General features: G+C 36.3%; 1 protein-coding gene across 2 annotated transcripts; it reads left to right on the forward strand.

Moving 5' to 3' along the window:
• Window positions 1-3,793: 3,793 nt before the first annotated feature.
• svp (COUP transcription factor 2) lies at window positions 3,794-102,673 on the forward strand. 2 transcript variants are annotated; one of them, XM_067777313.1, is made up of 5 exons: window positions 3,800-5,316; window positions 57,605-57,754; window positions 77,242-77,793; window positions 99,892-100,049; window positions 101,373-102,673. In XM_067777313.1, the coding sequence occupies exons 1-5, from the start codon at window positions 4,581-4,583 to the stop codon at window positions 101,487-101,489; spliced, it is 1,713 nt and encodes a 570-aa protein (XP_067633414.1). In that variant the 5' UTR covers window positions 3,800-4,580; the 3' UTR covers window positions 101,490-102,673. The 2 variants fall into 2 exon arrangements, with proteins under 2 accessions (XP_067633422.1, XP_067633414.1); XM_067777321.1 differs by lacking the exons at window positions 99,892-100,049; window positions 101,373-102,673 and adding an exon at window positions 77,932-79,288 and having other exon boundaries at window positions 3,794-5,316; window positions 77,242-77,859.
• The last annotated feature ends 41,506 nt before the right edge of the window (window positions 102,674-144,179 follow it).

The raw sequence follows: 144,179 nt of genomic DNA on the forward strand, positions 1-144,179 counted from the left end.
TGAAAGCCTTTGGATCGATTTTTAACCCTTTTTCCGTGATCCAATCGAGCTGAATGTTTGCAGGCATACTCGTGGAAATGTCTGTATCACGTCAAATTAAAAAAAAAAAATTCGCAGATTTTCATGAATATTTTTATTTTTTTATTTTATTTGTTCACTTTTTTCGGTATAACTTGAAGGGACTTCAAATTTTAAAACTACTAAATCGTTCCGAAAAAAAAATTTTTTTTCGACCCAAAAGAAATCAACATTACACTGAATTTAAGTGGAGGCCGCGAACATGCTACAAAGTAGAAAGTATAGAAAATCTACCATTGGTGCAGCCATCTCAAATCATTTTGCTACCACTACACATTAAGCTCGGTCTCGTATCAAATTTTGTTAAAAAACTGTATCGTGAGGGCGAGGCGATTGCAAGTTTGCGCAAAATTTTTCCGAAATTGAGCGGCGCAAAGATTCATGCAGGTATTGTTTTAAGAAGGCATTCAGGTTCATAGGACAGAACTAAAGCTCGTTTTTGTAACGCAGTGTAATTCATACTTAGCTGCGTATAACTATGCAATTATTTTTCCCCTTTCAAAGGCGAAAGGGAGATGGTGCACATCAGTTCTTTTATGGTGGTCCTCCCCAGGATTTGGCGTATCGTCAAATCTGATCTGAAATAAATTTATCATATCTGAAGTGTCACTTCGTAGACTTGGGGCTTCCTTCGCGCTTGGAATCGGGACGCTTTCTGCACATGGTTGTAAAAGAAAAGTGTGAGTTTAATGAACGTCATGGCTAAACATTGCAAAAAATTAAACGTGCTTACTCCAACAAAATGGTGCAAAGCTGCTACATAACTCCATATATTTTCAATACATTTTAAAATTTCAACGTTTGCATTCAATGGAGTTTTTCCATTTTGTTGTAAAATTTTGTTGGATGGAGTTACCAAGGCCTAATCGTGTTATACGATACGTGATTGAAATCAATTTATTAAACCACAATAGCTCTGAAATGGTAAAAGGGCTTAAAGATATATATGAACAAGTGTCCACTCGTATTCTTTATATACATAATTTATTATCTTTTCGAAGAATAATTTGACGGACTAATGTTTATCGTTTGAGGGAAAGTGTTTTTCGATAACAGTGATCTTCAAACACGATTTGGGCCCAGATTATACCGTGTCGTCGACAATATGACTTTTTATAGAAAACAAATTGTTCAGTGAGAAAAAAAAAATAGTTATAAACAACTTTTTGGGTTAAAGGTATTTGAATTACCTCGAAAGTTTTTAGTTTTACGCCGATAGCGAGACCAAATAATGATCAAGTGCGCTTTTCTTCTAACCAAACCTACCGAGCAGTAATTCAAGTGAAACGACAATTTTTTAACAAAGATATAGAGATATAGATAGAGGAGTTTCATATCGAAACGCAATAAGTGCACACTTAATTTTTTTCGGATTTTGATATTCCAATTTACCATATCTTCCAAACTATTTATAAAAATTATAGGAATTGGTTATTTACTTAAAATTCCGATTAAAAATTTGGGTTTGTGCTGATACCTTATATTTTTTGATTACGTTTTCTCAGTTTTCCGGAAAATGTTCGATTGTAATTATTGCGTTTTTACTTGGAGCTCCTCGATTGTATGTTGTTGTTGTTTTCAAAATAATTTTGGATAAATCAAAAAGTTGTAAGTGACCCTTAGTTCCATCCATTGTTAATTCATAGAAGTGGCGTACGTTTGAAAAAAAGTTCACAATAGTAAACAGCCTAGATCACCTGTTAAATAGCTGTTCGATTACTTAAACCGTTTTCTCAATAGTGTTTTTCAAACATTTTTGTAGACGACTGGTATATTGCATTATTTACATATTTTAAAATGTTTGCTTAACTGGCTGCTCAGATTTTAACTAGACACATTTAAAATAAAAATTGGTTTGAAACACGAATGGGCAATTCTTGGCACTTCAATTTATTAACCGCTGGCAAAAAACAAACCTTTCTTCCATTCCCTGGTCATTCGCGACAGCCATTCTTCTTGTCAGCTAGTATTTGACAGGTAGGTAGGTATGTGAATGGAGGAATGGAAAGATTTTTCACTTGCAGAAATGCACAATGCTTCCGTATTTGAAATTTTAAAAGGCTTTCATTATCATTATTAACTATCTCGGTTTTTCAGCAATCAAATTTCCAATTGGATTTTTTAAGTTCATATTGGATTCTTGATTGAGTTCTTAATGATTTCAAGCCACTCGAATATAATTACAATGTCATTCCGATTAGACGTTGAATTTTATTTAATTGAGTAGTATACTCATAGCTATGTAAATGTGTTTGTATGTATGGAATATACGAAAACACGAATGCCTCTTAATTTTTATTGTTGTTTAATCCAAATTGTTGCTTTTCTGCTCTAAATCTGAGCAAACCATTTTAAATTGATTTCAACTTTGATATAAATGAATATGATTATATGTATGTATGGCATATATGTAAGCATTTGCGTGTTCTTATAAGTGGATACCTATATGAATGTTGTGTGTATGTAAATATGTATGTATATATACATATTCATCTGCGTACCAGCGTTTACATAAATTAACCAACCAAAAACGCGATACCAGCGAATTGTTGCTTAAAAAATCATTACCAGAAATGAGCACAATGAAAAGGTAAAAACACCAACAAAAGCAACTTCATAAAATTTAACAGCAAAAGAAATAAAAAAATAAAATAAAATACTTAGAAAGCCATTAAAATTTTTTGGGGAGGGATTTAGTAAAGCGAAGTGAAGTTATTCGATTTAAATGGCTTTTCTGCTCTTTCTACAGCGAGCGCCACTTTGTGCTTATCTTTTTTATTTGGTACGCTTTTGTTTCTTTTGTTGTGATTAAAGTATTGTAGAGTGCTGTTACAAAAGTAAAAAAATTCGAATAACGACCAAAAGAACTACATAAGTATCAACAACAAAGTCAATAGCAACAATGTAAGCAAGACATTCAAATGACTGTAACAACAATAATAACAACAACACATAGCGTATTGGCGTGCGTTTAAAAAGCCAACTAACAGATACGAAGTATCTGCCAGATACATTAAATAAACTAATAAGAAAAACGAGTTCAATGTATGCCATACTCTTTGCACCGATCTAAAGTTAAACGAATACATACACACATACACGCATATCCAACACAAACTAATACACACTCCCGGCGCCACGCTCAACAGCAAAGCATGCGACAAATGAGCAAATTAAAAAAAAAGGTGAGCACTTTTTTGTGTTTGGAATGGTGTGAGTGGAGTGGAAAACTACCAATTCTCCCAACTGGCGCTGAACTCCCAACAAACACGCAAACATATTATGTGACGTTATGCGTTAGTGCGTATGTTTGCATCTCGCGGCTCTCAACCAAATATGCTGAAGGTCTTGCCCCGCCATAGAGCACAGACATAGGCCACCAGTACAAAAACACAAACACAACTACCACCGCCACTAAAACTCATTTACGGCCATCTCAGGTTAAGCGCATAAGAGCGAGTGAGGCAGCGCGCCATTTTCACTCAAATGCGCCCAACGTTTGGGGCTGAGCGTGCGAATAGTACAGACAGAAGAATGAACGATTTATATTTCAGGGTGGCTGACTACGTTGAACTGCACATCTGAGACTGCCCGATGAAGTTTTATACACGTTGCAGTTGTTTGTGCTATGCACTCTTAATGTTATGTTGTGTGCAGTATTTAGTGAAGCAGTGTGTGTGTGCAGTACGAGTGCTTGTAGTGGCAATCTGTGGGATTTGAGTGGTGGAATGAGAGATTTGTGTGATGTGTCGTTAGGTCGAAACGGTCGAGTCGGGTCGGGTCGTGTACCTTTTGCCACGAATGTTTTGCCAGTCAGGCTCTAAAAGGCCTTACGAAAACAGCTGTAATTTTCTTACTCGCATGACGCGAAGTTTTTACCAAATCTTTAAAATAAAGTTATTTTTTTGTTTGTACTTGCGTGGTAGATATGCCAGTCAGCAGAATTATTCAAATTTTGCAAAGTGTGTGAATTATTGAAATTTAAGCATTCCGTGGTAACGCTCGAACACAAATTTAAAAAATAAAAATTTCAAATTATAGAAAAAAGGAAAATATTTTGGAAAACAACTGCAAAGAAAAAAATTATTAAATGTAGCAAAATATGCGCTAAAGTGTTGATAAAAAAAAAATTATTTTAACATATTTTCCAGCTTTGCAACGCGAACGCCAAAGCAACGCGTGTGCAAGAAAAATTATGAAAAAATTAAAAATTCTTCTTTTTAGTGTTTGGCAAGTAAATGAATTTTACTTAAAATGAGTACTGGTTAAAACAGATACATATAAAAAATAATAATAAGGAAAAAAATAAAGTTTAACTTTGAGACACCAAAAAAAGGAAGTTTTTAGCGACGCAAAATATAATCCGAGGCGGCAGCGCAACGCAAAAAAGCGTCGCCTTTTATAGCCCGCCCTATACAAACGAATAGTCCCGTTACAAGTTTAACGGGATACCCATCAAAGTGCATACTTCATATCCCTCCTACGCCCCGCAAGCCGCTAAAATGATCACCCATAATTCATTGAGCGTGTACGGTGGTGGCGTAATGTGCGCCTCCCCGTCCACGGCGCCCGGTTTTTTTAATCCACGGCCACAATCCGGCGCCGAATTATCCGCCTTCGATCTTGGTCTGCCGCGTTCTATGGCATTAGGCGTACCACCGCCCTCTGCATGGCACGATCCAAATCTTGGTGGTCATCTGCATGCTTCCGCCGGTCCTGGTTCATTATCCGGCACAGCGGGTGGTAGTTCAGTGGGTACCGGCGGTGGCACAACTCCCTCCAGCGTTGCTAGTCAACAATCGGGTGGCATAAAGCAAGATCTATCCAGTATGGGAGGCGGTGGTCAAACGAATTCACTGAACCAAAGCGGCCACCACACAATCAAAGAGGATCTCTCCAGCTTAACAGCAGCTTCAGCGGCGGCAAGTGCAGCTGCACATCATGCAGCGGCAGCACACCATGCTGCAGCGGCGGCGCAACAAAATCATGGACAAGAATTGGGTGTTATGATCAAAGGACAACAGACAACGTCAAGTTGTTTGGGAGGTGGTAGTGCGACGGGTGGTGGCGGCGGCGGCGGTGGCGGAAGCACCACGCCCAGTTCCCAGGCTAATAGCCTTCATTCGCAAAGCAGTAACAGCGACTCAAAGCAAAATATGGACTGCAAGCAAAATATCGAATGTGTGGTGTGCGGAGACAAAAGTTCCGGCAAACATTACGGGCAATTCACCTGTGAAGGTAAGTTAGCATATGATAATCATGTTGGTTAATCGATTATATGAATGCGAGTGAGGAAAGTAAGGGTGGTTTTGTCATGCCGTTCTTGAATATAAGTCTGAAATATTAAAAAAACAGTTTATAGCGTGTAAAAGAATTGCTGGTTGTAAGATCGGGGCGATCTGTATTTAGTTAGACAAAGATATGCAAATACGTGAACGTGCAGCTAAAACTTTTAAATATATTTTAGGTTTCCCTAGATTCGCTTTCTTGAATTTTTTATATTTAGTTCATTCCAAACCCTCATAACTCAATACAACACTGGTTGGAAATATTTCTCTCATCACTCCGTTATGAAAACATGGGGCCTAATGCATAATCAGCGAGCGTTTATTTTTCCTACGTAAATAAACCTATACCCACCTTGTATCAAGTCCATCATCTTGGGGAAATTATGTTACTTCCAGAGATCCAATTGAGAACATTAGTAGTTTCAAAATTTTCGGTTGAGTTTTTTACCCGCGAAAGATGTACACAAAAAACAGAAATTGTTCGTGTTGCAACACATATTTTTATTACAATTTTCTTATTAAAGTACCAGTACAAGTATCAGTACCTCAGTACTTCGAAAAATGAGTACAAGTATAAGTATCGACGTACTTGTACTTGAATTTTTGAAGTACAAGTAAAGTATTTGTAAGTACTTTCGAAGTACTTTGATAAGTATTGAACGGTTTTGAAGCGAATCAACCAGCACCCTTACGATCACCTAACTTTGACAAAATGGTTGAAGAAGAGTTTTATAGGTATTTTAATGATACACCAACAGATTTCAATATGCTTCAGAGTTATCCTCTTATGAAGGACCTAGGACTCGAAATAAATACTCCCCTCAGCTTCCTCCGACCCAGTAGAGCGTTTATTTTTCTTAGCAGGCATTGTTTATAGTCCTAGAAGGCAATCAATGATGGACTTTTCGTTTTGAAAAGCTAGTAATAATGAAGGCAAACACAAAACTACTTTAATATTTTTAGCTGTTGTACAATTTATACTTATTTAATATGTTGTTTTACTTCTTGTTCCTTTCTAATATGAATTTTACTCATATTTTGATTTTCAATTTATGAATCAAATTGAAATATTTTATCAGAAAAAGTACGTTCGTGTACTTGCAAGTATTTCGTAAGTATATCTACTTATACTTTGTACTTAGATTTTAAATACTTGAGTACTTGTACTTATTTGGTACTAGTACAAGTATGTACTCAGTACTTTACAGGTCTGTCTGAGAGGTACAATTTTTTCGTAGTTTTGATGAACTTTTTATTTGTTTTGATTACCAAAACGACGATGTCGGAAAAGCATTCCAAATTTCTTGGCTGCGACGAAGTTGTATTTTATTTAGGTATCTGAATTAACTCAATGTCCCCTAGTCATCTGTCATTATCACTACCCAAATTGGATGGATGTATGTAAATATGTTCTTTTTTTAAATCACTTGTGACCTCTTACGCCAACAATCCATTTGCACACATGACCTCGTTCTACCCTAATGGCGCGCGTATCTCTACCCTTACAATATTTTACGAAGTCAAAGTAAAAAAATCAAAAAAAAAAAAAAAACTTAAAACAAAAAACACAGTTTTATCAAATATTTCGTAACCGCAAATCAAGAAATGCCAATCAATATGTCAAATGAATATATACAATGTAATAAAATCATGTTTCAATAGAACATAAGTTCAATAGATTTGCAAAAGCGCGCACTAGGGGCTATAAAAAAAAGCAACAATAGTTGGCCGTTCAAAGGTACAAGAATCAATTGCCAGGCGAGAAACTAGCGAATAACCTCTGCGCTTCTGAAAGTTTGAATGTCAAAAATCTAGTTGGCGATTTGGGCGTTTGGGTGTGCGTATATGCGTTATGTGTGGTTGTGTGTATATGTGAGTTTGTGTGTGTGGGTTTAAGGATAAATGCGGAGTCATTATTGTCGTGCACACACGATCCATAAAACTGATCTGCTCACTTTTTTCTGTAAACAGTGAAACCTTTTCTAACGGACACTTTCCTGGACATACTTGCTTACGTCATGTATTAAGTATAATTTTCTAAAGAAATTACCCTCCTTTAAGTCCACATTTGGGAAAATTTTAAACAACGTGATGTCACGTATAAATTATAAAATTAAAAATTTCTTGAAATAAATGTTCATACATTTAAAGCAATACGGGCAATCCCCGATTAATTCATATAAAAATAGTTTATGTTTTTATGAACATTTTACAAATTTGTCACCGCTTTGAGTATAGCGGTGGCAAAAAACGTTGATAAATGAGTTTGTGCGTTCGTAATATTTATTGCCCTGCCGCTATATTACGTTACGGCGAATTTCATCGTCTTCTTAGCAATTTTTGGTATATGAAGTAATACTCCAATTTGGATTATCTTTTGTAGTGAAAAAATTTTTTAGGATTCTTCGGAAAGTACTGTCCAGTAAACGTTCCATGAAGTGATCAGAAACAAGAAAATGGAGTTATGCGAGCTAGAGTAGGTAATTCCATCATAGGACAACGCAGTGGAAATTGAACCACATCTCAAATGAAGCTGGTCGTTATTTAAAAAAATTCTTTAAAGAGTCGTTTTCGATAACTTTGTTTAGATATAGGGATATCTAGGATAAGGTGATCTTTTATACAGTCGTCGTTAAAATTTTTAAAAAATTTAAAACTTTAGACTTGGACGAAAAAATATTGATCCGTTTCTTAAAACAAAGAAACAAAGAGCTTCCGGATGTATGGCTTCGATGTACCAATTTGCACTGACGGAGAGTGTTTGCCTAGTCGGAGTCTCACTGTATTTGTTTTTGTTTTTTTTTTGGTTCTATTGGATTGTTTAACGATGTATTTCAAAAGAGAGGTGAATAATCACAAAACGCACAAAAATGGTTAATCAACCAGCAAAGTGACTAAAACAACGCGGGCTGACGGCGGGTGGCTGTTGGTTTAGTACGTGGCATGCAGCATGTGAGATGCCACGCCAAGCGATGATGAACAAACAGTACGTAGCGAACAATCGAACCAACGGATAGACGGAAACTGGACGTTTCCCCAGTTTCATAGTTTGATGGGCCAATGTTCAGTTTGCAAATAGTGGAGGAATAGCTTACTCACTACGCTCATGTAACTATTCGGCTTTTGTTGTTGCTGCTGCTGTTGTCGGGAAGCGTGCCTGCCGCGTTGGGTGATTTTTGACAGTTCAGGTGAATTATGAGAGTTTGATGAGTTGGCGAAAGCAATCGAAGGTGAAACGAAAAAAAAAAAAATTACAAAACTGCACCAAAAAAGAAAAAATAAACACGAATAATAGTAAAGTGAATGATTGAGTAAATGTTGAATCGCCATGCAAATGCAGACTGGCTTGTTTGGTTAATCACGAGTGTAGAGTGCAGAAGAATAGAAATAGTTTGGGCTGTGACATATCAAGTGGTGTTAAACTGGCGTGACCTTAACTTGAAAACGTTTTGATTTGCATTCAAATAGAGTCGGCAAGTTAGTGAAAAATTATTAGAATTCATTATGATGAATTGGTCAATTCAAGTGCATGGTAATGACTCATGTGTTGCTGCTCATCTCGAACACAATGTGAACTGAAACGGAGATCTACTACACCTACATAAATAGATGTCACATTGCCGTTATCTTGACTAATTCACACACTACCAACTGATTAACCGATAAGATAACAAAAGTCACAAGAAGTCATTTGCAGGGCGGCGCGCTTAGCTTTACAATCATTTTGCAGCTCTCAAAGCTGCTAAGCATATTTATATGGCAACTCTCTACCGCACCATTCACATACATATCTACATAGATAAGTTTGTATGTATGTAGGTATACGTAATTTTTCAAAACTTAATTATTGTGCAAACATGCAAATTATGCACTTTAATGTGCACCTTTGTCTTGAAAATTGAAAAAGTACGTTAAGTCACTGACGTAACGAAGTAGCGTACAAAGGTAGAGTACATAAGCACAGAAGCATTTATAACTATAAGAATGTTGATCTTTTTGTCAATAGAGATGCAGATATGAATAACGCTCGCTGCACGCCACATGTCACAGCACCGCTGCAGATACACCAAGAATCGCAATCGAATAAAAACAGCGGTAGTCAATTTTTTTTTTAATAATCACGACTACTGTCACCCAGTTTCGATAAATATATGTACATAAATATGTACATATTTATCTACATATGTACAGTGACTCGAGAATTTGTTCCGAAAATGTTTTGTGCTTCCCCAAACTAGCAAATATATTGATCAACATTTTTAGTTTCAACAATCCTTCTATGATCAGACTGTTTACAAACGCATCCATCTTGATATTATAAAATTTTTTTCCAATTGCTTTCTGCTTCATTTACTTAAACTGCCATTTAGTACATACATATGTAATTTGTCTATGTTTGCTTATATAAAAAAAATTACATTAGCGGCGGTTCGTTTAGAACAGGTATTTTGTTTATTATTTTAAGTAGGAGCAACAACAACTAACTATGATTTGCTTTTAAATGCGTTCAAGTAATTTTTGAAAGCGATTTTTAATATTTTGTTTTATTAAATGTTTGGGAAAAATTGAAACAATTTGACATTGTGGTTTTGGTGGTTTTTGTTTTCAAACTTATGTAACTAAATTAAGTTTTTTCTTTCCTATTCAACTTTTCTTGTTTATAAATTTCTATATTTATTATAATTTTTTAATTATTTATCTTTCTAACTTTTTACCCTGTCGTAAAATTTTGTTTATATTTTTCTAAAAGGTTTACCTTACCCATTTCAAAACAGAATATTTCCGAATTTCATAACATGAGAGAAAAATTAATTTGCCAAAGCTCGAAAACTCAAGAGCGGAAGATCCAAAAATATGAGCCAACAACAATATCTGATAATGTTTTAAAAATTCTGACCTTTTTTTATGGTAAAAGCCTGTACTGATTAGGTCATTTACATTTATTTACTAAATTTATCTTTTCGTTGAATTTTCTAAAATAATTATAATATTAAGATTGTTTTAACTTTTTTTTTTTTGATTTTCAGAGCAATATAATATTTTTTTATATTTCTGGTTGAGTAGCGTTTTTTAACAATAAAAAATAGAAAATAGAATTTTTATGAAAATATTTCAGAATACAAAACCAAAATGCGTTGTTTAACTTTTTTCAACTTTGAAACAGAAAAAAAACAACTATGCTTACAAATAATATGGAATGAACTCTAACAAAATTGAGAAAGTTTAAAGTTTAAACTTTAAACATTTTCATCAAGATAAAAAAATTTCAAAAAAAGCTTTCAGTATTTTCAAAAATTTTTAAATTTCCGATACCTTGGTGAAAGAACAAGCAAAATAAATTAGTGGACGACTTTATATCAGAACAATTTGTATAGTTACTGTAAGTGCAATTGAAACACAGCACAAAAGTGCATTTACTTTGATAAATTTGTGATTTGTAATTGCTGAAGCAAATCAAGAGAAGAAGAGATAGCGAGGCGAATGAAATAAATGGGAAGGATGTAAATAAGGAATGTAAATAAAAAAAATGTTAAAGTAAATAGCAATGAAAGAAGCAAATAAAATAATTAATCCCGAGGTGTTACCCCAGCTTTACGTTTAAGTAACCAATATGAGAGCTGTCAATTGCAAGAATATGAGCCATAATGCAACGCCTAGATATAATAAAGAAGATTTATAGAAAAACAAATAACAAAAAAGTCTGAAGCGCGACAAAGAATTTTGAAAGTTTCTGCCGCTACATAATATCACAGTTGCTCATATTATCTGTTGTTGTTGTTCTGGTATGAAGCACTTCAAGATATACTAGGAGAGTTGATAGTGATCAGCTTTTTGTCTTTGTATCTTTACATATTTATTTGGTTGTATCTCGAAGGGCAACTTACTATCGCGCACAACACGTACTCATAGATACTCAATTGTATGCAACTCTATTCAACTCAAAAGGAAGATAAAGAAGAAAAAGGCGAAATGATGCAAAAGTAGAATAATCAGCAAAAGATTTAGTAGTCGTCAGCGATGGGGCAGCGGTTCGAAGCACTCACAAAGCGACGCTTTCAGGAAACACAAATGTTGAGCAATCGTTGAGTGATAACTTTCTGAACGCACCGTTGAGTAGTTACGATCCACTCAACGGTTGGAATTTTACGACAAATTACTGTGCAGAAATATTCTGCGCTACATTTGATCAATGTGTTTATTTGTCCGTCTAGCAGTTCTTTGACATTTTTAAGTGTTCGTTATGAAATTTTTTCTTCTCAATACTATGGGTAGAAGGGTAAAAAATAACTTAGGAAGTCCTTTTCCTTAAAATTTAATGATAGTTATTTTACAGTTGGCTCAACTCGCCGTTCATAAAACAAAATTTGTATTAATTAATTGACGGCAACATATTTGCAACGTATCAACAAAAAAAAAAAAAAAACAATGTACTGAAAGAAATGGTGCTAGTAAAATCAACAAATCGGTTCTGTTGTTCTTGACTTAACGGAGATTCGGTGAAATTGATCGAATTATGGTAAATTCGACCGAGTTCTTTGTCAAGCGAACAAATTAGTTTAGTCATTTCAACAGAAGAGAAATTGTCGCTCTTAAGTTAACAAAATTTTGTAAAATTGACAGATTCCTAATCAATCTAACTGATTTTTCTGTTAACACAACTGATCTTACAGGTCATTTCAACGGCGATCAACAGTCAATACATGAGCAAATTTCAAAGAAAATTTTACGCTCACTGCGCTCTCTACTTTGTACTTATCACGATGGTGCCACTTGTTAAAAACCAAAATAAGAAAACCATCAAATCGAAAAAACACACAAAATGAGAAAACAACAAAAAACTAGTTTTTCAGTTATCAATACAAAACGAAAAAAACCCTTTTTTGAATTTACAGTGCAAAAAATTATGAGATACCGTGACACCCATTTATCGAGTACAATTTTGCAACTTCTCCTCCAAGCGAAATGCAAAATTGCGCCCTCTTGTTTCAAAAGTTTTGCATGAACGAACAGGATTTTTCCAAAGTAAGTAACATTTTATTCAAGTTTTTACGAATTTTCACTCACGTGAACGAATCTAATATGATAATAAAAACATCATCCTTTTTTAATGTTGATGTTTCCGACAACATAAAAGTTTGAGTTGTTTTGAAATCGTTTGAACTTAAAGTGAAAATTAAACTTGCCGAATCACATGTAGAGTTACTCCAGTGGTGAATTACCTTCCTGCGATTTGATTCTTTACTTTTCTATAGCTTACAAGTTCTCTTTTTAAAATGTTATGTCAAACATTTATACTACAAGTTTTGTTCGAAACAATCAAGGGTGGCAACTTTGTGCGAGAGAAGAAATTGAGAATGTGCTGAGCTGCAACTGAAAGAATTCAGAATCAGTTTTGTGATTACTATTTTCATTTCTTTAGTCATATGTTTGTATATGTAGCAAGCATGCGTATTTATGTATTGGCATATTTACGTATTTATATGGCGGCCGCCGTGGTGTGATGGTAGCGTGATCCGCCTACCACACGGAAGACCATGGGTTCACACCCCGGGCAAGGCAACATCAAAATTTTAAAAACAAACCTTTTCAATTAGAAGAAACATTTTCTAAGCGGGGTCGCCCCTCAGCAGTGTTCGGCAAGCACTGCAAGTAATTTCTGCCATGAAAAGCTCTCAGTGAAAACTCATCTGCCTTGCAGATGCCGTTCGGAGTCGGCATAAAACAAGTAGGTCCCTTCCCGCCAATTTGTACGAAAAATTCAAAAGGAGCACGACGCAAATTGGAAGAAAGTTCGGCCTAAAATCTATTCGGAGGTTATCGGGCCTTACATTTATTTATTTATATGGCAACATAGGTACTTTCATACAAAGCTGTCGCAACAACTTTTTTTATTCATTTGACTACTAAAACGGCCAATTATGAATCAACGATTTGTGCGCAGTTGATTCAACATTTTGTTGCGATGGATAAAAATTGACTGAAATTTCGGTTGAATTTGTCCGTATTTCAGTTGGTTTTACCAGCCTTTTTCTTTAAGTGTGTTCTCTGAAAGCACTCATTTAGATCTACAAATGATAAAAGGACTTTCAGAATTTAGTTGTTGTCTTTTCTGTTTTTATTTTGACTTTCTGACTCCGATTGTGGCAAAACATGCCTTTTTGCGTATTTGTTTATAAACGGTCTAACAGTTTTCCCATCAATAATTCGGTGTTGTAGTCGTTTCCCCTCTCTGGTTCTTTTTTTTTCAATCAGCATGCGCACACGCTTACTTATAACAAAGTGTGGCAACACCTTGACAAGTTTTCCATCAGAAAAACGGGATTACATCTTTTGAAGAAGTTTAATAAAAAATCATGTTGAAATTTCATTAAGCGACAACAAATTATTTCAAAGATCTCAGAAAACATCAGTTACTATATATACGAGAAGAATTTTTTATGATAATCATTCCATTGAAATTTGTGTTATTTTTTGTTTCGATGATCCCTTAAACGTCATTCAAACATTCTGAGTATTCTAGAAACGTCAGCACAATCTTCTCAGTTGGTTATGTTAGTATTTCGGAAAATCTTGAAAGGTCAAAATTTTGAGTTGAATCAGTTTATAATAAAGCGTGCGATATGTGGTTTAGTTTAATCCCAAAACTCTATAAAACATGCTGTCGTCCCTATATTTAAAGATTTTGTTGAGACTGTTTTTCAAAAATTTTTGCAGACGACTGGTTTATTGCATTATTTACATATTTTTTGAAATTTTTGCTTAACTGGCTGCTCAGATTTTATATGTTAACTAGATTTTAGAAATGAATAGAAATATGTAGTCTGATTTTCAGTATACACATTTAAAAGAAAAGCTGATTTGAGACACAAATGGGCAATTCATGGCAGTTCAATTTAATAACCGCGAGCAAAAAACAGACCTATCTTCCATTCTCTGGCCAGCCGTACCCCCTGTCGCAATTATTTTACAGGTAGGTATGGCAATGGAGGAATAGAAAGATTTTTCACTTGTATGAATTCACACATGGCGCAATTATATGGTTGGCATATCTCATCAGCTGATTTTATTTATTTCATTGCATGGTCGATGGGAATGTCAAAAGAATATGGCAAACTCAAAATGAAACACATTGGCAACATTTTCTTACACATAAAAACCTGCTAAGTTTTATGTTTCCATTCCATGCCATTCGCAGTTTTTGACAATTTGAGCAGACATATTTTGTTATTGTATAGATGAGCCAACCATATAATTGAACCATGGAATTCACAATGGATGTGTCAAAACTTTACACATCATTAAACGTACACACATTAATGAGTTTTAGTTCACAATAATTTTTTTATTAAGATCATCTTCCTTTTTTAATTTTTTTTTTATTCTACAAACGCAGCCAAAAATTGTTGTGTTATTTCTTTTTGTTTGTAACATCAGGCATCCTTTAAGGGACTGGAGCTTGTTTCGCAGACAAAACTATATACGAAAACGACTTCAGAATTCAAAAGGGCATCACAAGAAGCTTTTCAAAACCAAAAAATCCAGGCATACAATCGAATAAATAAAAAAAAAACATATTCGGCTGTATTTTGAGGGATCGAAAAAACCCTCCTAACATAAGCTTAAAATTTAGGGCGGTCTTATGTTGGTTTTTTCTCAGTTTTGACTTAGTATCTACCTCTATCAGAAAATTTCATACAAAAAATCACCGGTCGGGCGATAATAATAAGAAAAATTAATTTCTAACCTCAAAACCTTTTTTTTATATTTCAACCAGAGGCTTTCGAAAGTAGGATATAATTACATATGGAAGAACCCATACTTAATGCAACATTTCATATTTTCTCTCATATTTGGTAACTTTATGCGAGCCACTTTTTTGCTCAAAGAACTTCTCCGTTTCATATTTTCTTTCAATCTTCGCCTCAAGAGGTATTCCCTCACCTATGCGAACAACTTAAAAATCCCTGATTATAAATACTTTGTATGCTTCGTAGTTTATTGTTAACTGGTATTATTGTTGTTGATTACTTATCTGTTGCTCGATGCTTGCGTCTGGCCTAGTCATGACTAGACGTACATATGCATGTATGTACATATGTATGTACTGCGTTTTCCTCTTTTTCAAATATCCATAGAGCACACGATTCTTTCTTAGCTTTGTCCGTTACTCTTGATATTACTGTTCTTGTTGTTGTTGTTTTTACTGCTGTTGTAGCTTTGCTGTCCATATATCTGCTGCTTGCACACCTCAAATGCTGCCAGCCCAAGAGTCATCCCCCATCGCAAGCTGATAGAGTTTAACTGCTGCCTTCTTACCGCATTTCCCTGCCACATAACTGGCAACTGGCTTTTGGCATACATACATATGTATATTTGTAGATAGATACCTACTTATTTCACATGTCTGTATGTATGTAAGATGTTGCATGTCGACATACTCATACAAGAAGATTAATTGTGGCAAACGCGATTTCTTTTAAAAGTACTCACAGATAACTGTGGCACACACAAGCAAATGGAAATAGCTTAGCTGATGGATATGATCGTTGGAAAGTGCGCGGAGCAGCTAAGTTGGGTAGCAGCGCTGGACACGCTGTTTGTAAGTTGCGAAAGGACATGTACGAATAGATGGATTGGACGTGCTGTTGTTCACCTATGAAGATAAACTTTTAGGTATTTTGCGTCTTCTTTGATTCTTTTTTGCACTCATATGCGTAAAATTTTTTTTTATTATTATGCGGAAAGAATAAAGGAAGAAGCTCAATGTGCATTAACCATAAGCCACAAGATAACGTTTATTTAGGAGGAAAATGCGCCGGAGTGGGATAAAAAAATTCATTTTTCTAATGCAGGTATTGAAATTTGCGCTAATCAGGCCAATTTTATTTATTTCATAGAAAATCTTAGTAAAATTTTTGTTTGTCGAAATAACAAAATCTGAAAAAATCCTAATTTTCTTTTTTTCCAATTTCTACCTACACTAAACTCCATAAATTCCGTTTACAACAGCAAATGTAAGGTAAAATCACATTTCTTAGAGTGCTACATAACACTTTTCGGTAAGCGTGCCTGCGTGTAAATGTAAGTAAACTCTGGCGTGCAGTTAGACAAATTTCTCTTTGATAAAATTCTATGATAATAATTATGATGAGCCCATATAAGAACACAGTTAAGCAAATATGAATGTATGTATGTTTGTACAAGCATACACAGCCAAAAATCGTAGAAATGATAATTAGATGTAATAAACATGACTGTAGATTAACCGTTTAAACGGTTATGGCCGCCAGTCGCTTCTTTGTATCAACAGGCGCCAATTATTGGTCACACAAAAGGAATTTGAAACATTTTCCATCTGATCGTTCTACCAGGGTGGGGGTCGCCCTCTGCTTCCATAGTCGGGTTCCAATAAAAATACTTTCTTAGCTGCAGCATCATACTTCATTCGCAAAGCATAGCCCTGCCGGCGTAGCCGCTGCCATTTTATTCGCTGAACTATGTATGTTGATGTCATAACTTTTCTCTCGATCACTCACAGAGCCCCTTCATCTGATGTTCTCATGGTCCATGCTTCTGCACCATATAGCAGGACGGGTACGATTAGTGATTTGTAGAGTATGATTTTCGTTTGCCGAGAGAAGACTTTACTTTTCAATTGCCTACCTAGTCCAAAGTAGCATTTATTGACAAGACTGGTTGTTGTTGTTTGTGTTAATGCTGGCACCCATTTAAACGAAGTCTTTTACTATTTCGAACAGTGGTGTGGTAACCACTGTATACTGCTTGCTCGACGACGACAACAGGTACTTCGTTTTGTCTTAATTCACCATGAAACTCATCGTTTTCGCTTCTTATTACAATTTGGACTAAGCAGACCAATGATGTCAATGTCACCAGCATACGTCAGTAATTGCAAGCTTTTATAGAATATTGTTCCAGATCGATTAATTTCTGCAGCTAATATAACTTTCTCCAGCATCAAATTAAAGAAATCGCACGATAGGGGGTTACCCTGTCTGAAGCCTCGTTTAGTTTCGAACGGCTCGGGGAGGTCACTCAAAGTTCTGACTGAGCTGATGGTGTTAATCAACATCATTTTGCACAGCCGTACAAGTAGACAGAGCGGCATGCAAGCAGCTCCTTTTCGTACTAACAGGACTTTATATGCGATATTAAGAAGACTGATTCCGCGATAGTTTGCAGGATCCCCTTTCTTGAGGACTGGGTAGAGAACACTTTGACCGTCGGACATGCACTCGTTCGACCATATTTTGCGAAGAAGCTGATGCATGCGCTTTACCAACCTCTTGCCGCCGTATTTGAAAAGCTCCGCAGGCAATCGATCGTCGCCCGTGGCCTTGTTGTTTTTTAATCTAGTTATTGGTTTACGAATCAGATTTAATTAAGAAGAGAATAAAAAAATACATCAAAACAAATAATTGAAATTTATTCATAAACTAGCAGACCCGGCAGACGTTGTTCTGCTCTAAATTTGGTCTATCTGCATACATTTTAATAAGCTTTTTCCGTCTAACTCTGCCCTCCCCCCCCCCCCCCCCCCTCTGCACTTTTTCCTAATCTTTGCATTCACTCCTCCCTCCATATTTTTCGCTTCATCTATCTCCATCTTCGTCTCATTCTATTTCTTTCTCAGTCCCTTCTTCGTCTCTCTTTTCTCTTCTCTCAAGTTTTTCTCATTCTTCTTCATCTCTTATTGCCAGTCCCAGAGGGTGGTATGTATTTTGTTCCAGTCCCATTCCGTGTCTCAGTCCCAGACCCACTCCGAGTCTCAGTCTCAGTCTCGGTTCCAGTCCTAGTCTTAATCCCAGTCCGTCTCTGGTCTACTTCCCGGAAAAAAGAATCGTAAATACTAATATAGGCAAATTTATATACCAAATATCAGGCAAATCGAATAGGACGTATATAAATAGGTATGTGGGTTTTATTAATCGTGTCCTTATTTCGGCTTTGCATGCATATTTATCAGTTTTGACAGGTTGATGCGACTAAATCGCATATCACAATGAAAATTACTTTAAAGCTTTCAGCAACAGCTTTCATTTTATATCCATTTTCTATGAACACATTCTAGGGGTACCCGGGCCCACGTTTTGGCCTATATCTCGAGACCCTGAGCGTCGATCGCAACCACCGCGTGAGGTATAAGCAACTTATGTGAAACTGTGAACAAAATCGACCGGATAGTTTTTGATTCTATAAGCCTCACACAAACGGACATTAATTTCTATATATATAGATTATGTTTTTCCAAGTGAGTTTTCCCATCCCAACATACACTGAAGTTAAAGGAAGATTGTTAGAGGACGACTGGAAAACGTAGCGTTCTCAAACAACATAGGACCCAGTTATCAAATTGACAAAAGTTATAGTCTTCAAATAGAAAGCCAATGTATTTTTCTATTGAGATTTTAATGTGGATTGAATTTACAATAGTTCCCTAATCGTACTCGACTCGATTACACTTGCTCGATCACTTGCCAGTCGAGGTTTCAAACCTGTTATATATAGGCAATTCTCAAACGTTAGAGACTGTGAGATCCGCAAAAAAATACGCAACCTGCTATGGAATCGTAACATACGATCACGGTGACTACGCATTGTGCCTAGTTCACATACATATTTCATTAATCCGATACACCATTTCGGAGCTATTGTGATTTTGAAAACTGCATTCGATCGCGGATCGTATGTTACGATTCAGCCCCAGTTTTGAAAAGATTTTTATAGTTTTTTTGAAAATGGTAAGTGAAATTATCTTTATTTCGGACATGTCACCATAAATTGGAAAGCCTAGAAATCAACGGAACTCCTATCTAGAAGTATTACTTTGAACACGACTACTTAAGAGTAAAGTCTTCTCTCAGCGAACAAAAATCTTGCTCTTTAAGTCTCTAATAATATTTATCCTGATAGAAAGCTCGGCATTATGGACAGTCTTCGGAGTATTTGAGAGAAGCTTTGCCAGAGGATTTATGAATCATGCTATGTTTGTGAGAGAGGTTTATTATAAGCTGTGTGAGCTGCACGATGCCGCCTAAAAGGTGTTCTTAACGACATCCACATTTGGCAGCATTCATCTTCCACGCTTCTATTATGGCTTTGATTTTTAATTGATAATTTTACCAATTACGAATCCAATGCCCACGACGTTTCATCGAGCGTTGAAGTCGCACTATAAAAACCAACAAACTACAATGTATTTAATGTGAAGTAACAGTACATGCGAACATAGCACCAACATGTATGGGCATGTTTGTAACAATTCACACGTCCACTCCTTCATTTTTCCTCCCTTTATGTGCTTAAATTTTTTGAACCAAATTTTGTTTTAGTATCAAATATTAACAAAACATAGAAGTCGTGCAACATAAATAATAGCGAAATTAATAAAAACAAAAATAACAAAATACATATTTTCATAAATGAATATTAGCGCCTTTGTAGGACGTACAACTTCAGTTGTACTCAATTTACAGTTGCTTTTTGGCAGACTTTTTTTCGTTGAACAAATTTTGTTGAAAATTCCACTTCGAAGTTCGAGCCCATTTGTTGAGCTTTTTGTAAAAGAGCAAATAAATCATTTTCATATGAACAAATAAATTTTGGTTACCAGCAAAAATCTTCCACTGAAGCGTAATATCTGATCATGTGCGAAATATACTTACATATATACGATTACATACATATATACATACATAACCAATCATTTAGCCATAACAAAGTAAACAAATAAGAAAATAAATGATTGAGACGAAAGCAAGGAGCTGAATTATAAGTAAATATTGTAAAAAAAGCAAACAAAAATTATAAAACGCCCACTTTACTGTCTCATATTTGGTGGTAAAGTAGCGTATGTATGTACGTACATGTGTATGTGCATACTATCGCATTCAGGGAGGTACTGTGAAAATTTATGACAACGCAGATCCATTTCCATGCAATTTGGTACGAAAATCGAGCTAAGGTGAGGTTCGATGAAAAGTGCAAAGTTTTTTCAATTAGCACACGAAAAATAATACTTTTTAATTGCAGCTTAATTGTAAGCAAATAATATGGAGGAATAGACGTTCAGGGGCGCTTACGGTAATCAGGACTTTTTAATATTGACGTAAATTGTTATTTATTTATTACGACTCCTAGAGCCTAGATCAACACCTAAAAGCATTATTGCATTAATTAACAATATATACTATGTACGAAATTGAACTTAAATTAGTATTTGAATTTGAAACATGAATTTGAATTTCAAACATGTATTTGAATTTGAAACATGTAACAAAAATTCATTCGAATCCTAATATTTATTTTATATTCATTGATTTCGCGTGAGCATATAATCTTTTCTTAAACAAGTTGTTATCACAATTCTTAATATTTGCAGGTAATTCGTTGAAGCATTTTAACCCTTTGTAAAAAATACTATTTGTTTCAGACTCTGTTTTGTAATTGGGTAATTTCAAATTATTTCTCTGCCTAGTATTTCTGTCATGAAGCTCGTAGTTAAATTTAATACTTGTTTTTAGATAATCAGGCAAATTTCCGGTTTTTATGTTGTATATAAACTTCATACTGTGGAAAAATATTTGCTGTTTTAGGCTCATCCAATTCAAACTTTGTAGCATATCTTTAATGGGGGTATAAAAACGTTTACCTAATATAAAGCGCATATCTTTATTCTGCATTTTTTGTAGATTATCGATTTGCGAATCCTTCAAGATAAAGAAAATAGTAGAACAATATATGAAGTATGGTTCAATTGTAGACCTATATACTTTTGCTTTATATTAACTACTCAAGTTTTTACAGGTTCTTTGAATGAAATATATTTTTTTTTAGCTATTTTACCTGTTATATAATCAACATGGCCATCAAATTTTAGTTTGCAATCTATTTGAATGCCGAGATATTTAATCCTCTGCACCTTTTCAATTTTAGTATTATTTATTTTGATAGTTTCAAAATGAGCAATATTCTTCCTAGTTATTACCATGTATTTAGTTTTTTCAATATTGATTTTTAGTCTGTTATCACACATCCAAATATAGAGAGCATCTAAATCACTTTGCAGTTTTTCTCTTATTTCATGTTCATTCCTACCATTTATGGAAATTAGTGCATCATCCGCAAATAATTTTATGGTACTGAATTTCAATATAGACTTAATATCATTAATATAAATGTTAAATAAAATTGGAGCTAGCACAGAGCCTTGGGGTAAACCAATCTTAACGTCAACTTCGTCCGATAATGCTGAACCAATTATTGTTCTTTGCTTGTTCGTTCACAATTTGCGTGGCAAATTCTAAACCCTGCAAGGATACAAAAACTTTTGTTTTGTTTCCAAAATATGGCCACGGACGTCTAATTACTGTATGTACTGACTTTTAATGTGCTTAAAGTTCCTCCTCAGGATTTTTAATACGGATTTTCGGCCCCAGAGTAATATCGTAGGCTACAATTTCCCTTAAAGTATCCAGCGATAGCACGTAGATCCTATATGATGAACTTTATAAGTTCGGCTTACGCTACTTTTGTTGGAAGTCTTATCAATTTGGCCTGTCTTAGGCAGTGAGTCCAGTGTGGCTTTAACAGTTATTTTTCCAAATTACTAATGGCGCCCCTTTCGTATGCTTTGCTGAGCACTGGATCATAAGCGGATGGTGGAGCATCCATTGGTTCCCCATACCGAGGAACCAATCCTAACAAAAATCTTGTTTTCTGATCTTAGCCCATTGCTGGTTTAAATGCAGTAATTTACTTGCTAAGAACCAGCAGCAAGTATCTTTACGGTAATATGTCCAACAACAACTCGGAACATGATCGTCATCAAAGTAAGGTGACCTTATGAGGGGCTTCACCTCATTGGAATGTGTTTTTATATGTCGGACCCCAAACCGTTATGCACAACGCCATAGAATGATAAACTATTTTAATTTCCTTGCGATTTCCCTTTTTAACTGGATAAATATGTATATGTTCTTTCGATTCGAATCAGTGACAGTATGCGTTTACACACATACATTCATATGCAAATGTAAGGACTCGCATTTTTTGCATGCATCAAGCGACCCTCGAAACTTAAAACAAATGAACTTTGATTTCTTTGTAATTTATGTAATCGCAACTTATGGTTTGCATAAGTATAACAAATTTTGACAAATGATTATAGCAAAACATTGCGGTTTCATTTACTTTAAGCAGGGATTTTTTTATATTATTTTTCAAGAAAATATGCGAACTTGCGACAGTAAACGTAATAGTTTATGATATGAGCATTTGGTTGTACATTCATTTTTTATAAGAAACTACAAAAACAAAAAATTTATGCAACATTATAGTAGGTAAATATGACCAGACCACAAAAAACAAGCCAAAGATATAGGCAGACATGCGAACATTTGGTGGAGTGCATTAAAAAGAATCAGAAAACATCCGTAAGTGAAGTGGGAGGGGCAGCATTGTCATGGGCAAAATGTTAACGACCAAATAATAAGTCACTGAAGAAGCGCAAAAAAATATATTTAAGTATATCGCCTGCAGAAAGTAAAACTGAAGAATAATAATAAAAAATAAAAAAACAACTTTGAATATAAAAGAAATTTTTTGAAAATGTTTGCAAGAAGGGCGCAGGAAAACAAAAGTTGGCTGAGGCAAAGGTGGATTGTAGCAAGATTTGCTTGAATCTGTTTTAACATGTTTGAAGATTCTAAATATGTTTGCTCAGTACTGCTCACTGACTGGCTTTGACTAAAAAAATCCATAAAATGTCACTGGATTGTGTGTGCTTAATCTGTCATGAAATAATTTTTGATTTCGGTAGACTTAAATTCACGTTCAGCTCAGCTAGATAATGAATGCACGGTCTTATATCTAAAAGTTTTCATTAAAGTTCTATCACGTTTCTTTTCTAAGTCTTCGTTTCTGGGATAGTAGGCTCTTCTACCATTTAGTGAATTATCATGCTTTGAAGCAAAGGTCCCTTGAGGACTAGGCTAACGGAGCCAAACGATAACATCATCATTACAAATTAGAACAATTTTCTTTCCGGAATGAAAACAAATAATTCAAATAAAATTGGTTTCATACTGATTTCCAAAGCATGCTGTGATAATTTTGCATGTTATTCTAAAGAAATCATTTTGGTTGGTATTTGGAGCCAGCTGAAGACAAGATAATCAATGTCGATCAATTGTCTTGTCGTTCGTTTAATCGGGTGGCATGCCGACCAATCTAAATTGCTTCTAATGAAATCTACCAACGCAATAAAATTTTGAATTTCAAAACATGCTGTGATTATTTTTTGTTTTGTTCTACCGAAATCGATTTGGTTCGTGTTGGGAGCTCGGCGGAGGTAAATGGTTGTTGTTGGAAGCCATACGGAGCCAAGAGAGCCATTTTATGGGCTCCAGTGCTTAAGAAGCAGCTTTTAAGGGAGGGTGTTTCCACACACACATTGAATCCTAGAGCTAGAAAAAATCGTCAAAGTTCACCGGCAATCGTATCCGAATATTAGATTCTTAAAATGAGTACAGTACCGACTATTTTTACCAGTGTAAGAAAGCACTAATATTGTTTGCAAATTCTTTTCTGTTTAAGCAAATTGTTACTAAACGTGTTAAATTTTTCATTGTAACAAGTTACTTGACATATTCGTAACCGGTTAGAATAATCTTGCTACCAGGCTATAATAATGACCTCAGTATATAAATATAGGCTTTTTAAACCTAAAATCAATGACTCTTTTTATACTTTTCATGAAAATGAAATGGTATATTAATTTCGTCACGAAACCGAAAATTGTAAGTCCTTAAAGGAAAATAGATAGACCCACCATTAAGTATACCGAAATAATCAGGTTGAAGAGCTGAGTTGATTTAGCCATGTCCGTCTGTCCGTCTGTCTGTTTGTATGCAAACTAGTCCCTCAATTTTTGAGATATCTTGATAAAATTTGGTGAGCGGGTGTATTTGGGTGTCCGATTAGACATTTGTCGGAACCGACCGGATCGGACCACTATAGCATATATCCTCCATACAACCGATTTTTCAGAAAAAGAGGATTTTTGTAATATCTTACCCAATTTAACAGATTGAAGCTTCAAACTTCACCATATACTTTCGCATATTGCACATATTGTTGCCTGAAAAAATTGATGAGATCGGTCGTATATATAGTATATATCCCCCACAACCGATTGTTCAGATAAGGAACTTTTCGTAATTACTGCCCCATTTTAAGAGCTAGAGGCTTCAAATTTCAACGAATGCTTAGGTATATAGCATATATTGTTGTCTGAAAAAATCATAAAGATCGGTGGTATATATAGTATATATATGGTGGTATATATAGTATATATATATAGTATATATATATATATATATTTTCGCAAGTTTTAGCCCCATTATAACAGCTAGAAGCTTCAAACTTCACCGAATATTTACGTATACAGCATATATTGTTGTCTGAAAAAATCATAGAGATCGGTTGTATATATAGTACATATCTCATACAACCGATTGTTCAGAAAAGAAACTTTTCGCAATTTCTACACCATTTTAACAGCTATAAGCTTCAAATTTCACCGATTGTTTACGTATATAGCATACATTGTTGTCTGAAAAAATCATAGAGATCGGTTGTATATATAGTATATATCTCATACAACCGATTGTTCAGATAAGAAACTTTTCGCAATTTCTACCCCATTTTAACAGCTATAAGCTTCAAATTTCACCGATTGCTTACGTATATAGCATATATTGTTGTCTGAAAAAATCATAGAGATCGGTTGTATATATAGTATATATCTCATAAAACCGATTGTTCAGATAAGAAACTTTTCGCAATTTCTACCCCATTTTAACAGCTAGAAGCTTCAAATTTCACCAAATGCTTAAGTATATAGCATATATTGTTGTCTGAAAAATCATAGAGATCGGTTGTATATATAGTATATATCTCATACAACCGATTGTTCAGATAAGAAACTTTGCGCAATTTCTGCCCCGTTTTAACAGCTAGAAGCTTCAAATTTCACAAAATGCTTACGTATATAGCATATATTGTTGTCTGAAAAAATCATAGAGATCGGTGGTATATATATTATATACCCCATATAAACTCAATTTTTGCCCCCTTTTTACGGCTAGAAGCTTCAAAGTTCATCAAATTTCATCAAATAGTTACGTTTACGTCATATATTGTTGAAATACATGATTTGCAGTCATAGTTTTTACACCCAGACCACAAAAAACCAGAAACTTTGCATCCTCACACAAAGTACCTACCTGTTTTTTATTTTATATTTATCTTAAAAATCGTTAAGGTATGCAGATCTGTTCACTATATATTTCTTATCTTATACATCCGATTATTCGGAGATTACGAACGGGATAAGATTATTGTTCAGCCCCATTCATGAAAGGTATGAAGTCTTCGGCACAGCCGAAGACAGTCCCGTTCTTACTTGTTTAAATTGCTTCTGTAGGATGCACCGGTAACCGAACATTTTAATTCAAGCAGTGAGTGTTTTCAAGCGTGCAATTTAACGGTGCTTATATCCGGAAAACACTGTATATAAATGTTTGGATCATTATTAATGATGACGTTTATTTATACGTATGTAAAATATCTACTTCAACTCGACAGCTCAAAATATTTATATCAATACTAGCACTCATAAGATAGAAGGTATGTAGTTTAGGGGGAGGAGGTCATATTGTCTTAATGCCCCTTCATTTGAAGAGAACAAAAACTTGTCGATTTCTTCGTAGATGTAGCATGGCTTCTGCGTAGATCCCATAATTGAAACATATCCTAAGTGCATTTAAAGCATTCATAACAAACAATTTGTCCACAACAAAGTAGGTAAACGAAAAGTACACAAAATTAACAAAAATACCTCGCATAATGAATTTGATTAAAATGCCGCACAAGTTGTTTTGGTAATTTACAAATTAAACATAATACAAACCATAAAGCTACATTAATTCACAATGGTCCATGCAACCTCTCTGCTTCCGTTCGACACAACAGTTAAAACTCGGAAGCGTGGGCCTGCACAAACTGCTCAAAATCCAAGGAAAAACGTAGCCCTACGAGTGTCCGCTGGATTCGCTTGACAATTCAAAAACAGTTCAACATAACAAAATTCTCGTTTCTTACACGAAGTTGCATTTTAAAGTGACGATCCATTATGCGGTACATTGGCAATGGCAATGCTCGTTTTTGTGTTGCATGTGATTAAATTAACCATACCGCGCTCCCAACACCACCACCGCCCCAATGCGCTGGAGACGCTTTAATTGTCGAACGTGGGAACATAATGCCGTTCGTTGTTACTTTACGTTCAGTCATGTCTTTGCTGCTTCTTAATTTTTTATTTTTATATATAAAAATGACCCTTTTTTAAATTTCATAACTGAGTAAGTGAGTATGCTTCTTCTTCTTCTGTTTCATGCCCACACTTCGCGTTTTGTCTTGTGGGCTTGTTTAGCATGTTTCTGCTGCTAATTTCTTTGCATTTAATATTTGATGTTTTGTTGTTGCTTGTTGTCTATATTGCGCTTATTATTAAACTTTAAGGTTATTTGCTTTCTACAACAGTTTCTAGTCAATTGTTTATTTTTTTCTTTACTTGGCGCCTTTTCGTTTTTTTTTTCATTGCACTCAACTTATTTCAAATGCATAAAAATGTTAATTTCAAAAACATAAAAATCATGTTGCAGTTACAGTTGCAGCGGTAAAAAATTGTTCAGCGTACATTCACACGCGCAGATATATTCTCATTGGGCCGTCACACATAAAGTCACAAGCGACTAATGGATTCCGTCTGCACCAGTTGACAACTTTTCACTGGGACTGGCAGCGCACGCATGCGCTACTGGCACTGGCATTGTCACCTGGCTGGGGTCGCGCAGCGGTAAAAGCGTCAAGTCTATTAAGTAACTGATTTATCGTTTGAAATAATTTCGTGTGACGTGCACATCTTTGGTGCGTTGAATCATGAATAGATTTGCACTCGTTATTAAATAGATCGACATCGGCGATTCAGTGCGGATAAAGCATGCAAATATTCTATATATTATTGGTTTGTACACAATTGGTTGCCTGCAATGCGGCAATATTTAAAATGTTCACAGTTTTGTGATATTATTGCTGTTGTTGTGCTCTTGATAATATTCCATTATATTTTTAATGATTATTTGCATTTTCTATTATTACAATAAATACAGCCTGTATAATTTTTTGCATTTGTGTAAAAAATGTGATTAGTTTGGGATGAGTCCATGCTGAGTGGAAAGGAAACTGGGACCATTTTATCATCTCTTTGTAAGATATTGCGCTGTTCAGTTTTGCTTCCGCGTGCCCTCTTTAGAAACAAACTACAAACTGTATATAAGTCGGGAAAAATTGTTATTTTTAAACGTTCCATACTATAACGGGTGAAGAATGAGACTTTGCTTTAAATAACTTTAGGCAACGGCTGAACAGAACCAAGAACAGAAATCTCACAACATCTCACAAATTATTTTCGTCGCAAGTGAAAGTTGCATTCTCATCAATCTAACGATGAAAAATGTTCCGTCTTGGGTCGTTCTTCTATGTTGTTCTTATGTTTAACGCAGTTTGCGTTTTAGTGATACATATTATGAAAAATAATATATAGTTTTAATGCGATCTCACTAGGAAAAGAAGCTAACTACAAGTTTGTTTCCAATAAATCAACGTGCACTATTATCAGTTTATTTTCCTTCGAAAAACGCCAACTACAATTGTAAAGCAATGGCCGCAAAATAAACAAAGGTGGAGGTATTTGTATACAATTTGTCAAGTAAATTTTGTTTGCTTTGTTTTTTGTAACTGTTATACTTAAAAGCATTACCGATCTGCACTGCATTATATCCAAAAAAACAATGGATTTTAGCCGGTATGCATGAACTCAGATCTAGGTGAAGGAGAAGAAAACTTTCTTTCGATATTTTTCTTCGCAATATTATAGTTATAGCCGCGATAACCTCCGAAAAGATTTAAGGCCGAGCTTCTCTTCCAATTTGCGTCGTGCTTCTTTTAACTTTTCTTATAAATTGGTGGGGGGAACCTATTTGTTTTATGCCAACTCTGAGCGGATCTTCGGTGTGGTGGGAGGAGCACGCTACCATCACACCAAGGCGGCCGCCAAAATAAAAAATAACACGTAGACAGACAAAAAACAATTTTTTTAATTTACCGATTTAGATATATTTCGAATGGATTTTTTTATTTTCTCAGTTACAGGGTCGTCAACCAACTAACATTTTGAAGTTAAAAAAAGGAACCCCGCAAAATAGCTTCTTATAACTAGCAACTGATGATTTTTTTCTGCAGGGATGTGATGTAACGTTTTATTTTATTTTTTCAAATTATTTATATGTACATTTCACATTTATAAATATTCCGGAGGATAATATCCTCACATGGATTTATTTTGTTTTTTTTTTTTCAATTTATGGCGTAGATTAAAAACTTTTATGAATATTTTTCGCTATATTTATTTTTTTGTAATGTTTGTATCAAATCCATTTATAAAGCCGGATTTATGGTGGCAATGTGACAGAACTTCGAAGAAAAACGATTATTATTCAACACATCGAAAGTTTTATTAAGAATGCGGTGCCTCTGGCCAAAGAACGCAACTAATTGCCCACTGGGTAGTGATGATTTTGGAACGCAGTGTTGAGTGATAGTATAAGACTTAAATACAAATAACAACAAGCAGAAGGTGAATTAGTTAACTTTCGTAAAAACGTAAAAAGAAACGTTGAAAAAAATATCTTAAATCCATCATAAAAAGGGATGTCAGCAATTACATACTTTGCGGGAATGCCACAAACTTGAGGGCCCTTGGTCCGCCAAATCTAAAGAAAAAGCAAAAGCATCGTGACTTTATACAAAATTTTTTCTTAAAACTTGGCTGCTCAACAATTTTTACGGCTCATGTAGTTCAAGTAGTAAAAATGTGCACGCACAGGTCTCATATACCTACGAACTATAAATACAAGCACGGTTGCCACACCATGTTTTCATTTGGGACCAAAATTCATCGGAAAAAAGGACCATATCCCAAAGAAATGGACCAAATTTTTGTAGTTTTAATTGGCTTACAAACAATTCGGCAATTCACGAATGTGTCGAATTCTTTGTAAAATCCAGGGACGGAAAATAATAATTATTTTTTTTTTCGGAGTCGAAAAAGTCCTGGTCAAAAAATTGTCCTAGGTGAAAATGTTTGAGTTCCCAGGTGTCCCTGTAGCAATATCATGTCGAATCATGCATCCTTTTTATTTTTCGAACTTTTTTCATAAAAGTTCACATATAAAAGTAAAATTTGTATTTTTATTTTTTGAGTCCGAAAATAATTTTTATCTTGATCCAAATATATTCAAAGTCCAAAATTAATAGTTTTGCAAGGACTTATATTATAAAAGTAATAACGGTTTCAGCCCCTGCTAAAATCTTTGATTTCAAATGTTGGTAAAGTACAAAGTCACACACACTTTCATTCTAACAAAAAGCCTTATATAAATTGTTTTATCGAAAAATCTTAGAGCAAACCCGTGCCGCAAGCCAAACTAGTTCTGTTTTATTTATATAAAAATTGTATTTTTAAACTAAATTCTCCAGGGCTCGGTTGTGCCAATTTTATTATAAATCAGACAGAGAGTTAAAAAAAATTGTTTCCAATAGCTGGGTGCTCCACTTTTTTTTAATTTAATTCTTTACTCTTCCGTTTACCAGTGCACCCTCAATCTTCAATTTTCCCATCTATGGCCTAGATTCAGTAAGTGCAGGTTTTGAAATGTACATTATTTCCATGTAATTTGTGTTAGAGAAAAATGTACATTTCAAAGCTCACATTAATTGAATCTAGCCACAGTCCTCAGATTTACTATTGAAAAGTCTTAAAAGTTTGAACTGTGTAGTAATGGTCGAATTTCCATTTAACGAGGTACGAGAAATTAGTTATTATTAAAAATGTTATTATTAAAGTTTCTGGGGTTCTGTTCTCCAAAGCGAATAATTTGGCATAAAGCGTTTATATCAGATCTACGTTGAGCATTTGTTAAGTTATCGCTTTCCAAAAGTATTCCTGCCTCACTTCCAATAAAAATATTTCTTGGGTTAAGATACTTAGTATTCTAAATTATGTACACTGACATTTTTTAAATATCCAATATTTTGATATAATCATTGCACGTCAAATTACTCATATTGATGGAATAATATAAGCAGACTAAATTTTTCTGATTGAACTCTTTAGCGCAGGTCGGAAATATATAAAAAAAAAAAATAAAATAAATGTAAGGCGCGATAACCTCCGAAGAGATCTAAGGCCGAGCTTCTCTTCCAATTTGCGTTGTGCTCCTCTTGATTTTCCCTACAAATTGGCCGGACGGGACCTACATGCTTTATGCCGACTCCGAACGGCATCTGCAAGGCAGATGAGTTTTCACTGAGAGCTTTTCATGGCAGAAATACACCCGGAGCGCTTGCCAAACACTGCCGAGGGGCGAAAAGTCTATCACGAAAAGTTTTTGATAAACGACCGCTTGTTTCACCAACAATTAACGAAAATTGGTTTGCTTCAAGTTCCAACACTTTTCTAAACTCTCTGCTAAGTGAAGTGCAATTTGTTTGCTACATTTTGTTGAATCAATTTTTTTGTAAGAAATCCATTGAGGTAAATTTTAAATTATATCAGGGTTAATGAAGGTGTGGAAAATTTTTTGGGCAATGTTGAACATTTTTTGCTCAGTGCAAACAAACAATCTTGGTTACAGCCTAAAAAGGACCAAAATTGGAAAAAAGGGACCAGCGGACCAAATGGGGTTGGAAAAGACCATTTTTGGTCCAAATGGACCAAAAGTGGCAACCGTGAATACAAGACAAACGACAACAACAGATCAGAACGAAAATCGACACTGATGATGGCACAACGCCCAAACCAAATTTGACAAGGGATGACGAAAGTCGTTCCAATATACATCACTTTAACTATATTCACAAGCTCTAGCAATTCATCGGTGGCCATAGTGCGCTTTCCAATTCGTTAGTGAACAGCTTGCACGGGTGGGTTTGGTCACCACTGCTCCGGTTCATAACAGTGCTCAGTTGTTGCACACGTTCGATTTAGTGCAAAGGTCATAATTAATTATATGTAATCCATTTGCAAAAGTTGTTTTATATTCTTAAGTAGTTCTTAACGATTGCCGGTAATCACATATCATTTCTGATGTTTGTGTTTGTTCGCTTTGTTAATCATACAAATTTATTTTTTATGGTTAGCATTTAGCTCACTAAAGCAAGCAGTAATCCTCGCATATTACTTCCTTATGATGTTTATGTTAAACAGTTTATTATACAATTTATATTCTGCTTTTGTATTCGATTCGTAGCTTAATACAAAACGTTTGCTGACTACACTAAAGATCGGTGAATTTTTTACCCGCTGTCCTCACATGCTTTTCATTCTTGTCATCATATGATGATATAATTTTTGTAGCTTTGCTCAAAGCCCGATGTTATAGGGCCTTTCGAAATTTCAGTTCTACAAAACCCCCATGAAGGTGGAACAGGCCTCCAAAAGAATATTTGTAGGAAATACTTTCTCCAAATGAAACAAATTTTTGTCAACCTGCATACCGCCGACGGAATGGGATGTCACGCTACCTCAGTTGGCAGTTGGAAAAAGCCCAATATTAGAATTTATTTGAAGAACTTTCTATCTCAGCATTTATCTCAAAAACAAACTACATATGTCAGCTCAAAACGTATTGAGTTTATGATGAGATAGAGTGCTTTTGACCCAAATTCTGAAATACCGACTCCAAGTTCTGAAATAGGGTGTTATTAAATAAATTTCTGAGACAGGGGTTTAAAAGAATTTGCATTTTTCAAAAACAATTTAAATAAGGCGGTTCTTAAAAGTTTAAAGTTATTCGTATATAGTATATTTTATCATTTTATGTGTTTTCAGCATCTTATCATGCATATTTTTCCAGCCCGTTCATTAAAGGTTTTGACTTTTAAAATATGTATAACCGTTATATCGGCTTTCGCTCTTGTGAGTCATAGAATTCATGTTTTTTGTAGGCATCAAATACTTTATTCACTTTTGCTTCTTGATTGAGTTGCTCTCGCACAAACGAACTGCCCCAAGCGTGGGAAAATGTTTTAGTTGATTTAGCATAGGAAACAACATTAATTAAATGTTGGACACAACTACCAATATTAGCAATCGTTATTGGTTTCTAGACAAGGAGCAACAGAATATAGCTAACAAAGAAAAAAAGCCAAATTGCGCTGTGTGAGAAGTCCAGCCCTCGCCAATGCCGCAAATCATAGAAATTTTCTATTTTGATTGCAATTCGGCGAAGAGAGCAAATTAATTGCCAAACAAACTGTGGTACGGAAAATCAGAACTAACCTAAATATATTGCGCTTTGTTGACAACAAACAGTAAAACAGCAACAATAAATATCTATAGAAATAACAAGCAACATAACAACAAAAGCAAATGGCAAAGCAATGACAGTAAAAACAAGAGGAACAGCAGCAGCGATAACAGTGACGCCAAGCCAAAAAGTAGCAACAACAACAAAACGAGCAACATTGAGTAGCAAAATAAAAAACACTAACAACAACAATAAGTAGAAACAAAAGCAAAATAATATAAATAACAAGAAAACGTCGCCGTCGTCGTAGTCATAAAAGCCAGCTTGTAAAACAAATAGCACAGCAACAACAACAATAACAACTACGCAAAAGTTTTCCCTCCCACCCCTCGAGCGTGCTACATTTACGCCAATGAAGACTTAAGCACAGAACAAGCTCAAACCCATAACATGTTGTTGGCTGGCTTTTAACGAAACGCGGCGGTAAAAATCCTCTAGGGCACGATTCACAGCCATCACTGCCACCTCCCCAAATGTGATGCAGCTTTTGGCTTACTTTGTTGCACAAATAAAATTGAAAGCCTCGCTGTGATCTGTGCGATGCGAGAACTGCGAATTTCGATTTGAAAAAAAAAAAAAAAAAAAAATCGCGAATGTTTGCCACTCTCCGAGGGCACTGAATCGTGATCATTTACCTGCTTAAGCTACTCCTGAATTTCCACACAAACGTTTTCTGTAATGTAACGGTTTAATTAATTATTGCACGTTAGGTCGTCGCATTGCACGAGCGGTAAGATGGCAACAACAACAACAGCAATAATAGCGGCGCTGCTGCCACTTAGCCATTCTACTTAACGCTTTATGCATTTACGGTTACTGTCGGACGAGGCGCTGGCGACTTTTTCGTTTGCTTGCAACTGTTGTCAGAGTGTCGTTGTTGGTAAGATGACGTTCATTTTTTACAAACTTTTTTGTCTTGGCTTTTTTCATACAAAAAATTTCTAATCAATCGTTGCAACAGTTCACTGCCAAGTGATAGCGTATTTTTGTGCTGGCCACGTTTTCGCTCGGAACTTATTTTTTTTTGTTGGCTTTCCTTTTTCTCATGACTTAGGAACTGTAGATAAGTAGTTAGACTATGTATATATGTTTGTTAGTTGAATTTACTAGTTAATTATGGCAATATTAAATGCAAAGAGTTTGGTGTTGCTTTTTGAAAGCTACAGTCGTTATATATATTTTTTTTAACTATTAAGAAACCATTTCCAAAAATTTCAAAACCATCATCAAAATTTAAATTTTATTTATTAATAGCTTATATTGTATTGTAGGAAACTCTAAGGCAATGATGCTTCAGAAGTTGGTAACGTTTTACAAAACGGTGCACCACCTAATTTTTATCAAAAATTATCAAAGGTAGTATCAGAAGACTCGCCTTGACCTCCGTTTTTAAAATCCGAAAGCGGAAGTCAAAAATTTTATTTCTGTCGAAAGTTATTTACAAATGGCCGCGCTTATAAAAAATTACCCAGGGTGGTTCCGACACCGGTTCGGGGATCAAAACTAAATGCGCGCAGAACACCTTTCTGCATTAGGGTGTGTGTATGTACAACAAATCTGGCAAAAAACAACAACCACATGAAAATTTGTACCGATCTTTTGCTTAAATCTTTTGACATAAATAAAAATTTAAATTTTCGCTTTCGGATTCTAAAAACGGAGGTCGAGGAGCGTCTTTTGAGACCATCTCTGATAATTTTTGATAAAAATTAGGTGGTGCACCGTCTTGTAAAACGTTGCACAGAAGTTTGTTCAACAACGTAAAAAAATTACAGCGACTCCTTCCCGAAAGTACAAAAACAATAGAATATTTTGTTTACTAAAGAAGAAAGATCCCTGACTTGTGCTTGCGATTTTTTTCCCTTAAAAATTGTTGTTGTGCCGTTTGCTTTGAATGTAATTTATTTTGTTGTTGAGATCCAAACGGAGCCGAAATGATGCTAAAGAGTCATTCGATCCATTGAGTGCACGTCCATTGCCATTGTTTCAAAGCATCTACTACTAACAATTTAATTTTAAATTATTCTCGAGCGTTCAGTTATTTTAAAGCTCAAATAAATTTTAATTGAGTCTAACTTAAACTTCATTGCCATTCGCTTTCCATACTATCTTAAATGAATTTTTCACCCACAAAATAAATACTATTTTCACTTGCCTCTTTTTGTAGCCTACCCTTCCCTGCAAACCCCTACCGCTGTCTGTTGAATTTCGATTTGCCACATTTGATTGCATTTATCTAATATCTCACCACGGAGAACTGTCTGCTTGCCATTTTTTTCATTTTTTTGCCAGCCTCCTGCCGCTCCCTCCGTCAACCAGCAGGAGTTGTCCATACAAACGTAAACCAACTGCCTTTTGTTTTTTGTTTTTTTTTTTTTTTTTGTAAGGTGCGAGTCGGGGCTCTATGGCTGAGTGTGGATTAAAAAAATAAGTTTTGCTGCAAATTCTCACTACTAAAGTCAACGACACAATAGCATACATACAAACATACATACATACATCGTGCGATAGATGATAGTGCACATGAATCAAAAATGTTGTTACTTATTCTTTTCGATTTTTTCCCTCCCCACGTGATTGTCGAGTTCTTAGTGCTTTTGTGCGCGAACAAAGTTTGATTATTTTACTTGCAACATGTGTTGAGTTGTTGCATGGCCTGGGTGTTGTACGAGTTTATATCGTTTATCTGCTGTATTGACTAGTTTTGTTGTTGTTACTTTTCGAAATATTTTCATTGTGCTTTATTGTTGTTTGAGTTATTCTCTTTCGTTTTTTATTGTATTTTAACTGGTCATTATTATTTGTTGTTGCCTATATTATATATTGGTATTGTTCTTGGTGTTGTTGTAACCCATTCACCTGGCACCTGGATAATGATAGCATTGTAGATTTGTTTTTTACTCGTACGTCCATACATATTTTGTTTTTTTTTTTTTTTGCATTTTCGTTTACTCTTTCGATGTCTAGTCGGGCCATCCGCTGCTTACCTTCATAGTTATTTCTTACATTCTCTTAGTATTTACTATTTTTCTGCCGATTTTACTATTCTTGTTGCTGTGGCAGCATGCACGTACGTCCCTCTGTGAATATGTTTTCTATGCTTGCACCACAGCCGTCACATTGGAAAACATCAAGCAGGGCACAGAGCATACTAGTCTACAACTACATTTTTCTGACTAAGCTCAAAGTCTTGCAAAAAAGTTCAAAATTTTACCAACCACAAATGTTTAAGAAATCCTAGAGCATCTGGGGAAGGAAACAGTCCAGTAAAAGTCTGGAAGCCCCGTATGGCCTGAGCACTTTTAAAAAGCTCAAACCGGTGTTTCCCAAACCACAATTTACAAGAGATGACGGAGAATCGTTCCACTACGCAGCAGTGTACGAAGTCTTTGTACATGAAACAAAAAAAACAGTTGGTTGCCTGATTGCGCTTGGAAATGGTACGAGTAGTTGGTTTGACTGCTGGGTAGTAGCAATACACACGTGAGTGCTGGCCGTTTTGAAATACGCGCGCACACGTCCATTCCAAAAGTTCGGAGCATCAGCTAATCTGAGTTAGCCCGTGCGGCATAGATGTCGTGTGAATATCTCGCAAAGCTAACTCATATCGGTGCGCGTTGCAATATCGCCAGAATGCCGCATCGCCATATGTCTGTCTGTCCGGTCTACCTGTAGCCAACGTAAGTCCATCAGCCTCTATGCTTACCCCCTGCATAAGTTTGCTGCTCGCTTGTATATTTTGCTGATTTAACGCTTTAGTTCGTTGAATTTTATTGCATGAGCGTAACTAACGTTTTAGTGAGGCGCTTCGTAGCTAGCAGATGAGCCTTTTATTTTTTTTGTCTTAAACGTGGTACGTAGAGCTCTGCGAGCGGTCGGATGGCTTCCGAACACAAACAGACTCATACGTATCTATTTTGTATGTACTTGTAGCTATGTTGTTGTTGTTTGTACCCTTTTTAGTTTTCAACTTAGTTAAGTGGAAAGTTCTTAAGAGCGTTTTCCGATTCGGCATACTCCCGCTTAAAAAAGTCGTTGCGCTGCCGCCAAGCAAGGCATGACTGGACCGAGCGCCGTTATGATTCACGGTTTCGCTATGAATGTTAAGCGTACGAAATTTTATATTTTTGTATTTAGCCAAACTATTATTTTTGGCTTATGAGTACATGAATGCCGTAACGTATTTATGGATCCGTGGAGGAGTTCGTGGTGGTTTGGATGTTAAATGCCTGCGCTCAAGCGCAAGCGAAACTAAATGCAAATTTAAAATGCTATTCGAGATTTCTAGTCAAAATACAATTGCCCTACATTATACATTTAAATTTTAATTAGGAAAAAATATTTTAGTCTTCTTCTCACTGTGAAGTATTGAGTTAAGGGTTCAGGCTTTCCTTGGGTCGGTGTTAACAATTGCTATTTTGAGCAAAGAGTTTCATACAAAGCTTTTAAGGTTCAAAATTTAATAAGTGTTGTGTTTTTGTTTTTTTTTTTTTTTTGTTTTGAGATTTAGAAAACATTTTCTGCCTGATTGACGCCTAAATTGGGCAAGCAATAAAAAAAGACAAAAATATCAACAATAACATCGCTTTAGCCACCTGTGTGTTTGTGTGTTGTTGTTGCCATATGTTGCATGGGCAATGTATCTTCTCTACTCTGGTTGATATTACTCTGTAGTTGTTGCGGTTTTTTTTTTATTGTCGTTGTTGTTGCTATCGTTGTTGCAGATAGTTAAAACTATCGCACATCTCTCATGGCTAAGTACCTGCGGCAAATTTATTCCCTCACTAACTTGACGTTAAATTAGCAAAGTTCATGCTCGTTCATATGCTATCACAACATTTTCCACACTTCAACTTCGCCCACTGAACTTGTTGCTGAAGCAGGGGCCGGAAAGCTAATTCGATGATGATAGAAGCAGTATTTAGCGTACTTTGTATGTATGTAGCTACATGAAAATTTAGTTAACTGTTTTAATACGAAGAAAGTTTGAATATATGATTAGCGATTTATGTAAATGATTTGGCCGGAGCCAAAGTAATGTTGTTGGGAGCCATACGGAGCCAAAAAAGCCATTTCGTGTACACTCTTAATCTACAGGACCTTCTCCTTTTACTGACCCGTCTAGTTAATCTATAAAATTATCGTATTTTATTTTGTCATTGACAAGTCTACTATATTTAGATTATATCTTTGCAAAGTAGGTCATTCCAGCTCCCCTTCTGGCATATCTGGATACACGCATGAACTGATGAAATTGTTGTATTGTCATTTATTCTTCAATGGCCTTGAACGCTCAAATTACCGTATAAATTAGGTGGCCTTCTTTCCCATTATCCTAAGCTATAACCTCGAAATTTGCAGATATTTAAATTCCTATCGATACAACTTTAAAATCAAATCTAGCTACCCCTTACGTTCATAGTGTCGCTGTGTTGTGGTTGTTGCTAATGTAATCGCACTTTAAGATTCAATATAGTGCTATGGATATCAACAGTCCTTTGCTGGCCGACTCCCGTTGAAAAGATTTTGTTACTCTTCAGGTCGTTGGTCTCCTCTTATGACGGGCATGCTTCAGACCGCATATTTTAAACATTTATGTTTATATTGGCTAGCAGCATTAAACACAAAAATCAAGTAAGGACATTCATATTTTTGACAAGGCGGCGGTATTATATGTAAAGCGCCAAATACACGACACGAACATTTCCGCGAACATTCCGCAATCTTGTTCGCAGCTTTGGCCATACACCATACGAACTTTTGGCCGAACATTAGTTCTCTTTCAGACAGCAATGCATACGGACAACAATTGTGCTGCAGAAATATTGCTCGCTGTGGCAATTAAGCGTAAAAAAAGAGAGAAGATCGCAAAACAATGATGGCAAATATTTATATATTTCAATAAATTCACTCAGAAATTTTTTATTGTCCATTTAACTTTTCCGCGCACGTCTGTTCCGTTCAGAAATTACTACGATTATGAGCTATTTCGCCATACACGCACGAACAGTTCGCGCAAATGTTCGCCAAAAATTAAAATATTTAGATTTTTGGCGAACATTTGCGCGAACTGGCAAACACCACCATACACGACAGAAAAGGTCGCAGAAACATGACATAACGGGAATGTTCGCGGAAATGTTCGTGTCGTGTATTTGGCGCTTAAGGAATAACTTGCCAATTTTTTTCTTTAACGTAGCCGCTTGCGACACACTTCAGATCAAAGAGGCGAGAGTACTGTTATAAATTTTTTTTCGGTCAACGAGCAGCATAAACTGCACAACACCTTTAAACCGTTAATAGCACGATACACTGCTCAAGATATAGTTATTACAAAAACAACTGTGCGGGATTTATTGTTTCTTAATATGAATTAAAAAATGCACTTGCCAAAATGTATGTGATTAATATGCACCAACAAACTATGTTAACTGCATAATCGTGGATGATAATGATGTTGCTACAATTAAAAAGCTAAACAGACAAGCAAACAGCGCAAGACCTAGTATTTGGCAATTAGCGCACAACAACAACATTTTAAACTAAATCATTATGGAGATGCAAAAAGCTAAACGCCAAACGTCATAGCGATGCTTGAAAAAATGGAAGAAGGAAAAACAACAAAAGCAACACTTAAAAACTATGGTGTGGCACGCACGCGTTGCAAGTAAACTGCGCATGCGCCACAACGCCCCACTAAAATTGATAGCCCTGCAAAAATTAAATATTAGATTATAAATAATAAACAGAGCAAACATACATGCAGTTAACTCACCTACATCCACACACAAAGATATGCATGTTGATTGTAGATTGCCTTGCACCGCTACAACGTTTGATATGAGTAATTGCCATAAAAGTCGTATTAACTGCAAGCAAAGTAATTAGACAACGAGAATAATAAGAAAACAATAAGAAGGTAACTGTGCGACTGACACGAAAGCCAAATTACTACTTGACGGTTGGAATGACAGCAGCGGGGAGGAAATTGTGGGCCTTGTACATATGTATCTAGAAGCTAAATCTAGAAAGCAAATTTTCCGGCTACTTTATAATAAAGACGAATCATGAGTCTGGCTGCAAGTCGCAATCGAATTATTACTGAATTTAGGGCTGAATTGGTCATTTGTTAAGCAACTTCTAACGACAGGACTGGAAGATTCCCCTCTAACTGGCAAGCGTTAAGATGCATCCAGCAAGCAGAAGTGCTATATTATCCGCAGTGGAGCCTTACATAGAACACGTTACTAATGAAACTATGAAGAACTGGTTGTCATATAAAAAGCATACGCAGCTCTGTCAGCAAATGGAAAACATTCTACTCCAGCTACTGATACCAAATACCAACTTTTTGGTTGCCGCTCTTAAATAGTGTGAGGTTTTACCCGCTTTTAAAACAGCCGCGGAAAAATGTGGGGTCTTAAGCCAAACAAAACGCACTGGTTCTTATTCTACGGAACCAAGATTTTTTGGCTGGCACTCGAAACAGCAAAATCTGCAGGATTACCAGCGCGCACATTTAGCCGCAATGCTTATATCATAAGTACTTGCCTTAACACACAAAACAGTTGGTTTTTTCTTTACCGACCCTCTCTAAACATCAACGTCTCTATTAATATCACAGATAGGTGAGAATGGAGAATATCCCTATTTAATACCCAGAGTGAACAGTTATTTTCACAGAGCGTATATCACTATCTTAACAAGCGAAGAAAGATTCTGTACAGCTAAAGCACCTAAGCAGATGCGGCCGCAGTTGTTTTCTTCCAAGGAATTTTGTGAGATTCAATGGGTTGTGCAACGCAATATATGTGTATCTTATCTGGGTTATTGATAGCCGAACTTCCTCAAGGTAGGTGGGAGTGGGATGTCCTCGAAAGTTCAGTGTGACCATTTCACATCATGCCCGATATGGTCGATGTCGACCAACTCCCCAAAACCTTAGTTGAACGTCTTCACCGGTATAAGAAAAAGAAGAAACGGGCACTGGAGTCCACCGAAATGCAGAAATCGTGAACTCCTGGTAAGAGCATAATTGAAGTATATTTTCATGACTACTTTTATTGTTGTTGTTTTCTTTAAGTACGTCTTGTATTTTTTGTATCGAATGGTTTACTAATTTATTTGCTGCCATTTGACAAATTCTTCGAACGACTTTATTATTTCACACTTCAGTTTATTACTACTACTCTTCTTCTTCTTCGTGTTGCAATCTAAGCTGATGTCTTTGCTGTTATTGCAGCGATTTTGATATTTATTGTTTCGAGTTCGTCTTACGTTATTACTGGCAACAAGCCACTAAATGTAATATGCACTTCAGCAATTACCAAAAGTAGGTGAATCTCTCTGATTGGCTGCCAAAAGCAAAAGGGAGCAATGGCGAGGCTTAAGGCCCAGAACGGCAGTGAAGTGGCTGCCAAATGTGTCATATCTTGCTTTATTCGACAATTTGTGGAAAGAAAAAATAAAGAACAACCAAGTACATTATGTAGCATTAAATTTTAATTGTACAAAATTTTAATTGTCACTTCGACGATTGTGCCAATTGAGCAGGCAACAGAACAGCCAGCCGTCCACACTTGTCAATTTACGCTAAATTTATTGTTCTTTATTTGTACTTTTTATTTTACTGCTTTTTGTATAAGCATTTGTTTAAAAAATTGTTTTATTTACTTACAACAATCTGAAATGTTGTTTGTGTTATTTTTTTAAATGCTTATTTGTAACTATTATAACTGCTTTTTCATGCTTTTCTTATTTTTTAATATTTATTTTTTATGAATTGCATTTTGTTATTGGCGTTACTGGAGTGCGCGTTGTTAATCATAAATAAATGTTTTTGTTGCTCTGGAAGCACTCTTCTGTATTGTTGTTGTACGTGTATTTGTAGCGCGCGCAATTTCATGCTTTAATTTGTGCGACGGAGCATTGCAGGCGTTGTTGCATGTGCGCATGCGCGTGCTAAAATATCTGCACTTTCATTAGTGGATCACGTGAGGAGGGCCGATGGGCCACAAGAGCAAAGCGTCTCGTAAGCCCCTTGTAGTCGGGCAAAGCTCAAAGCAAAATATCGCGCGCGACTGTGGCATATTTGTGCCGCGCGCAGTTCGCGTATGGTTGTATGGGTGTGTGACTGTATATATGTATACTGAAATATCTATTAGTGATGTTACGGAAGTAAGTTTATGGTAACCAGAATAGGAATCAGGGGTTTACAAACTTGGTTTATTGAAACTCGGATGAAGGCAAGAGGGACACATCACTTATTACCTCATTGGATGCCGAATAAAAGTGGTATATCCGGCACTTTGTGCTTCACAAATGAAGAATATGTTCCAAGAGTGTTTTTAAAAGAAATTGCAACAAAAATATCGACACAACCAACAGCGAGACAATTTAATGGGTAAGTGATAGAAGCTCCAGTATGACCACCAGCATAGGTACTGAGGTTTGAATGCTCGCACCTTTAAAGGTAGCTTATGAGGACTTAGATGGTAATTTAGAAACATGTCCTAGCCATGTAATATGTCTTTAATATCAATTGTTATATCATATTATCCATTTCATTTAGTTAGAACTAGAGTCTACTTTTTATTTATTTATTTATTCATATATTTGTATTTTCCCCAAAATTGTGGAAAAGTTTCAATCCAAGACGTTTTTTGTCAAAAGCACCTCACTCCGACCAACCTCTGTTGTAACTCGATTTCCAAATGGTCGAAATGAAGTCACAGTCAAAAGCATTAATCAATCCAAAGCTTCGACATTGCGAAATCGACACCGAAGTCCAGTAATATCCGTGGCATCTACATACATATGTGTACGCTAGTATCTAAGCTTCATTAATGATAAGTACTTGTTATAAAAATTCTACGAAATAAATTCAGAGAAACAGACATAGTACAGCTGGTCAATTTCAACGGTTTCAGGAAGTTCAATTATGAGCTATGATGGTGGAACTTTATGTGTTAATTGCAGGCAAGTGGGTATGAACACTTGTGAGTTGATTTAGCGGAAGAGTTACTCATTGTTTATAACCATTTTAGAGATATCCCGCACGGCAATTCAACCGTTATAGGTAAAATACATATACACACGAAAAATATTACTTTAGATAAGTCCAAGCTCCACGCCTTCCAAACACTAAGTAAATTTCGGCGGAGTTGTTCGTAAAATTAAACTTTGTGAGCCACTGAAAGCCTCTAAATTCCATCAAAAGTAGAACCAAAAAAAAAACTCAGTTTAACTTAGCTTAGATTGCAACTTACCAAACGACACACCTTTTATTTTGTCGACATAATGTCAAGATAATAATAAAACATAACAAAATAATATGTGACCGATTTCTTCCTTCTTATATATATTTCTGGTTGCGTTTGTTGGTTTGTTGCATTGCTGGTGTCTGACCTTCTTTCAACGCTCATTTCAATCTTATCAGCGACTGACGATCTACAGCGCCGCTCTTTTGCTTAACAACATTTATGTTTCCATATAGAGGCTCCCGCCGTTCTTCTTCTGGTCCATACGTTTGTGTGCGTTATGTTGACGCAACGACAGCTAAAATAAACAAATTATAACGAAATCGCAGGCGATCGTTGTCAACAACATCCTTTCTTTTATGCCGTTTTTCGCGATAAGCCAAGCTTTTATTTTCGATTCTTCTTTCGAATTTGTCCTTCACATTTGGACAAGTTTATTTGTCGCTTTGAGTGATTTTGACAGTTTTATGATCTTAATGCGCCATGCTGCGAAGATGCAACATGCAACATGCCACGGTGGCTACTTACTTATTAACATTGCTGTTGTTATTATTATTGTGCTACATTGCTTGTTTGTTGTGCATAACACTTTCTTGATAACTACTCTGGAGGTTGTCATTAATTGTGACTGTCAACAAAATTATCTGCGGCTAAACTAATTCAAGGAAGTTGTTCGAGCCGAAAAAAGTGAGCAACCAAATATTAAGTGCAACAAAAAAACTTCTAATTCTCTCACTAAATTTTTGTCAAGTTTTTTAAATTTAATACAAAGTGTTATCTACATTTTTGTATTAAAGTTAAATTGTTAAGCACAAAGCACAAATTAACTTTAAACTTGCGATTTGCGCATGTGCGCTTGCAACTAACTCACTCTCACTGCCCTCTGTTCCTCTGCTGCTGCACAGTTCATGTTAATGGCCAACTCTATGTACACGTTTCTTGGCTTAACGCCTCCCATAAAATTACCTTTAATGGGATTCAATTAACCAAATGTATCTCACAAATACATTTCACAGTATCAGCGCACAAACGGCCAAACGCGTTGGACTTGTCGAGCTAACAATCTGCTGCAGGGCTATGTGTTGACTGGCGCATAGAATTTGCGCGCGCTATTTTTTGTGCTTTTTTTATGTTGTTGTTGCTGTTGGTCGATTGAGTGTTGTTTATTGCGGCTGCGCATCAACGTTGTCAACATTACTACACGAATTTACTGTTAAAATGTAACAACAAAGCGCATTTAGTACGTCGCGAATTGGCGTCTTTTGCCACTCAAGTAGTTGAAAATGTTGATCTGACGTCTGAGGGTCGCTTGCCACCAACTAAAACCCAGTTTACCTCCGATTTGTTTGCTGTTGTCTTTTTTGATCAGCTTTCTTTTGACTGCCTCAGCCTCTGAGCGAGTGACTGCTGCTTAAGTGTGCTTAATTTTGTGTCGCCACGTATCTAAACATGTGTATCATGCAGACCTCGAGCGACACTAACAACAATAAAATGAAATGCAGCAACAACCACTTAGGAAACATTTTTTTTTGATACTTCAAAAGGATTTCATCTATGCACGTTTTTATTTTGGCTGTAACTAAAACTTCAAAAAGAAAAAACACAAGTCTTCAAAAACGCTGAAGACTTAACGAAATATGGTGAGCAAAGCTAACATTTTCGCACACCAACAACAGTAAATTCTGATGGACATTAAAGTCTCAAGCTGCCGGCCTGTTTGTATGGCGATCAAAATTGTTCGATTGAGTGGACGTGATGACAGGCCCAATAAAGTTAAATTGACTTTCGATACGATAGTGTGCAGGGCGTTCAATTTAGTGGAACAACAACAATTTCAGTTATTATTTTTGTTATTGCTGTATTCTTTTTTTGTTTGCAAATAAGCCAACTACGCAAGGAGTACAAACTTGATCTACATTCAAAAAAAACCTTTAGTCCATAGCGCAGCTAACACGCACACACACTCCACATCCACCCACACACACAAACACTCACACAATCGGCTTTTTCTCACCATAATTCAAACAATAGTAAATGCTCATAAAATTCCTTTTAAGCTGTAAAATCATCATCAAAATACTCGTGTCTTACCAACCGTCCTTCGCCACCTCCACGTTCTATTATTTTTGAGGCTGTGATTTGCTGGTTCTTGCATGTTGTTCATATGTAACGGTGTTTTAAAGCAAGCAAACACCCAATAAACAAAAAAAAAAAATTATTGGAAAAAATTTAAATTTTAGAAAAAAATAAGCTAAAGATTATAGAAATTACAAGAGCAAATGAAAAATTTTAAAAATAATATAAAAAACAACCATATATAAAGTTAAAAAAAAATTATATAGGGAAATTAACAAATAAAAAATACAAAAAAAAAGTTAAAAACTTGTTATATTAATTTTTTTTTTATTTTATGTAAAATGTATATTTTCCCAAGTAATTTCTATATTAAATTACTTTATATAGGAAATAAGGCACAAAACAAGAATATAATAATAAATTACTTACAGACCAATAAAACCAACATGCTATTAATATGAAAAAAACATAAATTAAAATATTAAAAAAATAGAGCCACCAAATGGATGTGAAGCTATATGCAAACATCACGCTTAAGATAAGAAATGTAGAAATCAAAATTTAAAAGTTACTTTCCGGTACAAAAAAGTTCATATTAGCAACATACATTTTTTTTCGAGTAATTATATTTGTTTTTATAAAATTGTTTATACTGCCTGAGATAATTGTTGCTTTTTTCAAATAGTAGTTTTGTCGAAATTTCAACAGACTCATTGTAACTAAAAATCATTGTGCACCGGAATTCTCCCATACAAACACTTATTTTCGATTTTTCTTATAATTATACGAATATTCACAAGCAGGGACCAAAATTGTTATTCCGTTTATAACAAAAGTCCTTAAAAAAAATTATTTGCGAACATTACATTTTTTAGTCCGAAAGAAATCATTAAATTTCGACTTTAATTTTTTGGGGGGATTCCCCTGGGCACGGGGTTTCTTAGGGGGCCGGCAATTTAGAGGTACTAAGACATTTTTTTTTAATTCAGTAGAGTCTTTAGTTGTTGCATGTTCAAGTTTTAAGCCGAATTTCAAAAGCAACGAATATTGATAACGATGTTTTGCTTGGGCCTGAGGAGTTTACATGAATCCGAAATTGTAAGGTTTTCGTGGTGACACTGATGAAGGTTCATCTTCAAAAAGCCTTCCAACAATACCACCAACTCTGTATCAAAGTCCGGATTATTTAAACGACTTTGATATCTGTACCGTGAATAATGAGTTTTTGCGATCTGAAGAAGTCAACGAAATAATTCGTCGAGGTCCTCAAAAATGCGCTGTAATTTTTCCACGTGATTGCCACGACTAGCCATTTCCTACCTCGTTGTTAAACAGAATCTTGTAAAATGGAGAGAAAGTGGAGCGTGACTGGTTAGTGTGCAGTGCCAGTAGCAATAATTTTTATGGCCTACCATGGCGTCTGTTAAGCACCAATACTTTAAATCCACCTAAAATTTGTTGTGCGGATATTCAAAATTCCAGGTATGGAAGAAGCTATACGATAAACTGCCATCACACGAAAATACTCAAGATCGCATTAAATGTTATATTCAATGGCGATCTTTACAAAATCTAATTCAAAAGGAGGCTACAATTGATAAACTTATCAATGAACAGCTAATCACTAAAACACAAAAGTGGAAAGAAATTTTATATAGAATTTTGGACACTATTTTATTTTTGGGTGAAGGAGGTCTAGCTTTCAAGGCGAAGGTATATATCTTGTTGAACGAAACGATGGACATTTTTTGGGCATCTGAGATCTCATAAGCCATTATGATGCGATACTTAGAGATAATTTGGAGGAAGTTAGGATTTCACAACAGCAGCACAAACGTTTACAAGTTCACTATCTTTCCCCAGACATTCAGAACGAGGTTATAGAAATTTGTGCAAAGCACGTGAGAGAAACTATTTTACATCAAGACAAGAAAGTCAAGTATTTTGCTATTATCGTTGATGCTATGCCTGATGCTAGTCTCATTGAACAGACTACGTTCATTTTGCGCTAACTCCGTTTCAATTCGAAAGCAACAACTTTACAATTCAAGAACGGTTTTTAGCTTTCGTGAATTGTAACCAAAAAACTGGTCAGAAAATCTATGATCTAATTTACCATACTCTAGGTAAACATGAAATACCATTAAAGGATTGTCGTGCATAAGGGTATGATAACGGCGCCAATATGAAAGGAGTTTACAACGGAGCACTACATCTCATTCTCAACAAAAACTCGAATGCTGATTACTCGTCTTTTGCAACCCACAGTCACAGTTCATTAGGTGTTGATGCTGCAGAATGTTATACGGCTGCAATTAATTTATTCGGACTTGTACAAAAATGTTTTACTATTTTCAGCAGCAGTCCACAACGATGGGACACCCTAAAAAAAAATGTACCGAGCTCTCTTCATAGTCTTTCAGACAAGAGCCAAATTTGACTGCGCAAGCATGCAGAGATGTTACCGGCATTCTCAAGTACATTAACAATTTCAAATGTATCTTGCTGTCCTCAATTTGGTTCAAAATACTGACTACCATCAATGAAAGAAACATGGTCCCCCAATCTAGTGACGCTACCATAGATGTTGAGGTCCGACATCTAGATGCCATATTAGCTGATTTGATGTTGATCAGGAAGCAATAGGAAATAATTTTAAACGAATGCAAAACAGTTGCTATTCAATTGAACATTTCGCCAAAGTTTCCGGACATTCGAAAGAGAAAACCCAAAAGACTTTTTGAAGATAATGGAAAAGAGATGATTACGGATGATCCAAAATCTGATTTTAAAAACAATACAATCTATGTGACCGTCGATCGGTAATCACTGGCATTACTGAACGATTTGCCGCTTTGAGAAATTTGAACGAGACGTTTTCGTTTTTGTGGCAATTTGAAGACATGGATGAAACTACGGTTCGGGCGAGCGCAACAAAATCCTTGCAAAAATCAAAAACTTTCATAGATCGTGTTCATCTCAAGAGCGAGTTCCAGGATTTGTCGCGCTTTGTGTTGAATACGTTTTGGCAAGACAGATAAATTTTGATATTATTATAAAAATTTTGCAGAGAAAAAGCAAGTAAAGCCACTCTTTGATATCCGAACTTTCTATATTGAATAATTAAGATTTATAGTCATCATTAAATTTATCAGAAATGTATTAAAATGTTACCAAATAACTAGAAAAGATTATTTGATACAATTTGTGGCTGTTAAAAGAGAAATTTATTTCTACGTTACAATAAAATGGTATAAATAGTAAATATTCTGTGTTAACTTTATTGTCAGCTCTTAGTCCAAATATCATTTACTTGATGTGGCAAACATTTTTTTTGTTGTAATCGATCAATAACGATTCATGAATGAGGCGTCATTAATTCAAGCTAATCAAATGTATTAGTGGATTTTTTATAGGGGGCCCGTAAATTGTTTAGTCACAGGCCCGGATTTTCTCTTTATGGCCCTGAGTATAAGTATGGTTCTATGAGAGTTGGTTTTAGTTTTCCCATGACAAATTTCTGGTATTACTAACAGAAAGAAAAATTCGTTTCATTTTGATGAGCCATTATAAAGTTATAGGGCCGAACTTTTATTTGTCCTTAAAAAATTAAGAGTCCGGATTTAACTTTAATTTTCGGAATTAAAAAGTCAATTTCCGGATTTTACTTAAATTTTTCGATTTAAAAAAAAAAAGTCTGAAAAACGAAAAAACTGGATGAGTCGTCATGAAAACGCTATGGGTATAAGCAGATCCCATAAATTTTCACCTGGAACAATTTTTGACCCGGACTTTGTGCACTCAAAAAAAGAAAATAACAATTTTGCCTGTTTATAAGAAAGTTTTTTGGTTTTTGTTTGGTCTTTTACCACAGCGACTTAATGCACTTTGTTTGATAGAGCTATAACATGCCTTTGGTTAATGACGCATACTGAAAAATGCATCTGGTCTGTCCTTTAAAACCATTTTCGAATTCATATAAAAGATTTTAAGTTTTGTTTGAAAAAGCTATCGGCGAATATTTGATAAAGATATTTGCTCCAAAATGCTGCTTAAACTAAGGTTGCACAAAAATGTTAATTGGGTTGTACGTATATATATAAACATGTATGCAGTGGTGTTTTTTTAAGGGGAACTAGGGTAAAGAGGTTTTGATTCAAAATTTGTATTAAGAATAGTTTCTTACCTAATATAATTTGATAGTTGTGTATCAATTTTACTCTCCTTTTAAGTGAATTGATATCTGGCAGTCGATTTCGTTTTCTGTTTTCCATATGCTCATTTTACAAAGTAGTCAACAAACAACTAGCTCAGAGATGCGTATAAGAGATTCGTAGAGATCAGCCAACTGTTTTCCTCTTTGTACGTCTATTCATTGTTGTCAATCTAAAAAAATTTTAAAATCAAAGTTTTCATCAAAGTGTACCATTTCCTGTCAAGATTTTTATACCTTTCATGAACATGAAATGGTATATTAACTTTAGTCCGATGTTTGTAACGTTGAGAAATATAGAAGATAGACTCACCATTAAGTATACCGAATTGATCAGGGCGACGAACTGAGTTGATATAGCCACGTCCGTCTGTCCTTCCGTCCGTCTGTCCGGCTGTCTGTTTGAACGCAAACTAGTCCCTCAAATTTTGAGATATCTCAATGAAATTTGGCACAAGGATGTATTTTTGTATTATATTAAACATTTGTCGGACCAGGTAGGATCGGATCACTATAACATATATCTCCCATACAACCGATCGTTCAGATAAGACGATTTTGGTAATTTCTGCCGCAATTTAAAAAGTATAAACGTGAAACCCGGTGATATATATTCAAATATATCATAGAAGATATCCTGAAAAAAGCACTTTGATCGGAGCTATATATAGGTATATCCCATACAACCGATCGTTCAGATAGAAAGATTTTTGGCCATTTCTCCCTTAATTTAGAAAGTATAAACGTGAAACTCGGTGATATATATTTTAATAGTACATAGAAGATTTCCTGAAAAAATCACTTTGATCGGAGCTATATGTATATAGTATATACTTAGTATATATCCCATACAACCGATCGTTCAGACAGAAAGATTTTTGGCCATTTCTCCCTTTGTTTCCAATATAAAAACGTGAAACTTGGTGATATTTATTCTAATATATCATAGAAGATTTCCTGCAAAAAATCATTTGGATCGGAGCTATATATAATATATATCCCATACAACCGATCGTTCAGACAGAAAGATTTTTGGCCATTTCTCCCTTAGTTTCCAATATAAAAACGTGAAACTTGGTGATATTTAATCCAATATATCATAGAAGATTTCCTGTAAAAATTATTGCGATCGGAGCTTTATATAATATATATCCCATACAACCAATCGTTCAGACAGAAAGATTTTTGGCGATTTCTCCCTTAGTTTCCAATATAAAACGTGAAACGTGGTGATATTTATTCTAATATATCATAGAAGATTTCCTGTAAAAAATCATTTGGATCGGAGCTATATATAATATATATCCCATACAACCGATCGTTCAGACAGAAAGATTTTTGGCGATTTCTCCCTTAGTTTCAAATATAAAAACGTGAAACTTGGTGATATTTATTCCAATATATCATAGAAGATTTCCAGTAAAAAATCATTTGGATCGGAGCTATATATAATATATATCCCATACAACCGATCGTTCAGACAGAAAGATTTTTGGCCATTTCTCCCTTAGTTTCCAATATAAAAACGTGAAACTTGGTGTAATTTATTCCAATATATCATAGAAGATTTCCTGTAAAAATTATTGCGATCGGAGCTATATATAATATATATCCCATACAACCAATCGTTCAGATAAGGGAGTTTTTTGCCATTTTTTATATTTATCTTAAAATCGTTTATATATTTCTTATTTTATACAGCGCATTATTTGGAGATTATGAATGGGATAAGATTATTGTTCAGCCCCATTCATGAAAGGTATGTCCCGTCCTTACTTGTGTTTTTTATAATTATTTATTTGACTGAAAACGTTTCGGTTTAATGATTAAAAAGACAAATTTTGCAGAATATGAAATATGGAGATAAATTTTAAAGCCCTACTTGTTTTGATTAAACTGCAAGCTTTTCGTTTGTGCATGCTCTTACCATAAAGCCCTTTTTGATTAACCAACTTTTTTAATATGAACTTCTCGCAAGCCGTACAAAACGCACGATCAGTACTTTAAAAGCCATCCATACCTAAAATTACTTTTGGGGCTTTTCGACTCATTGTTAGAGTTAACGGACAAGGAATCACATGTCCCCCACAACATATTCCATCCAACTCCAGCACTGCATGTATTCAAATATGTTTGTGTATGTCTGTTGTGTGTGTTTGTTTATGCTTTGCAATCAGCTGTTCAATTTTACTTAATGCAGCATTCAGTAAAAACAGCGTTATTCTCATATAGCACCAAACACTGCTTTTGTGCAATAAATACACTTCCAATGAGGGCGGGCGGTGCGCGGTGTGCCGAGAGGGCCACCTAAGTATTTGATGCAGACGTACAAACAATAAACGATTCATACGATCTCCCAACAACGATATTGTTCAAGTCACGATCTGTTTTCCAAGCCATAGTTTCGTTGCGCCTTTTTACTTCCATAGCACACATTTAGCCAAGCAGCCAGCAACAAAGCCTAGCTTACCATATTCGATTTTTTGTTGCAGTGATTTTGTGTCTATTTATTTTATTTTTGCATTTGATTTTTCCTGCATTTATTTTTATTGTGCAATATTGAGCTGATACGTGTAGCACTGCCCATATGCGCCGGTATCCCAGCAGCATCTTTATGCAGTACTGCAAACTCATGGTGATGTGATGCTTTTTCTCTGCATGTTTGTGTGTGTGTATTGCACGTATGTACGTAAAGTATTGATGAAGATACCGTAGCTTAGATGAAGATACTGCAGCAAGAGATCTGGCCTTGCTACACTACACTGTCCTGGCAGAGCAAAAGATAATAAACAGCGCAGCGGTAAGCGAACTTGGATTCAGAATCTGTTTGTGTATGTGTCTGTTGTTTATGGAATTTCTGTCTCTTGTTATGGAACAGATGTGCAAACTCGTTTCTGCCTAAATAGAATTTAGATTTCAGCCACTCATTAGCGCGCTATAAATCAGTGATGAGCAGCATATCAAAATAGAACCCGAAAATCTTTTTTCAAGTGCATATTAGATGATATTCACATAAAATAAATAAATAAATACAAGCCACGATAGCCTCCGAAGACATTTAAGGCCTAGCTTCTCTTCCACTTGGCGTCGTGCTTCTTTTTAATTTTTCCCGTCCTACGGGACGGGACCAGCATATTCACGCCGACTCTGAACCGCATCTCAAAGGCAGATGAGATGAGAAGCGAACTCGCTTAGAAAAACTTTTTCTAATGTGAAAAAGTAGTTCCTTCATTTTTGATGCTGGCTTGCACGGGACTTGAACCCACGATCTTCGGTGTGGAAGGTGGGGCACGCTACCACTACACCACGGCTGCTCCCAACGATGTTCAAATAGCTCATGATTTTCCAGGGTTGACAATGTTGACGTGCCGAAGTACCTACTCATTAAATCATTTACAGCTTAACACATTTTGACAACATTTATATAATGAGCAAATTCAATGATTTCAAACACTTGCAGCCCAGGTGTACTCTAAAGGTTACGTTCTTGAGTGGAAAGCCCTAATCGAACGAATATGTTTAACACAAATATTTATCAAACTTACACACCCACATTTTCTGAGCTGCGTTAATATACGCTCGTATATCGATAACTTCAGATGTACGTATGTAGGTGAATACAAATATTGAATGGGTTTTAGGTGCAGTGCCCCTGCCTCAGCCAGCTGTGATATCAATAACCGCAAAAGGGTGGACCTATGAAATATGTAATGGAAAAACGTTTTTTTTTTTTTTGTACGCGTTCAACGGCAAGTCAGCAGAATCAGACAGGAAAGGCTAAAACATGACTTAACGTTTTCATATTATCACAGCATTGCTTGTTGCAACAGCGATTGTTATTTGTTCACAGTAGTAGTAAAAGTATGAGTTGTTTTTTTGTTGTTATTGTTTTTATTGCTGTTGTTCGCATGTTATTGCATTTTGACGGCTGTAACGGCAATTTGTTTATGGACGCGCTTTTTCGGTGTTGTTGTTGTTGATTTTTGTTTAATCTGTTGTTGTTTGTGCGTGGCACAGTTTCTGCTTTTGCTCCACCAAGCGTATTGACTGAGTGAAGCTTTTTTTACCATATTTTTACTGTCGAAAACGTTGTTTGTTGGTCTTGTTGTTGTTGTTGCCTCGCTTGCAACATCAACAGTTACCGGCTCATGTTCGACTCTTTGTGTATGTTTTATTTCACCGGTTCCTAGCTGGTTTGCCGCTGCTTGTTGGCATTGTTGTACGCGCACGCGTATTGACCCGCTCAACGCTTGGCCATTCCATTTACAGGCAGCGTTTTTTGGTCATCTTGCTATAAGCCCTTATTGTGAGGATTTTCTTTGGGTAATGCTCCACAATCACACACACACACACACACACACATACGACAAACAATCATTTATTGAAACTGGTTACTGGCCGCTGTCCCTCTCCTGCAGATCTCTCTCCCAACAACTTGAGCACGTTCGCCTCTTTGGCCTGGGAATTTTCTGGCGTGCTTGGCATAAATGCAGGTTTTCCGATTGTTATTGTTATTTTTAGTTTATGCTTTTTTCTTTGTGTTTGATTCATGCTGCATTGCAGAAGGATGGTGCCACTAAAGCTGCATGGTCGATATGCCGCCTAACTTAATGTAGTCATATTATACGATCGGTCCAGCCATGCGCCCACTCACAAACAATATCAAAGTGGTGTAGTATTATGCAATGAATTATCCGTTCTTTTTATGGTGGAACTTTGGCTTACTCATACATGTTTAATTGTATTTACATACTTCTTCTCCACTACCCAACAAGCCTGTGGTAACGATATTCTCTACTCAACACTTTTATAGCGATATTTTAAGAATCGATTATCGAAACTCTGGAATAGTATAGGGAATACAATTTTTCTGTTCAAGCATACTACAGGGTTAAAAGCCTCGTTCTTTTTTTTTCTGTAATGCATTTATTTATTAGACTTTGAAGTCGGCATTCCAAACTGAATTATTTGATAACGTTACAGTGTTGTGTCACGTTATAGTGAATAAATTTAGCAGATAGATGATTTCCAGAACACTTGATCGTTTCCCTTCAATCAGATCTAGTTTTTATTCTCTCGGCAGTTAGAAATGTTTCATTCAGATTTTAAGTACATAGAAATACATGCTATCAATCCTGAAACACTCCACAAAACACTTCCGTTGCAGTCCTGAAATGATCAAGAAATATTAGCTTAATTATAACGCGAAAAAATCCAAAAGAGATGGTTTCCTAAAAGCCTAAACTATACCAAAAACCATCCTACAAGAATCCGTTCTGAATACTTCCCGAAGCATGCCCGTAAGGTTTCCTAAAATATTCACCAAATGACTTCGAAATGATACCTGGAAGCTCTCAAAATAGTTCTCAAAAGACACTAAATTTGTTTGAAAATTACCCCCAATTACATTGGCGGAAGAATTTCCAAAATGATTTGAAATTATTTAGACCAAAATTTATAGGAATCATGAATGAATCCTAAACCTATTCAATTAACCATACATATGCATGAACTTTCGGAATACACTGCTTTACGATATTTTGTTATTTTAAAATCTATCTGCCCTATAAGACAAATTTGTTCACAGAAAATGTTTTCATCCGACAGATAAACCATAAAGTTCACTTGTATAGTATATATTACACAGTATATTAGTATATATTCACACACTGAAGGAAATCTTTGGCTAAATCCACCATAACTATGGATATTGCATTAAATAAGAATTGAGTAAGCTGGCCCATCAATGTCCAATGATTGAATTTGCATCCATTAAAATTTTCTTAATAAATAGATTTACAATGATAAATTCGTCAAAAAAAGATTTTAATTTAATTTAAGTTAATATAATTTAATTTATTTATTATTACGGCTGTTTAGGCCTAAAACTTAAACTACTAAATACAATTCATTATTACAATGTCATTCCGATCAGCATATTGTAACGAATTTTCTGCAAATCCTCTTATTTGCCCTTTTGCTAGGTTCGTATCGCTAAACTGTTGAATAAATAACTCCAATATTGAATAATGGAAAAATGACCCTTATTAAAATACTTCACAATAACACTCAAACTGTGCAACGAATAGCTTAATAACCAAACTGATAGCTTAAATGAACTGACTTTCAAAATAATACTGCTATTGCTCGCTAGATATCGTCTTAGTCGAAACTGCTTGACAACTCAAATCAAACTGAATCCCAGCGCATCTACATCTGCGGCCTTTTATACTCTCTGGTTTCCTCGTTCGCATCTTCTAGAATCTACTAGCATTGTCCAGTAGCTCTCACACTTCTCAGCTGTAACTACAATTGCATATTTTTATAGTTTTTCTCATTGCATACTTATAGGAGTATCTCAGATATATGCATGTGTTAGTGCATTGACTCTCCCCTGCTCGTATACGTACATGGTACATATATGTAGACGCAGTTATTGTTTCGTTTATGTAGATACATAATGATTGAATTATAGATGTACATTCACGTCACTGCTTAGCATCGGCTTAGAGACGGCAGCACTCCTTAGTTTTGCTAATATTCGTAACAATATTTACTAGCGTGACAAAGAGAGGAGTCTGGGAGCCACCCATTTAAGGGAGGTTGGAAAGGACGCGTTTCCAATCCTCCAGTACTCCCAGCTTAAAGCTGCAAAATTTTAAACTTATATTTTTCAATTATATTTGTATTTTAAGCTGTCGGAATGTATTAGTCTCCGATCAACACAGCTAAACATGCCTTTGGATGTTGGAAATTGGAAATAACTTGTATCCAACCACCTCTCAACTTTGTTTAGTAATAACGCTGGCGGAATGCATGAATCATCAACCCGAAGGCACTGCCTGGTGCCTTCGCGAAAAATGTGAGATAGTATTAAAAGGAGAAATGGTTGAGCTTCCAAGTGTGGGTATGAAATGTTACTTATTTTATAAAGAACAATATTTCTTAGGAAGCAGTCTTTATACGCTTCAGGATTCTGCAAACATGGCCTAAGAACACCTTGTGACCAGTTTAACCTAAATATCCAACTTAAACGTAAGCTTGATGAACTATAAGTTTGTGCGATGTCACCTTTCAGAAAAAGCGCTGATGTACAGTGTAATTGGTTTACAGGTTTCTTTGTCGCCGTGCTCTTTGTGCTTTTCGCTCTTAAGCGCTTGCTGACTATTTTGTATATCTATAAAAATCTCTATGAAAGAAAATGTTGCTAACATTACAAATATAGTTGTTCAGGTTCATAGTACACAAAAATTAATAACAACAAGTTGCAGACTGAAAAGGGCAGGGAGTGTTTGAGCAAATATTCAATTACATGTTGCACGTCGGCATGTGCGGAGTTTTCTGATTTTGCGCAAATCTTGGACTATATGCCTCACTGACTTATGCCTAATGGCTGTCAGGAAACCTCAAAAGTCCTTGTATGCTATACAAATGTACAGACAATTACAACAACTACAAACATATCTGCATGTGAATATTTAAGTAATGTTAGTCATTTTTTCCTTTACATTTGCTTAATCGTATTTCATTTTTCCAATTTACTTTCTCAAACAGCAACAACTACACAAATCCTTGAGTAATTCACAACAAAATGGCTGTTGTTGGTAAAGGACGACTTTTTTCGCATCAGTTTTCAATGCGTTTTTCTGCAATTTTGTTTGATTTATATTTTTTGTATTACAATAAGCGGATTGGAGTAAAAATTGTAAAGCTTCGACTAAATGTAATTCACATGCACATTTAAGGCTTAACAAAGAAGGTAGAACTTGCCCTCTTTTTTTTTATTCGGAAACTTATACTAAAACCGTTGCTGTTGATTTGTGCCTTTTGTAGCTGGGTCGGTGCATCTCTACATGTTGAGATAGGCACGGGGGCGTAAACTCAGTTCAGTGTAGTAAATATTTGGTAAGCAGCTTTTGCCGTCTGACATAAATGAACTCAATGGTTGCTTTTTATGGTGGCGCTGCGTTGCATTTGTAGAACTTTTGTTGCTTTCACAGTTGCAATCAGATATTTTTGGGGATAATCCACGGCAGGATAATATCGAAAACCCGCAACCTTTTGTTGTTCATTTTTGAGTATCGATTTCTGCAAAGTGCATATTATTTTGTTCTAGAATAATTTTACAACACTCTTTTATTTAAAGTAGTAAATTTCCTTTTTTTATATTTTCAGGCTGCAAATCGTTTTTCAAGCGCTCAGTGCGACGAAACCTTACCTACTCATGTCGGGGGAGCAGAAATTGTCCAATCGATCAACATCATAGAAACCAATGTCAATATTGCCGTTTAAGAAAGTGCCTGAAAATGGGAATGCGACGTGAAGGTAAGCGTTAATTGTAACATATTTCAAGTATTCATAAATAATTCAGATTAATTGGAATGAATACAAAAAACACTCAAGTACGAACAAAAGAATTAGTGGCAGAACAATTTTGTGTGAGTGAAAAATTAAAAATAAAAAATGTGTGATAATACACATTGTTAGTATACACTTTGCAAACGAACTACATAAACACATGTATATAGTACAAAAACAAATCAGCAAAATTGATATTGTACAAAAGCAACTAAATTGTAATGAAAACGGTCAACTAAAAGTCAAACATAGAGGCTGAATAACCAATCAAATGAATGAATTAGAAACGAAATGAAATGCGAATTCCTCAGGTAAGAATTTGCCGAGAGAGTAAAATGAGAGCGCAATGAAAGCAAAAGGCGTCTGTCGTAGAGTGAATGCATTGAAACGGAACGGAAATCAGCAAATTTCGCTATAAAAAAGTTTAATTAATTAATTCAGTTCAAATATTGTCAGTGAACACACAACTGCGTACATATTCACAAGTCGAAACAATAGCACACAAGTATTTTTGTAAATTTAAGACGGCTCATCGCTGACATTTGGCGTACCTACTTACACTCACAGGGGACGGACGTATCAACAATTTGGGTATTTGCTATGTGACAAGTGCTATTGGCATAGTCGCATGCACTCAAGCCATTGGGCCTGATCTTCAAAGTACCTAAATTAAATATAGAATGCGAACACAATAAAAACTAAAAAACCAAAAACCGACAATCACCAATCGACTCTAGACAAACTCGCCCAAAAATAAATATCTACTTTGCATATTCATCTATATTGTAGTGGCATAGCGCATTGTGTTTGCTCATTTTCTGCGCAAATTCATTTCAAAAGTTTGTAAAGATCTTTTTAGCTTATGTAGGGGAGGAAAGGGGCTTTAATGTACGAGAGGATGCGCCTAATACGCTGATGCCATAAAATTCCTTACGGATATCTGTTGGCTGTGTGTGTGTGTGTGTAATTGTATATAAACAATTAATAGCCTTGCAGGATAAGTCGTTTTGGCTCTGCACCGGTACGGTTCTAGTGAATTCTTAACCACAGCTAGTTTGTCATACTTAAATTTGCAAAGAAAATCAACGAATTTGAAAATATATCTACAGCAGCGAACACGAAAAAAGCAATGACATTTATTCAAATTTGATCAATTTAATTCTTCTTCTTTTTATTCTACTATATATTTGTGAAAGTATGTCTATATGTATGTTTGGACTTGCAGCCTCAACCGCAGAATGCAATCGAACGAAATTTTGCCATGACATACCCTGAGTGCGTCAATCTATGGTAGGCTATATAAAAAAGTTTTCGACAAGGGGGCGTGGCACCGCCCATACAACTGGAATTTTTCGTAGTCAAAATATCTGAAAGTATTAAGGCTAGACGACTGAAATTAGGTGAGTGGTTATATGAGACCAATCCCTACCCCCTCTAGAAAAACTGGGTATAACGAAAAAGGGGACACCTCCCCTACAACTGGAATTTTTCGTTGTCAATATATCTGAAAGTATTAAAGATAGACGACTGAAATTAGGTGAGGAGGTATATAAGACTAATCCCTATCCCCTCGGGAAAATTGGGGATAGCGAAAAATAAAATGTACTTCGCCCAACTGAAATTATTGCTACTACAAAATTCAAAAAAAATCTGAAAACTCGAAATAAAAAATACGAAATTCCCATACAGTTTTCTCGACTTATCAAATTTTTCCAAAACGTTCTTTAAATTGGTCTGCATATTCTCAGTTACAGAAGTCAGAAAGCTTCTTTCTCTAACACTTGAGAATGCAAAAAAAGAATTCGCTTGATGAAATTTGGTGAAAATTGCCATATCTATTTTGTTTTCTTTTAAACTTCTTTTGCAAATACAGTTATGTCTATGAAACTCTAGAAATGCATTTTTAACAGTTTTGAAATTTAATTAATATTTTTTGAAAATTACTAAAATTGCCATAATTTGTATTGTTTTTTTCTTTATTTTTTTTCTTTATTTATAAAAATGCTAAAAATAATGAAACGTTATGCCTTTGTGAAATGCAAAGAATGCTTTTAATTTTTTTCCAATTATTACATAATTTATGTTCCACTCATATTTCCTTTGGTGCAAAAACTAGTAATGTGCACCTTTGAAATGCCGCTTTTGTTTTTCAACAATTTGGGCCAACAATTCGCAAAAGAATTCAATTATAATAATAAACAATTTAATTAATACAAACGTTTTTAGCCATCAAAATTCCACTCAAAAATCAATAAAACTCGTAAGAAACGCACGTTCGCACATTTGGTAGGTATTTGCTGCATTTGGCTTAATTGGTAAATTTAATTCTTATATCATTATTACAACAAATGCACAGCAAGACACAGTTTAGACGGTAAAAAAGGAAAAGAAAAAGATAAATATATTTTAAACGCTTTGAAATCGCTTGCAATCAATTTATGTCGTGCTTATTCTTTTTATTTTAAAATGTCACCATAAATAAATACGAAAATTAATCGCATTAAAAACGTGTACTATAAGGTTCGCTTTTTTGGTTATTGAGTACTTTTTAGCTACTGAGTTCCTGTAAAGTACTGTGTACTTTAAGATATTATTTAGTACTCAGAATCGATTCTTTCATGAATCGGGTACTGTCGATACTTTTGAAAATGAAGTAATTAGTAGTAACAAACAAGAATTTGGCTCCAAAAGCTTTCGGCTCATTTCGAATTTTGATAGAGCTTTCAGTTTGCGTTTATTCGTTATTTGAAAGACAACGCTCTTCGTGTTTCACTGTTATTGCATTGACGAACTTCGGTTTCCAGACTGCTGACATAGAATTCAGAATTAAGGAATACTTGCTTTTGTTTTAAAGATCAATTATTAAATACGGTGCGTAGTGAAGAAACACAAAAAACAAGGAAATTTCTATATTAAATGCCAACTTGTAATTAATAATTCAATAAGTTGTTTTCGATAATAGCAAAAAATTTGCAACAATTTACAAAGCATTTGTTTGCGAAATGCATGAGTAAGAAAAACTAATCAATATTTAAAGCTTAAAATTCAATTGAACGGAATTTAGCCGTCAGCTGTCAATCGAATGGCTGCAAGCAAAAAAAAATAAATTACATATTTGACGAGTTTGTCATATTTGACATCTGATCAACTCTACTACACTGATCAGAACAAACATTCAACAGATATGAAGCATTTGTATATTTCTATAAGTAAGTTCTAAGTATGAGTTTTTGTATTTTGTGCTTATTTATGTCGTATTGTGCTAATGAATGCCAAAATGCCTATGCACATTGTCAATGACATTCATACAAATCGTACAACATGTTTTTGTTATATAATTGTTTTGGTTTGTTATTAAAAGCTAGCGTAGTTTGATTTTTTTTTTTTTTTTGTTTTTGTTAGTACTACGTGTTTGTATTGTAATTGCAGGCTGTAAATTTTGCAGGCTTCCTAAAAATAACCAACCACCAGCGCACAGAGCACAAGTCAAATGGAGCTTAATTTGGCCATAAACTTGTTGGCTTTGACGATTGACGGCTTTAACTTTGACCATTTTGTGGTTTTGTTTAATCGCACAGCAACGCTGGCAGTTTTGCATTGACGTTGTGACCAACAGCAATTAGCTGCTACTTGTCTTTGCCTATCAACATTTTTTTGACAATCAAATATTACACCGAAAAAACAACGCTGTAATTTACACTACCTGAATATATGAAAGCTGCATTTTTAGGGGCACGAAATAATCAGGGTATTTTAACCTTATCCGTTTTTTTGTCGGAGTTAAATAAATTTATCTAACTTTTTTAGACTAAATTCAATTTTCCTTATAAAGAATTCATAATAAAGACTTATTTTTAATTTTTGCTGAGATACGGCGCTTTTGAAACAGATTCTCATATAGATATCATTCTGTCGTTTCCAAAATGCCCTATCTCAGTAAAACTTTTGAAAAAACGGTCTAAGCCAGCCTTAGTTTAAAGAAGGCCCTACTTAAATTTTTTTTTTTCAAAAACGGCTTATCCCAAAACATTCTTATAAAGTCCAACATTAAAATTCGATTGAAAAACATTCCATTTCAGAACTTGTTTTACAAACGCCCTTTATCAGAATAAATTTGACATGAGATAGGTCTTCTATGAAACAAATCCTGAAATGAGTGATTCTTTAAAAATATTTTTAAACCAGGCCCATATGCTAAAAACGCCGAGATAGGTTTTTTATTAACATCCTTATATGTCAGCTAGAATCATCAAACAACCCTATTATGCGAAAATACCGTTTTTCTTTTTTTAAGTGATTATTATAGGAAATTTAATCGCATTTAAAGTACAAGTGAAAATCTTTAAACGCGTTTTTCTTGAAAACTTGTTTTCGCACAATAGGGTTGTTTGATGATTCCAGGTCACATATGTATTAGCTTCACCTATATGTTTGTTTGTTTGTATGCAACCGACTCCTTGGAACTCGATTTCGACCCACTTTAAACGTACCGATTTGATTCAAACCTTTTACATGCATCAAATACCGATTACAATGCAATAATTTGAGGGTGGGGTGACATAAGATCAATGGACGCAATATCAATTGAACTTACTACCACTTATAGAGCATTAAGGTCAGTCGAAAATTTACACATGTATCAAGGACAAATGACAATGCAATAATTAAATGCGGAGTGACATAAAGTAAACGGTAAATTGACCTTATGACCACTTAATTTTGCTATAAGGTCAATTGAAGTTTTACACACGTATCAATAGCTGACGCAATAAGTCAAATTTGTCAAATTTGGTGTCGTGGCCATATAGGAAATTTCCGTTTAACCAAGTGGCTATTTTTGGGAAAAGGGCATAACTATATTTTGAACGAATTGAGACCAGCTCAAAAACAATAACTAAAAAATTTTAAATAAATAATAATAAGAAAAACTAAAAAAACATCATTTTATAGTTAATTGATCTAAAATTTTAAAATAATTTTTAAGTTCTGTTATTAGCAGAATAATTAAATTCAGAATAAAAAGGGTAGGGTTTATTTTACTCTATTTTCATAACTCTCTTGTAGATAGTTGCAAAAATAATAATTGTAACATTTAAAACTATTCCGTTATTAACTTAAATTTAATTCTAAGTAAAGTTATTTTGAGTTAATTAATTATGGTAAATTATTCGACCTTCACACTCTGTAACATAAACTGTTTGTGAGAAAGAATTATGTTTAAAATTTTTAGTTCGGAAGCTATAAAAGGGCGGTTTGTTAGTATTTTCTTATTATTATTTATTTACAATAAATCCTGAGATTTTATCTCATGATAGGGTTGTATTCGGCTAAGCCGTCGATATTATGTGTGTTATGTTCCGGTGTTTTCAACTAAACTAATATTTTTGTGCTGTGTTTATTTAAACTTCAGAGATTCGACGTCAACAAATTATATTTTTCAATAGTTGCTTAGCTCTGAATGTATTAGCATAGATTTTTTGTTTAAGAATTTCAACTACAACAAGAACACTTAAAAAATACCAGTTCTAAAGGCAATAACTTATAGATGTGCAACTAGAATACAAGTGTAGGTATGTACTAAAAAAAAACATACATGAAGAGATAAAAACATTAAAATGTGTATATTTATTTCTTGATTACACACATCGATTTAGGTTAAAATCGATTGTAATTTGTTGGGTACGCAGGCGCAGCAATGAATGAATGACAAGAATGCTAACATAAAATGAGTGACTACGCGGCCAAATGGGCAAGCAGCGGCATTGTAATTACGCTAGAGTAAATATTGTTAGCAATAATTTTACTAGATACACACGCACACACACATACACAACCGTCAATGCATTTATCCAACATAACTGCTGAAATACCAACAAACATACCAATGCTAATTTTTATGTATTAGTTCAATTATTGATGGTATGTTGTTGGGACAAAGAGCGATTAATTTATTGACTTATCCCAATGAAGGATTGAAAGAAAATTTTCGAAGACTTGAAACTTGTTCTTGCTTTGTAGCACTGTGTTTTGCAACAAAAGTTTTTATCAGAAAATGTAAATTATAAAGATAAGATTCAACGCGAATACAGCAAACCAACGATTTACCACTGGAGTTACTTGCCATTGATTACTTATATATGCATGTATGTATATATCATTTTTTGTAAGTTTTTCCCTTTTTTGTAAATTGATAAATTAACTCACCGATGATGACAACTTCCATTCATATTCGTCCTTGAACCGCCTTTATTAATCTCTCTTTATTAATCTCTCTACAGAGATTTGTTGCCAGCTAGAAACGGTAACCTATTCCGAATATATTCCAATCTCCTTACGCGTAATATATACTTTTATGGATTAGGAATTCATCAAAAAACCTGTCTTAATGAAAGTTGTTGGAAATATTCTGAGCTTATTTTAGCTGTAAAGAAAAAAAAATGTTCCATAAGAAATTTGTTAAAAATGATAATATAGTAGTTAAAAGTTCATTTTAGGCTAATTTCTCATATTTTAGCCTGATATCTCTATCAAAATTCAAAAATACTATAGATATTAATAAAGATTCTGAATTGTACGTAAAATACCTTTAAAGTATGCCCAATATGATATTGTAACGAATTTACTTCAAATCCTCTTATTTGCCCTTCTGCTAAGTTTGGATCACTAAACTGTTGAATAAATAACTCCAATATGTAATAATGCAAAATGGCCTTTATTTAAGTACTTCACAATAACACTCAAACTGTGCAACGAATAGCTTGCTTAATAACCAAACTGATTGATAGCTCTAGTGAAACTCCACTATTCAAAATAATACTGCTCTTGCTTGCTAGATAGCGTCTTAATCGAAATCTCAAATCAAACTGAATTCCAGCGCCTCTACAATTGCCGCCTTTTATACTCTCGGATTTCAACGTTCGCATCTTCTAGGCGCTTCCAGAATCTACTAGTCCAGCAGCTCTCAAACTTCTCAGCTGTAACTACAATTGCATGATTTTTATAGTTTTTCTCATTGCATACTTTCAGGAGTATCTCAGATATATGCATGTGTTTGTGCATTGACTCTCCGCTGCTCGTATACGTACATGGTACATATATGTAGACGCAATTATTGTTTCGTTTATGTAGATACATAATGATTGATCTATGGATGTGAATTCACGTCACTGCTTAGCATCGGCTTAGAGACGAAAGCATCGCTCGTGCTGTTAACATTTGTTACAATATTTTTCCTATAATTCTTGCACAAGCTATGAAGATTTTTTGGCCAAACCCTACATTCAAATGCAAAATTTCTATTTTGCAAAAGTGGGGGCCTCGAAATCGGATTTAGAGCTATGGTGCTTTCAGCAATTTTTCTTAGAATTATCTGTAGATTACGTTTTTGCTATACTCCTGATGGGAAAAAATTCATCTATACAATTTGACCCGCTCAAGTGTATATGATTCTAAAGTACACCTGATATTCTCGGAAAGTACACTTAGTTCCTTCTAAAGAACTTTTTATGCATTTTACTATTTTAGAGTTCATTTGACAATTTCTAAAACTTAAACTTTGATTTCCAAAAAACATTTGATAATTTTATGATGCCTTTGACGTCGTCGAACAGATATTTAACTATTCAAAAGTCCAAAGGATACTTTTTTAAAACCAAATTGAAGTTTTTTTAAATCAAATTGAAATTTATTTTTGACTTCAGAACTCCTCGTTGAAATTCAGATAATGAAAATTCAGAGTTGCTATTCCAAATTCTGATAATTCCAAATCAAGTCTTGAAATTTTCAAGTTCAGAAATTTTACTGTACGCTTTCTTCCTGCAGCTTGCATTTTCTAGATCTGCTGTAATTGTCTATCAACTCCTTGCCTCATCACCTATTAAAAAATGTGCTTGGATGGCCGGCTTAGGGGACTCAACGATATTACGTTCGCTCCCTAATCTTCTTCTATAGAGTTCAGTACATTGTTTGGAAAAATTTTTACTGGGTTGTGGCTTGCTCAAACTTGCATACATACATATTTATCTATATCTATTAGCGTATGTGTAATATAATCTTAGAAGTTTGTATGAATCTTAAATTGTTAGCTGCGAAATATGACCACTTAAGTGATCATATAAACCGCATTAATGGCATATTACTGTCAATTGCTTGTCTTGTTGTTGTAACTAGTTGCCATTTGAAATTTTCATTTCTTCACATTGCTGTCGTTCTTGTTGTGGTTGTTGTAAGTGTTTTGCGTACCTGTCGAGGTGTCATGTAAACTTTGCACTACATAACGACCACATTTTAGCACCGACATTCGAAACGGTCGAATGTCATAAGCGTTTATGTAAAAGAGTTCAACACCTTTCGAAAAAACTCTGCTGTATTTGCCGTCGCAATCGCACAAACAGCTGAGCTGCTTCTCACCATTAAAATTATACTTTTTAATTTCAAATTTGTGAAAATAGTTTAACATTTTCAGCGTCATTACATGCTGACATACATACATACATATTGCACATTAATTGTCAACAAAACTGGTTCAACACCAATTCTCTTGTCTTCTGGGCATCGTATCTTCGTTGAAATATCGTGAGAATATTTTCAAAATGACAAAATTTTAAAGCATAAAACACCCTTTTTATTAAAACGTTTTTACTTGCCTTTATACATACGTACATTGTACAAATACAACATAAAAAGTTCAAAGCAAGAAATGTTTTCTTTATAAAAACAAAAAAATATTCAAAAATCAGTGCAAGAAAACTGAAAAAGGTGAAAAAAACTGGACAGAGGTCATGTATTAGCGACCTCATATGAGAAACGGTCATCAAGTTTAAGGTTCATCACCAAAGTTGTTGCTACGGTGGTAGGTTAATATGATTTAATTGTTGTGTCAATTGCTGCAAGCTGTAGACATACACGCATACACGCACAACTACAGCTTTGCTGTTAAGAACATGGAAAATGTACAGCTATAAGCGTTTTTCAAGGTGGAACAAATGACCGTTGCATGCGAAGATTGTTGGGCTGATGTAAATTTTTCTGCAGAAGAACACCAAAAAACTTGATTTACTTCAAAAATTTGATGTTTTAGTGACGTCAATTCACGGTGACTTTTTAATTTTTAGCCGGGATATTGGCATCCTCACTCCATCCGGTATCGAGTTTGCTGTCTCCCTTGCCGTTATTAATCGTAAAGGAATCCTCCCTGCTCTCAAAGCCTTTCATCATCTGGACTGCCTGGTAGAAATTTCGGGCATCATATCTTTCACTCCCGCCGTTCTGACTTACGTTTTCTCTACTTCACTCTTTTGTATTGTGTTACGATAACTCTGCCATACGCGCGCGCCTTGCTGCTCCCGTTCGCTTTTTGAGGCATTGGGGTATTCCTTATCCTTACATTTGTTGCTTGGGACGCGATGGAAACTTGTGATGCGCGCAGCATTGATATGTGTTGTAGCAGCACGCGCTTCCTAGTTACCTTCATACAGAATTCATATTCCACTCCTGTAGAAATTTAGAAAATCACACGCATTTCCTTTTTTATCGTATCTCAATTAATTAACTTTCTGTAAGAACGTTCAAATAATAAACGCCTCGCTTCCTGCAATCAAACACTTCAACAGGCACTTAGTTTAAAAAGAACAAAGAACCCACAAAAAACTTACTGCAAGCACTCCAACATTATGTAATCGAATATCGAATAAGTGTTCGAGTAGTCACTTGACATTCCGATTTATCGCATGTCACGCATCATAACCTTTCACAAAGGAGCAAAACAGGAACAACAATAACGACAACGTAATCGAAGCAGTGTTAACGACAGCTTAAGGCAAAACACAAAAGCCAACATTAAAAAAGGCCAATAAAATGATGCAATACGAGTGTGGCAAAGACGTCTTGAGCACGTGCCGCATATTGTAGCAAGGCTGCTGTGAATGCAAGCTGAGAGCTCTGCCACAAAATCAGGCTAAATAAATTAAGAACAACAACGATGTAGCGATATAATACATACAAAATGTATTAAAAAATTGATGATTAAAAGAGACAATAAAAACAACTGACTCTGCGTAGTATAAATAGTAGAATGATCTCTTGAATTGGACGGGTTTCATGGGGGTTGCAGCAACACATACGTTGTTGTTGTTTGCTACTACTTTGAATGAAAATATGTATATTTGGGATTTCTTTCATTTTAACGTCAATGCTACGTTGCCACCACATTTTCGCATTTTACTTGCCATATATTTTATATATTTCTTCATTTTTATTGCTCTTGCCCACTTCCCTCTGACGTTTGTTTACTTTTCGTTTGCGCGCGAATTTTGATCCCGGTAATCTCTGGTGTTGATCGCAGTGAACTTATGGCAATAGTGAGTTAGTAGTGAGCAACTGTGAGTGACTGAGCTCAGCGGGAAGGTATGAGCAAGATCAGAAATCAAGACTTTTTCACAGAACACACAGTATAGCGCACAGCAGACGCTTTGGCGCGAGTTGTTTATTTGCTTCCTAAAGAACTTCGTTGCCAACAGAAGAAAGCGGTTAAAAAAGGAAAAGCTGACAGTTCTTCCTTCACGTACAGTCGTTCGCTTGTAATCGTGTGTCGTATATTTGCATAAAAGCCTAAACCGCACAGCATCAGCACAAGTACAAAAACTGCTAGCACCACACTCGGCGTGAGGATCAAGAGATTGTGGTTCCGGTCACAAAGCGTAGCGACAATGCCGCACAAAGGCCATAAAGGTGCCAAAAAGGCAACCAAACTCTCTACTTTCCCAGGCTCATTAATAACTTAATGTCCGGCCGGACAAAGAATTACCAAACGCGAACTGGACAGTCGCAGTGGTCAGTCGATTAATAAATGTTTGTGTGTGTGTGTGTGTGCGCGTAGAAACTAGTTTGCATGTCCAGTCGACTAGCAAGCTGCCTGAACTTGTCACATCGTTGAGGTGGATCGTTTGCATAACAGCTGTAATGTATTTGTTCAGCAGTCCAACCCCAGATAACGGAGCTAAAGAAGCAGCGAAGAAAAGTAAAAGAAAGAAAAATGTAAATCAAAACACAATTACCCAAATGTATTGTCGCAATAATTGCCGCTTTACATTTTTCACATTTTCGTGCACTGCAGCAAGGACGAGAGATTGTACGAAAAGGTGGCACGTAAGGAGGCAGAGAGAAGGGAGGATTAACTGACCAAAACAAAATGCATGTGTCTTATGAAAATTTATATCATTTTCTTTGTTCTGTATGAAACTAAAAATTCTTGTCTTTGTGCAATTTCGATTCTTCTAAACTGGTCAAACCCGATTTGTCCACCCTTAGACGAGCGTAAATTTGCATAGACAATTTTTAATTGCCATAAATAAAAAAATAACGACAAGAAGGGTTCGACAGAGTGACCACTGCATTGACAATTGCTGAGGCGAATGTATGAATCTTAAGCTTCGACTTTCAAATAATATTCAAGGAAATATTTCAAGTACTTAATAGCAAAATTGAAAGTGAATTACAGTGGAATTAACAGTGGCGTAGTGAGGCTTTCTTGCGCCCGGGGACAAATATTTTTTCAGGTCATTTTGTCGTTTAAATCTTGTACCTATTTCTTGTTGTAGACGATCGAGAACACTTTTCATAATGCGAGAAATTTCACATTCTGCGGAAAGACTACCATCTCTTGCCGATTCTCCGGGCATTTTGCGGCGCCTTCTTACACGTTTTATTATATCAATATCCCATTTTTCACAAACAGACTTCGCTTTTTTATTGCTTCCTCATAGAGAGTGTCTCGAATTTCGGATAGTTCAATCGCTAGTGATTTAAGATCATGAGACGCTTCTGATTCTGTAATCTGAGCTGCACACGATCAATCCTTCTTAAGATTTCATAACAGAAATGAACTAATGTTATGAAACTAAAATTTTGTATATTTCGTAACAGAATTGTATCTTCGCTTCTGGTGTCACTTGTGGCGTTGGTGTCATCTGCTAATTGTTCTAAGAGTTCTACTACATTCTCTAGCATATCACCAATAAAGCTAACCGGTTGTATTCTGGCGCTCCATCGTGTTTCAGATTCACGTTTGACAGTTTCGTTAAAATAATTCCCATTGTAATGTTGAACGTGGAAAAAAAGATATACATACGTATGCTTTCAATTATTCCACAACCCCTCGCAAGTGCCGAATATATGCATGCATTTTTTAGTAAAAACAAATTTTTGCCGAAATCAATATTTTCCAGAAATCAGTTATAATAAAAAGACAAATTATCCAGGAAGTTCTGCTTTGCGGAACATTTGTCGCCCCCTGTGAATGGCGCCCGGTGCAAAATGTTCCCCTTGCTGCCCTCCCCCCCCCTTGCCTAACTACACCACTGGGAATGAAAGAGGAGTGAGACAACATTTAAAGGCCAAAGTAGAAAAGCAAATAAAATGTAATAAACTGCAACTACAGCGAACTGGATAATAAGAATTACATTTAGACCTTTATACTAAAGGATGAACACATAAAATTTAAAAATATTTCCAAAACAAGTAAAGGTGTCTAACCGAACATTATATACTCAGCGTGAGCTTCAATTGTACATTTCATTTCAGATAAATTACTTTTCTACATAACACGTGGCACCGCCCGTTTAAAAAAAATGCTCCCCATTTACTCTTAAAATAAAACTGGATAAGTGAAATATCGTTGATTCAAAACTATTTTTTGCTAAGTTATAGCTTATTATTCTAGTCTGCGACCCTTTTAAACTTGTTTTATATCTAAGTTACCGTGGTCTTTAACCGATCTCGTCCATTTTTTATAGAAATATATCCTGCTATAGGGAAAATTTATATACCCAATTTTATTACGATCCGTTAATTTTACTTCGAGTTATGGCTCCCGAAACATATACAATTTCTTAGTCATAAAAGGGGAGGTGCCGCGTCAATTTTTTTAATTTGAAGTTTTTCCTATTTACTGTTATAAAAACACTTGGGAAATAAAATACCATTGATATAAAGTTCTTTTTTGCAAAGATATAGCTTATGTTATTCGTCCATGACCGTTTTAAAAACTTTTATATAAAAGTGGGCGTGGTCCTCAGCCGATTTCGTTAATTTTTCTTCAAAGCATTCCTTATAGTAAAGGCAACCTCTCTGCCGAATTTTGTTACGATAGGTTTAACGAGTTTTGATTTATAATTAATAATATTTGTAAAATTGATTTTAACACAAGTGGGCGGTCCCACGCCCATTTAAAAAAATGTTTTAAAGTTTTTATTAAGAGTTTCAATATCAGCCCATACGTCAAATATCAACATTCTAGCTGTATTATTTACTAAATAATCAGGTTTTTTGTGTTTTCCAAAATGTTATATATACACAAGGTGGGCGTGGTTATCATCCGATTTCGCTCATTTTCAATATCAATCTATTATGGGTCCAGATAAGCTCGTGTACCAAATTTGGTGAAGATATCTAAATATTTACTCATTTACCGTGTTAACGGACAGACGGACGGACGGACGGACATGGCTCAATCAAATTTTGTTCGATACTGATGATTTTGATATATGGAAGTCTATATCTATCTCGATTCCTTTATACTTGTGCAACCAACCGTTACCGAACCAAAGTTAATATACTCTGTGTACAAAGCACTCTGAGTATAAAAATTTTATATATATTCTTTTCAAACTTAACACTATTTTTGCCATCGAATAGCAGCATTAAAATACCACTTCACCAATCGATTACATAAACGAGAGTAAAAAAAAGTAAAACTTAAAATGATAGGGATTTTCTTATCCATGCGCAAACACCTCAGGCACCATTGTCCGCCTTTTATTTATTTCACTGCATTTCTGCTCATTTTTTGCAGATTTCCACAAATGATAACAGTTTGCATATGATTTCCATTGAATTGTGTTGTGGGTGCGTACGAATGCTATAGTTTCACATTCATTTTTCTATATGTAAAATAAGTTAACAAAGTAATTTTAAATTGAATCTGAACTGTGAAGGTAATGAAATATAAAGGCCGCGGTACAATGACATTTTTCATATATATGCGTTTAACACAAGCTTATGCATTGCAATAACACCGCCACAATCAACCAAGATGTTGTGTTTGTAAATATGAAGGAACTTCAGACTTAGCAAATGAAGTTTATAACGCCTTGCCCATTCACATACAAAATTTCCCGAAGCACTGTTGTAAACATTCTCCCTATACAACAAAAATACTTGCTAACATATTTTGTGTCGTATTCGATTGTTAAATTGCAGTTTTTAATTGCGAAAAATGTTAGAAAATTTACCAATCAGTGGGAAAAATAATTTCACTTGCAAAGTGTGCCAACACCCTTAGCCAAGGCAAATGTCAAATTCTTCTTCTTATGATTTGCTTGGAGCAAAATTGGGGAGTTGGCTGCTTTTCAATATCAGATGGCGCCAGTGTCGCTCATTCTACCATTCTCTATATGAAAAACTGCTTATGTGTCGGAGCTATAAGTCCCAGAGGCTCAAAAACGTATTTACTCATATACGTACAGTCATGTGTAAAATATGTAGACCACTATACAAATAGTATTGCTTGAAATGTATAAGTATGTATTTATTTATTTGAATATGTACATTAGAGTGGATCGATTTGTACCGACAAAAGTTAACCGATATCGCGCCATCGATTTTTCGAAAGGATTTGCGCTCAGGAGAAAAAAATTCCACTACGCATACCCAAAAAAATAATTTTCGAGCCTGCGAAATTTCATTTTTTTTTTTTACTTTTTTTCGCATTTGATTTTTAAGGTTTTTTTCATGACCTAAAAAAAAATGTTCATATGTATACCCTGTCCGACCCAAAAATTTCCGCTAATAACGTTGGCGATAACAGTTTAAAAAAAAAATATATATATACATATATATATAGGGTATACATGAAAATTTTACAATCAAATTCAAATTTTTTTAGTACGTCATGAAAAAAACCTTAAAAATCAAAGTCGAAAAAAAGTCAAAAAAATGGAATTTCGCTGGCTCGAAAATTATTGTTTTGGATATGCGCAGTGGAACTTTTTTTTCCTGAGCACAAATCCTATCGAAAAATCGATGGCGCGATATCGGTTAATAAATCAACCCAGTCTAATACTAGTACATACATTTTGCCCTGTATCTGCAAAAAAATTGATGGTAATGCTGTTAGTAGTCGGCTGTTGCTCAGTTCCACCAATATTCTTTTTTCTTTTGCATTGCATTGTATCGATATTTTCTCAAATGTAAAATCTATCGAATATCAATTGTGTGTCAAACTTCGCGATCTATCGATTAGTTTCAAGGCTGGGTAACGCAGCCCGACGTTGCGTTCTTTCGTTGACCAGTGAGTGGCTCCACTGGCGCTGATACATCTAGCTATAGCTTAGCAATATATTTCAAGTACGAATACTAAAATATTGACTCACAAATATGCTTCATATTGCACATCAAAAAAAAAAAAAAAATAACTTGGCGTAATTACGCTAACAAATTGCATTGATACCGGCAGTGGCATTGGCTTCAAGGAATCAGCGTCAAAAAGGCGCCAGAAAAACTAAATTCTTTTCACCATCCTTCTAGTCGGATTTCCGAAAATATTTTCTCATATGCTCTTTTACATATTTTCACATTTATTTATTTAAGCTCAGTACTTAAATTTAAGAAAACAAAATAAATTGTGAATCATTGGCCGAAGGCAGAAATTTAGAAGTTTAGTTTGAAACTATAGATCAGACCAGCTTATTAAGAAGAAGAAATAAACTTCTACCTTCCTTTGAAATTTAAGTTTATATTATAAATTAATTTAAACATATCGGTAACAAATAATTAAGATATAAATATGTCAAGTAGGGATTCTTGCCAAATATTCTGCTCACGATTTTCACCACAATTTGCTTAAAAGTCTAAATAATGCATTATTCTTAAGATCTCAAAAAACATATATACTTATGAAAAAGTATTAAAAGTTTGAGTAAAATGACTAAAGTAAATCCCATTATAAGTATTTACGATGATTTGTTAAAGAGAAATCAATCCTATGTTAAATTTTCTATTTAGAGTCAATGTCATTTGTACCAAGTCCAGGTGAGGGTTCTCAGTGCAGCAATATAGATAACCACACACTCAGTGAGACTCTTTTACTTTTGTCTAATCTTTCTTCCACGCAAAAACAGCAAAAAATACAATAACCACTTAAATAATAATAACAATAATGAAGTATTTACTTTAGCAAATGGATTTAAGTCCAATGATCAAAACAAATCCAACGACTCCATGGCAATAAATGTCGCCTAACTTGCACACAAACATAAGAATCAAGGCTCTGTACATACCCAGCAGCTAAACACCCAATCATACAAGGAACATACTAGTTTACAGCTAACGGTTTTAAAGGGCGCTAAAAGTAGTACAAGAAGGAATAAAATTGTAGCAAATGTAAATGCAAAGTTTTTCATACTAGATAAAACTTACAACCCTTTGCACGTGGCGATGGTCATCATGAACATGTCCTAGTATGTTTCATAATAATTTCACTTCTTCACCAACTAATTTTTAGGGTGCGAACTTTGAACTAGAGTATAGCTGCATTCATACTGGTGTTATCCACTCAGCCGTTTCAATGTCCCGGTGTACGCTTTGCATTTGTCTCTAACTTTTGCGTTTTGTTGCTGTTCTTCTTATGCATACTTTGAAACATATATACTATACACTCAGAGAAAAAATCCGTTCTAAAAACCAGCACCACCGGACTCAATTCAAGCTTTTCTTGTTCTTACTTTTTTGTTCTTGAAAAATGAACGACCCGTTCTCAAAACAATAACCTTGTTCTTGAACTGGCAACTATTTTCTTGAAAAGAGAACGGCTGGTCTTAAAATGTGAACAAATGTTCTTAAATTAAGAGCAATGTTCTTAAATTAAGTTCAAGAAAGAAGAAACGGTATTATTCGTGTGTACTACAATGTTAAATACAACATTTGGCGCAAGTCTCTGCAAAAATCGCGAATACTCCATGCATGCATGTATGGAGTACTCGCTATGGACCAACCGAGTGCTCCAATATTAACCACAATTCATACAAAAAAGATGGTCCAATTAACATTGCGATGTCCTAGGACTGGACCATATACTCCAGCTCTGCATTACATCAGAGTAATCCGTGGAGTACCCACAGTCCAATAAACATCGTGTAGTGATTACAATCGTTACAAACGAGCAATGATCGGCTTACAATATGTTCGTGTAGAAACATGAGTTGGTCCATTGCTGCATTACAGTGGAGTATAATGATAAGTGCTCCAGTGGACCACATGATGCAACGATTTTTGCAGGGTGTTATCAAGCAGTTGTAGTAGCCCAGCGGCTATGATGTTGCGGCTGCGATCGTGTGGTGCGAGTTCGATCACCGGAAAACTATCAAGTTTTTAAAAAAAAATTTGTTTATTCTATTTTTTTACTTTCTTTTGCGCTCAGCTCCATTCACACATGCACAGTTGATTCTCAAACTTGTTATGAAATGTTTTAAATTTATATTCATATTGCATCATCAAATAAGAAAAATTTCTCGATAAGAGAATTAATTATATGAAAAAATGCATATTATGCGTTAAGAAAACACGTACTTAACGGACCGTTGTCAACGAATGTTCTTAAATTTGAACTTGTTTCGTCCGTTTTAGAACGATTTTTTTTCTGAGTGTATATTTTAATCGAAAGTTATGTAGAAAATTTTTCGGCGCATTCAACAAATATTTGTCAGAGACATTGGAATCATTGTTTTACAGAATACTAAATGTTCTGAGCCCTCAAATTTCATTTAACTTTTCATTCTCGCCGCCAGTACTCGTTCTCAAGGACTATTTTAAATTTCCACGATTATTACATACCGAATAGCCTGGGGGTGATACTGTTTACGGGGTTCTTTTCAGGATAATTTCTAGATTCCTTAAGGCTCATTTTTGGATAGTTGTTGGGATCACTTTGGCATTTTCTTGCAGTTTTATAAATATTTGAGTTCGGTGATACCAAATTATTTTATATTCTCAATATTCAGGAAAATGGAAGGATAGACCCAACGATTAAAATGATTATGTCAGGAAAATAATAACAGGCAGCAATTGGGAGTTTAGCTGGTGAATTTGAATCCACTACGAAGACAACTTTTAGCTATGAAGGTAGTGGTAATTCGCATCATCTGTTCACTTTCACCAGTTTAGTTTCCACTTTGAAGTAATTTTCACTAGTTGGCTTATCCTCCATATCAGTTATTAAGCAGATTGTTACAAGTTAGCAGAAGTGCTGGGTTCATACATACGTATACTTTGACCGTATCTCGGTAAGGTACGTTTTATATATGGAAAATTTGCGTAAAGGTTTCACGTGTTTCGCCGATTACTTACCAATTCACCTTCCCCCCTTTTCCAAACAAATCTTGTTATTTATTTATATATCTACATATTCGTATGCACAAACAAAATCACATAATCGTTTGTAAATTGTGCATTTTAATTAAAAGTAAATTCACTCAAAGTTCAAAACAGCAATGCAAAATTGTGCTGTTGTTTTGTTGTAAATTTACATGGCGAATGTGTTGAAAAGTATATTTTACAAAAATTTACATACAAACACTAAGACGAAGTACACTACGAAAACGAATCGTGTACCTATGCAGACTTTAGCAGACTGCGTCTTCGAGTTATATACATATGTATGTATGTAAGTGCGACGACAAGTAGCGAAGGGTTGTTCAACACAAACTCTTTGCCTTACCCCTTCACCGTATGCTCTTCTGCAGCACACGTATACCAAATATTCGCTGTAGCTCTTTTAACATTGTCAAAAATAAATTTTGCTTAATGACGCAGTGCGAAAAGTAGATATCTTTAGAGCTGAGCATGAACTTTGTTGCTTAGGAAAAAGGGGTTGGCATTTGCCCCCTATTCTTGACTTCGTTATGGCTCTTTCTAAATCTTGAACCTTCGAATTCTTTGCCTTCGTACACATCCTTTGCATCGCTCTGCCGCTTGCCGTCATGCGGTCCAAGTTGCCTCTAACAATACACTCAGATTGAGTTTGCAGATATCCTTTTGTTTTGGCTGCCAGTTTAGGGGTTTGTGTTTGGTAAACGTCTTCGCATTGTCGTCACGATTGCATATGGACGCGCCTGAAAACATGCCACACTCTCTGAATGCGTATCTTCAACGTTATCTGCCAGTCGCATTGTTTGGCGTGTGATGTCGTGGTCAAAATAGTAGTTTTGTTGTAATTGTTCGCATTTGAAAATTTGATATTTAAATAAGGTATTAGGTTACCAGCTGTCCCGCCGGCAGTCTGCTATCCAAATACTTCTCGATTACTGTAGCTTATTTATAAATACTTGGTCTCGAACTTCTTACATTTTCCAAGCTTATACTAATTTTTCTTTCTTATCTATCTTCTCTCTCTCTCTTTACAGCTGTTCAACGCGGTCGCGTGCCACCCACTCAGCCTGGTTTGGCCGGTATGCATGGCCAATACCAGCTTGCTAATGGCGATCCCATGGCTGTTGCCGGCTTCAACGGTCACTCATATCTCAGTTCCTATATTTCATTACTTTTGCGCGCCGAACCTTATCCTACGTCCCGCTATGGTCAATGTATGCAACCGAATAATATAATGGGTATCGATAACATCTGCGAATTAGCCGCCCGCTTACTATTCTCCGCTGTCGAGTGGGCAAAAAACATACCGTTCTTCCCCGAGCTGCAAGTGACGGATCAAGTGGCGTTACTGCGACTAGTCTGGTCTGAGTTGTTCGTTTTGAATGCGAGTCAATGTTCGATGCCGCTACATGTGGCGCCGCTGTTGGCTGCTGCCGGTCTACACGCATCACCAATGGCGGCGGATCGTGTCGTTGCATTCATGGATCATATACGCATCTTCCAAGAACAGGTGGAAAAACTGAAGGCGCTACACGTCGATTCGGCGGAATATTCCTGTCTAAAGGCGATCGTGCTCTTCACCACCGGTAAGTTGTTGGACATCCTTTACCGGGATGTGCCAACGCTACTAACCAAAGTTTCAGCTAAAGTGTGTGCATTGGCCGCTGCAGCCAGCGCGCATAATAGTGGGAACTCAGATAGCTCGGTGGGTACGACATCAACAGCCGCTAGTTCGTTGGCGAATGGCACTTGCGCTGAGCTGTTGCATGAACAAATTTTGCTTATAGTGCGCGATCATCTCGATGAGTTGAATCGTGCTGAAACAGACACAACACAACAACATACAGCAGCGGCCGCTTTCCATCTGGCTGCGTTTATGAAAAGTGTTGCCGGAGTTGAAGCGGTCACACAAAACGCCTTCTTCGCCAACGAGCATGCGGCGCTCACACCCACTGGAGCGGCTCCAACAAATACAGATCTTAATTCTGGAACAAACAATGACATGTACCAAGTCAACGATGAACGCAAACCAACAACACAGCAACTGGCCACAAGTTCTGCGAACGGTCTTGTACACTCGGCGACAAGTGCATTTAGCTCGTGTGCGCCCAGTCACAAAACCGCCGCACATTTGACCAGCACTGATGATTTGTTGGCTGCATTATATGCTAGCGCTAATTCTGTCGCGCCCGCTACATCAACCACAAGTACAACAAGCACATCAACTACGAATACAAGTCATAATAACAGCAGTGGTTTGGGTGCTTCAATTAATACTCAATCGCAAATCGGTTCCTCCCTATTTAATAGCCTAACCGCTTCGCCTTTGAGTAATAATGCTTCCCACTCCACTTCTACAGCTGTCACTAATACCACCACCAGCACCTCAGGTACCGTAGGTAGTAATAATGGCGGAACATATCAATCGTCGCATAACGCCCCTGCCCAACAGCAACAACAATTTCATGCACATTCGCAATCGGCACAAGATCAGCAACAACAAGCTGCAGCTGCGGCTGCTGCCACTGCGGCGATGTTCTATCAGACACCGCCGCGCACTGCGTTTGGTTCGGCCTTTGATATGTTCCACCATAGTACACCGTTCGGTGTAAGTAATAGCGCTTCGTTCGGTAGTCCCAACTATAGATATTCGCCGTATAACTTTGGAAATAGGTGGCAATTGTAGTGAATAGTTTGGTCTAAGCATTTTAAGTGAGAGCCTTGAGATTGATATTGTGAATAATCGGTAGTGTCACCGCCTTAGCTTTAGTTAGAATCTAGTCTATTAACTGTAAGCTGCTCTGTAATCGTCGTAAGCTTTGTTGATAGGCAGCGGAGCGGGGTCGAGCATTTATAGCTCGACTATGCAGCACACGCGTACAAACAAGTCGTACTTAACGGGTTGTAGATATGTACATATGTATGTATAATGTACATATAACACTAATTAAATTCTTAGTTTAGCAAAGCGTACGCTGTAATTTTATCCATTAATTAGTTGTATATTTTGTTAGACGTTGCAATCAATTAATTTTATGAAATGTATGTAATTTAATTTATTATATTTAATATATGTAAGTATGTAATAGTATGTACGTGTATGTATGTATGTCCCAGTGTGCATTATATTTATAATAGTCTAAAATAATTTTTAGTGTGCCTAAAGTACTTACCTAAGCACTAACTAATCTATAAACTAATTTATTCTACAAAATAAGCCTAATTAATTTAGAAATAATTTTTGTTTAAAAGTTCGAAAAGTTTAAAGATGAGAGGAAAGAAAGAAAAATATATGCATTGTTGCTTTAAAAATTAAATTGTTCAAATTTGGTGTTTTCATTTTATTAAAAAAAAAAAACAAAAAAAAAAAATATTTCACTAAAACTATTTGGCATTAAAAAATTCGAATTTGTTTATAGCAACGTATAATATTCCCCAGTTAACACAAATCATTCATTGGGGTAAAATTTGTTAAACTTGGTGGTAGCTTTCCATCAGCTACATACAATCATGAATATTAAAAAAATTTAATTATGAGCTTTATCATGTGACCAACACTCACTTTTACTTTGTTTTCTATAAACAAAAACTAAGGGAAGCATTTCGTTAAAATTAAAAAAATATCACTTTAATTAAAAATTTTATAGTAAAGTTCAAGGTTAAGTAAAAATGTTTCTATTTTATGTATACTTTAGTAATTTTTCTTAAAACTTATTTAATAACAATTATATGTATGCAAAACTGCAAAAGTTAGAGACAAATTACAAAGCGTGCAGCGAGGCATTCAAATGGTGGACTGGGGAGAGGCATCTGCCTTAACACCAGTATGAATGTACATAGGTGTACTCGAGTTCAAAGTTCAGCACTCGAAAAGATAGCTGATGAAGAATTGGAGTTCAAAAACATATTCTAGTAACCATAGCCGTGTGCAAATTTTGTAATTTTTCCCTAATACGGATAAAAAAAAAATTTATAACATTTATTTAGTAAAGATTCAAATACTAATTTAAAGATAAGAATATTAGGACTTGTTATAGGCAGTTCTACTTAATCCTAATAAATTTATTCTGAACGAAATTCATCTTAGAGAGTGGGCAATCTCGGGGATTATTTGTAGGCTCATTAATTCTGCCTACGCAAAACAAATTTTAGAAAATACATATATTCAAAAAAGGTGCCATGACAAAATCCCAACTGGCTAAGCCACAAGTTTTTTACTTGTGACTACTTCACTGCTTATGAGGTGTTATAATCCCAATTGATATAATGTCACTCTGGAACCTAAAAAGATAACAATTTTCATCACGAGGGTGGTTTCCGTGATATTGTGTGAAAGTTGCTTTTCTTGCGAAGACCTGCATTCGAGACCTACTAGGATTCATTGATATCATAAAGTTCAAGAATGTTTTCCTGGAAAAAGGCGCTTAAATTCGGCGAACTTAAATACAAAAAAATATATGTTTTTAAAATATTTATTATCTTCTTTACTTGGATTATGTCACCTTTTAAAATGACTAGGAATGCACCCTGCAACACTAAATACAAAACGTAGTAGTTCCTTTGAACACACCCACCTACCATCATGTATTTCTAATCTTTTACTTCATTGCATTACATAAATACTAATACTAATGTTTTTAAGAAAATGTTCCTATTTTTTCTAAGCACTACTTTTTTGCGACAAACTGCTTTTTCATTGGTCAAAATATAAAGCTCAAAGCCTCAATTAAAAATATATGAGGCTTTAAAAGATATCACGACAAACGAAAGACCAATTTGAAGAAAAAAATTAAGCTCAAAGCTTAAACTTCTAAAATCATTCACTTAGATCAAAATACTTTTAATTTTTTACAAAGCCTTGCTGTTTTAACAGTTCGGTAGATATTGAAATTCCTGATTTTTGGCTAAGCTCCCTATTGATCTAGGAGGGCGATATGTTCCCGCTTCCATAAGTGATAACGAAATAAAATTTATGCAGAGCCATTTACTGTTTTTCAGTATCCTTATAAATTACATATGAGGTTTCTCATATAATTTGTAGCCTTGGAAAATCTTCTAAAAACTTTAAAACACTTGAAATTGCTAATCGGATAGTGAGTCTAGGCTATTATCTGAAGATCATCGTATGCTACATAGCCCATTAGTGCAATGCGTATATAGGTATGCATATTTAATATTTTTGTATGTATGTATCAACTTTATATTAAGTTATTTCTTTAGTCTAACATAAAACACTTTGCATGAATTATAATTTTTATCAGTTTGAAATAACCGTTAATTAGCAAATATTACAAACATATTAACACAAGAACACATACACACACAAATTAGCGCTTGTAATATTTATATTGTAATTATATTCTTATCTTTTGATTTAATGTTTACAAATTAATGGTTTTTAGTTTTCGAACTTAATCAATATTTCGTTCAATCATCATTTCTTTGTTGCTTTAATTGCACTCATCTCCATATTTTGATTTTTTCACTAATAAATTTTCTTTATTTCATGACATCAAAATGCATTAATTGTGACCCTAAACACACACACCCAAACAAATAAAATTGCACACTTTTTACTCACAATTAATACCAGGACTTTATTTGGTCTCACACAACACTGTGAATGTAATTAACGGCACATGGACCAGGTGATGGCAGTAAACCCGCATTTGGATTTATCAGGCATTTTTTATTCATATTTATTAATTAAATTTTTTATTACATTCTTATATTTATTTGCTTGCTGTGAATTAAGTGATTTTTTTTATTTGAAAGCACTTTAAATTGTTTTAATAAAAAATATGCATTTACATGTTTATTGAAAAACTTGTATTTAATATTTTATTTTTATTCTTTTTAGGTATTTATATTTATATGTAAATTTAAGTGTAAAATAAATTAAGTAAATACAATAAGTGGATATTTTCCAAGACTATTAAATTTTTTTTTCAAATCTGTATGTAGGGAGCTTATGTATGCGAACATGCATACATACATATACACAGCAACGAACACACGAAGATAGCAGTAAAAATTTATATCAAATTTCGTCAATGAAATTCTTATTTTTTATTTTCGATAGTTTAAGAAGAAACTTCCACGAATTTTATAACTGGAGCTTTGTATACCATTCTCAAAAACGTTTTCGCAAAATTTTGAAATTTCGAGAAAATTTTATTCTGACAAAGTACAAGCATTAGATCTCTCAAAACTCGTTTTGCTTTGAAAATCTTTTTTCCGATGTGTGTTCAATACTCATTTCCATACTTACATATGTGGAAGACGATCTCAGCAGTCCTTCGGAAAAAAAATTTCAAAAATCAATACAAATTTTGAGAGACCTAAAATTTTACTTTGTTGGTCTAAAATTGATTTGGCTACAAAACTCCATACTCCAAAAAATTCAGTAAAATCTAAATGTAAATTTAAAATGTTATGTTTTGGTTTTATTGGTCTGTAAATAATTAATTATTATATTAATTTGTTGTCTTCAAGACCAACTTTATTATTTTTGTAAAATGTATATTTTAGAAGTTATATTATATTAAATAATTATACTTAGAAAACGAGTACCATATGGTCTGCAATAAAAATCCTCGTCTAAAGAGATAATAGCACCTGATTGGCGCACTCAATTGACGGTGGTAAAGAATATAAACAACAAAGAGTAGAAAACGAGCTATAAATAGAAACTTGCAAAGTGCATTGATGGTCTGATGCGTTAAAACGTCAAGCCTTCAATGTGTGGATCGCTAATGATAAACCGTCATGGGTTTTGAAATAGTCGGCTATACGGTCTATGAACTTTGTTTTTTCTAATCTACTCGTTTTCTAGGTATAATTATTTAATATAATATAACTTCTAAAATATACATTTTACAAAAATAATAAAGTTGGTCTTGAAGACAACAAATTAATATAATAATGTAAATTTAAAAAATTTCGTAACATATATACCTACACATACTCGTATAATAATTATTTTTGAACACGTTGTCAAGATTTGTTTGCATAGTTTGAGTTGCAAAATTAATCGAAGAAGAATTCAAGTGAGGAAATATGATATGTATTCTCTTCTTCGCTGCCGTGTATATGGTCACAAGCGTCACCAACCTAAGTCGACTCAAGAAAATCGTGGGGCGCCAGGCTTATTACCTGTTTTTTTAATAATAAAAATCTCATATTTTTGTGCAAATTTTTTGTTCCTTACAATGTTACATCTTTGTTATGATATGAGTCAGTTAAAGTATTGGGTTTTAAGTTTTTCTGAAGTCGAATTAGGTTATTATCGCTTGTGACCACAGATATGAACACTAGGGTGGTCCTTATTAATCAAATGAACGATCTCTTCCAGTCTGAATCCTTCAAACGAAAATACTGCGGTCAAAAATATCACAAATAAATTTTGGTTCTGATGGAAGACAGTTAGGGGGTGTCGTACAGTGGTCAAAACTAAAATTTTTCTATGTATGGAGACTTTTTTGGTTTCTAAATCTGATAACACAGTTGGCAATAACACATATAGTTTTTGGCTCCTATTTGAAACTGTTAAGGCATATTGCAAAGGAGTACGCTATTAAGGCTCAAGATATTGAAGTACATATGAACTTTTAACACGATGAGACTACCCTGAAAAAGGGCGAAAATTGATATATATATGACGTTGGCTACCTTAACAGAATCGATTTTGGGTATTTGAAAACAAAAAATTATATTTAAATTGTTAAGTATCCATGGAGAAATCTTAACATTAACCTTTTCATCATCTCCAATCAGGGCCAAGATTTATGTGAGATATTTTTATATAGATGAGTTTAATTAAGTATTCCAATTCAGATGAGTCTTCGGCTAAATTGAGGGTCGTATACTAGATTTAGTTATATGTGAAAACAGTAAACCAATAGAGTGATTGATTTGTGAACACCACGGCAGATGTTATCCCGACCCCGTCATTCCCTTCCTGAAAGACTCATAGGTCCACATTGGACATCGAAATAAAAACAAGAGTAAATTAGCAGTGCGCAAAGCTTTAATTATAAACTCAAACCAGAAAAAATTTACCCTAACCTCACAATGAGGTGAGCCCGCCTACAGCTTCACCTGTTGTTAATAAATTAAACTAAAAAATTAAATATATCTGGTAGGACGACTCTTTAAAAGCAAATGAAATGTTATTTTCTGTCTAACCTCTGATAACGGTAATAGCACGGTCAAAAAGTTATATCACATGGAGATTAGGGCGATCGAATTGTATGGGGGAAAAAAAACTTAGGTGCACCTCCAGTTTCTGAATCTATGGGTCATACTGAGTAATATTGTACATGGGACCATAGGTCTGAATTGAATTTCGAGCCTCCACAATTTTGTTAGAAAATTTTATATCCCAATCCGAATCCAAATTTGTTTTCATGTATTTTATTTGTGAGAGCCGCTATTCGGATTGGGATATACAATTTTCTAACAAAATTAGGGAGGTTCGAAATTCCTGACGTTTCTTTTCCCCCATACAATTTGACCCGCCCTAATGGAGATGATATTATCAAGTTGCCTCTGACAGGTTTCTTTAGAAAAAAAAAGTTCGAGTGAATAACAAATTTTACAAAGAATTTATTCCAGTTAGTCACTTTCTTGACCAGTGTCGATTTCGGATATCTTTCTAGAATGAAATTTTTTCCTTAATATTATTAAATTTATCGAGTAGTACATTATAATTAAAATAAAATTTTATGAAAAATGTCAAAGTGTAGGGAGGTAGTATATTTACAATTATCTTCAAAAGTCATACAGTCTCCTCATTACTTGAGGAGCTCCGCAGACTCTAGACTCGTTCTTCATTTTTTAGCCTTCTCCAACAAACTGCGCTACGGTAATATCAACCAAATAAAAGTGTGGTAAAAACTAAAGAGTATTGTATTAAAATTATTTAACATTCTCACGTACCACCTATTGTCATTCTGTGGTACGGATAATTGAGTACGCCTGTAACGCAAGCTTGTCCGCGAATTGAGGCTGCGCTCACATTAACCGTTGGGTTGTTGGTCGACGACGTTTATTGACGTCAAGATACCACTATATGAACATTAATCCAACACTCATTTAAGCTGCTTAAGTATTTACAAAAGCCACCGATCAATACACCAATCGTCAGATAGTCATTCAAATGCAAGTAGATACAACAACAGTAACAATGATAGTAAAGCAACAAAACACATACAGAAAGCTAAACATTGGTTGTCAAATAAACCTGTGAACGTCTAGCATAGTAAAATTGCAGGCTGTGTAAAGAAGAATAGGGATACTTTGAGTAAAATTGTTAGGCGCAATGAAAAAAATTTCCCAAATGTGTAAGCAACATTATGTGGCATGTTTTTGCTGCTGTTGGAAATACTTGGAGCCAAAAGAGGCATACCAAAAGCCATTCAGCTGCTTCATGGGTCGCTATTCGAGCTGGAGTAGCAAAAAATTGCTATTGTATTTGAATTGCTATGATGAGTCCATAAAATACAGCCTATCAGTCAAACAAAAATACACACACACGTAAACGCACCCACACGCGCGGTGTGTGCATACCGGCCGCCTAAACAACTGACGGATCGAGCAACCGACCAACATAACGTGCAATATGCGCGTCACATGCATTTTTTTTTATAGTTGTGTGTGTCATACGTCGCGTTGTGGACACGTTTTATACACAGCCTCACCATTGCTCTTCTCATCGCAACCCACCTGGCCACTTTTCGTTGCTGGCAGACATGATCAGTAACGACAGTTGTTTAGTTGCTTGACTGCTTCGTTGGATTGTTGTTCGATTGCTTCAATATTAGAATATGGAAGTTGTTGTTGGTGTTGGTACTGTTTTTGCTGCTGCTGACAACATGTTGCTGCCAACAAACTAACAGTGACTCAAGCGGGCGCACTTCATCGCTTCAACAGCAAGCTCACGTTTGCCACCCCTCATCGAAATTTTCTTTACGCTTGCATTTGTTCGTATCTTTTTATACCATTCACGAAAATGAAATGGTATATTAAGTTTGTCACGAATCACAAAATTGTAAATCCTTAAAGGAGAAGAGATAGACCCACGAATAAGTAAACCGAAATGAACAGGATGCAGAGCTGAGTTGATTTAGCCATATCTGTCTGTCTGTTTGTATGCAAACTATTCCGTAAATTTTTAAGATATCTTGATGAAATTTGGTGCCCGGGTATATTTAGGTGTGCGATTAGACATTTGTTGCAACCGGCCATATCGCACCACTATAGTATATATCTCCCATACAACCAATTTTTCAGAAAAGAGGATTTTTGTCATATCCTACTCAATTTATCAGGATGAGGCTTCAAACTTCACCAAATACTTTCGTATATAGCAAATATTGTTGTCTGAAAAAATCGAAGAGATCGGTCGTATATATAGTATATACCCCATATCAACTATCATTTCTGCTCCCTTTTTAACGGCTAGAAGCTTCAAATTTCTTCAAATACTTACGCTTACGTCATATGTTTTAGGATAATCATGGTCATTTGGCCTTTTCATGCAGACCACAAAGAACGTGAAACTTTGCATCCTCACATAAAGAACCCTCCCTCTTTTCTAATTTTATATGTATTTATCTTAGAAATCGCTTAGGTTTATACAACTCTTCACTATATATTTCATATCTTATACACCCAATTATCTGGATATTGCGAATGGGATAAGATTATTGTTCAACCCCATTCATAAAAGGTATGAAGGCTGTGCCGAAGACAGTCCCGTCCTTACTTGTTTTTATTGTTTTCACTTTTTGTTGCTATCAGACATCATTTGATTTCGCTTTGTTTTCGTTTCGATTTTCGATTGTTGTTCACTTGTATCTCTCATGTCTTCGTCACACGTTGAGCTCATCGATTTGGTCTGACTGCTTGGCTGTCTGATATGGTGCTGATCGGCTGGTCGGTTCGTAGTTCATTCCTTCTTCTTTTTTTACAGGTGATTTAAAACATTGTTTTTCTTGTTGTTTAGTCCATAGGAATTTGTTTACCATGGACTTATGTAAGTAAACACGACACATACCGATCGGCGAAACTCTTTGGTAATTGTCATCTTTGGCTTATTTTGCATCTTGTTCGTGGATGCCATCTATGCAGTGACTGTAAAACAGTTGATTTTACAAGAACATTGAATTTTATTCACTGGCTTACATTTTAACATAAAATACTGAATCTTCTTCTTAGGTTTTTGTTTTTTATTTTGTTTAGATGAATTTGTTGCCCTTGAATGCATTAGAGCGGAGTGATCTTAAATATCGGTAGTACCTGGCCCTAGGAAAGGCTCAATTAGACAAACATTTAGTCGCTCGGGTGTCACTTTCAGCAGAGATGACTATTCCTACCCCTCCAGCAGTATTCATCACTACACGAAAAAAAACGTATTTCAGTAAACCAAATTTTTTTCGAAGCAAAAAAGTTATTTCTCTGTTTTTCGAAGAAAGCCTTAAAATGCATTTATGGTCTGCGCAAGGCTCTTTTTCGATGAGGGGTTAAACGTCGTGGTTGTCTATTCTTTTCATTTCGGTCTCATCCATCGTCTGATTTGGTGGGCGAAGTTTTGTACTTATTATTTCATTCTCTTGTCCTTAAGAATGACGATCCTATTATTTACAAAGATTTCTGTCAAATGCACGGGTTGCCAGTTGCGCACTTACATTGTTCTCCGAGCACATTTGTTTTTTACCCCTCCAAGTCTACTTGCGTAAAATCAAAGTATTGTACGGGGGTGCAAAATCAAAACCATTTTACATACGGCTTAGTTCTTAGGTACCGAGTCGGGGCCTCTTCAATCAGATGTCTGTTGTGATGCCCAAGTTTCTGGGTATTCAACAGAAATTGTTTGTTCAGCATTTCTTTTCCTTCCCTAATGGGGAGCAACCTCGCCTCACTGTGTAGGTGATATTCTGGGGACATAAGAAAACAGCCCGCATCAGTTCTGAGAGCAGTGTTTTGGTAGGCCTGTGTTTTCTTAGAGGGACGCGTAGCATGCAAGTGGCTGGCAAATTGCTTTGTAATTGGTAATGAGTGTCTCTTTATATCTACCCGGCAAGAGTTTTGAGGATTTTATTACAAATCTGGATTATAGGTACAATTACGCATCCATGCTCGCAAAAATGTAGATCCTGATCGATCGTTACACCCAGTATTTTTGAGTGTACGACAGTCGGTAAAGTAAAAGCCATCAACGTGGATGTTCAATATGGTCGACATTTGCCATCTCTATGTTGTAAATAAGGTCGTCGATGATTTGGTCGGTGACAATGTCAGGTTTCAAGAGGCGAAAAACTGGAGATATCAAGGAGATAGTTTTTTTTATTTTATTACAAAGCTCATCGATTTGTGGGCCTGGGCCTGGTACCATTTTTGTGCAGTCATCGGCGTAAGATACAATGGTGACTCCTTCTGTTGGTGAAAGCAGCTTGGAAACATAAAAGTTAAACCAAAACGGGGTAGGACACCACGCTATGGTACCCCTTGTTTAAATCTTCTGGTTTTTGATGTACCGTTCTTGAATTGCACCGATAACTGCCGACTAGACAGATAATTTGCGGTCCACCCTTTGAAACTTGGAGGAAGGAGGGTCCCTTCCAAGTCTTGCAGTAACCTTCCGTGGTGTATCAAAAGCTTTTGATAAGTCTTGCGCTACGAGTACTGTTTTGTGTTAGGGGTTTTGATCCAATCCGCAAATCTATCTCTGTGTTGATGGCGTTTAGCGCGGTGGTAGTGCTATATATTTTTCGAAAGCAAAGCAGATGATTGCAAGACGCAAGTAAGCAGTGAAATAGGGAATAAGAATGGATTCAACTGTCTTGGCCACTGGCGAGAGGAGAGGTATCGGACGATAGGATTCTCCTACGTTAGCTGGCTTCCCAGGCTTTAGTGGCGGTACCGCGCTGGCCATTTTCCATTTTTCTTTCGAAGGTTGAAGACATGCGCTAGATATTTAAATCCATCTTTACTAAGTTTTTTAAGCATCGGCATGGCTATACCGCCTGGGCCTACTGCTTTGGTGGTTTAGCATGATCGATGGCATCTTCAACCTCTTTTGCGGTGATGCTAATAGGGGACGCGCTGTATTTATGCTTGTGTGTGAGTGTGTTGGCCCGCCGTCTACCTTTGTCAATCGTAGTCGGCTGAAACCGCTCGTGCATTTTTTCGCATCCGACAGCACTTTATCGCCAAAGGCGATGGATATCTTGTCGTTGTGCTTAGTCGTGTAACGTCGTGTCATGCTTTGCACATAATCGTTAACTTTCTAGAGAAAATTTAAACATCCAAAACTTAATAAATAAATTGACCGCCATCAATGTGTCAGCACTAAAACTTGACCCCTCATTTGTCATAACAAATATCGAATTTGGTTAGTAAAGTTGCATAAATAAGCATCTTATCAAGTTATAAAATCCTTCAACACAACAATAAAGTATGGTTTAAATAATAAAAGTAAACACAGAAAAGGATTGCTTATACACAAATTCATAACAATGAAGAGAATAACGACAACAATGCCAAAATTATGCCACAATTCAGAAATTGGTAAATTTTCAATAAGTAAATGGCTTGCGGATGCTCGTATGTCTTTAACCACACAAACACAAACATAGAGATATGATATACTACCACATCTCGAAGTCTAGTTCAAACCAGCAGCCGGCATACTTCTCATCCTCATCCAGCCACTACACAACCAGATCTGCCTGTCGTCGCTCAAATGTGGTTCGATTCGTGTGCAACACCAAAAGCTTGTACTTTTCGGTCCAACTCATTTGAGGTTAAAATCTTTCGGCGCTGGTTTTCCATTCTATCACACCGTGATTAAACTTTTTTTCGACCAGTTTGCTTAGATTTCAGTAAACACAAGTGCCTTCTCGTTTGTGGTTATTGTTTTTGTTGTAGTTTTTCTTAAGTTACTAACGCTGCTGCTGCAGATACTTTACGGTCATTATGCATTTAAGACATGCGGTCACGATCTTTTGAGTTAGTGACTGCTTTTACAAGCCCTTCAATGCCCTCATCCGAATCACCCTTACTTCGTTTGCGGTTCGTCGTAATACTCGTACATTTACTTACTTACTTAGCTGAATAGTTAGTGCTCTCAATTTGAAAATTTCGAGAAGACTTTACTCTACAACAACAATACATATAAAATTGGCTGCATTCTGGCAGCGTGATCTAGTACGCATATTAATGTTGGCAATGATAGATTTTATGTCTTAGTACCGTTTGATAAAAGCTACCCTTAATCCTATGTAGCTCACAGATCTATTTCGGTTGTTTAATTAAAAAACATATCTCAATCTCACACTCTCCAGATGCCCTCTCGTTTAACTTTCCCCTTCCCTAACCCTCTCCCTATGTTCTCTTCTTTGCCTTTCTTCTTCCCTAACTACCTTTCCCTCTCCCTCCTAAAATCCTTATCCTTCTCCCTCCTGTTATAATCCATATATTTTTGTCTCTCTTCCTTCACCTCTCTTCCCTCAGCTCATGTTCAGCTTCTTTTGACTCTTACTCTAACACTTAAGTTCGGTTATGCCGTGCAGGTCTCTACCACAATTTTGATCTTGTGTCCGACTGGGAAACTTTCATTTCCACTATGCCTGACGTTAATCGGCGCAGGTTCTGGTCGTGGCATTGGTGCTTTTTGCGATAATAGTTTCCTGGTAAATTTCAATTGTGGTTTCAGTTTCGACTTTTAATTGATATTCACTTTCGGTTCCAGTTGCTTTTTCGATTTTTGTAGGGTTTCGGTTCCGAACTCGGTTGCGGGTCAGGTTTCGGTTGTTGCATATTCTGTTTTGTACACAGTTTCGTACACTGTGCCAGTAAAATGTTGGCTCTGCTTTCAATCCTGTCTGGGTTCTGGATCTGATTTTCCCTCCGTTTTAAGCTTCTTGGTTTTAATTTTCACTCCCTATCTTTTTCTAATTTCGTTTCTTCCATTTCATTTCCACCTCTCACTTTCTACCTTTCCTTTTCCGCCCTTTCTTTTAAGTTTCTGTCATTTCTATTATTTGTCTTTCCTTCCCTCTCCTTAAATAACCGTAACACTAGCTATAAACAGCGCCATCATCCCCATCCACATTGCAAGGCGAATTCAGTAGAGGTGGTGTTATCCCAACAGCTGATTGCTTCTTCTTGATAATTTTCCATACAAAGCCTTGTACAACAATATGTCAGTTAATCGAAGTCTATGAAAATTTTCTTTTGACCTGACATTCTTCTGCACGGCGAATTGATTGAATTCGCTTATACACATCATCTTTTCTTTTACCTTCTTTCATTAACTTTTCCTTTTTCTTACATTTTTCCCTCTCTTTTTATATATTCCATGATTTTGTTTTACTGACTTAGTTCATTTCCATTTCTGGTTTGTGATCATTCTGACAAAGACGTTTACCCAACAAAAAGCAAAAGCTTTTCAGATCCCTAAAATTTATGAAGGCACGTAAATCTGAAAAATTTCGCAAATATTTTGGCAGAAGTCTTAGTCTCACAAAGCATAGACTTTACTTGGCTTGAGAACTATCGCCTAATGTGTAATGAAGTTCGAATCTAACTGATTTTAAAATGTGAAGTATTTTAAAAAGTTTACATTTTAGGATGTTATTTGTGTTATTTAACTTTTGTAGATGAAAGTGAGACAGTCTAATGTAGCTGCATTACATATTTAACATTGTTGTTGTTACCAATGATGCCAAATATTGTCGTGACTTTGGCAGCATTCTTTTCTAACAAGTAGGACCGAATAATTTTCTTATTTTGTATTGGCATTTTCTGGAATTCTGTTGTTGTTGTTGTCCGAACCTAGGCTTCTTGTGCCCACTCACCAGGATAGAGTATTTGCGCTTTTTGTGAATTTACAGTTGACTTAAGTTTATTGGACGCTTGACCACATCGTCATATCGAAATGGCGACGGGCCGCTCGGAATGGACAGATAGACAAAGCTCGGTTAGCGCCATAAGCCGTAAGCAATAAAGTAAAACTTTGTTACGAAAAATGCTGCATTTACATATATATTTCTGCAGCTTTGTATTTGTTGTTGTATCGTTTACTGCCACAGTTAATAGAAAGTCAATTGACAATTTTTATACTCAGTTGAGCAGAGCTCACAGAGTATATTAAGTTTGATTGGATAACGGTTGGTTGTACATATATAAAGGAATCGAGATAGATATAGACTTCCATATATCAAAATAATCAGGCTCCCGAAAAAATTTGATTGAGCCATGTCCGTCCGTCCGTCCGTCCGTCCGTCCGTCCGTTAACACGATAACTTGAGTAAATTTTGAGGTATCTTGATGAAATTTGGTATGTAGGTTCCTGATCTCAGATCGCTATTTAAAATGAACGATATCGGACTATAACCACGCCCACTTTTTCGATATCGAAAATTTCGAAAAACCGAAAAAATGCGATAATTCATTGCCAAAGGCGGTTAAAGCGATGAAACTTGGTAGATGGGTTGACGTTATGACGCAGAATAGAAAATTAGTAAGATTTTGGACAATGGGCGTGGCACCGCCCACTTTTACAAGAAGGTAATTTAAAAGTTTTGCAAGCTGTAATTTGGCAGTCGTTGAAGACATCATGATGAAATTTGGCAGGAATGTTACTACTATTACTATATATGTGCTAAATAAAAATTAGCAAAATTGGATGAAGAACACGCCCACTTTTTAAAAAAAATTTTTTTTAAATTCAAATTTTAACAAAAAATTTAATATCTTTACTGTATATAAGTAAATTAAGTCAAAATTCAACTCCAGTAATGATATGATGCAACAAAATACAAAAATAAAAGAAAATTTCAAAATGGGCGTGGCTCCGCCCATTTTCATTTAGTGTGTCTAGAATACTTTTAATACCATAAGTCGAACAAAAATTTACCAATCCTTTTGAAATTTGGTAGGAGCATAGATTCTATGACGTTAACTGTTCTCTGTGAAAATTGGCGAAATCGGTGGAAGCCACGCCCAGTTTTTATACGCAGTCCACCGTCTGTCCTTCCGCTCGACCGTTAACACAATAACTTGAGCAAAAACCGATATATCTTTACTAAACTTAGCCCACGTACTTATCTGAACTCACTTTATCTTGGTATAAAAAATGGCCGAAATCCGACCATAACCACGCCCACTTTATCGATATCGAAAATTACGAAAGATTAAAAAAATGCCATAATTCTATACCAAATACGAAAAAAGGGATGAAACATGGTAACTGGATTGGTTTATTGAGGCAAAATATAACTTTGGACAAAACTTTGTAAAATGGGTGTGACACCTACCATATTAAGTAGAAGAAAATGAAAAAGTTCTACAAGGCGAAATCAACAGCCCTTGGAATCTTGGCAGGAATACTGTTAGTGTTATTGAATATATAAATAAATTAGCAGTACCCGACAGATGATTTTCTGGATCACCTGATCCACATTTGGTCGATATCGCGAGAACGCCTTCACATATACATCTAAGGGCCACTCGCTTTTAAAACCCTCATTAATACCTTTAATTTGATATCCATATCGTACAAACACATTCTAGAGTCAACCCTGGCCCACCCTAATGGCGATATCTCGAAAAGGCGTGCACCTATAGACCTAATGCCCACTCCCTCTTAAAATGCTCAGTAACACCTTTCGTTTGATACCCATATCGTAAAAACATTCTAGAGTCACCCCTGGCCCACCCTAATGGCGATATCTCGAAAAGGCGTCCACCTATAGACCTAATGTCCACTCCCTCTTAAAATGCTCAGTAACACATTTTCTTTGATACCCATATCGTACAAACATTCTAGAGTCACGCCTGGCCCACCCTAATGGCGATATCTCGAAAAGGCGTCCACCTATAGACCTAATGCCCACTCCCTCTTAAAATGCTCAGTAACACCTTTCGTTTGATACCCATATCGTACAAACATTCTAGAGTCACCCTTGGTCAACCTTTATGGCGATATCTCGAAAAGGCGTCCACCTATAGAACTGAGGATTGCTCCCTTTTAAAATACTCATTACCACCTTTCATTTGATACCCATATCGTACAAACACATTCTAGAGTCACCCTGGCCCATCCTAATGGCGATATCTCGAAAAGGCGCCCACCTATAGACCTAATGCCCACTTTCTCTTAAAATGCTCAGTAACACCTTTCGTTTGATACCCATATCGTACAAACATTCTAGAGTCACCCCTGGCCCACCCTAATGGCGATATCTCGAAAAGGCGTCCACCTATAGACCTAGTGCCCACTCCCTCTTAAAATGCTCAGTAACACCTTTCGTTTGATACCCATATCGTACAAACATTCTAGAGTCACTCTTGGTCCACCTTTATGGCAATATCTCGAAAAGGCGTCCACCTATAGAACTAAGGATTGCTCCCTTTTAAAATACTCATTACCACCTTTCATTTGATACCCATATCGTACAAACACATTCCAGAGTCACCCCTGGCCGTCCCTAATGGCGATATCTCGAAAAGGTGTCCACCTATGGACCTAATGCCCACTCCCTCTTAAAATGCTCAGTAACACCTTTCGTTTGATACCCATATCGTACAAACACATTCTAGAGTCACCCCTGGCCCACCCTAATGGCGACATTTCGAAAAGGCGTCCACCTATAGACCTAATGCCCACTCCCTCTTAAAACGCTCAGTAACACCTTTCATTTGATTCCCATATCGTACAACTAGAGACACCCCTGGTCCACCCTTATGGCGATATCTCGAAACGGCGTCCACCTAGGGAACTAAGGATCACTCCTTTTCAAAATACTCATTATCACCTTTCTTTTGATACCCATATCGTACAAACACATTCTAGAGTCAGCCCTGGTCCACCTTTATGGCGATATCCCTAAATGGCGTCCATCCATAGAACTATGGCCTACTCTCTCTTAAAATACTCTTTAATACCTTCCATTTGATACACATGTCATACAACCACATTCCAGGGTTACCCTAGGTTCATTTTCCTACATGGTGATTTTCCTTATTTTGTCTCCATAGCTCTCAACTGAGTATGTAATGTTCGGTTACACCCGAACTTAGCCTTCCTTACTTGTTGTATGTGAAATGATTTGATTATCAATGCTCGGTGAGCTTCAGTCGCTCCGACGGCTGTGTTCGTGGTTAATTTGCAATTAAATGGTTAAATGTTTAACGCTGCTGGCGACAAGTCGTTGACGTAAAATACTCATGCGCCGAAAAGAAATTGCGGTTGTTTGTTGTGAGAAGAATTTGTTGTTGCAAAATGGAAAGCAAAAAAATTTGTCTTGAGTGATGAGTCATTGGATGAAGTGGTTGTGATAAAAATTTTTTTTTCTTTGATTGTGCATTTCTGTTTTTTTTTTTTACTTTGTATTTTATACTAGGTTCAAACACACACCAAATTGGCTATTTCTACCATTTGGGCAATTTATTACGAAAAAATTGCGTAATAAATTGTTTCAAACTGCAAATACAACCTTGTAAATGTGTTTATAGAGTAGATTTAAACGTCAGCTGCGCATGGCTCAACTACATGGTTGGCTCAACTCATCAGCTGATATAATTTTTTTCATTTCACTGTAGTAGAGATTGTCAGAAGAGGATGGCAAACTCAAAATGAAACCAAAACATGGAACACATTTTCTTACAACACACAAAAATTTCAAAGTTTTATGTTTTCATTCCATTCCATTCGCCTAATTCCAACACGCACATTTTGACATTCTGAACAAAGGTATGTTGTTGCTGTAGAGCTGAGCCAACCGGCTATCAAATTACTATTGTCTAAGCTAAATTGAGTTGTATGAGCACCACTCAATTTATATTGAAATTGCCTCAATTTATTTTTCTGTTTGAACATAATATTAGAGTTAAATAGTTAAATGGATACCATGTACATATGAAATCTCAAGAAAAATGTAAAATTTTCAGTTGACATAATTGTACCTCTAATCGAATCGAACTCATCGCGAAAGAAAGGAATACAGTAAAATGTGTCCGGTTTTAAAATCGCTTGCTACGATCTAAATATAAAATTGTCTAGTATCATTTACTAAAGCCATTACATACGAAATTGGCGCCACCTTCTTCATCTGCATCCATGGGCGTGTTCCTATAAAAAAAATACTTTCTTAGCCGCAGCATCATCTTTCATTCGCATAACATGTCCTAGCCAGCGTAGCCGCTGCGTTTTAATTCGCTTGACTATGTTCATGTCTGCATAAAGCTCGTACATCTCATCATTAAATCTTCTTCGGTAGTCGCCCTCGCCAACGCGCACCGCCGCTTCATCTGATGTTCTGCACCATAAAGCAGAACTGGTACGATAAGTGACTTGTAGAGCATGATCTTCGTTTGCCGAGAGATGACTTTACTTTTCAATTATCTACCTAGTCCATAGTAGAATTTATTGCCAAGTGTGATTCTTCGCTTGGTTTCAGAGCTGATGTTGTTGTTTGCGCTAGTGCAGATTTCCAAACCGGCCGACCAGTGACATCATAAAAATATAAAAATCGCTTGTCGTTGCCACACCTTGGCGCACTTTCATTACCAATCGAACCACCAATTAACGTCACTTAAATTGACCATTCACATGTTTAGATAAAATTTAGTAACAGAGTATGCAAAAAATACAAAAATACCAAAACATATTGACATAAATACATTTAACCACAAATAGTCATAATTCTGTTGACAGCTTCAATGGAAGGAACAAATTGGACAATGCGAATGGCAATCAATGAAATAAAATTTGCATAGATTTGTCAAAAGACGTAAATTTCATAACCAAACGATTACCAATTGCTAATGATACAATCAACTTGCATCGTGATATGAATAAAAATTAGGTGTGTTTATGACATAATGTGACAGGTGATTTTAATATCATCCTTTTGAATGTTTCAGTAATTGATTATTGATTCTTTTAGATGAAGATATCAGGCCACCAGAAATAACTCATTTTCTGATTCGAAAAATATTTCGCAGAATGAATGTTAGCATACTCTCTAATTTTTCCGTAAGCCAATTTTTAGATGTGTTAGGCTTGCAAATATCTCGATCTCTTGAGCTTTGTCGTATTTTGCATCTTTTATTAAGTTTTAGATCAACATGTTCACACTCTAAGCAGACTTTTTATTTTTAAGATCCCTAATAAATGAAACAAAGTCGCTGAACTATTGTTTCCACTAACATAAAATTCTAAATAAGAAAATTTACCAATGGGGAAAATGGGACTGACACTCCCTCTGTAAAGTTCTAGGCTGCTACGCTGCAATGAATACTCTTTGCACTCATGGCAAAATATTTTAGCAAAGACTTGTAAAAAATGTCAACTTTTCAGTAAACGAAAACGTAGTTAAGCCCAAAGCCCATTTGCAGGACCTTTTAACTCAGAGTTAACTTTAAAATTTATTTTTGTGGATCTTTACCTCTCATGAAAATTAGCTTCTCATTAAGTTACAAAGATAATTGCCGTTTGGCCTCAGAAAGCGAGATATTTTTCCTAATATTTATGTATAAATTTGCCAGTTAAAATCTTCGCTCACCTCTTACGCCCATGCTGTAATTATAAAGTTAAATTTATGTATGGTTCGATAGGTCTTCTCAAGGAGCAGTGCAGGCCACTAAAACAAAATCAAAAAAGTTTATTATACTGCTAAAATAGCTATTTAGATGGCATGTGTTTGATATTGTTTTGCTGAGAAGACCAGCAGGCCTTACGCAAGCTGCCTAATGCAAATGATCTCGGGAGAAAATGAATGAAGAAAGTTCTTTTGTTGGAAGTGTAGCGCGAGAGTCAGCAAATATGAGTAAATGTGTACCTAATTTGTTAAAGTTAAATATCGCTTAAGTGATGATCCCAAACATTTCCATGTTTGTGTGAAGATTATAACTCTCACCAGAAAATAATTGATGTTTCGGACTCGCTCTTTGCCATGAAAAAAACGGTTCTATCTTCTCTTAATAATTAAAAACTCATACATATATATACTTTAAATCTATTGTATTTGTGAATCTGTGTTTCTCAGCTGATGCATTTCTCTGTAGGTGAGCAGTTTTAGATCTCGACGCTTAAGAAGCCACTGCCTTTCAAAGACTCGGTAACAATTACAAGATAACATCAGAAAGCTCGAATTTTAATGAAATTCGGGAAGTTTAGTGCTAGTTGAGTTTTCTCAAATCTTCAATGTTGTGTAATGTGTCAACCAACGTTGAGGATGTTGCTGAGCTTATGTGGCCGACGCTAATGACACCAGCAAATTTATTTAATTAAAATTATGTAAATTTTAGTTTCTTAATATTGCAACATAAACTCATGTACACATGCGGGTACTACATTCATGACAACAAGCGATTTGTGTAAAATTTGTTTTTTTTGCTGTTTTGTAAACAATCGATGGTCCATTGACGAGGGAGGCGTGGCGCAAGTGCGGTGAACGACATGGCGTATACGCATCAAATTCTGCATAAAACGTCTGACTGATTCCAAAGACTGTGAATGCTATTGAGTTCAGCTTGATTGTTAATTAATAAAGCTCGGCATGTGTTGTTTATATGTACATACATACATATGTACATACATTGGAGTGAATATGTAAAATCATTGAATCATTGGTGTTGTATTTGTTGTTTATGAATGCCTACGACAAGATATTCTACCTCGATGTCTTCGTCGCATCGCATTCACATTTCAATGTGATTTGTGTTGTTGTCAAAAGCATGCTGCCAATATGAAACAATAACAAAAGCAACAACACATTAATTAAATACTTGTTAAATGTTGAGTACTGACTGAATGTTAATTGTTGTTGATTGTTGAGTATGTCAATTGTCGATGGATGACGCGTCTAGCGTTGTGTTGTCAATGCTTTTTCTGTGCTTAGGTGGATGTTTCGTGTATGTGTATGTATTTGTTGTTTGCTTTTATTTACTATTTTCCCATTAAAATAATTTGTATATTTGCCACTTCAAGGTTTAGCTGTTATCTTTTGTTATTTTTGACGATCAATCGATTAGTTGTTCTTGTTCTGCAAGGCAATTCTTAAAAGGCTCGTAAAAGATGGCATTGTTGCTCTAATTTTAATTGTTTCAGATTAGTATTGTGGTATCTATGTATGTACATATGTATTAATGCAGATTAGGAAAGCTCAAACGCCACAGTTTATGTAACTAAGAATTCTTCTCGATATTTGCGCGTCTCAACAGCGGAGTTTGTTAAGGAAATACATTAAAGTGCTAAACTGCAAAGTAAGGGCTATATACTTTATAAAATAAGTCTTGAGATTTGTATGAAGTAATTGGTATGTTAGATTCAAGAAGAGGTTTTTGTCCGGAAAAATCTGTTTGTATTGTCCAGAATGGAACAAGAGCAAAAAAAGAAATAAAAAAAGTAAAAAATGTAAGTTTTTCTACAGAATTTTCCGGACGAATAACGACAACCTTAATTTAATGTCTGTCAAAAATAAAGAGTGAACTTTATATTAGCTATTTAGCCCTATCAGGAGTTCTTTGTGCATAGAAAGATAGGGCAAGTCAGATAACCGAGTTTCAATTCTTATTTTTGATGGGCATTAGGATTACTTATCCTTATTACTTCTACATACGCAAATGTCTCTTCACATCTTTTAACTGGTGAAATATTTTTCATCTTTTAGATGCGTGCGGTTTATCGGACGTTACACATATCGAATCCCTGCAGGAGAAATCACAATGCGCGCTCGAGGAATACTGCCGCACCCAGTATCCCAGTCAACCAACGCGATTTGGAAAACTCCTACTCCGATTGCCCTCCCTGCGCACCGTTTCCTCTCAGGTGAGTTTGTTAATCATGTTTTCTACATCATTTCACCTAACGGATAATATATATTTAAAGAATAGCATTATTTACATAAATTGTTTGCCCTTTTCATTTAAAAAAATAGTTTTTCAAATTATAAAACCCAAGTCGTCCATTATATTGCGCGATTGAGTATTAGTGTAAACTCCCTTTGACCTAATTCCCGCGAAGAGACCCACATGACAGACATAATCCTAAAATAGTTCGAGGTAATCGCAAGCGAAGGCAGGCATTCGCAGGCCTATATTGATCTTTTGACAGAAAACCCCTCAACCAACCTGCCTCAGTTGGTTATCCCACCACATTCCATTCTTGAGGGAGTGAATGTATTAAAGCCCGCACAAGGGGAAGTTGTGATACAGCACACAGCAAACCATATCCCGAAGAATGATCACCACCCGGACAGCAGGAACCTTGCTTCCAATATCCACAGCGCCAAAATAAGAGTTCTTCGCAAAGCGCCGGTGACCCCAGCTACCACTTCTCGCTGTATATACACCGACATTTTGGTAGTGGTCGCTGTCTTCATCATGTCGAAAAAGTCAATGTACAACGCTTGGCGAGAGGTCACAGCTTATGGGGGACCTTCCTACTCTTTTGTTCAATTCTAAGTTAACATGCCCACTTCCTGTCCGGTATAAGTCTAAGCTTTCAGAGTGCCAATGCTACTCCTGCAATCGAGGGACGACTGAAAACAATTATATTAAATCTGCCTTAAAAGAGCTACTTCTGTTTTCAGTGGGATCATAGACCATGCACATGACTCGGCCCAATTACAATCCAACTCAAGCATCCCAGCAGATCATCGCGTACTCTAACCTGAAATGTGTCCGTGTGAAAAATAACTAGGTCTTCTGAGAAGACAACCTCTCGACGGTCACTGGCTGCGAGGTCAACTTAAAGCTCGTTTTCTGCCACAATCCAGTCATGAAGGAAGAAAGATCAAAGATACCTTAGAAAAAATTGTTCATACGAGGCGCCCCTAGACAATGGATTGCTGGGGTCTCGAGCGTAATCATATCATTCTCTTCACGCAATATTTACATCTGCCATGCACAACCGTTTCTGGGTGTAAAGGTCCCTATTTGTAGTTAAAAGTAGCACAGTTCAAATTGGAAATGAAGCTCGGCCTCAATCTTGTCGCAGTTATGTACAACGAAACTAAAAAATTTATTATTGCGATTCAATTGCATATCTCACTCAAAGATCCGTTTAAATAAAGTAATTAAAAAAAAAAATAATATTTGCAAACATTTCAATAACCAACTGCTACTTTGTATTTCTCACCTCTCTTTTTAGGTTATCGAGCAATTGTTTTTTGTGCGTCTAGTCGGTAAAACTCCCATTGAAACGCTGATACGCGACATGTTACTGTCCGGCAACAGTTTCTCTTGGCCTTACTTGCCATCAATGTGACACACAATGTGGCGCCAATTGACAACGACTTGATCATCTGCAGCTGCAGCAGCCGCCGCCGCAGCAGCAGCAGCTGCCGCTGTCAACCATAACTACTACCACGGCCAGCATAACAATAACCACATAACCACTGTCCACAATGGCAACAACAATAACTACCACAGCAGCAGCAATGGAAATGTGGATATTGGCAATGGTCATGCGGCTAGCAGTACGAGTGGCAGCAGCAGCAGCAGCAGCAGTTTGCTAAATTACAACAGTCACAATAACAACATCACTGATATAGGCAATGGTAGCAGCAGTGAAATGTCGAGCGCGAGCAGCAACAACCAATATATTAGTGGTGGAGATGTGGGCATGGGTATGATGGGCGGTATGGGAGGCTATGGTGGCAGCTTATTCGGTGCGGCAAGCACAAGTCACATAGGAGCCACTTCGATGGCTAGTGACTATAGCGGCAGCAGCAGCAGCGCTACGAATTGCTTTTACGCTATCAATACATCACAGGCGCCACCAACAGCGAGTGTTGTAAATCCAACAACAATGTTGTCTAACTATTGTGACGCAGCAATGATGATGGCAGCCGCAGCGGTAAATGCCAATCAATGTCTACAACAACATCATCGTATGATGCTTGCCAATAGCAGTAGTAATAACAGCAACAACAGCAACAACAACCATAAGCAAACAAGCGAAAATAGCAGTCACGAATGTGCGAGTGATGATATGGATGAGACGACTGGCACAACTGTGGATCTAGCAGGTGCAAATGTGCCAGTAGCATCCGTATCATCTGTGGCATCATCGACAACATCGGCGGCATCAACAAGCGCTTCATCATTGTCAACATCAACAGCGTTAGCGTTGTCAGCTGCAAATCCCTCTACGCCACCAGACATTCCAACGTCTGAGATATCGCCAACAGCTGCGGCTACAGCAGCCATCATCAGTCAGCAATATCAACAGCCACAACGCTGTACACCACAACACACACACCCACAAATCCAGGCGCAAGCGCAAAACCATAACCATCACCTCCAGCATCAGCAACAACAACAGCTAGCATCGCCACAAAATCCAGTCGATATCAGAGAAGTTCCTCTCATTGTAGATGTCAAGTAAAAGTTTGATAAAATCGTACTAAGTAGTGTAGTTGTAATTGTGCGTGCAGTAAAAAAGGTAAACGAAGAAAAAATTTAAAAAATTCAAAGAAAAAAATACGAAGCTGAAGTGAAGGCATGAAAAATTAGCATAAATTTTTTAATTTTATTTTTACAGTTGTTGAGGCGAATTTTTTGTATTTGTATTTTCTGTGAGAAATGGCAACACTATCGTACTTTTGTAAATATTTTTAACCAAGTAATATTTATAGTTATTTATTAAATAAAGCTATTTAAATGTTTCGCCTATGAACTATGTATGTAGCTTGAAGCCAAAATTGAAATCCTTACCGTCGCCAAATAAAATTTACAACCTAAATGTGAGGCTCGGAACCAAACAAAAATGTCTTTAAATATTTTACTTTTATTTTTTTAATATTAACTGCCTTCAAATCGACTAAAGCGCGGGGCTGCAAGTGGCGAAAATCATGTGTAGGTCTTACAACCTTAGACTAACAAAGTTACTCCTGTCATTAAAAAGAGAGGATTGTGGGCTCATGACGGGTTTCCTGATTGGACACTACCCTTCTGGCCTCACATGCTTTTAAATTAGGCTTGGTCCTGATAGCAGGTATAGGAAGTGCGGGTTGGCGGAGAAAACGATCGAGCACGTTTCGTGTTCGAGCCCTGCGCTTGTCAGGCCAAGACTTCAACTATTAGAAGTGATACAACTGTCAGAATTAGGAGAAGCAAATCGCATAGGTCCTATAAAGGTTCTAGTATTTGGGTTTTTCAATATGCAACACTACGGACTCATTCAGTCTACCTAACCTAACTGGCTTCAAGTGATAACTCCTTTGAAACGAAACAACTCACAAATTTAAAACAAAAAACAAAAAAAGTTTCGTAAGACGACGCTTTTTTTGTTTTTTCCAAATCCAGTTTTGTAGTTTAAGCAAAATTGAGAATTAAAAAAAAAATTTAATTAATGAATGGAATGGCACTGAATCTTACTTAATTTCAGTTAAAGTTAATTCTTATTTTAAGTTAAAATAAATTATCTCAACAAAGATGAATACTGTTAGAGTAAATCTATCTAAGAAAAATGCAATTTTATTATTTCCTTGATTATACATTTTACACTTATTCATATATACTTATGTAGATATATAACTGCTATATAATAATTTCCTTCAAGTGTCTTTTGTGCTCCAATGTGGCAATTTGTGCTTTAATAAATTTAAATTTTCTTAATTCGTAAAATTTCAAATTTTACAGTTTACCATTAAATGTACAGAAAATAAAACTACTTTTAAATTATACTCAGACTTTAATTAGCGAATTTTTATTTTTTTTTTTATATTTTATTTTATCAAAATCAAAAACCAGTGCAACTTTAATTTTAAGTTAAAAATTATTATTTTTATTTATACAATGCGTGAAATTATTTTTAAATAAAGTTTGATATTTTAAATGATAAATGAAAAACAGTGTTCTAGTTCTTGTTCTCAAAAAAAAGGTTTGTATTTTATTTTTTTATATAAAAAAAAAAATATTTTTATTTCTTTCTGGATTTCACACCACAACCACACAAAAAATAGTGCAACGAATCAGCGCATTGCATTGCCAAACAAAACACATAAAATCCAATTACTAATTAAAACAATTGTAAATAATAGCCGAATCGAAGTGTGTTAGAGAAGGAGGGACATAGATACACAGAGTGCACATGAGGGTTGTTCAAAAAGTCACATGATGCTTTTGGTTCGGAGAAGGTCCATCGATGCCACGCAAAGTGGTAACAGCTGCACAGTGGTCGATTTGGCCTCGCTAGCTGTACAAAATAAATAGCTTCAAATTACATATATCTTCAATCGGGGTCTTTTTATCAAGTAGTATCAATTAAAAAATAAAAATATTTTTCTTTTTTTTTTAAGTTTGGAAAAGAGTTTAGAAATTAAAACTGTTTTTTTTTTTTTTGATATATTGGAACAAATTTACATATATGAAATTTATGTATATAAAAATAAATTATTCGGTGTAAATACTTAAATTTTCTTCAAACCTCTGATGAAAAAAATGCAATATTATGAAAGGTGGCGGGTAGAGCAGTTTCGAGCGAAATAAAAAACTCCATAAAATATTACCAAACGGCGATTTACTTATGTTTATAAATATTACGACCTCAGATTCCACATATATCATAAAGTGTGCTAAACTAATCTCAAATTTTTAAATGTTTTCACACATCAGGATAGTCAAGTGATGATATTTTGCTCTCATTTAAAATATACTCAATAAAACAACACAGAAGACATATACTATTTATATCATATTTCAGCAATAAAGTTGTTTGGTATAACAATAAAACGTGCGATATCTTAAAATTTATTTCGAAACCTTCCGTAACGTGAATTTGATACATTTTTAACTGCAATAGATCATTTTTGATACAAATTCAGAGCTTCAAAATGTTTCTGAGCTATGACATTTTTGAATAAAGATCTGAGATATTCCACTCAGTCTACAAGTAATTTAGAGGTCCGTTAAAACGTTATGGGAAACAAATTTCTAGTCCAAAATCAAAATTTATATTTTTAAACGAAAATCTTTAAAAGTTTACAAAAAAAAATGTTTTTTTTATAAATATCTCCATACATACAAGTTGGTTTTTAACTGTCCCCCAGAATCACTTTAAAAAATATGGGCGTGAGTTTTTAAAAGTTCGAACTTCAACTTTTCCCCATGTATTTTCGGACAACCCTTATGCATATCCATACATACTTATACTTCTATTAAAAATATAGCCGACAAATGAATACTGTAAATAAAACATCCTTCATAGACAAAAATTAAAAAAAAAAATGCTTTGTATTATATAATTGAGCATTAACTTTGTAAATATACATTATTTATTGGCATAAAAACAATAAATTACTACCAACAAAAAGAAAAGCTTGCGGGGAAATCAACCTTAACAGTAGAAAATTATAAATAAAATTGGAATGAAAAAAATCTTTCATATGCACTGTTGTAAAATATTAAGTAATGTTTATGTTCAAACATTTATACTTACAAAAAAAATTAAGTTAAATAAAAGAGTAAACATTACAAACATACATATAGACATATTTAATAAATTAGTAAAAAACAAAAACAAAACTTACAGTTGAATACATATATAGTAATTTATTAATTATAAACAAAAATATTTGGTTATTGTTCTATATTTTTTTTTTGTAAATGTGTTTTAAACGTATCAAAAAAATAAAATGAAACGAAGAAATGAAAGCCACAAGTTAAATAAATAAAAATTTAATAAAAATATAAATAAGTAAATGAATTAAAAAAATGCGTTTTATTTTCATGTCTATAACAGCTAAAAAAAGAATGCTTAAAATATTTTTCAGGTAACAAAAATTGTATGGGTATTGTCGTTTAAGTTTGATCTTCATTAATTTTTTAATCATGTTTTTTAAATAATCCTAGAAAATATTTATAACTTCACAGCAAATCAGACGCGACTTCCAGAATGTGATAATATACTTAAAAGCTTCAACCACTATCGAAGACGAAAGTTTTTTATTTGATTTTTTTTTTTTAATTCCAAATTCGAAAGAGAATTAATGCCGGAATCTGGGTGGAATCAGTAATTTTCTTTACATTACATTAATTTTTTTTACATTAATGTCCGAACAACTTTTTCTCGGCCATTGACATTAATTCTCTTTTCTAAAGCGAACTTTGGAATAAAAGTCGAACACATTTTGATTCTAAATATTATTTGTCTATTATGAGATTTGAAAGATTTTAAAAGAATTATTTTTTAAAATAAAAAACCGCGCAGGCGAAAATTTGGAATAAAGAATAGCGCGATTTTTAATTCAAAACCTTAATTTCATATTATATGCATAATTTTGGAAAATGCGCCTTTTGTTTAAACATAACATGAAACGATCATTTATAGGAGCTGTTTATTTCCGTTATATGTGACGCAGCGCCTTGGTGAGCCCTGTTGAACGGCCATAACCGTTTAAACGGTGAAGCGCCAATTAAGAAGAAGAAGAAGTAGGTCATGGCCACTTCTTAGAAAGAAGTGAACAGACAGTCAACAGTCAACACTCAACGATTGATCAACAATTGTGTTCTGTGAAAGCGCCCACTCAATGTTTCACACCTATTCATCTGTTGCTTGAAGCACGATAACAACCCCCGTGCACAAATTCAACGCTCAATATTGTTTTACCATGCTTCTTATACACCAACACTACTCCAAAAATTATTCCGCTTTTATTCGGAGCTCAGCTGGCTTTGTGCAAAAAAGATTAAACATTTTGACAGGACATATTCTAAGTTCTCTTAATATTGCATAGAAGGAAAAAACTCATAAAATGCTTTTGCGTATAATACAAAGACTGATCGAAGAATAAAAATGTTGCAAGCGCGAACTTCGGTGGAAAGTAGCGGAGCGTAACAAAATTCTATTAAATCACTTCCACCACACCAAAAATTTAACACAATTTTTAACATAATTTAAGCACAAAAATACACTGATTGTAGTTTTAGAGTGTAAAAATGTAAATTCTGAACACATAGCTGAATTAAAAGTGTACAAATAATTGTTAAATAACAAATACAGACAGTGGTAGTTTAACAAATTCTGCTGTGGTAAGTGGTGAATGTGACCTACTAAAGGTTTTGTGAAGCTTGCTTCTCATCCCTGCAACATTTTTATTCTTGGATCAGTCTTTGTATTATACATAATAAATAATAGTTTAAAAAAAACTAAAAAAAACACGCTTTTATTAGCAAACCGAACTAAAAGATAGAAAATAATTTTCAATTAAAAAAATTTTATATCACAGTAGTAGAAGGTCAAACAATCGTTTATAGTTAATCACCTCAAAATAAAATTATAATAAAATTTAAGTTATTAACAGAATAATTTAATTCAAAGTAAAAAGCGTGGGGTGCATTTGACTACATTTCATATCCTTCCTCTCAGATAGTTGCCAATAGAATGATTGTAACATTCAATATCAAGCACAACAGTGGAAGTGGATCGAGGACACGTTCACTACGGTGGCCGTTAAGGTTAAGAAAGACAACCCTGGTGAACCACTATCTTACACCGATGCAGGGTGGTTCCAGGAAAATGTCAACCTAATTTCCTGTGACGACACCAGGTCAGTCAAACTTTATAGGGCCGCCGTCACGCTGATAGGGGTGGTATATCCGGGCGCGCGCCTCAAGGTATTGGAGGCGCGTGATATCCCCTCACGACCAAGGGCTAGAGCCTGGGTTCCAGTGACGCCAACGGACCCGGCTGACATCCTGGAGCTGCTCCAGGAGTATAACCCGCCACAGTTTTGGAAGTCAACCCGGATAAAACCGAGCATGTTCTCTTCACGAGGAGGTAAAATGTACCAAATCTTACACCGCCAAGAATTGGGGGTACGTTCTTAGCGTTTAGCGATCAAGTCAAGTATTTGGGAGTCATTCTGGATAGGAACCTATTATGGAGTGACCATATAGTGGACCGATCCAAGAAGGCAGCAGCAGAGCTGTTCACCTGCAAGAGGGCAATTGGCCCCTCCTGGGGATTCTCCCCTAAGGTGACCTACTGTATTTACACAGCCATTGTGCGCCCGATTCTTCTTTATGGTGCCTTGGTCTGGTGGCCTGCACCAGCTAAAAGTACCTATCTTAAAATGCTTCAAAAGGTGCAACGGAGTTCGGAGCTCTGCATTACCGGAGCTCTTGGCTCCACTCCAGATTCCGTTACATACATACATGGATACATAGATACATAGATAGATATAGGCCAAGCTAATAAAAGCGTGTTAAAAAGGGCTCAAGTATGCTCTTTCGTAGATGTGCCACCCATCCACTTCTAGCATTAATAAAGGAATGCCTTTTTCGTATTATGTGCAAGGTTTCAAATCTATGGCCATTTGGGGTGGTCACAAGTTCAATTGACCTTATGTCCGTTAACCTTATGTGACCCCAATATCACATTATTGCATTGTCATCGAGCCTTGATACGTGTGCAAAGTTTCAATTAAACTTATGGCCATTCAAAGTGGTAATAAGGCCAATTGACCTGATGGCCGTTGACCTTATGTCACCACACCATCACATTAATGTATTGTCGTCGAGCTTTGATACGTGTGCAAAGTTTTAATCAAACTTATGGTCATTCAAAGTGGTAATAAGGCCAATTGACCTTATGGCCGTTGACCTTATGTCACCACACCATCACATTAATACATTGTCATCGAGCCTTGATACGTGTGCAAAGTTGCAATCAAACTTATCGCCATTCAAAGTGGTGATAAGGCCAATTGACCTTATGGTCGTTGACCTTATATCAGCCCGCCATCACATTATTGCATTGTCATCGAGTATTGATACGTGCGCAAAGTTTGAATCAAACTTATGGCCATTCAAAGTTGTAATAAGGCCAATTGACCTTATGGCCGTTGACCTTATGTCTCCATACCATCACATTAATACATTTTCATCGAGCCTTGATATGTGTGCAAAGTTGCAATCAAACTTATCGCCCTTCAAAGTGGTGATAAGGCCAATTGACCTTATGGCCGTTGACCTTATGTCACCACACCACCACAATAATGCATTGTCATCGGTCCTTGATACGTATGCAAAGTTTCAAATTAATCAGACTTCTAGAAACCGGTGAAAATTAAGCTCAAAGACTCCGTTACATACAGGCCAAGCTAATGAAAGCGTGTTAAAAAACTATTAAATGATTGAGAACTTAATTTTGAGCAACGTTAAATTTCTACCAAATAAACTTCTCAAGTATTATATAATTACAAATCAGTATAATCCACAATTTGCCATTTCCTTTTCTTCTTACCCAGTGAGCAATATTCACACATACGACAAATCTGTTTCGAGTGCAATTTACGAATATGCGGACGCCTCACAAAAATTACCAATAATAAGACATGAAACTCGTGCGCTTAGCCTTTATAATGGATTGCAGTAAATTGGAATCAATTGCAGGTCAATACCAATGCTCGAGCTGTCCACAGAAACGCGTCCTTGCTTGCTCGTTTAAGTTTAACTCAAAGTGAAGCAGAAAGTTGAAAACCTATGCAATGCAGAAAGGTAAACTGAACCAATTGTGCGATTAGTAGCTGTAAAAAATTGGGTATCCCTAGTTTGCTTGAAGGCTCGTAATTGACGTATGTACATGCATTTGTTAGTGCGAGATTGAGTGAAGGTTGCGTTAACGATCGCACCATTTCGGTATTGCAATAAATTGTGCGAGACATAAATTAGCCCTTAAGTGACAATTTCGGCTTCCAGAAACGTAAATTTCTTGGCTCAAACTGGCATAGTACCAAAGGCGACAAGTGTGGCAGTGTTGATCACCTACACGCCGATCTGCACAGCTCTTCTCACTATGAATTGCATGCTGTGATCACAGCGATTAAGCCACTGATCGGTCACGCTACAAGAAAATAAAAATATACTCACAAAGCCTCCGTACGTAAGGGATATATCATACACTGGTGATTTGATGCAAAAATCGTACGTAAAAAAGATGGACAAATTAAAGGCAAATACAGGCGTCAACATTTGCGGTTAGGGCTGCGGTTACAGCAGCGGCGGCGGCAATGACTGATCGTCGTTGATCGTTGTTTGGCAATGAGAGCGACGGTTGATATTGGACTATAGACTGTCGCCGTCGTTGAGTTATTGCCGTTGGTGGAAGGTGTTGATTTGATTACTTTTACGTAAATGTTGCCAGTTCAACCACGTACAGCCCAGCGTAAGATAAGCAAATCGTGATATGCAATCGATCGGAGGCTTAGGTAATTTGGTTTTTTGATTCGCCTCATTTCTGAATATTATTCGCATTTTATTTTGTTTTTGTTTTTTTGTTTTGTTTGCCCAGCGGTTATTTTAGACAAATGCAGACCATAATACAAATGTGAAAAATGATTTGCCTTTAATGATTGCCACCGACTACAATAAAACAGACAAAGTGGCTAGTTATAATAAAAACAACAGCAACAACAATGCATGATGAGCTGAGAAACCATGCCGCGCACATAAGAAGAAAAGCGCTGCAACTCGAAAATTATTGCTTTAGTAGGTGACTGATTGCCTGATGTGCTTAGCGTTAAATGGACGGACGGACTCAATGATTATTTATGTGATGTGAACGTGGGAATTTGCGAATGCTTAAGGACTTCTTACAGACTGTGCAGTACCGAGTTGAATTAGGTGCAAATAAGGTGCGAACTTGTCTTGATCATACTTAATGCGGCAACGTTTGGAATAACTTTTTTTGGAGTAATATGGTCTTAGAGGAATGGGCTTAAGCCAATAACTCTTGCATTAGTTTTTCTACTTTCCTTAATTTAATATTTCGGCTTAAGTTATTCGTAAGCCATGCAATTTTTAAGCATCAGCTCTCCATGCTTCGAGGAGGTTATGTTGAACACTTAGATGAGAGTTTCAATTGTGTTAGCAGAATTTTTGAGCAAACTGAAACCCCAGGTACCCTCAAGTACCGAGAATTTTTATAGCATCGTCCCACAGCTCATCATTTAATTGTCTTCGAAACATGCCGTTGGTATAAGGAGAGGATCATAAGCTGTCATTCTTTCTTCGATAACAGGAGAACTTCACCTTGCACTCGTTCTGCGAAAAACCGCTTTATTTATCCGTGCCGTGGATGACGTTTTATTCATCTACCCGTGGTCCTGTACTGATATGTAAGGGCTTTAGCTGTGACTGCGTCGGCGGCCACCGTGGTGTGATGGTAGCGTGCTCCGCCTACCACACCGTATGCGCTGGGTTCACACCCGGGCAAAGCAACGTCAAAATTTTAGAAATAAGGTTTTTCAATTAGAAGAAAATTTATCTAAGCGGGGTTCGCCCCTCGGCAGTGTTTGGGAAGCGCTCCGGGTGTATTTCTGCCATGAAAATCTCTCAGTGAAAACTCATCTGCCATGCAGATGCCATTCGGAGTCGGCATTAAGCATGTGGGTCCCGTCCGGCCAATATGTAGGGAAAATCAAGAGGAGCACGACGCAAATTGGAAGAGAAGATCGGCCTTACTTCGGAGGTTATCGCGCCTTACCTCTAATTTATTTTTTTTTTAGATGTGACTGCAAGACCTCTTCTCTTCAGCTCTGACTATGACCATGATGATATGGGCCTTTCGGCGGGACTTCCTCACGGATCGGCGAACGGAGTCACCCCTACTCCAACCCCGTCATCCAGTATCACCCTTTATATAATGTACGTTAGTCCAAATTCTCGCAGTTCTTATTCTGGAAGGCTACTCCGCCAAAACTAAACACCTACCCTTGCCGTCTTCCTTTGGAAGAGCAATAATAGAAAGTAGACAGTGCTCTCCACAGTCCTTTCCTTATCAACAACGCGCCAATCCATTAGGTTCTGCTTGTGGTGCATCACTTATCTCACTGCTGCTGCTGATTACTCCACTCCTCGACTGGTAGCGCCCCGATACTACCAATTTTTACTATGATTATTGGCCGCCCAGCTGGTTGTCGTATCAATCCTCCACTGATACTACGCTATCATAACGCCATCCAATACCGTCGAACTTGTCCGCCGCTAACTGTATCTTGGCTGCCTCAGTTGTTGCCGACCACCGATCATCCCGCTATTCGCGTTGTCTCCGACACCGTTCGCCTCAACTACTCCGTCTGCCACATGATAATAAGCCAGCTCAATTTCTAGCTTACACTTTCCTGATGCGAAAAACTGCAGCTCTCATTCAAGAAAAAGGAGTTGCCTGTTCTGAATTGGCATAAAATAGCGTGGAAGGTACTTTCCACATCAAGGCGTAACTGATGCGGTTTCTTAACTTCACTATCTAATAAATAAAATTCTTCTGTCACGGTTTTAGAGGCTGAACTCCTCCGAAACGCCTGAACCGATTCTCATGGAATTTTGTGAGCATATTTGGTAGGTCTGAGAATCGGCCAACGTCTGCCTTTTTTCGCTACGTTTCTAGCGTCTTGAGATCAAAACGTGGACTCGGGTACCCCTAGAATGTGTTTATACAATATGGATATCAAATGAAAGCTGTTGATGAGCGATTTAGTAGAGAATAATTTTCATACCCCTGGGTGACTAGGGTCTGAAGATATAGGCCAAAGGTGGGCCCGTGAACGCCTAGACAATGCTTTTACATTGTGGGTACCAAATTGAAATTGTTGACGAGTGCTTTAGTACAGAGTAAGTTTTATGCCGCTGGGTGGCTAGGGTCTCGAGATGTAGGCCAAAACGTGGACCCGGATACACCTAGAATGTGTTTTTATATTATGGACATCAAATTGAATCTGTTGAAGTTTGCTATAATACAGAGTAAGTTTTACACCGCTGAGTGACTAGGGTCTCGAGATATAGGCCAAAACATGGACCCGGATACCCCTAGAATGTGTGTGTATTATGGATATCAAATGAAAGCCGTTGCTGGGAGCTCTAAAGTTCATTTTTATATTCGATTTAGTCGCAGCAACCTGGCAAAACTGATAAATATGCATGCGAAGACGAAATAAAGACAAGAGTTAATAATACCCACATACCTATTTACATCCTATTCGATTTGCCTGAAATTGTGTATATAAATGTGCCTATATTAGTATTTACGATGCTTTTTTCTGGGAAGTATACCAGAGACGGACTGGGACTGGGATTAGGACTAGGACTGGGACGGAAACTCGGAATGGGACTGGAAAAAAATACATACCACCCTCTGGGGCTGGCAATAAGAGATGAAGAATAAGGAGAAAAACTTGGTAGAAGAGAAAAGAGAGAAAGAGGCTGAGAAAGAGACAGAATTAGACGAAGATGGTGATGAAGCGAAAAAGACGGGGGGAGGAGTGAATAAAAAGATTAGGAAAAAGTGTAGAGGGGTAGGGCAGAGTTAGACGGAAAAAGCTTATTAAAATGTATGCAGATAGGCCAAATTTAGGGCAGAACAACGTCTGAAGGGTCTGCTAGTTATTGTATATGATACTGGCAAAAGCCTGTTCATAATACATGTAGCTAGGCCTCACACTTTCTAGGGCAGAGCTAGCTGCGAATGGACGAAGGCGCTACTGCGAAACAAGTATTTCTACCGACACCATTATTTGCAAACAGAGGAAGGGGGAAGAATTCCAATGAGTTAAGAGAGGTAGGTAGACGAAAACTTGACCGAAACAGGAGTAGAGAGCCAATTAATGTTGATTGATGATGATGATTCTGGACACAATTTTTTCACAATTTGTGTGTAATTAAAGTTATCAAAGAAGTCTTGGATCCCTTGCTTGAATGAAATAGTATTTGTTTCTATCATGTTTACATCCCTATAATAACAATCGCCCTCCATTTAAATGCAGCACTCGCCTTCTCTTCTTCCTTCAACTGCATTCAAAACATTTTCCAAAAAACGCTGAGTTATGCACATTTATCCTTACCTTGAAGGGGATTAGTCAAGATTTACCGTTGCAATTCATTGATTGCTACAAAAGCCCTTCACATTTCTCAAACTTTTTCCTTGTTATTAATATTTTTAGCTTTCTTAGTTTTTTTGTTGCTGCAATGGACCACATTTTTTGCTCTGAATGGTTTTTTGGCACGGTGGAAGATTTTCGGCAATAAATTGGAATTTAATTTAATTCAATTTGAATTATGCTCTCATCCGCTTGCACTTTAATCACAACACAAACAAATCGATAAGCAAGAAAACATCAGTACATATACAATCTTATGTTTGTTGTAATTGGTGTCTGGGCTTACATGAATGCCCCCCAAAGCGAGCTTTTTCGATCAAAACACAGCCATGAAACGATCATAATCAAAAAATATTACAAAATACAACAATACATACATATTTGAGTACCGTGTACGAAAAATTGATCATATTCATAATTGGCACAATTGTGTCGGTTTGAAGAAAAGCATCGGCAATTAGTGCTTTCCAATGTATAGAGATCCAGATCCCAGTAAAAATTTAACGCGTGAATGCAAAAACAAGTTATTTCATATGGAACACATTATTGTTCCACCCGCATGTTAAATTTTTATCAAAGTCTGGATCACTGTCGACTGGAACGTAGAAAATGTTTCATATCAAGGCAAGGGCGCACATTCCAGCAGCAACTCTCGAAAGACGCACTTTATTAAATTTTCCTACAAGGCTCATATAAAGATAAAGTATGTTCATTAGGGCGGGTCGATTTGTGGGGAGGCAAAAAAATCGCCCATTGCTCTGTGAAAATCATATTCTAGGGATCAAAATAAGAAACTTTGCCGAAGGAACCATACCTCTAAAACGAATTCCATACAAACATTTATGGTGAACCTCCAGGGGGGTTCCAGGGGGTGTGCCACTGGCATCGGTGGGTCGGGCCTCCAAAGTTGGTGGGGGTCGTTCATACATTTGGACTCGACTGGAGCACTCTAAATGGATCAAAGTGGGATTTTTCAAAATTTGCTCCTACCCAAAAGTTCGACCCAAATTGGGGGAGGGGGGGGGGGGCATCAGAATACGTTTTAGAGGTATGGTTTCTACGGCAAAGTTTCTTATTTTGATCCTTAGAATACGATTTTCACAGAGCAATGAGCGGTTTTTAAATCGACCCGCCCTAATGTTCATATAAGTATGTATGTATTGTTCAATTATATTTAAATGCCAAGTGCCACTCTGTGTCCACAGATTATCAAATTGATTCCAATTAACACTTGCCACCGCAGGAATTGGCCACAACAACACTTTCGTTATGGTTGAATTTGTAGTAAGTACATTTCGAATCTCGCTTACAATAAAACTACTAAAAGCAAAATAAAACTTTTTTAAAGACCGATCAACTTTATTACCTTCTTTGTAGGCTACAACATCACGGCTTTCTTTCTATACCAAACAAAATGCAAACTCCACTTCATTTTTGTGTTGCACGATCAAATCCGTACCCATCATAAGTTATGTGCGTGTTGTCATAAATTTGGTTAGCAATCGAATTGACAAACGTTTGGCTTTTGTGCATAAATGCAGCTTAAATGATGTGACGCGCTTGGCGGCAAAGAGGACGACTTCGGCAACTGCAAGGGCAGCGGGCACAAAAGTGATTTCAGTGTGCTGTGGCTCTTAAATGGGTCTAGACTTTTGGCTTCGAACTCATTCGCTGGACTTATTGATGATTATATGCCGGTGGCAGTACAACAACAGTAGTGGTTGTATGCAGCTGTGTTCGGGAGTGTGTGTGTGTGTGTGTAAGCAACGATACATGACGCGTTATGGTTCAGCGCAGCTCGTGTGAAATGATAAATAATCCATAATTTCGTGTGGCATTCAATTTCTTTTTATTTTGTTTTTTTTAGTGACACATAAATAACGTATTAACGCTTTAAGCTGTAGCGCACTGCAAAGTGCGGTTTTGTTTATGCACATAGAATTACAGATGTAGGTACGCATATTATGCATATTTAAAATTTTAGAGATGTGCACGATTTTCCAACGTTTCACTCCTAAACGAAATATCGCATGGATATTTAAAAGCATATAGGTTTCATTCTGTTTTGAAGAAGACCATGGGTTCAAGTCCCAGGTAAAGCAACATCAAAAATTAGGAACAAATATTCTCAATGTCTACCTCGCCCGCTGCTAGCGTACTATGATTGTTGTCTTTAGAATTTCTGTTCCTGTGGCGCAGATGAATACTTCCCACGTCCCAAAACACTTTTCCAAGTTCCTTGTGCAAGATATCCTCCGTCCGCTTGCTCATTTTGAAGACGTAGTGCTGAGACTGCTCCGCAAGCCGAAATACGCGAATTACCCTCTAATGCTGCCTCCGATTTTTTGGTGTTTGATAATGCAGAAGGAGTAAGTGCATGCTTCGACTTCCCCAGACGTTTCAAACACACCTTGGCTTTCGGTATCGTGAGGTTCTGTGCTTTATCCACTACCTCAAATCGTGTGTTTGCGTCTTTCTTTTGGATCTTGGGTACATTTCTTTCTAACCACCACAACTAGAAAGATACGTTTCTGCAGAACTCCACCTTTCGATAGAAATCTGCCTAAATGTATTCATTAAATTAGTTAGTTAGCGAATATTTCCCTACGATATTCATTCTAGCGGAGTCTTGACATTACATCCCCCTCTATGTCATCCCTCTGTTTTTCGTACATACCTTATCGATAGGAAATCACCCTTCTCTGTTTGGACTGACCTTGCACTCCATCACCAAGCTCATTGAATTATCTTCTATTTCCACGTGTGTAAGCGATTCTGTTCTCTCTATCTATCCATATTTACCTTTGTTCGCTTTTGAGCAATCTATCGTGGTTGTACGACCATCTGCCCAACAGCGGTCTGTTGAAAAAAGAACCTCCATCACTGCATCGCTTTTTGCAATGGTATCTACAGCCACCGTCACTTCCCGAGGAATGGAAGGATCGGTTAAAATGTAGCCGAATATACCCCTGACTGCAGTTTATCCAGAAGGTGCGGTCCACATATAACCCTGGAATAAGTTAAGCACTTCTTGATCACGAGACTTCCAATGTCCACTTATGCAAGCAACTAAGAGACCACTTCACATTATTAACGATATTGGGATCGGCGTAGCTTTGGTACCAATCACATCTTTGATTTTTTCCAATTTTCGTTTATTTCAGTGGCGGTTGTCCCCAGTTGTAGACGTTCTTCTGTTAGTGTACTTATATCCTTTTGTTCCTTTCGATATTGTTTTGCCAGATAGAAGTAACAACACTGACCAACTGCCGCATAGCAAGCTTCTTATGAGCTCTATTTTTGCTTTTTTGAATCACAAATATTAATGTCATTGTTGTTGTTGTTGTTGAATAAATCGCACTAATGTATTTGTGGACATTTTTCAATCTTTTGATGAAGTCTCCAACAAGAAAGGCGAAATGCAAAAATTATTATTAGCTGCGTTAATGCGTAAATATACGCGACTGTGGCTGGGTGGCATTGCAACACATACCGAACACTATTCACCACAACAACAACAACTCATATACAACATGAACGCTATGAACATTCAGCCAGGATCGTGGCATATGCGCATAATGCGTACCAGATGCTTGCTGTGCGTGTATGTGTTTGTTAGTTTATAATGTGGCGGGTGGTGGACCCACCGGTGAGGTGTTGTTTGGTGAAAAATTATGATGAGATAGATACATAATAGCAACAACAATAACGTCAATGGAGTTAGCTAAGATTGTTAAAGTTGCAATTGTTAAAGTTGCAATGACAAGGAGTAGCCAAACAAATAAGTGTACAACAAAACTTGTTGTTACAATGCCAACTACAACTTTGGCTTTTTTTGGTTGCGCTGATTTTGCTTGTAAGACTTTTCGTTGTTGTTGTTGAATTACACTTCTTTTGGTTAAGTTACTCATCGTTGGCCATATTCCGAAATGTCATATGCCTATACGCCAATGCGCCATGGGTGGTCGATTTGCGCTGACTTGTTGGGTCGGTCGGTCGGGTTAGCTCAGTCCTGCCTAAATGGTCTGCTTGGGGTTGGGCAGGTCGATTAACCTGAGCTTGCACACTATGTGGCATTCACGGTGGTGATGTTGTGTGGAGTGTGTACATTGCACTGCGAAATTCCATTTTAAGTTTTGACAATTTGTAAGCTCTATTCAACAGGTCGCTATAAATTACTAATAGAAAAATGCAGTATTTCTCCTGCAACTCATGTGCTTTTTTATACCTTTCATGAACATGAAATGGTATATTAACTTTGGTCCGATGTTTATAACGTTGAGAAATATAGAAGATAGACCCACCATTAAGTATACCGAATTGATCAGGGCGACGAATTGAGTTGATATAGCCGTGCCCGTCTGTCCGTCCGTCCGTCTCTCCGTCTGTCTGTTTGAACGCAAACTGGTCCCTCAAATTTTGAGATATCTCAATGAAATTTGGCACAAGAATGTATTTTTGTATTATATTAGACATTTGTCGGATCCGGTAGGATCGGACGACTATAACATATATCGCCCATACAATCGATCGTTCAGATAAAACGATTTTGGTCATTCCTGCTGCAATTTAAAGAGTATAAACGTGAAACTCGGTGATATATATTCTAATATATCATAGAAGATTTCCTGCAAAAATCATTTCGATCGGAGCTATATATAATATATATCCCATACAACCGATCGTTCAGATAAGGGGTTTTTTGCCATTTTTATTTTATATTTATCTTAAAAATCGTTTAGGTATGTACATCTATATATTTCTTATCTTATACATCCGATTATTTGGAGATAACGAACGGGATAAGATTATTGTTCAGCCCCATTCATGAAAGGTATAAAGTCTTCGGCACAGCCGAAGACAGTCCCGTCCTTACTTGTTTTTTTGTTGTGTTTGAAGTATTTTCGTTACGTGTCATGGGGTGTAAAATATAATTGGAAAATAATTCCGATTTAGTTTTATTTATGAGTTAACAAATTGAAAATTTATGCAATTCCATCGATTTATGGCGGAGGAATAAAATTCACTTCAACGAAGAAGTCAAATAGAGCACATGAATAATAAGCTACTTATTTCAGCAGCTGACCCAATTTGTTAAAGATATAAATTATACATAAGATGTTTTTCACATCAAGTGTTCCTACACGAAAAACTTGAAACCATTCAATATTTACAAAAGTTGGTGTAGGTACATTAACTCTGAAAAAGAGACGGGATCCCAATATGAAATTTCCACTAACGATTCAAGATGACTTTCGTAGAACTTCTTCTGTTAAAAAGAAAAAATATCGAATTTTAAAGTTATTCGCAATTCTGGCCGGTTTCGACTTTTTTGGAATTGCTGAAAATAAAGCCCATTTATTTACAGCGCTCAATATCATAAATACTCAGGTTACCAACGGGCTTGACAAAGATCCACCAATGAAAATTGCTCGTGCTTCAAACGCCTGAGAAGTCACGTATCTTTCAAATATCTAAATGAACCAAAAGCTTCCAAAATAAACAGTTAATTCCCGTGTCCCTCCTGTTTTTTCGAACTACGTAATTTGAAAAGGCCGCATGACATAACAACTCGACATCCACGGAGATAGTGTCATGCTTCCAATTGTCGAACCTTCAAAACTTTCGGATGCGACATTTAGTCACAGTCGCTCCTTCACCACACGTTCAGCCGCAATCGTCTCCAAAGTACAAAACTTCCTCAAAGTCATCAAGTCGCTTGCTGAAACTATGACAAAGTATAGCCAGCCATTACGCTGCCGTTCGATCCAACTGTTTATAGAACCTACACTTCTAAAATAGACTTCCTTATGGTACAATCCTGTTAAAACTGATAGCTTGAACTTCTTTAGAGCAACTTGATTTCAATTTCCTGAGTGATCGACCCATTTAGATTCGCGGATGATTGTTACAACAACAGAGAAGATTGTAATGATGATGACGGAGAGGAAGATGTAAGTGAAAGTTAAATCGAAAACGAAATCGGAAATAAAGAGTTGTACAGCTAAAGTTATTTATATATAACCAATATAATGTACGGTATGTTCTTTGCGAGCTGGAGTAGAGCCGCAATTTGAAAGTGTCTTCCATAGGGTAACCGAATTTCGAATTTTTGAGCAGAAAGTTGGTTATGAAGCGCCAAGAATGAAAAAATACTCGTAAAACTTTTACAAACAACATTTAATTTAAGTACATTTAAGAAAAGCTTTAGCTCTATTATTTGTTTACCATTCGACATACCAATCAACACACGAGCCTCTGCCAACTGGCCAAAGCAGATGTGCGTGATTATGAGGAATCACAATCATTCAAACTCTGTAGATGGACACATGTTTTTGTAGGTGTGTATGTTTGAATGTTGCAATTTTGGAATATCACTCACCTAACTCTGCGAATCCCACAAATTACGTACTTATTGATCACTTGAGAAATCCGATTTCCCGCACAATAAGCAGTCCCAGATTGTGAGTGGCCTGACTAAAAACCACCCTCTAAATAGCCACATATCCAAGCATTAGATCACTGCTTTAAAGGAGCAGATAATGTCCGGTCAGCGCATGAGGGAGGAAATGTCAAAGAATTAGGAAATCACACTAAAGAAAAACATTTATGTGCCCCGTGTCAATTTTTTTTTTAGATTCAAAGCGGTAAGAAAGCAGCCGTCACACGCCTCTCCAGTTGCTTGTTGTCCCATTGTTTGTATTGATTGAATAAAACAATGAAAAACTGCTACGTAATTTTCTTTTCTATTTTCAATATTTTACAAATTGATTTTTTATTTTTTTGCTACTTTTAACAGAATGCAATTGCCAGCGACTCCACATTCAAAGCCCAGCTCGAATGTAAACCAAAAAAGAAAAATAATGCCAAAAATTCAGATCTCCTTAAGAGATTAGAAAACAAACAAAAACACAAGCAGGCCAATAGGTAATGCGAAATGCTGCAACAAAATGTGGCAAGTAATCTATATGTGCGTTTGTGGCAAGAAAAAAGTAGCTAGGAAAACAGCATTCTTCCTGCGCATCAACGGTTATTGTCAATGCGCAATGGTCAAATGGAAATATGTCAGTGTGTGCGTGTGTGTGTGTATACGTGAATGTGCATTTTGCCCAACATCTTTACCGTTTCCCCCAACAAAAACTGAAACTGCAACATTGCGTGCTACGGTGAGGAACATAAGTAGCTGTAAATAGATTATGCAACGACATCCTCAGTCACCGCTCAGCCGATCATTACGGCCATTGTTGCCACAAAATATTGCGGGTACGGCGCAGTGCCACCGTTGATGACCAATATTGTCACCAGCGACGTTTTGTTGTTTTTGTGCTAGCTCGCACTGTCAGGGCTGCAGCCAACGTTTAAGTGCGTTCAACAATGCTGATTTTTCTAGGCTAGCTAACGTTTAACATTAATACTACCAACAAATACAACAACAAATAGAACATGGCCAAGACGTTGGTGTTGCGCATGCGTATATTCTACAAAAGCGTATGTACATATGGACATACAGGGACGCAGCCGGTCGTCGTTTAGTCGATTAGGCAGACACAGGCTGTTCCATTGTTTTGTACGAATTTGTATCGCCTTTTAGAAATCTATTTAGCACACAATGGCTTTGGCTGTTGCATTGGTGTTATTGCTTTTTGAGTGGTGGAGTGTTATTGGCCTGTGGACCGATTTTATATCTATATGTATATAAATACGTCTAAGAATACGAGCCGATTACTGTCAAATGCCGTATTTGTTATTATTGCTGCTTACTGTTGGAAGATTTCTGAATTGCTTGAAATTATGTATGTTAGGAAGTCATATTCTAGTTAATAAATTCGAGAAGGATAGATCCATCGAACCACAAGGGACCTTAAAATGGAAAGCGGCTTCTCTTCTCTAGTGAAAGCATCGGTGAACTTTTTTTAAAGTCTCATTTTATTTAGGAAATAGCATCGAGGCTTGAGGCATTTGCTGAAAGCTGGAACGAGTTGAACAAGAAAAATATGAGGACCGAGTTCTGTTAATAGTTTTGCAAACATGGAAATAGAGCCATGAATGTTACTTGTTGTTGTAAGCTGGGGTCACGTGTATCCCAAAGACTATAGACCCATTAGCTTAACATCATTTCTGCTCAAAACCTTTGAGAGACTGCTAGATGTGTACACAAAATCCAACATGGATGAAAAGCTGCTCTCCACAACACAACGTGCGTACACCAAAGGCAAGTCGGAAGACACCGCATTGCATAGGGTGGTAATAAGCATAGCGAAAGCCCTAGAATATAAGAAATATGCTCAAGGAGTCTTCTTAGACATTGCCGGGGCTTTCAATAATGTTTCTAAATGGGCGATTATGGATGGTCTTAATTACATTAAAGTAAATCCAGCCTTAACGAGATGGATCGGCTGCATGTTAAATTGCAGGAAGATTGCATCACAATGGGGATTGTACGAGGCCACGAAATCAGTGGACAGGGGCACGCCGCAGGGAGGGGTGCTATCACCTCTGCTGTGGACGCTAGTCATCAACCAACTGCTCAAGCAATTCGATGAGGGACCCGTAAAATTTACGGCTTACGCCTTCCAACAATTAGCTCTTTGATGGATCGGGTGCTTCGGGATATTCATACCTGGCCATCAAATATCATGTTGAAAGTCAACGCGGATAAGACGGATATGGTCTTGTTTACAAAGAGGTACAATGTCCCAAATTGGATCAGGCTTAAGTTAGGAGGGGTGACCCTACAGGAGAAACCTTGCACAAAATATCTAGGAATCATCCTAGACAGTAAGCTGTCATGGAAGCTCAACGTGGAGGAGAGGGTGAAGAAGGCCTCAACGGCACTCTATGCATGTAAAAGAATGCTGGGGTGAACGAGTGGCTTATCGCTCTCTCTTTGCCATTGGGTTTTTACAGCGATTGTAAGCCCTATTCTATACTATGGAGTTCTTGTTTGGTGGAAACCCACACAAAAAACAACATACCTCAAAAAATTAGAGGGGGTACGCAGACTGTCAATGCTTAGCATTACGGGAGCCCTGAAAGCAACCCCGACAGCTGCACTGTATGCCATTCTGCACATTCAACCTGTTGACTTGGTAGCAAAGAACATAGCATTAACAACTGCAACCAGGCTCGGTGCATCGGGGCAGCTTGAGCGCCGACCATACGGCCATAGTAGTATAGCGTTATCAATCGCAAGACGAACAGACTACCTGATTCTCTATCTGGGCTTCGAGGGCGATCTTAAGGCCACAATAGAGGTGGACGGTTGGCTCAAGGGTGATCAAATGGCGGACGAGGCGATACATGTGTACACAGATGGTTCCAAGGTAGTGGAAGGAGTAGGGTATGCGGTATACTGTGCTGATCCGGAAATATACAGATCCTACAGGCTGCAGGATTACTGTAGTGTTTTCCATGCGGAAGAACAAAGCAGAAGAAACCCTGGAAGAAAATAGGCCAAGCTCTAATCGTGTTAACTGTTATATTGACAGTCAAGCATCAATTAAGGCAATAATCTCCCATAGCACAGCATCTAAATGCGTATTAGAGTGCAAGCAGTCCCTGGAGAGAATCGGGACAGGGAGAAGCATAAATCTATATTGGGTCCCAGGGCATATAGGAATAGATGGGAAAAAAAACAAAAATGCGGATGAACTAGCTAAAAAGGGTGCATCACTTGAAGCTTGCTCCGTAGACGTCCCAATTAGACTGGGTGAAATTAAGCAAAAACCAGAGGTTCACACGATCGACCAAGCAGGAAAGGCGTGTGTTCAAGTGCGTGTTGAAGATTATGTGTAGGTCTTACATCCTTAGACTAAAAGGAGAGGACTATAAACTCATGACCGGTATTCTGACTGGACACTGCCTTCTGGCGTCACATGCCTTTAAATTAGGCTTTGTCAGTGATAGCAGATGTAGGAAGTGCGGGCTGGAGGAGGAAACAATCGAGCACGTTCTGTGCTCATACCCTGCGTTTGCCAGGCTAAGAATCCAGTTATTAGGAGTGATACAGCTGTCAGATCTAGAAGCAGCAAGTGGCTTAAGTCCTAGAAAGCTTCTAGTATTTGCCAAGAGGACGGAGTTATTTTATAACATAGGTCCTGGTTTTTGATAGGGTTTTTCAGTTTGGTCGTTAAAACAAACTTCTGGTAACACTACGGACTTATTCAGTCTATGTGAGGTCCTCATGGACCGGCCAGTTCAACCTAACCTAAAGCTGGGGAGTACCATATTGCTTAATGTATAAAATCATGTTTAAAGTAGTTTTTAATTTTGATATATTAAAATTTTTGGAAAAAATTGTATCAACACGGGTGGCCAAGGCGGCTCCTGTCTCAATTATTCCTTGTAAAACTCTTCAAAACTTTTCTTCCGGGAGCTGGATTGCAATCCCTCTTCTGCAGCGACCGATGTGTTAACAAATGGATTTGACAAAAGCGGGTTTGAATACCAGTTCCGGGAGAAAAGGTCTTAAGGAGATTTACAAGCTGTAATCAAAAAAGATTTGGCCTTGTCCGACCTGATGGGGCATTGTTTAAATTTTCCAAAAATTTTATAAAAAAATTATGATTATGATTACTGATGCTGACTTGTTAATTTGTATACTATTAAAAAGCAATGTACATGAATGTGTGGTGTCTATCGCCAATGACTTGGGTAAAGCTCTCAGCCTATCCAGATTCAAATAAATAACCGTTACTTTGTTGATGGTATTTGATTAAGGCACGCACATACCTTGACCGATTGGTAAAAAATTGATTGAAAGCTTAATTTTCGTCTGTTTATGGAGGAGGAAGTCGACGAACAAAGGGTAGACGGTGCCCAAATTGTCGGTATAATCGAAAGAGGAATGTCAGATATGAAAAGGTCGGTAAAAGGGGTGAACGTTCAAACGCTGGACAGAATTCACAGATTTACCCGTGGAATCGATGAACGTCAACTCTGAGTGTAGACGACGGATGTCCAATCGAGCGGTGGGGCTACAAAGGGTCAAGGAGCTGATAGGATTGGATGACGATGGGACCGCAGGCGTTTAACGGTAAGCCGATTAAGTGATGGAACTAAAACTTATACGTCGATGTCCAAAAATACCGATGACTAGACGCCAAATAACCGTAGGACTGGTGAATGACTAACCGCTATGGAATTACTGAAGTATTGATGGGTCGGTAACTAATATTAACCAGTGAATGGGTAGCCGATGCGTTAAAGTTCAGAGTGAACAATTAATCGACGCCGAACAACCGGAGGACTGATGAATGGTGAGGCAATGTTGAAACAAGGCGCATGCATGGGTAACCATTGGTTTTACTGCTTGAGGTTTATAGTTATGACGTGGAGATTTTTGATTATGCCTATTTCGGTTTTCGAAGTTCCAATATATTTCTTTGTACAAATATGACGGCTTACACATTTCCCCGTATTGCTCAAGTTGGAAAAATTAAGGTCCGGATTGAGGACAAACCATAACTAGACTACATCAAAATATTTTATTTATACCAGAACAAATTTATTAGACCATTAACATGATTTCTAATTTAATGCACAAGAGGCCTTAAAGAATTACAGTTTAACCTCTGGGTCTTAACCTTTTTCAAATATTTTAGGCCTTGGTAATCGAACGCCTTACTGCTTCCTTCACTAGTTTTCTATATATCCACAACCGTGCAAGATTATATTTTGAAAGGCTTAAAAGAAGATTTGCTTTTCATGCCGCAATGTGTTTGTATGTATGTTGCGACCCATGAAAACTCGCAACACCTCACAAAACTCCTAATCCTGTAGTTGTACATTACTCGTTTTATTTATGAGCTATCATAGTTACGAGGCATTTACAAGTTTGAAAGAATTGCTCTATTTGATTTGCTATATGAAAATTTACTTTCTAACAAAATAATCAAAGCGCCATGTGAGAGTGGACTTAATTAACTTGAAAATTTATTAAGTTTGTTAACATCAAAATTCATTAGTGCGACCAAAAGAAATTATAAACAACCGTAATAATCTCTAACTTGCAACAAAACCAACAAATGGAATACAAACATAAAAGCATTGAAAGTCCAAAATAAAGCCAACACAAATTCAGCAAAAAATTGGAATTACTTTCATATTCAAAGGATATTCTGGAGCTTGACTCAAGTAAAATAAGCGCATATTATACATACAAACATAAATTTGTTCAAACATACTTTTGATTTATTTAATAATTTGCGAAAATTTTACTACTTTAAATTTTTTATTTTTCTATTTATTTCAATGCACAAATATATAGACATTTGCATACATACCAGTGAGCTGCAATTATTCATGTTTTAAGGTTATTAGTGTACTAACCAAAAAATTAGTATTAGGGCGTACACAAACAAAGAATATCAAGCACTTATATACACTAAAACACATTTACATAGTCATGCTTCGTAAAATGAATAACCGCTCATAAGCCACGAAGCAGTTCAGTACTCAATTGTCTTATTGAGCAAGGAAGTCAACTGTGTTATACGAAAACACTAATTTGAATCAGTATGACTAACAGTACAATAAAATGAATATAGTCATATCAGTCTTCTGACGCTAGCAACACAACGATGTACACGAAACTAAACTGAATACAGCGCTAAAGAAAAACCGATAATAAACGAAGCATACAGTGTATTACACACGAAACCAGCATGCTACTGAGTTAAAGCGACTATGATTTCAGTTTATACTCAACAATGTCATATATGTAGGATCATACACTTCGGACAGAAAGGCAACCCGATCTGGACGAATCTACTGACCTTGACACCTTAGTATTTCAACATAGTAAGTTGTGTATTTTATAATGTAACTAATGATTCGAATCTATAAAAGGAGCAATCTGTGTAATTTCAGTCAGAGTTTGTAAAATTTTTCAAAGCATTTAGACATTAATCTCGTTCCTTTGTAATAAAATATGTACATAACTAAATACTCAATAAAATATAATCTTTATTCTACATATATGTATGGGACATATGTGTTGCGGGGCACTCGTATGTATTTTCTATTTTATGTGCTAGTCACTCAGAGTATTTGTCTGTACTTGACTAAGTACACATTTAGACACAATTTTTTGGCTCATGACTAAGTGCACTAATTTTATCAGTACTGAAAGCAGACCTCTGATACATACATATAAGTCTACTGTTTAAACAGTAGAAAAGTCAAGTTACTCTGCCGCCATGAATCGGTGAACGAAATGCGACACTGCAATAACGGCCACAAAATTATTAATAATTTTTACATACACACACACACACACACACACTAAAATGCAATACCAGCATGCACACACACTCATCTAAGGTGATTCAAATTGAGTATCCTGTTCGTTGGCAAAGACAAATGAATTTTGTGCGTGGTCTGCTTTTTCATTTTCATTTTAAAATTAGCGTATGGAGTATTTATGCCACCGACCCCCACCCACCTGATCGCTTTGTTTCAGTATTTCTAATTTTTCAGACTACAGACGCGATTATTATTTTCGTACTCGTATTCCATGTAGATACTCATAAATGCTGATTTAGTCAACTGGTCGTCGGTGATAAAATTATTAGCTGCAACATTTCATTTTCATCGGGCGCGGAAGTTGTGGCGGATGTTGTGGATTTGCTGGTTTTTAAATGCGGTGACACTGACGCTTGTTGTATTGTTGTTGTTGTTGTTTGCAGAGATGGTGGTGGTGGGAAATTGTTTTTATATTTAAATGCAAATTTTTTTAATTCTGCTTGTTTTTGAGTTTTTAATCAGCAGCAGACAGAAGCAAGGCAATCTTCTGTGTAATTTCATTACATTTTTTGGTTGCTTTTTCACTTTTTTCTTAAAATTTTAAAAACATTTTTTATGACCACTTCCTGTCGCGAGTGTGTCCTTTAAGTCTGTTGTTGCACTTCGCTGATGATGAATTAGCTCGTAGAGATTTTGTGACTTGTAGTGTGAGAGACTGAGTGCGTAGGGTCACTGATTTACGGCTCTTGGTGCTTTTTTTAAAAAAACTGAGTGAGATTATATGAAAACAAGTAAGGAAGGCTAAGTTCGGGTGTAACCGAACATTACATACTCAGTTGAGAGCTATGGAGACAAAATAAGGAAAATCACCATGTAGGAAAATGAACCTAGGGTAACCCTGGAATGTGGTTGTATGACATGTGTATCAAATGGAAGGTATTAAAGAGTATTTTAAGAGAGAGTAGGCCATAGTTCTATGGATGGACGCCATTTAGGGATATCGCCATAAATGTGGACCAGGGCTGACTCTAGAATGTTTGTACGATATGGGTATCAAACGAAAGGTGTTACTGAGCATTTTAAGAGGGAGTGGGCATTAGGTCTATAGGTGGACGCCTTTTCGAGATATCGCCATTAGGGTGGGCCAGGGGTGACTCTAGAATGTTTGTACGATATGGGTATCAAACGAAAGGTGTTACTGAGCATTTTAGGAGGGAGTGGACATTAGGTATATAGGTGGTCGCCTTTTCGAGATATCGCCATTAGGGTGGGCCAGGGGTGACTCTAGAATGTTTGTACGATATGGGTATCAAACGAAAGGTGTTACTGAGCATTTTAAGAGGGAGTGGGCATTAGGTCTATAGGTGGACGCCTTTTCGAGATATCGCCATTAGGGTGGGCCAGGGTGACTCTAGAATGTGTTTGTACGATATGGATATCAAATAAAAAGTATTAATGAGGGTTTTAAAAGCGAGTGGCCCTTAGATATATATATGAAGGCGTTCTCGCGATATCGACCAAAATGTGGACCAGGTGATCCAGAAAATCATCTGTCGGGTACTGCTAATTTATTTATATATGCAATACCACTAACAGTATTCCTGCCAAGATTCCAAGGGCTGTTGATTTCGCCTTGTAGAACTTTTTCATTTTCTTCTACATAATATGGTAGGTGTCACACCCATTTTACAAAGTTTTTTCCAAAGTTATATTTTGCGTCAATAAACCAATCCAGTTACCATGTTTCATCCCTTTTTTGGTAGTCGGTATAGAATTATGGCAATTTTTTTATTTTTCGTAATTTTCGATATCGATAAAGTGGGCGTGATTATGGTCGGATTTCGGCCATTTTTTATACCAAGATAAGGTGAGTTCAGATAAGTACGTGGGCTAAGTTTAGTAAAGATATATCGGTTTTTGCTCAAGTTATTGTGTTAACGGCCGAGCGGAAGGACAGACGGTGGAATGTGTATAAAAACTGGGCGTGGCTTCCACCGATTTCGCCCATTTTCACAGAGAACAGTTACCGTCACAGAATCTATGCTCCTACCAAATTTGAGAAGGATTGGTAAATTTTTGTTCGACTTATGGCATTAAAAGTATTCTAGACAAACTAAATGAAAATGGGCGGAGCCACACCCATTTTGAAATTTTCTTTTATTTTTGTATTTTGTTGCATCATGTCATTACTGGAGTTGAATTTTGACTTAATTTACTTATATACAGTAAAGATATTAAATTTTTTGTTAAAATTTGAATTTAAAAATTTTTTTTTTTAAAAAGTGGGCGTGATCTTCATCCAATTTTGCTAATTTTTATTTAGCACATATATAGTAACAGTAGTAACGTTCCTGCCAAATTTCATAATGATATCTTCAACGACTGCCAAATTACAGCTTGCAAAACTTTTAAATTACCTTCTTGTAAAAGTCGGCGGTGCCACGCCCATTGTCCAAAATCTTACTAATTTTCTATTCTGCGTCATAACGTCAACCCATCTACCAAGTTTCATCGCTTTAGCCTCCTTTGCCAATGAATTATCGCATTTTTTCGATTTTTCGAAATTTTCGATATCGAAAAAGTGGGCGTGGTTATAGTCCGATATCTTTCATTTTAAATAGCGATCTGAGATGAGTGCTCAGGAACCTACATACCAAATTTCATCAAGATACCTCAAAATTTACTCAAGTTATCGTGTTAACGGACGGACGGACGGACGGACGGACGGACGGACATGGCTCAATCAAATTTTTTTTCGATCCTGATTATTTTGATATATGGAAGTCTATATCTATCTCGATTCCTTTATATATGTACAACCAACCGTTATCCAATCAAACTTAATATACTCTGTGAGCTCTGCTCAACTGAGTATAAAAATGAAGTTCTAATGCTTTGGGATGACTATTTATAACTTTAACGTAAGAAAATTAGAAATAATAATTAAAAAAAAGAAGTAAAAATTAATTAAAAATGTCGTGTTTTTGTGGACGCAGATACATTCACCGTAGCTATCTTCTAATTACTTAGCGATAATTGGTACCCAGTATAGTACCATGTACCATAAGTATGTAATATATATATGTATGTATGTATGTTTGGTATTAGCATAGTCGACGAACATTGTCCTACCTGAAAATTCCCTTCCTTACTTTTGAAAATTAGTCCGTTCTCGCCTTCGTTTCCATCCTCGTCTACTTCATCTTACACTACTCCCTATTATTTCTGACCTTCCCCAACGGCCGCACGCACTCCCACTCCCATTCGAATTCTCTCTCCCACCACCACCCCCACTCCAACTCCCATCCCCACTCTCACCCCAACTCCCAATCCCACTCCACCTTCTCTTTATCTTTTTCTCTCTCTTCCCCTTTATGTTTTTCTTTTCGTTCCATTTTCTACTTGCCTATCCTGGCACTTTTCTATGCCTTTTCACATTTCTTTTCCCGTTCAGTTATTTTTCTTTTACTTTTACCTCTACCTTGTAACCATAATTCTCCAATTCTTGAGGGCGTCCGAGTCTTAAATTGTAACTTTATCTTAGTCATGCCTTACTTCGATATCGTTGTCCAGAGATCTATTCTATAATTTAGGAATCAAGACATATATCTTGCATCAGATGCTTCTTCAAAACAAGAACCAAGAAATATCTCGAGGTATTCCGAAATACTAGCACAAAGATATGCATATGTGTTTGTATGTATACATCTACATACTTATTAATTTGTAAGATCTACGGTCTACCACTACCTCTAACTTGCTCTAATGTTCTGTTGTTGTGCAACGCTAATGTGGTTTTCTTTCAAACGTATCCAATTTCAAGCACTCGTACAATATGCAAATGAAACCTGGTTTGTCATATTTAAATGACAGATTTGTTGAAAATTCATTTTATTCCACGACAAAAGGAGTAAAAGGCTGGGTCGAAAGGGTGGCGCTCGGAATATGTTCATTTACTTGCTAAAGCACACTGTGAGTAAACATAATATGTAAAATCTGTTTATGAGAGGAAATTCGACACCAACGCCACAACAACAAAAGAGCTAAATGAATTAATAATGAATAAATACGCTTGAACTGAGATTTTCGCCGGACATCCAATTCTTCATGCTCTAATGCCAAGTTTCCATCTTAATGAATGAATGGATACGTTCGAACGCCCAAAATTATGCAAATTATATCATATGATATGCCATAAAAGGTTGACATGCCTGCATGTGTGCGGTATTTAACCCTAATTGGCAAAGTGAACAATTACAAAAACAAACCGAAACAAAGGAGCTAAGTTAGCGCACACAAATACGAAAATCCTTGAGGCGATTTAACCAAATGGTGACATTGATATCATCATACCAATGGGTCCACACATTTTAATTAGAATCACTGATTGTTACAACCTGCATGTGTACATATGTATGTATGTATGTAAGTATGTATTTACGTATGTGGAGTTGCTGATAAAAAAGAGGTTGAGAATGTTTATGGGTTGGTTGGTTGGTTTGTTGATTGCTTGGATGCTGATGCTGGTTCTGATTTTTGGTTACATTGGCAATTGGCTCGATTATCTGCACTGTTGCATCATATCAGTGACAGTTACATGACAGCACACACGCATCCACAGATATAGACATGCCTTCGTGCAGGGATATACATGCAAACGAACTGATAAATGAGTTAACACAGTTCACTTACTATCGGGGTTAGTTTTCCTTTTATTAAGCTCGTTTTGGCGTCGAAGTATGGTAATCTCTGATGGCACATGTCAATGTCGTATGTTGTATTTTGAATGTTGACGACAATATTTGACCAAATTGTCAATTTGGTCAGTTAACTTGTCAGATTTGAGCGTTGAAATGTAAAATGTGTAAATTGGGTCATCATAGTATAAGGGTTGTTACCAATGTAGAGTTTTAGACATTTGCTATTCCAGATGTCAGGCAGTTTAATGCCATCAAAGAGAAAAAATATCGACTAGTGTTTATCTGTTTTTATAACTACGACCATGTTCGGTCCCACATTTGGTCACAAAGCCGTGGTTTAAGAATTCCGGCATATTAAAACTTGCGGCAAATTAATTGAGAAGAATGCCAAGGATCTCACTAACTGAACATTGAATCTCCCAGCTACTTTTTCAATAATATATGTATGAATACTTCAACTGCCAAATCAATTGATTCCATCCCAGCAAAAATTCGACCTTATACAAAAAAATATATTTTTCTAAGTCGGAGAACTTACGGTCATTACGAGCACATTTGGGAGTATGAAAAGAATGTACATACATATTTCCCTTCTTGATATGGTCGCCCGATATAAGCTCAGTTTCATACATCATATCAGCCGGGGCCATTTGTAGTTTTTGGATACATATCCAAAGGAAAAAGTACCATGGAGGAAAATCTAAAAGGGCATATTTTTTTGCATATCGAGCACAGCAAAGAGGTCCTACGGTTACCATCTTTATCACTAAGCAACCAATCAAAAAACGGCTCCCGTTAATCGTTCGGGATATAACAAGTTTAGATTACTGGCCGGCAATAAAAAGGGCCAGCAAAAAAAGGCTCATAACAATGCAATCCAGGAACAAACATTTGTAAGTAATTTTCGTATCAAATGAATTTTGTTTCGATGTTGCTTTGTTGAATATACAATTTTGGCATAGGCCTCATAACTTACATCGTCTTTTATAAGTCTTTTAAGATTGTATTTTTTTATAACTATATTTTTATAAATTAATTATATTTTTATAATTTAAAATTCATACAAATTTTAGAATAACTCGGCTCGTGTAGGCCTTACAACGGAAATTTTGATTATTTTGTAAATGTGTTTGAATTGGCAGTTTTGTAGCCCAATCAACTTTAGTCTAAGTAATTTTAAGTTACAAGTTTCAAAGCTCGTATCGTTTTTTTTTAATTTTCGAAGGGTGTTTCATATTTTCTTTCACATAAAAAATAAACCTCTGCGCCCTTCTTATGTAATAGGGTCTGCACACGGTGAATCAGAGTCAAGAGTCAGTTTCGATGTGTTAGTGAAAATACATGTGTTAGTATTAATCATACAGCAGACTCGCGAGTCAGACGCATCGTGTGTAGACCCCATATGAAAATTAAAATCAACCTTCGGAAATTGTCGAAAATCAATACGAATTTAGACTAAAACTTTTGTTTAACTAACTTCATACTCAAACTCAGAAGACTCTCAATAAAAAACTCGAAATTTTCGTTTAATTTGAGATTGGTTTGCATAGTTTCGGTTGTAAAATTTGTGCAAGTTTTTTCAAAAATAAAAAGGAGAATTTTATGGACGCTGCTGTATATACATATATACAGCATACAGAGGAATCTCGTTAAGAATAATACTCACAGAAAAGTGATGTTCGTTAGAAAAGGGTTACCTGTACACATATGTATGTTGGTGTCAATATATATGTTTATCCTATATCTTGACCAAAATAATATTGAACTGAAAAATTGCTAGAAACATTGAAGAAATTTTTTCTTTGCAATCAAAGTCAATGCGACGTGAAAGTCGCTCTTTGCCAAGCGATTTTAGCCTGCAGTTTGACCCTGGCGTAAAAATTCAATTATGCGCATGCGCGTCCGCTACCACATGAGCATGGAGCCATTACACACACACACAGGGGGGACATCAGAATAAAAAGCCACAAATGGCAAGCGCGAATGACCAAACAAGCAGCAAAAATTATAAATGAAATTATTGATTACATTTTGTAAAAATTCCGTTAAATGCTAAAGCAATAACACCAAAATAAAAAAATTGCACAATGCAAAGGCCGAGAATATGTCGACATCAAAGAAATGCGTTGACGTGTTGCGATTTTCCATTTGTAAACGCAAAAACCACTCGCACTCGCTTTAATCTTGACTCATTTGTGCCTTGCGTTTAACGGATGTGTGTTAAAAACGAAGAGTGGGGTGCGCATGCGCAAAGACGCGTGCAATTATTTTGCAGCTAACGCGTCGCGTTCTGCCTGCAGGCAATACAAAGCCCATCGAAGGCGTAAATTAGAACCTGATTTACGTAAATTACGGCTTAAAGTATTGCAAACGCAAAGATATGCGCATTAACATTGCTTATTCGGTTTCCACCTTAAACTTTTACAACAACACTCAAGTTTGTATCAAATAATTTGACTGTGGCATATCCACAGAAAACATGACAGCAACACTGCACTTCCTTATGTTGTTGCCGCCTAAACTGCAAGATATGCGAATACTCATATGAGTGTTTGTATGTAATATAACTTTATAATAAATCATTTTATATTGTAAAACACAAAAAATTGATTGAAATCACGTACGAAGTGTAATAATTTATTTCACGCTTGCAACTTGCCAATTACCAATTCCGCCAGCAGCTCATTGTATTCATCATATTGTAGTGTGATGAATGCTACACCGACTGATATTTCCCCCCAAGGAACAGATCTCACTGGCAAATAGCTGCCAGCTCCAGTCAACACCTGTCAATCATTTATTCGGAGACGGTAGTGGCGAAGCAGCAGCAACAAAATGTCGCTTACGATGCGCTGTAGGCTGTGTGATTTTCTACCAACACCTCACGCCCCAGCCAATGAGGCATCGCATCATGCGATATCCGCTGAACCACATGTAAGAAATAGAAGAAATGGCTTCTGCAGCAGCAATTGCGACGACAGATAATCAGATGATCAGTTGCTATAGTTTTTGCAACTCAATAACAAATTGCTGCTCACTTAAAACTTACATATGTATGTATGTATATGTATGCATGTGTTATAGTAAACATAATACGCCAAGTGATAATCCGCATGCGCATTGTTCCAGCGAACTGTGGCTGCTGATATCCTGCCATTTGTAAAGGTCTACGCAGAGTAACGAACATTGAATCGAGCGTAGTGCGAAATGTGCGCAATTATGTAAGTAATGTGCAAACGGTGTACATATTTCTGTCATTGGCCCAAAACCCAGTTGTAGCAACCACCTCAGTGTACGGATGTACCCTGTGCTGCTTTGCAATGTTGCATGTGCCGCATGTCGTTGCAACGGTGTTTTGTGCAGCCATATGAAATCTGCCTCTTATTTAATTTGCTTATCGACATCTGATTATGTTGGACGATTTGCGATAATTCTCAATTGGCTCCCTGGTCGTTCATGTTGCACATTAGTTGTATTGTAACCAGTTTTATTCGCATCCAAATGATATACGACTTTCAGAATATTGGTCGCACACTCATTTGCAATCGCAAATCGTTGCTCTAATCGCACGAAATGTGATCCTGATATATTGTTCGAGTTTATTAATTTAGTATCTATATTTCATATATCAGCTTCAGGTTGCAAGACTAGATGGGGTGGCACAGAAGATTTGCCGATTTGGATGGCAAGAAAGGAAGGGGAAAAGACGTCTTGTTGGCATAGAGTGGGCACATTTTTTCGGATCAAGTAAAAGTCTGCAATTTATTTACTTATGTATGAAAATAATAGAAGTGGACGACAATCAATTGGTTTGTAGTTGGAGGTTGAAAATGAATTTCCTATGCTAAACATCTGAAAAAATAAACATATTTTGGAATAGGCCCTTATTCGTGAACTTAAGCCCACACGCCTTATGCAATTCTATGATTTATATCACCCTAAAAAACACAGCGAACCGCTCAGAATTATCGTTCTAAGAATGCGTTCGTTGGTTGATAGACCAGGCTTTCGCTTCGCTGAGTTCATTTTCATCGCTCGAATTAAGTTTTTCAGGATATTATAAAATAAATTTATTGAGTTGACACATCTGCTGATTCCTTCTTGTTTTAACTTCAATTCCACCAATGTCTGGTGTTGACGTGAGGAACGATAGACGAGCTCCTTTGACTGACTGTAAATGCAGATTTAAGGTAACCTTGATTGAATAAATATGCACATAAACCTTCCGGCAAGTTGGCCAGGCATAACGAACCCACTGTTAGAGCTCCCCCAGTGAGCGTGTCGTACTGAAAACCAGAGCCTGGTGCGTGGTGAGGCGAGCAGGGATGCTTGAGTTATAACACCGATCCTAAAACCACCCAACCGTGCAAAAGTTAGAACACCACCTTCAACTCTTTGGCACCTACGATGATAATGTGCGATACTGACAGGTGTCATCAAAAAGCCAGTACTTCGATGGAGCAAAGAAATCTTCACTGGTTTTAAGCATGAACCTTTCCGCTGTCCAACTGGCACAAATGTGCTCCTTATTTGGACACCTGCCAAGGTGCTACGGAATGTAAAGTGGGTAGTTTCAAGCTGGAGTTCCGGTTTATAAAATAATATACTTTGCCTTCTTCATGCAAACGCCTCGAGGAGACGTATGAAGAGTCTTGTCGGAAATATTTAAAATTGTTAAATTTAAGTTTTATTCAGTTCGCATCAGAAAATCCAATTTTTTATTCTAAAGAAAATATTAAAAATATACATTTCTGTATTGAAAGTTAAAAATGTAATAGAAAATAATCCATTACAAAAATTCAAGTGGTGCCCAGCATTTTCTGTTCCGATGTTCCCCGCTGTTTCAACGGCAGTTGGCCCCCCGCTGCCAGTTGGTAATCAGCTGTTGCCGGCATGATCCTTCTCAGCTTTTACCCTAGTGTTTGCTGCATCGGTGGTGGCCGCCACAGTGTGGAGGTAGCGGTCTTCGCCTACCAGAAAAGTGACATCAAAAGTGTAGAAAAAAGCTCATTCAATTAGAAAAGGCTTTACCGGGGTGGCCCTCGGCAGTGGTTTGGAAAGATTTTCTGTGCAAATTCATCTGCCTTGCAGCTTTCGTTTGGAGTCGACAAAAGTAGTAAGAGAAACTGGACCCAAATCTCCTCGAAAGTCAATTACGCCAGGTATTGTTTTTAGCTGCCTATGTTGTTTGTTTACAAAGAAGCCCAGCCATCTATGTCTCTGCATTCAATATCAGCATATAAATACTCTCTTTTTATTCAGGGGGAGTTTGTGGGACTTTTACTTTGCCCTGGTCTCAGAGAACGCTATCTTCGAGAAAACACATCACCACTATGATAAACAAAAGCGGTGGCTGAGTTTTGTAAGCCTTTTATAAGAGGTGGAAGCCCTGACACAAGTCCTAATGGTCCCACGACCAACGATAATGACGAAAATTTCCTATAAAAGACTTGCCTTTCGAAAATTTCAATTGAAAGAATAATGAATATTTCATTTTTCTTTGAAAAACTCATAACAGATTAATGAAAATTGTACTAATGCATTTAAATGTCTGATATGATCTCTGATCTGGTTCTAATATGCACTTAATCTGATAATGATGTGGTCTATATTAAGCTATTGAGTTTTTCATAGAAATATGAAATAGTTATTATAATTGATATTTTTTTATTAATACAAAATTTTTTTTGTTCTACTCTTCCGAGTTAAGAGCCCAAATTCATAACTTTCAGTGCGCCTTATATTAATTTTCTTCATAGGAGTGCAATTTCACCCAGCAGCTGCTCTTCTCAGCTTAAGCGGCCAAGGAGTTTAAACTCGCTCTGAAAACCCGAGCGTAAGACATCAAAAATCCTTTAAGACATTATCAAATGCGTACAAAAGTATGTAGAACTTATATTTGAGTAACTTTTCATTAAGTACTGCATATTTTAAGGCGCACGAAATGTTGTTTTTAATATTTAAGAAATAAAACTTATAGCTATCTGGCTTCAATTATGTGGGTGCTTGAGATCTTCTAAAATCTTTAAAAAGAGTCTTTCTATGAACTTTAATCACAGCTAAGTAATCCTAAATCGAGACTCGGATTTGGGCGCTTTTGTTATATGCACACATAACTTACGACATGACATACCTTGATCGAATTTCACTTAAGCTTAAATCTGTCTATGCGCAAATCAATAGCATGCACTCCGTAGACGATATTTTAAGATATTTTCTAATGTCAATAAATCAAACAACGAGCTTGAATAGTTCAAACTAAAAGTAGTATAATACCCATTGATTTAGTGAATGCGTACACAGACGTACACACTTTACTGTTATTTTATTAGTTTATTTCTATTTTTAAAGATCCATTTTTATTGATTACAATTCAGCAGTTACGATTGCATTCATATTCACACCTTTAAACACACAATAAGCAACAAACCCAAAAACGGTGCCCGAGGATATCCAACACCCATAGGAACAACAACAATGTAATAGCAGAGAAAACACAATAACCAACAGCAATGCCACCTCCAACTTCACTTGTATTTTGCAGGCATTCGAGTATGGATTTTCATCTTCATCTCTATCTGGTCACCCTGCTAGCACCACCGCCACCATTCTCAACTATAAGGTTAACACCATCAAAGCTGCCACCACCACTCCAAAGCATCCATACATCGCTTTTTGTCCGCATTGTCGTTACAGTCGTCGATTACATGCCATATCCAATTTTTCGATCGACACGAGCGTGCATAAAGCGAATTAAACGAAAAATCGGTCATCAAAATCGAAGCGCACCGAAATAGCGAACGACACATCGAATAAACCTAATAATGAACACATACATAGTTACATACACATATGTACCCACGTATATCACATGGAAATGCAATAAAAAGTAAACGAATATAAGGAAGTTAAACGTTCATATTAACAATGTTAACACCACCAACAAACCAACCAACCAACTGCCAAGGCCTCTACTCAGGACCGGCTTAACAGGTAGGGGCCCCCGCAAAGTGAAAAAGACTTCTAAAATTTTCTTACAAACATAAAAGAGAGTGAAAGAAAAATATAATCAGAACTGAAAATAAATTTTACTCAAATAAATAAGACTCAATTGACCGCATTTAAAAGGTGACGACCGACAAACTACACAAGGTTCCTAAAAAGGACATTTCCGATTAATTTGACAAATTGTATGAGCGCGCAAAGAAGTGTATCGGTGAAAGGAGAGTATATTGAATAATAAAAAAGGTTTATAACTCTTCTTCAGTTGGAAGGTCATACTGGTGAAAGTCTAGCGAATCAAACTTTAAAGTTTCTTACTGAATACTATGGTTTAGATATTCAGAATTGTAGAGGACAATAATATGACAACGCATTAATCATATTCGGGAAGTATAAAGGTGTGTAAGCAAGAATATTGAGTTTGAATGAGAATGCGATATATGTTCTCTGTTGCGCGCATTCTCTTAATTTGGTTGGAGAGAATGCTGTGAAGTGCTGTTTTTATGCAGTCGATTTTTTCGCCAATATGCAGACATTATATAATTTTTTTCCGCTTCCACCTATCGTTGGGGCGTATCAAAAAAAAAAATAAACAATGAGAAAACTTTGAAGACATTGTCAACTACATGCTGGAAAGCACATTCGAATGGGACGAATGCAGTTTACGATTCATTTGATATCACACTAGAGGCTCTAGAAATCATTGCTGATGATGAATCACAAAATACTGATACTCGTTATGAGGCGACGTATATCGCGAATAAAATGCAAAAATTCGAATTTGGTTTGATGTTGATTTTATGGAACTCTATTTTGACTGCTATGCATTCAGTGAGTAAGTCATTGCAAAGCAGATTTGCAAACGTGTGGTATTTTGTAACGATTGTTAGAAGAGAGTTTCGTTTCATTCCCTGAAAAGTTCAATGATTTCGAGGAAAAAACAATTATTACCTAGTCTAGGTAATAAAGAAATCGTAATGATTTCGGATAAAAGGTTTCCTCGAAATCATCGACAATCTTCACAGTGAAATCAAACGACGTGCGCAAGTGTATATGGAAGTTTCAGAGAGATTTGCATTTCTCATAAAATTTTCTCTAAGTGATGGAGACCTCCACGAAGCTATAAATAACTTAGTTCCTTTTTATTCTAGAGAAGAATTTTTCATTGAAATGAAATAATTCCAAAGTTACGTGAACTTCAGATACACTGATGCACAAAAAACTCATAGGCATTTATATAAGATTCTAATGGAAGATCAATTAGCCGATGTATTTTCTAGCAGAGAAATAGCTCTTCGGATTTTTTTAACATTAATGATCACAAATTGTTCTGCCGAAGGATCCTTCTCGCAATTAAAAAGAATCAAAGCTGCTGAAAGAGCAACAACGCGACAAGAGCGACTCGAGATGTTACGTATACTTTCCATTGAGTCAGATTTATTGAACAAAATCGATATTGATGATATAATTGATGAATTTGCCGAAAACATATGTAGAAAACGACATGTTTAAAATGTTTTATTGATATCATTACATTGTGACAATAAAATTTTTATGAAAGATATAAGTTTGTATTTTTTAATGGAAAAAAGAAGGGAACGGACGTGAAAAAAGGGGCCCCAAATTGCTGGTTGCCTAGGGCCCCGTTGAGGGTTAATCGGGCCCTGCCTCTACTTATTGGTAAAGCAGCAGCATCATCAATGTGGCAACAGGAATTTCAACAGCAACAATCACATGAAGAAATACATTATAACAAAAATAATCGACACAATAACAACAGCATTGGCAGAAATGATATAAATTGTAGAAATGGCCAGATGCCACATGCCACACACAACCGAGCAGTGGGCCAACAATTTTGATTTTTACACCTCTCTTCCCCACCAAAACCCAATCCCATTCTATACGTCCATCTTACAGATACTCACACTGCAGTGCTGTATAAGTGAGGCATCAGTTCGCTGTGTGTGTATGAAGCGGACCCGCTGGTCCGCGTAACCATGCAACTCTGATGAGCCCATCCACAATTGTTGTAGTGAAATCAACGCTTAATGGTGTTTATATGATTCACTCGCTATCACCGTTTTAATGTGCATTCAATGGCGCATCCATCTTTTGGCAATGCAGTGAGGGGCGAGGGATGTGCGTTGTAAGGGGTGTGGTGGATAAACAGCAAAAACCTACGAATTGTAAGTTGAAATAGCAATATTTTGCCGTAAATTTTTTCTTATTTATTTAGATTTTTTCCTATTACATTTTGGAGACCATTAGCCAACTTATTTGCTAGTGAGTAGTTAGACTCCCAGCGTGCCTCCCAGTCTGCCACAATGCCATCGTAACCACCAGCAGTTTCAGCGTCTTGCACCATGCAACACAGCGGTGCATTTCATTGCATTTGCGACCGCTCAACGGCACATTCATCGATCTTGACGTTGATGTCTCGCTGTTCGCATGAGCGTAAGCCTGTATGTAAGAAAGTTTGTTCTTTTTTGTTGTACTGTTAGAATCGTGCCATATTATGGTTCGTAGCCTGGCCAACTGGCAGTCTTCCAAAGCATATTACGCTCTTATTTTTCACTGCTAGTTTTTTTATACTCAGTTGAGCAGAGCTCACAGAGTATATTAACTTTGATTGGATAACGGTTGGTTGTACAGGTATAAAGGAATCGAGATAGATATAGATATATCTAGATATAGATATCGATATATCAAAATCATCAGTATCGAAAAAAAATTCGATTGAGCCATCGATATCGAAAATTTCGAAAAATCGAAAAAGTGCAATAATTCATTACCAAATTCGGATAAAGCGATAATACTTGGTAGGTGAGTTGAACTTATGACACAGAATAGAAAAATAGTAAAACTTTGGACAACGGGCGTGGCACCGCCCACTTTTAAAAGAAGGTAATTTAGAAGTTATGCAAGCTGTAATTTGGCAGTCGTTGAAGATATCATGATGAAATTTGGCAGCACCGTTACTCTTATTACTATATGTATGCTTAATAAAAATTACCAAGTCAGAGAACGACCACGCCCACTTTTTAAAAAAAAAAAATTTGTAAGTCAAATTTTAAAAGAAAAGTTAATATCTTTACAGTATATAAGTAAATTATGTCAACGTTCAACTCCAGTAATGATATGGTGCAACAAAATACAAAAATAAAAGAAATTTTCAAAACGGATGTGGCTCCGCCCTTTTTCATTTAATTTTTCTAGGATACTTTTAATGCCATATGTCGAATAAAACATTACCAATCCTTGTGAAATTTGGTAGAGGCTTACATTCTAGGACGATAACTGTTTTCTGTGAAAAAGGGCGAAATCGGTTGAAGCCACGCCCACTTTTTATACACAGTCGTACGTCTGTCATTCCACTCGGCCGTTAACACGATAACTTGAGCAAAAATCGATATATATTTACTAAACTCAGTTCACGTACTTATCTGAACTCACTTTATATTGGTGTAAAAAATGGCTGAAATCCGACTATGACCACGCCCACTTTTTCGATATCGAATATTACGACAAATGCCATAATAATATACCAAATACTCTGGTCCACATTTTGGTCGATATTTCGAAAACGCCTTCACATATACAACTACCACCACTCCCTTTTAAAACCCTCATTAATACCTTTAATTTGATACCCATATGGTACAAACACATTATAGAGTCACCCCTGGTCCATCTTTATGGCGATATCTCAAAAGGCGTCCACCTATAGAACTAAGACCCACTCCCTTTTGAAATACTCATTAACACCTTTCATTTGATACCCATATCGTACAAACAAATTCTAGAGTCACCCCTGGTCCACCTTTATGGCGATATCTCGAAAAGGCGTCCACCTATAGAACTAAGGACCACGCCCTTTTAAAATACTGATTAACACCTTTCATTTGATACCAATTACGTACAAACAAATTCTAGAGTCAACCCTGGTCCACCTTTATGGCGATATCTCGAAAAGGTGCCCACCCATAGAACTAAGGCCCATTCCCTTTTAAAATACTTATTAACACCTTTCGTTTGATACCCATATTATACAAAAGCATTCCAGAGTCAACCCTGGTCCACTTTTATAACGATATTCCGAAAAGGCGTCCATCTATAGAACTAAGACCCACTCCCTTTGAAATATTCATTAACACCTTTCATTTGATACCCATATCGTACAAACAAATTCTAGAGTCAGCCCTGGTCCACCTTTATGGCGATATCTCGAAAAGGCGTCCGCCCATAGAACTAAGGCCCACTCCCTTTTAAAATACTCATTAACACCTTTCGTTTGATACCCATATCGTACAAACAAATTCTTGAGTCACCACTGGTCCACCTTTATGGCGATATCTCAAAAGGCGTCCACCTATAGAACTAAGACCCACTCCCTTTTGAAATACTCATTAACACCTTTCATTTGATACCCATATCGTACAAACAAATTCTAGAGTCACCCCTGGTCCACCTTTATGGCGATATCTCGAAAAGGCGTCCACCTATAGAACTAAGGACCACTCCCTTTTAAAATACTCATTAACACCTTTCATTTGATACCCATATTGTACAAAAGCATTCTAGAGTCAACCCTGGTCCACTTTTATAACGATACTCCGAAAAGGCGTCCACCTATAGAACTAAGGCCCACGCCCTTTTAAAATACTCATTAACACCATTCATTTGATACCCATATCGTACAAACAAATTCTAGAGCCACCCCTGGTCCACCTTTATGGCGATATCTCGAAAAGGCGTCCACCTATAGAACTTAGGCCCACTCCCTTTTAAAATACTCATTAACACCTTTCATTTGATACCCATATCGTACAAACGCATTCTAGAGTCACCCCTGGTCCACGTTTATGTTGATATCCCGAAAAGGCGTCCACGAATAGAACTAAGGCCCATTTCCTTTTAAAATACTTATTAACACCTTTCGTTTGATACCCATATTGTACAAAAGCATTCTAGAGTCAACCCTGGTCCACTTTTATAACGATATTCCGAAAAGGCGTCCATCTATAGAACTAAGGCCCACGCCCTTTTAAAATACTCATTAACACCTTTCATTTGATACCCATATCGTACAAACAAATTCTAGAGTCAGCCCTGGTCCACCTTTATGGC

This window comes from Eurosta solidaginis, chromosome 1, assembly GCF_040869045.1.
Source record: "Eurosta solidaginis isolate ZX-2024a chromosome 1, ASM4086904v1, whole genome shotgun sequence".
Classification (NCBI taxonomy): domain Eukaryota; kingdom Metazoa; phylum Arthropoda; class Insecta; order Diptera; family Tephritidae; genus Eurosta; species Eurosta solidaginis.

What these genes read in the sequence shown, in the direction of transcription:
- svp (XM_067777321.1), top strand. Translation starts at nt 4,581, where the DNA reads ATGATCACCCATAATTCATTGAGCGTGTACGGTGGTGGCGTAATGTGC. An exon ending in CGGGCAATTCACCTGTGAAG is followed by an intron (nt 5,317 to 57,604) that starts GTAAGTTAGCAT and finishes TTATATTTTCAG; the next exon opens with GCTGCAAATCGTTTTTCAAG. An exon ending in CAAAGTTTCAGCTAAAGTGT is followed by an intron (nt 77,860 to 77,931) that starts GTGCATTGGCCG and finishes CGACATCAACAG; the next exon opens with CCGCTAGTTCGTTGGCGAAT.